Source organism: Hydra vulgaris, chromosome 15 (assembly GCF_038396675.1).
Source record: "Hydra vulgaris chromosome 15, alternate assembly HydraT2T_AEP".
In the NCBI taxonomy this organism is placed as follows: domain Eukaryota; kingdom Metazoa; phylum Cnidaria; class Hydrozoa; order Anthoathecata; family Hydridae; genus Hydra; species Hydra vulgaris.
Window position 1 is genome coordinate 47681487 of NC_088934.1, and position 123009 is coordinate 47804495.

Consider the following 123009-nt stretch of genomic DNA (forward strand, 5'->3'; position numbering starts at 1 on the left):
AAGTTGATTTCATCAGATTCTAATTTACCTTTTGTTATTAAACGTCATTTTTTTCTTGTTTTTTCTGTCAGTTTCATTGGCATATTCAATGAAAATTAAAGTCATTTATTATATTCTTCATTTACAATCTTTAGATTTTTAAATTTAAAAATTGATTGCTTGTAGATTGCGAACACTTGTTGTTTGCTAATGTACCAAGGTACCAACTCAAATGCACATAATAAAACAGCTTTGGGGAGTGGACACCATATACACTCCCCTTCTTTGGGATTACCTTAATTGTCATATATGTTTACAACTGTTATGTGTGTTTATATGTGTAATGGGAGATTGTATTTATTATATAAGATTATATTAGAACATAATATGTATTTATAGCTTGCGTACGTATTTATAGCATGTTTCTTCCATGTTTTAAAGTGGTGCAACTAAACAACCTCTGGAGCTAGGTTGGTAGGTTTGCTAGCCAAGCCGTGTACTTACAAATGTCTTATGTTATATGTCTTTTTTTGTGTGTGTTAATGTTGTAAAATTGTTTTTGTGATGGTTTTTGTTGATAGACAGGCTTGTAACTTGGCTTCCTGTTGTCAACTTCCTATATGTTATCTGGTGACTGTTGTTAAAAATGAATTTTAGGTCGTTTTATTATAAGGATTTACTCCTTTGAATCATCCACGAAAAGCCAAGACAGCATTTTGCTATAAAGGCATTTTATGTCCTAATTTGATTTCATATTTAGTATTGTTGACACTTTCGCTCTTTGAAGATTTCATAATTGGCTTTTTAATAAATATTTATAACCACTGCAATATCACAAGAGGTTACCACAAATAAACAGATAAATTGATTTCCAATTTTTAAATGTGATGTGTTTTTTCTTTCATATATATATATATATATATATATATATATATATATATGTATATATATATATATATATATATATATATATATATATATATATATATATATATATATATATATATATATATATATATATTTATGCTTTTATTACAATATTTATTTTATTATTGTTTTTATTACAATATTTTACAAGAAATGAAATTACAGATAAAAAAAAATTTTAAAAAGAGTAAAACTTTAACAATATTTAATATAAAAAGCAACAAAGAACGCGGACACTCGAAGAAGACCATTTGGTCTTATCACCAAGAACCGCTAAAAAAAAAAAAATCACACTACGGTACCGTACAAAAATAAATACATTACGTTACAGTACAAACAAGTAAAATAAAGTCAACTTATAAATATGATAAAAAAACAGTAAAATTCATATTGCAACATATTTATGTAAATACGTATTTACATAAAGTTTATGTAACATATTACAATAAGCTTTCCGTAAAAAAAAAAATATATACACATACACAACACACACAAATTAAGATTCGTCAAAGTTTTAAAAGTATATAAGTATATTTTCAGTGGAAAAATGATTTTGTTAGATTTTTTTTAAAGAATCAAACTTATGTTTTTGAGAAATGTCTGTTGTAGTATTTAAAATTTTATTATTCCATAAAAATGGTTCGCGAAATAAAATAAAAAAACATCCTAAATTAGTTTTAGAAAATGGTTGTCTAATTAAATTTTCATTCCTTAAAATATATTTATTTATATCTCTTTGCAAATACAAGTCGCGGAAAGAAACGAGCGATAAATTGTTTTTACATTTATACATAAAACAAAGAATATTAAAAACATTTAACTTGTATATATTGAGAACTTTCATTCTATATAAAAGAGTCTTTGCATGAGCAAAACGGTCCTTGAAATTTTAAGGCGTGCAACATGGTTCTGTTGCCGATAGAGAGGTTAAAGTTTACCTTTATTTGTACTACCCCATGCAATGTTTGCATACTTAATATGACAATGAATTAACGAGTAATATAATTGAATTAAGGTACGTTTGTTATGAACGCTTGTTGTTTTGTATAAAATACCTATACTATTTAAAATTTTACCGCACAAGTTAGCAATGTGGTTTTTCCATGTTAAATTTTCGTTGATATAGACACCTAAAAATTTTGTCACTAAAACTCTTTCAATTATTATACTATCCGTAGAAAGAAAAAACAAGTTACTCGGCAGCAGGTGCTTTTTACGGCTTTGATGGAGTTCATTTAGTTTGATCAATATTTAATGACAATTAATTTAATTTAAACCTATCGGAAACTTTGACTAGTTCAATGTTTATGTTGTTAAAAAGTGTTATAATGTTATTATGAGAAAGAAATAAGTTGGAATCATCAACAAACATAATTGTTGTTAGGTTAGAAGCTTTAGATAGATCATTATTTTCATAATAAAAATAGGAGAAGTACTGAAATGTATCCTTTAAGAACTGCACACTCCACATTTAACAAATCAGATGGTATATTCTCGTCTGCATTAATAAATTGCTTTCTATTACTTAGGTAGCTTTTTAGCTATATTAAAATATTTCCAGTAATTCCGTACCATTCTAACTTTTTAAAAAGAATTTCGTAATCAATAGTATCAAAGGCTTCTGCCAAATCAATAAAAATGCCCAATGTAAATTGATTTTTTCAAATGAATCAGAAATATTTCTAGTAAATTGAAGAATCGCATGTTCAGTAGAATTGTTTTTTCGGAATCCATATTGATTACTGTATATTAAATTGTTAATAGTAAGATAATTATAAATTTTGTTGTACAAAGTTTTTTCTAAAACTTTAGAAAATACTGAAAGTATTGAAATCAGACTATAGTTACTAATGTTTTCAATGTCACAGCTTTTTAATAATGGTATTATTTTTGTTAATTTTAAAGCTTGTGGAAAAATTCCCTGTTTAATTGAAATTGAAAAAATCTTAAAGAGTGTATTCATTATAACATCAAATAAACTTATTATAATGTTGCCATTAACACCATCCGGACCTACTGCTTTGTTACGCTTTAACATTTTAAAGGCGTTTTCAAACTTCTCAAAAGATAATTCGAAAGAGTCGAGGTAAGAGTATATTGGGAAACTTAGGTCTTTTATTAAAGTGTTAGGTTTAGGAATTAGTTTGGCAAGATTTCGTCCCACAGACACAAAGTATTTATTAAATTCTTCTGCAATCTCTCTTTTATCATATAAAAAATCATTATTAAGTTTAACTGTGTTAGACAGAGACCGTGATGTGAACTTTTTGCTGCCAGTAACTTCTCTTATTAGAAACCACGTGCGTTTAGAATTTAATTTACATTTATCAAGTAAATTTATATTAGTATTTTTTTTGTTTTTTCTTGAGACGATCAAAAAGGTTGGCGTAATTTTTATATATAATTTTATTTTCATTTGTTTTAGTTATTAAGTATTTAAGGTGGTTCACCTATAAAAAAAAGGCACAAAATTCAAAAAAAAAAAATCGTTTTTTCTATGTTGGATGATTTTTGTACAAAATTTATTGAGGTTTCTTATTGTGAAAAACAAGTTTAAAATATATTTTAGTTTTTTTGTTATTAAACAAAATCTTGTACTATGTATTTTTAAAACGCATAGCAACGCACATAGCAACATACTGGCAACCAAAAAATTATTTATATCATCCTATCCTTAACTCATTTAAATTATATTTTTTGAAACATGAATTTATACTTTGCTTTATTTGTTATGCAAATTATGAACACTTTTAGTCATGCTTTCAAGTAACAAAAGCACATTTTTTAAGATTAAAAATAAGGCTTTCAGCTGTTCTTTGAGTTGCGTTGAGTTTCATCTCAGCTTAATATATATTTGTTATACAAACGTTTCATGCTAGGAATATGGAGATTGTGAAACTTTCTAACAAACAGAACTTTGTGCGTTTAAAAAAGAAAAAGTTTCATGGAAATCAATTCACAAAAGCAAAAAAGCAGAATGTTGTGTCTGTTCAACACGAGGTAGCCTCTTCAAGTGGAAGAAAATTAGTTGGAAAAAAATATCAATGCAATGACACAAACAAAAGTATTAATAACAATGAAAATTATTTATGTGTTGTAAACTTTTGGAATTTAAAGAATCTAGTATCACTTCTAAAATGCCCTGAGTGTAACAGTACAATACCGTTAACAGACAACCTAACATCTCGAAAGGATTTTTGTCATTTATTCAAAATTAGTTGTACTTGTTGTGATTGGAATGAGTCTTCATACACATTAGTGATGTGTTCAACTACAGATAAGTCTCAAGGAAAAACTGTGTTTGAAGCAAACCTATGTGCTGTTGTTGCTTTTCGTGAGATAGGAAAAGGTTTCAGTGGAATGGAGAAATTTACAAAATGCATGAATATGTTTAGTATGACAAACAATTCATTTAATTACTTACAAAAAAAAGTTGCAAAGAAATATAAAAATGTAGCCATTGTATCCATGAAAAATGTAGCTTGTAAGGAAATAGACTTTAATAATGAACCAATAAGATGTATTAAAATTGATGGTGCTTGGCAAAAAAGAGGATATGTTCCATTAAATGGTTACGTGTCTGGAATCATTGCAGACAAATGTGTTGATGTAGAAGTACTTTCTAAATTTTGTCAGGGATGTAAAATGTGGGAGAGTCATAAAGGTTCTTTGAAATATAAAACTTGGAAACTATCTCATAGTTGTTCAATCAATCATTTAAAATCTTCTTGTTCTATGGAAAGTGCTGGTGCGATAAACATTTTTAGTCGTTCCATTGAAAATTATAACATCATTTATGATAGATATCTTGGAGATGGCGATTCAAGTTCTTATAAAGAAGTTATTGATTCTCAGCCATACAAATCTTACAATATAACACCAGAAAAACTTGAATGTGTAGGACATGCTCAAAAGCGAATGGGATCACGATTTTTGATTTTTAGTTTTGACAATTTTTCAGAAGTTCAAAACATTGTAATTTTAGTTAAACACCTGCTTTTGACTTGAAATTTTCACAGTTTGTTCATTATAGTTAAGAGATTCATTTACGCCATGGATTTATAATACCGATAATGGGAAATATTATTTTTATGCAATGTAACACGCAATAATGTTGATATTTAGTGCAATCTTAAAAAAAAAAAAATATCATCACACAGGAGCATGTATTTTTAAAAACCATGGCACAAATGAGAGATAAGGTAGTTTAGAACCAGTATGTAAATTTTTGGCACTATCTGATGTAAACATTTTTAGTTGTCCTGTGATGAAATTTTCATTTTTTTACACTGAAGTGTACAAAAAAGTATGGATAATCGAGGCAAATTACTTGACTTTTTTTTTTCAATTCTTCAATATTTATTTTATTATATAAAAAAAAATTATCTTGGTAGAGCTTATTTTTATCAAAAAAAAATTTTATAGGTGAACCACCTTAATGTATAATTTATGTTTGATTTTAGAAGACCTCCGCAAACCCTTTGTAATCCAGGGCGATTTAATACTTTGAGATTTGAACTAACTTCATGGAAATTTGTATTGTAAATATCATAAAACATTTTAAAAAAGGAGTTTTAAACTAAGTCTGCATCATCAGAAGAGTTAATACTATTCCAATGAATTAGAGAGAATTGCTTTTTAAAAGATTCTTATTTGAAAAATTGCGCTTTTTAAAAACTCGTGTTTCGTTGGATAGTAAATTTGTATCAACATTTATAGAAAAGAAAATAGGAAAGTGATCAGACATGTCATTTTTAATTATCCCCTTTTTTAAAAATATCCGTGGTTAAAATATTATTAATTAAAGAGGAAGTTGATTGAGTAATTCTGGTAGGTTTGTTAATCAAAAGAGTTCCTCCATTTTAAAATATGTCATTATAAAGCCTTTTAATGTTATTATTGACGTAATATTGAAAATAATTTAAATTTAGTTAATCAACCAATAAATAGATAAATTTCTTATCGTGGATACTTTTTTTTAATAACATTACATAAAAATGAATTAAAACTTTTAATTTCACTCGGAGGTGGGCGATAGCAACAACTTAGAATAACTTTTTTTGTTTTATTAGTTGAAATTTCTATCGTTAAAACCTCTTTATCGTTATCAAAAATGCTTATATCATGCCTGGTAATATATATTAAGCTATTTCTAACATAGATAAGAACGCTTTCGCCACGCTTATTTGTTTTTCGTGGTAATAAAACTAAATTGAAACCCGACAGTTCGAAATTTGTAAATGAATAGACCTTTTCATAAAGCATTCCGTGAAAACGAGGCAGTGTTTGTAACAATCAAAACAAATCAACGATATTTAAAAATGGCAATATCATCTGGGTTGCAATGCGCTTCTTATGAATATTTTTCATATAGCTATGAGTTTAGTTCCAACAAGTATTAGTTTTTTCACATTTCCAGTCGAAACTGGAGAAAAGAATATTTGGTGCAACTTGATAAAAAGACAAGAAAACAAAGAATAAAAAGACAAGAAAACATAGTTTCAAAATGACAAAATCTACTCGATTATGTCAAAAGCATTTCTTACAAGAAATGATCCATAGAACCCCTGGTGGTACACGGATAAGACTTATAAAAGGTGCTGGGCCGATATTGTACTCATGGAATAACTTTTCAGTGGCAGATACATCTAGAAAATCACCAAGTTTCAGACAATGTTTAAAGAAAATATGCAGGCCTCAACTTCAAAATTTTTATTCGTCCGCATCAGCACTATTGTTACCGCTGCTAAAAGAAGTATATTCCTCTTTATCAACATCATTTTTAATGCCAGTTATAGAAGTAGATTTTTCTTTATCGACATCATTGTCAGCGCCACTAGAAGAAGTAGACTTTAAAATTGATATTGCTGAAGGTGAAATAGTAGAGGATGAAAGAAATGATTTAAAAAAGCGCATAAATGAACTGGACAAGGAAAACCATATATTAAAGGTTGATTTAGAAAGGAGTAATGAATTTCTAGGTGTACGTTGCATTTGTTTCACTGATCATATTATGGAAAATGATGAAAGTTGTAATCATTATACTGGGTTTCCATCAATTAACATTTTAAAAGCTGTTTTAGAATTTTTAGATCCTGGTGAAAATGGAAGAAACATAATTTTATACAACAACCAAAAAACAAAAATAAGTTCATCCACCGGACGTCCAAGAGCATTAAAGCCACTTGATTTATTTTAACATTGACTCGTTTACGCAGGATTTTCGTCATTTATCGTTTTTTTCAGAAGGAACAGTCTCAAATACTGTAAATACATGGATAAATTGTATGTATACAAGACTTGGTTCAATCTGCATATGGCCTAGTATGGAGCAAGTTACGAAAACAATGCCACAATCAATGAAGGAAAAGTTCCCAACTGTGAAGTGTATCATTGTTTGTGTAGACTTTAAGGTGGAAACACCATCTTAATTATTTATGCACAAAATTATGTATTCAGATTACAAAAGTCACACAACAGTTAAAGTTTTAGTAGGAATTGCACCTGGGCGAGGATTTACATTTATTTCAAATGCCTACCCAGGGAGTATTTCTGACAAAGAAATTGTTATTAAAAGTGGAATTTTAAGTCAAGCATTATGGAATCCAGGTGAAAGTGGAATGAGTGACCATGGCTTTACAATAACAGAATACCTCCGACCACTTGGTGTTAATCTTGTTTTACCATCATTTTTAAGGGGTAGAGAACAATTTACTATTGAGGAAACAGTTTTAAGTCAACAAGTTGCAAATGAAAGAATCCATGTGGAGAGAATGATACAGAAGGTTAAAGTGTTATCATATATTTGATTGTGTTATCCCTATGAATATGATGGGTTTTTTAAATCAAATTATTTCAGTAGCTGCTTAATTGTCAAATTTCCAAATCCAATTATCAGAAATTAAAGTGAACAGGTAAGCTAATTTAAAAGCATTTAAAATTGTCACAGTTTAATATCAAAATTCTTTAATAACTCTAATATACTTTAATAAACTCATATATAAATATATATATATATATATATATATATATATATATATATATATATATATATATATATATATATATATATATATATATATATATAATTAGATTCTAAATGTACTAAATACAATAAAACAATGCAAATTTTTTTTATCAATTGTAAAATTGAACATAAAAAACAGTTTTTAATAAGAAACTATTAATAAGTTTCTTCTTTGCATTTAATAGTTCTAAAACTGAATCTAACTCCATTGATTCTTTTTCTGTTTCGTCACATTTTCTTTTTAAAGCAGTTGCTTTTTTAAGCATTGTTAGGTCATTATTTTTGTCAGCATCTTCAACAGATTGAATAAAATCTTTGTTTAATATACAACATGCTGTTACAAGTAAATTTTTTTTTCTTCTACTTCTTCAATTTCTTCTAATAAGATTGCTCTTTGGTGGTTTGATTTGCACTCTTTCCTTGAGAAAAAAAACTTTTTGAGGAAGGCTGTTCTACTTTGATAATTTTTCCCAAAATCTAATTAATTTTACAATGTTGTCCCATATTTCAATTAAACGATCTGAAACAATTTGGTCTTCAATCCATCTTGTTGAACAGAAACTTAATGGATAGCAATTTGACCCAGTGACACTGCTATAGTCATCTCTTCTAGCAGGAGTATCATGCAATATTTGATATGCTCCCTTAAAAATACTTTTTAAATTCCATGACTCAGAACCGACCTTAAAAGCTCTGTGTATTAAATGCAAACTACAACTACCAATGTCAAATAAAGAATTTAATTCACACTCATTTTGGTATATAGAAAGTTCTTTAAAAAACTTCCAATTTGTATTAGGCCCATCCATAGATACTTGGATCGTTTTTGATATGTCCAGACATTCTATTTCTTTATTAAAACCTTTTAGCATATGCCCTGCAAAAGAGTGTCCAATATTGAATTCAAATATTGCACATTAACCTGGTTTTCTAGAGTATTCCAAAATCTAACAATATCCATTTGACAATTTTGTGTAACTTTGTTTAAACTTTCATCAAACGAGACAACATAACATGGTGAACTTTTGATGGTTTTAAGAAGTAACGATTTAAAATATGGTGCTAACCCAAAATTAATCATATACCCTATTTTTGTTCTTCTTAATGTTAGTGCTTTTGCAACTTTACTACCTGGAAACATACTAGTAAATAATTGGCTCATATTAGCAGAAGCATTGTTTGACAATCCATACATAACAGTTGCAAGAGAACATTAATTTGGTGCTTTTTACCTTCATTATGACTCATTACTCTATGCCCGAACTCCCATATTTGACAAGTTAAAGGTTTTGCAGCAACTGCTACATCTAGCAAATTTATTATCATTAGTCTTTACAAGCCATTCTTTATACTCTGGGTGAGTAAGCCAATCATTTGAAAAAAATGTTTGATCCATTTTATTTATTATTGTATTTCTAAAAAAATGCATTCTTCTTACAACCATATTATATATTTCTAGATAAAATGATTACAAATTATAAAATTGAATATAATACATTTTTATATTATTTTATTTAGGGTCCATTCATAAAGGACATTACGCAAATGTGGTCAAGATAAAAAGGGAAAAAAAGCACAAGGGAAAGGAAGGGGATTATCAGAAAAGGATGTCACTTTCTAGATTTTTTATTTCAATGTTTTTATGAAGTTATTTTAAGATGATATTTTTTATTTTATTTTTCAAAAGTGTGGCAACAGTCTCAAACATCATTGTGAGATTAAACCAAACCAAATTTAAAATAAATCGTACAATCTTGCAAAAAATTACTAATAATATACATTATGAATTTTAACTAGTTTAAACTATTGTAAATAATTTCATAAGTAACTATTTTACAAAAATGGGAAAAAAATTTTCCCTGAGTATTCCCTGATTTAAAAAAAAAATTCCCTGAGTTTTCCAGGTTTTCCCTGGGATTCATGCTATTTCCAGGTTGAGTGGCAACCTGCCAGCAGGTGGCGCATTTTCAGAAAAGACATTTAAAGGAGGCAGACCTATGAAATTCTAATGTTTTAGTGAAGAAATTTCTAAAACTATCTATTACTAATCTAGTTCAAAAACTATTCAACAATATCCTGAACATCAAACAAATAAGATAATAAAGGCTATTACCAACTAGTCTGTAGAAAAAATAATTAAATATTTGTGCTAAGTAATGCAAATAAAAACTTTAATATAACTACCTCACAAATAATTCATAAATAATAATTAACAATAACAAACCATTTAGTTAAACCATAAAAAGCAAATAAGTTTCTCACCAATCAATCATCACCATTGAAACTAGTTCAACTAATTAGCCAAGCTTTATAAGCTTTTTCATTTAAACAGAACCTTTTCCACAATAATGACGGAATTTTCAATTTTACATGCCAACGATCCAAAAAACATTAAGCAGAATAATTTTTGAATTATTGGCGTGTTTTTAAACTACAATAAAAACATAATGCAGAACATCATAAAACAAAAATAGCCAAATAAAATATCTATAAGGTGCAACAACATATTACAAGTGTAACAACATTGATCAAGATAATGCCACCAAAAACGGTCACAATATTAGCCTCTATAAGTCAAAAAAAGAGGCTTTATAAATACAACATATAAAATAACATTAGTATAAGTCCTTTTTGACACGGGCTCTGAGCTATTATTCATTTCTCTAAAATATCTGATAAAAACATCAATTTTAACACAAATATTAAAAATTCACTTCATTTTGCAGATAACTCACCAATAAATATAACTGGCCAATATGATGGCACATAAAATAGAACCACTGTTACTTAACTAAATTTATTGTGTGAAGACAACTAGTTTCACCTTTTATCGTTGGTATAAACACTCAACTTTTGCACTTTACTTTGGAGCAAAATTCTAAACAATTTAATTTCGCCTTACTCTATCTTCTATAAGATATAAATATCATGAAATTAATTCTGAAATTTACTTTTCTCAACTCACTTCAATTGTAACACCTTTAATATGAGACAATCCAAATGCAGTCTTTATTAATAATTATCCCTCTCCTAAATAATGCTATTACTTATATTTGTAAGAGAAATTGATTATAAGCCTCTGGAGATGCTTTTAATCGATTTCTCTAAGTTAGAGAAAGAGATTTTGAGTCTAACTCTATAAAAATACCTACTCTGCTGTCTCCTTATTCTTGTCCTAGAATGTATGACCTTTGAAAATTAGCAATTTTAATATAAATAGTCAATTACGTTTTCCTTTAACCCTTTTCTATAAAAATCAACCCATTTATATAAAAATAATGACGTTACCTATGTTACCAAAAAATTTTTTTCGCTTAACCCATTCCATTCGGTTTTAACTTTTTCGCTTTCCCGACCTTCGCTTTTAAAATTTTCGCTCTTAAAAATTTCGCTTTAACGACACCGAACCGTTTTGACGGCTTTTGGAGTGAAAGTATTTCCATAGTTTAGTTATTATTTATACAGCTATTATAAAAACAATAACAGTAAATGAAAATTAAATTTTAGAAACTAAATAGAGAAAACACCACCACTTATTACCTCTAAACTCTATAAAATTATTGGTAAAAGATAAGTTTGTTTTGATTGTTACAAACACTGACTCGCTTTGAAATATCTCTATTCTCCGTCGCAGATATTTATGAAAAGGTCTATTTACGTCATTTAAACTGCAACAAGTTTCTGTTAAGCAAATTATATTAAAAATATTACAAGTTTCTTCAATAAAATTATAAAAATTTCAGTTTTTTGTTAAACTTCGTATATTAATGTAAACTGCATTAATTTTATTTTGGTCAAGAAATCCTTCAATTTCATATGTATAAAAGTAGTTGCATGTATTTTGCAAAGAATAATAATTTAGATAAGGGTCAGATTCATTGTCTGATAAAAAATCATTAGTTTGAAAAAAGTTATAAAAATACTCATAATTCATGGTTTCGGTGGAATCCATTTTAATTTTGTTATAATAATAAATCAATGAGATCAAAGAAATTCTTTTATAACTCACGCGTGATTAATTTATTATATAGGACTACAGCGTACTTAACGTTCGCTCTCAATTCTTTTAGGAGTTCGATTAGGAGTTTTCTTCGCAACCCCAGCTAATAATTCACTATAATCCTCGTTTATGTAAACCTTTTCAATCCATAATTTCATTGTAGTGTATTTTCTTATTATCGTAGATTTGTCTTTATAGTTTATAATCTGACGACAATAGACCTGATTTTTTAATTATTATTCAGTAGTTACTTTCCAACTCGATGGGTTCTTTCTATTTCAAAATTTCCTTCTAAATTAAGTTCATTGTCTAAAAATTCCCTTACTTTCGTTTCACTGTCTTCATATCTTCACTGTCTTATATTATGTCATAATTAAATTACTTTTAGATTTATCATATGACATATTTATTCACTATAGAAAAATAAAATTGACAGTTGTTATGTTTTTTTTTGATTAGGAAATTTTTATTAATTTGTTAAAAAAAAATATTTTTTACGTACTTCATTACATTATTTATTAACTATTATGAAGATATAAAATGTGTTCTAATTATTTGATATTTTCATATTTTATGCATAATATATTTAATGGTTTAACTTAAGTTTAAGCCAAAGCTGTAATATTAATCTATTTTTATTTGGTTTGGAACAGAACTATCATGACTCATATTATAGGTCACTGTTTTTTAAATTACATTTTTTAGATGAATAATCGAATGACGTATTTTTAAGATAAAGGGTTAACAAAACTGTTGTGTTTGTAAGTAAATATTTGTTTTTTTTAAATATACATAGTAAAATGGGGTCAAATAGAATAGTACAGGATATTAAAGCGCCTTTTACATATCGCTTTGGTATGCATGTTTGACATATATTTATGGAATGGTACCAGTGTTATATTTTGTTATATTTTGGAATGGTACCAGTGGCACTTTTTACACTTAAATTGGTTTGCAGCTAATATTTTCTTTAGACTTGTTGTCTGGTTTATTTGCTGCTTGCCATGAGAGCTAAGCTTACGTTGTTTTTTAGCTTGGTTTGCTGCTTTTTTGCTCTCAGCATCTTTCAACCTTTCAAGTATTTCAAGTTTGTTGAAATATTCCCCTTCGAATCTTGGCACTTCTACATTTTTTCTTTTTTGTGTGTCAACGTGTTAAATACGAATGATTTATTGCAAAGCTGCTGCAAGTGGTTGGGCTGATTGCAGTTGTAATTATTTAAAAACTTTGACATATATATAATTATGGCATATATAAAATTCGCCAAATGGTCACACACGAGCAGTGAACGCCTGAGGGAAGTAATGAAGTAAATTAGAATAAAGGAGAATTATTTTTCGAACAAAGCATATTTTGACAGTTATCAAGACAAAAAATAAAGATTAATAGAGGAATATTTAAAATATAAATAAGACAGACAATGCACCTAAACAGTACTAACAATAATAATAAACAATAAATTGTTTTATAAACACTAATATTAACGAAGATATACAAAAAATATGTCACCAAACAAAAAATAAATCAAACAAAAAATTGATTGCAAAAATAAAAAGTATGCATACAACGTCAACGCCACTTATGCTTTACCCCGCGACTTACGCCTAATCCATACTGCAGTAAAAAAGGATTCACTACAAAAAGCCAAAACCCAACCATACCCAAATTTATAAAACACTAATATTTTTTGATGATATGATGTAAAAAGTGTAGATCTACTGTACAATATAAATAAAAATAACTAGATAAACCACATACCATACCACCGGTAGAAAACACTAAACACAATAAATTAAAATTCTAATAAAAACACCAGAACAAAACTAAAGCAACTAAAGTATGCACACAGGAAATACTAATAAGTTTCACCCTAAGACCATTGTAACCAAATAGGTACTTCCGGCATAAATAAACCAAAAACAATCAAATGGCAATATACCCTATTAAAAACCCTTTTAAAATTAAATAAAATATATTAGAGTCTTCAAAAAACTCTAACGTTGTCATAGATACTTCATTCGAATTTCGAATTTCGGGCTGATTGCAGTTATAATTCAACCTCTTTTTGAATTTCCGTTTGAATCGCCGGAGTTGCAAAAATATTGAAGTTTGTTTACAGGGTGACTATTGATGTAACTTTGGAGTTGATGCTGTGTGACATATGCTGGTGCTAGATGTTGGTGTAGATTCAGAGAATAGTGGCTGAGGTAGTGTAGTTCCAGGTACTAGTATTGGTTATGGTACTATCATAGATTCTGGTTGTTGAGATGATGAAAACTCAGGTTGAGATGACGTTGTTTTAAACGTATTAGCAACTTGCAACTTTGTTTTTATCTTTACTCTTGATTTTTCTCAAAAAAACAACAACAACAAGTTAATCTAGTCTATGAATTGCAAATACATTTCAATTACAAATATTTAAGAAACTTTTCAAAAAATTACACATAAGCCAAATTAGTCTATTTTTACCAAATACAAATAGGTGTTTGATCCCAGCCCTGAGACACACATAATTTCTTCTTAATTAGCCAGCAAGTGGCTTTCCAGGTACATGGGAAGACCGTCAGATAGTCAGGTGCTCATCACATCTCTAGAAGTATAAATATATTGATAAATAGACACTGCTTAGAGAGTCCATTGTTGTAGTCATTACAACAGGATGACTACTCATTGTAAACTTGTTTAGAGCAGTGCCACCCTATAGATAAAATAGTAATAGTAATAATTTATGTATGTCTTTTATTTTTAAATAAACATACCACACTTGAAATTTAGGGAATTCTAAAATTTATTTTAAAGAAACCTTGACAGGGCTCTCAAATTTCTTAAAACGAATTAGTTTTTTCAGGAAAAAATGAATCAAAATTCCCACCCACCTGTTTATTAAGACCTCACCCTTCGTTCCTGATATTTCCACATTTATTATGTCAGGACAAAAAATCCCACCCATCCATCCCACTTTGCATAAAGCACCTAAGAGTAACATGTCAATAATGAAAATGACACAGTTTCGATTGACTTTCTTTTTCTGTTTTCTTTCTAGTTCCAAAATCCAAAAATCCAAGCCTAAATTTCAAAAACTTGAAATTTGAAAATAAATACGAAATTTGTGATAGAAAATGGAAAGTGCCAATAACTGCAACACTATCATATCTGTCTTTTCCATGTTGGCAGTCATGATTGTTGCATGAGGAAAAATAAAGGGAATTCCGGAGGATGGATAATCTCTATGCTTAAAATACATCTTGTGATTTCTCTTCAATATTTCTGCATAAAATAAATGAAGTTAAAAACAACAACAATTTTTTATGGTATTTGTTAAACATCATTGGGCTTTATCTAGGTTGTAAATGAAATATTCCTCTGACTCAACTCAAACATATAAGTAATTTCCCTGACTTTTTTTCTTGAAAAACAATCTTTCCACCCTGACGTTTTCCAAAAAACTACCCTTTTCCCTCTGACTCATCAACTATATAATAAAATAATTATAAATAGTTTCCAGAAAAATACCACATTGATTTGCATTGACACTCACATCTAGAAAAAAATTACTTACATTGGTATGCAATGACACTCACATATGTAATAAAAGCACATCTATGACTGATCATATGTTTTTTAATTAAAGGCTTTTATTTATTTACACTACAACTAATTAAAAAAAAGCCTTTTTTATGACTTAAGTTTTCTCAAAGTTTCACATATAAAAGTACTTAAAACATTCTTTTTCTATATTGTAAAGATCAAATGAAAAAGTTAGAAAATTTCTATAACTTTATCTTGAAAATTAATTAATCTATAAAGAAAAAGAACCGCTACAATAAAGTAATATCTTTAAGAAAGAAAGAGATTTCACTTTTTTTTTCTTTTTCTACTACAAAATTTTGCTTGTTCTATATTTTTAATTTCAAGACACTTATCTTCACTCTTCCTTTTCAAATCGTTTCCTTTGATAACAAACCTTAAATCTTTTTTTTTCTTTTGTCTCTTATATGATAATAATAGACTCATTATCTAAATTGTTGCAAGAATCTAGTAAAAATAAAAATTTCTTGTAAACATCACTGATTTCTCTAGTTAAAATTTTTAACTGATGATTGCGTTGATTTTTCTTAGCATTCTTTCTCTTTTGATCAAGGTATAGCGGTTATCTTTGGCGTGCACTTTTCACAAACCTTATTAACTTGTTTGTTAGTTTTATTGTTGAAGGTCTCAGGTTGTTCTTTTACATATGATCTACTATCATCTTTCTTTATGCTATCAATCTTTTTTTCAATTAACTTTTGTTAAAATCTTATTAACATAAAGTCCTCTCTACCTTTGTTTTACCATTAATTGTAATTAGAAACAATATTTGAGCAAAAAACATTTTAACTCTTTGATATAATGGGTTTATGAAAAAAGAAATTATTAAGTCTAGTTTTCTTGCAACTTAAAGACTTTACTATTTTCAGATCTTCAGATAACACTGCCAACAAATCTGAATATTGTGGCAAAACTTTCTCTGCTAAACTTGCATTAATAATCTTCAACGAGTCAAAAGTTGTTTCATTTTGTTGTGTAATTTGAACAGTTGTATACAGAATTTGGATCTATCGATTGGATTGGTCGTATACAGGAACTTAAATCAAACACATTTGCATTTCTTACCATGCAATAATGTATTGGGCTTTTTTGATTGATTTTCTCCAATTAAAGAGTTACCATATTTGCAGCTTCCTTCTTAAACTTTTTTACATCTGCAGATTTTACTTTTTCTTGGCGTAATAAATTCTAATGTTTTTCTTTAGTTGAAAATCTAAAATAAATATCTTTCATCTTTAGGTAAATACCTTTATCAGTAACATCAAGCTCCAATAAGTTAAGAATAGAATTGCATATAAGGGGAATATCAGTTTTAACAACCAACCGAATTAGGCATCTATGCAATATCTCCAGGTCCTTGCCCAGAAAATACAACATAGAATCATGTTTGATATTTTTTCAGATTTTCAGGCTACAAAAGGTGTGATATAGTAGAAAATTAAAAGCTTTACTACAAGTGACGTCATCTTCAACTGTGTTTTTTACAACCAAACAGCTCTTTGATGATGGACTTCTTAAAGATAACAAGGTTGTGCCGGCAATTAATTATCTTTATTATATTTAGTCATATTTCTTTAATGTCAATGTTTACAAGTTTACTTAAATCAGTTTCTTTTCTTTCCAATTGCATTTCCCTGAGAACCTTTTAGTTCACATTAGGACAATGCATAGGTAGTTGTACTTATTTAGATAAATCAAAACCAGATAAACCATAACTTATTCTCTTAATTCTATTGCAGTGTCCAAGAAACAGAGTCTCAATACCATACTTCAACTTTGTTACTAAGCTTGTTGATCTCTCAAAATCTAGTACTAAATCAATTTCAAATTCTTGAATGACTTTGTTCAAACTTTCATCATAACAAACAGCTAGCTATTCTGATGCACAGACTTGTACTTTAAAAAACTCCCTGTAGTAAGGTGCAATTCCACAACTAACTATGTATTTTAACTTCTTTTTGCCAAGTTAAAATATTTGGTACAAAAAAGAATTGAAAAAGCAAAAACTTTAAAAAATTGAAATTTACTTATTTAGAATTTAGCTTAAAAATTATTCAGGATTAAGGTTTACAACTATTTAAAATACTAATCTAAAAAAGAAAAAAAAATTTTAAAATTTTAAAATTTCAACGAACATTAGGTAGTAGATTATTAAAATTTATATAAAAAAAGAAAACTTAAGAAATATTAAACAGTCAATAAAATAACTTATATTTAAAATGATTAAACTTAAACACAACCAATTCGACATTTCAAGATTTCATTGACAAACCCTTGAAACATTTACAATTATTACAATCCTTGATAAAAAAAAAAGAAATTTAGAATTAGAAATTAATTATTCTGTAACTCGCTAAGAAAAGAAGCAACTGTTTCCCTGTGGCCACGAAGTAAAATCCTTGATTTTTCCTGACCCAGTTAAAAAAGGCACTTTTGCCTCTAGCTTTCCCCAACGATATAAATTCTGATCGTTATTTTATGTTTAGTATGATTAAAACACCAATTTAGCTCAACCAGTGCAACCACAAGTTAAAAATGAGGGCAAAATTAAGGATTTCAAAAAAATTTAAAAAATAACGTTAATTTGTCATGAAATTTAATAACAAACAGCAAAAAATTACATATAAAAAATAAGAAGAAACTTCTTATACATAATCTTTTTTAAAAAACAACGACACCAGTTACAACATAACGCACTGTGTGCAACATTTTATGCTCTTTTATTTTTGCATCCGCATACGTGGCTAAAATGTGCTTATTTTCTCTCGCTGCAGACGTAAATAACATACAAAATGGTATTTTTTAATATAAATTTTCATTATAGTTATACATATATACAGTATTGTGTAAAATTTAAGAACCACCAAAAAACAAATCATAATTTATTTTTGTTTTTAAATTTTTATTTAATTGAATATATTTTTCTGGTAAAAAAGTAATAACAACAAATTTTGGAAAATAGACAAGTAAAATAAAAAATAACAACAATGACAAAAACTTTTAAACAAACAAAAAAAATGTAGGCGCTATTGCAGTTTCTCACCCCCCCCTTCCTGCAGTTTAACCCTACCACGCCATTTTTTTATTGATTGATAGATAATTTTATGCTGATTAGGAATCGTATAAAAACATAGATCTGAAAATTAACAGAAAGTGCTGTAATTCGTAGAAGTTTAAATAATTACACTAAAAAACACTAATATTCGCCGTTTTTTTCATACTCTGTTATAATTAAAATCTTTTTCGGAGATGACTTTAATAAAGCCTGGTTTTTATTGACAATTGAAAACAAAGCTGTTTAAAAATGCAGAGCGCATCATTTTCTGATGCCCCAACCCTAACCCTGTCCCAAATCATGAACGTTTAATCGCGCCAATCCCTATTTGTCAGTCGATGCATGTACATCTAAAAAGCAATATCTTAAATCATTTATTGAAAAATTAATCAATAATATATATAATCTATATTTGGTTTCTATCAACGATTTAAAGCAAAACTGTTAAAAAATGCTGAGTGCATCATTTTCTGATTTATCTCTGGCCCAAACCCTAACCCTGTCCCTAATCATGTACGTTTGATCTCGCTAATCCCTATTTGTCAGTTGATGTATGTGCATTTAGTTGTGCCAATCTCTATTTTTCAGTCGATTTATATACATTTAAAAAGCAATATCTTAAATTAATTTTTAAAAAAATAATTAAAAATATATAAAATATATTCATTAAATCATTTAATTTAATTTAAATAAAATTTAATTTTGCCGACGAAAAACCGGTCGCGCAATTAAAAAAAGATTTTCTAAACGATCGATTTCAAATGGTAAACTTTGATGTAAAACTTTTTAAAAAATGGCGAATATTAACGTTTTTTAGTGTAATTTTTGAAACTTCAACATTGAATTATAGCACTTTCTGTTAATTTAAGACCTATGTTTTTATTCGATTCTTAATCAGCATAAAGTTCTCTATCATAATTAGAAATAAAAAAAAATAAGGAAGGGAGGGGGGGGGGGGAAATTGTGGTAGCGCCAAAAATGTATATAAAGTTTTGTATTTGTATTTAAAGTTTTTCACAAAAAAAATTTTAAAAAATCAATGCATAATATTTTATCCTTATTATTATAGGTTCTATTAATTAATTTTCAAAAAAAAAAAAAATCTTTTTTCTCATGTTCTATTTAATATCTCTTAAACACGGTTTCATCTAGTACGGTTGTCGAGCAGCAGTCCTTTGTCATGTAAAGGTCCGTAAATTTCGTGTATATTTCTTTTTGAACTTTATATCAAAACAATGAATATTTAAAGAACTTCATTAGTATTTGAAGTTTCTTTAGACTTTTTTCGATATTTTTATCATATTCAATCTTTTCCTCCTAATAATTATTAAGCAATTCTTATTCGTCTCTCTATCCGTTTCCGTTTCTGCTTCAATATCCAATTCAGTTTATTTGCGGCCCACAATTTCGTGACAATCTATTTTAGCGTATATCAAATCAAAAAAACTAAACTGAATTGAATAATTCTGATGCAGAAACTTAACTATGGTACCCAATTTCAATATCCACTTTCAATCATCCGTAGTTTTAATTGCAATATCTTCACCATCTTAGTCAATTTCTTTTAACTTGTCCATTATAAAAAATCTATAAATGTTTCGGAAGAATATTGAGATAGCAATTTCATCTATCCTTAGCAATACGTGAAGTTGTGTTGTACATTTAAATTAAAATATCTTCTACCTTTATTACCACACCTATCGTCACCTAGTAATCTTGAGAGATTTGTTTTTAATTCATTTAGATTAAAAAACTTAGCTTTGAATTAATTGTTTAACTGTTGTTTTAAATATTTAATTACACTTACCTTTTAAATAAATTAACTTAGTATTGTAATTTTTTATCTTTGTTTGTTTTTAAAATTAAATTATAATATTATAAAATTTTCTGCAAACTGATGATTGATGACTAGTCAAAAAAACGCTCATGTTCCTGTTCATGTTCTCGTTCGTTCCTGTTCTCGTTTCGTTCGTTATGGTTCGTTAATCTATGAATTAAAAAAATGCTGATTCAAGATACGCAATAATCCGTAAATAAATATATTAACTAAAAAAAAATTTTTGTGCTTACTTTATTAAATGGAAACAAAAAATAAACCACTACAACAACTTGAAAAAACGACTCGCGTAGCTGTGGTGCGACCGTATAAACCAGAAAAACCTATCGATTACGGTGGAACTCACGATTCGCATGGGGATCATATCCGGAATTTTGAGGTTCGTTAAAAACAGTGCAACAAAAATATCCGAAATTTTAAAATTTTTGAAAAAAGATATTATACCTTTTCTAGATCTCGCATTAATCATTGTTTTAATTACGCTTGGAGGATATTTATTTGGAGCAATATTAGCTAGAGGTTATATACTTGGAGCAATTTTGACTATTTATATCTGTGAATAAATAGATCATTGTATAAAAAACCTATCGTGAAAATGGGATTAAAAGAAACTCGAATATAAAGTCTGTTATAATATTTTTTAAACTGATATTGGAGTATATAGCTGCGCCTTTTCTAGTATTAGGATTTGTTTTTTATTGTTTTGTAACACATGTGTTACCTGAAGTGTTTAAAATAATATATGTTTGATGATTTTTTTTTTCGGGATTTCGGTTTTTTTAATTGACGAAATGATTAATCGTTATAAAAAAGATCCGTTGTAATATGGAAGAAATGAAAAAAAAAATCTAATACAGTTTGTAATATAATTTTTAATAGAACAATACAATTATTTTCCAATTTGATTGTTTCCGTTAGAAATTCCTCCCGAAATCGCAGCTCTTCCTATTATAGGTAAAAGTCTTGGTAAAAACCGAGACGCAATTGCTCCTAATGTGGGTAAAAATTTTCCACGCATTCGTCTTTTAGAACGTCTTCTAGATCGTCTTTTTTTACCAATCAAACGTCTTTTATACATTTTTTAGTTTGCTTTTGCGAGTTATTTTATTCCGAGTTAAGCCGCATTGTCATTATCATGTCAAATTAAATAAAGATAAAGAAGTTTTTATTTAATCAGCGTGATATTATGGAAGATAATAAAAAAGGTGCCGTTGTAATATGGAAGAAATGAAAAAAAAATGGAAGATAATAAAAAATGGAAGATGGAAAAAAAAATGGAAGATAATAAAATATGGAAGATAATAAAAAAAGTGCCGTTGTAATATGGAAGAAATGAAAAAAAAAATCTAATACAGTTTGTAATATAATTTTTAATAGAACAATACAATTATTTTCCAATTTGATTGTTTCCGTTAGAAATTCCTCCCGAAATCGCAGCTCTTCCTATTATAGGTAAAAGTCTTGGTAAAAACCGAGACGCAATTGCTCCTAATGTGGGTAAAAATTTTCCACGCATTCGTCTTTTAGAACGTCTTCTAGATCGTCTTTTTTTACCAATCAAACGTCTTTTATACATTTTTTAGTTTGCTTTTGCGAGTTATTTTTTTCCGAGTTAAGCCGCATTGTCATTATCATGTCAAATTAAATAAAGATAAAGAAGTTTTTATTTAATCAGCGTGATATTATGGAAGATAATAAAAAAGGTGCCATAAAAGCTACTAACAATTAAAGAAATTTATCACGCACTACCACGTCTTCTTAAATGTCTTCTACCTGCTCCTTGTAATGGAGGTAAATTTGGACAGTAATTTAAAACGGATTGTTTCCTGCGATTAAAGCAGGAGGTTTGTCGTTTATGTAATTATAATCGCTCGTTATATCTACGACTAACGGTTCTGTTAAATTTGTTGTTTTACTAAAATATTCTGACGAACTTTTAATGAAAGAATCTTCGTCGTTTGTAAAAGTTAGCAAAATTATTATTATTTAAAGTAGAAGGTGTGTTTCTTTTACATTATGAAACATAATTTCGATAACAAAATTGTTGATCGTCTACTTTGTTTTGTAAATCCAATTCAAAAGTTTCTCCAGTTTTTCTCATCTTTATTAAAAATTTGATTTCTTTGTTTTTTATGGTCTAATTTTGTCAAAACAAACTTATATATCGGTTTTCCCACTCGATGTTAATTTCAATTTTGACGATTATTTTTATAAGTACTTTTTGTTTTTCTATAACAAAAGAGTCCATTTTACAAATTTTTTACTTTTTTTAATTTATTTTTTCGTCTTCTACGTTGTATAATTCTTAAACCACCAATATTAGGATCTGTTAAATCGTTTTCATCAAAAGCACTTTGATCAAAATAATTAAAAAAAAAGGATCTTTTATAGATTTAACTCGTAGCTTAACTACCGTAAAGTCGATATCGTCTAAACGCATGATATAATAAAAACTTATATATTTCTTTTTTTTTTTTTAAACTTATATCTAAAAAAAAAAAAAAAATGGTTGTGTCACCCTGACACTACCTTACTTATCCTGCCTTACATTTTTCTTAGTAGGCCTACTTATTTAATCTGTTTTTATACTGCTTTTTTTTTACAATTGCGATTACTTACTTACTTAGCCCTTATTTCTGAACCTTCCGTACTTACTTAACCTTACTTAACCTGCTCACACAGTCGTGCGCTCACTCGATCTCACACGCTCAGATATACGTCACCAACTCTAGTGACTTGGTGTTTTAACATACGTCTTTTATTTATTAAAATTACATCAATTTTTCTTTTATGTACGCTAATCTTTAGAGATTAATTTTTTTTATATAAAAACAGAGCTTTTTACAGAAAAAACTCGATTCGCGATGCAAGTTAATGAACTAATCGTTATCCACCTGTTGCACCTTCTAACATTGCGTGCAATCCTGTCCGCTTTTTCTATGCTATCTTTCTGAATTGACTACTTCTATCTTTCACTCTAACATATTTCGTTCTTCCAAAAATCACCTTACTCTCAGTAACCCGTAGAGCGGGGTATGACGCTCCTTTTGGAGCCGAACCTGTCTTTGTAGGCCTTGGTAATGTGGCCTCTATATGGCAATTAGCCGGAGGAGGATAAACCACAATACCAACTAATCGTTATTAACGATTATTTGGTACGGTAGCGTTGAAACAATAATAAAAAATGATAAAGATGTTTTTAAAAAAATTTCACTTGGTAATGAAAACGAGCTAACCGTTACAAATGATTCTGTATGATTATAATACTATTATATTCATACAGAATATAATAATACTATATTCATACATTATTTTTATTGAATTGTTTGTTGTCTGTAGATTTTTATAAACAAATAATCGAACTGATCGGACAATATATGCCTTTGAATTAAAATGAACAATATTTTCAAAATATTATAAACGATTTTAAATCTGAAACAGAAGAAGATACGAAATTTCTTTTTATTAAAGAATCTATAATTCGAAATCTACGTAAACTTTTTATTTATTTTTATTGACATCAAGGTTTCTATATTGTAAATTTCGTATTTTATGTAGATTATTATATTTTAGGTCAATTTTTAAAAGTAGTAGAAAATTTTTTTAATGAGATTGTAGAATTTACGGATTGTATGATCAATGTGAATTTATAACAAATGTGCAATTTTTTAGTTTTTATATTATTGATAATGCCATTAATAATGATTTTATTTAGATTCATAATGGAATTAATATGTGCTAAATTTTTTGAATTAGAATTTTATAAAGTAGAAAAAAAATTTTAATTTACATCTTTATTTAAAGTTCGTTGCGTATCATGAATTAGCATTTTTTTATTCAAAGATTTAACCGTAACGAACGAAACGAGAACAGGAACGAACAGAAACGTTAGCGTTTTTTTGACTACTCATCAATCATCAGCCATCAGTGACGTCACATTAGGTTGTCATTGAAAAAAAAAAACTTTTCTATAAAGAACACTTTTATTTTCAAAACCAAAACTTAGAAATGTTGTAAAAAAGCAACGCAGATAAAAAGAAGAATTAAATTATTTTAACAGAAAAAAAAAAAAGATTTTATCCAAAAACTTTCTCGGAGTTCCATCGAAGTTTCTCGATTTCTCTGGAACTTTGAAACTCCAAAAACTTGAGAAAAATCCGACAAGACGGAGTTCCGAATGGATCTATTGATCAAAATAGGTGATAAATTGACTGCTTACAAATCTTTTATTTTTTTTTATTTTCTACATGTTTGTTTTACGACTACAAAGTATTTACAAGCAAAGATATACAAATAAATATCATAAATATAAAGTTCGAAAGATACGAAGTAAATAAAAATATAGTTGTGTACAACTCCAAGACATGAATAAAATAAATGCCAATTACATCAATATAATAACGTGTACGTAAAAATAATCCGAGAAATACATCTCTATATTATTCCAATTAAAATAAAAAATACAATAAATAAAATAAATAAAAACAAATCTGCTGATTTTTCGGAGGAGAGTTTGGATGTTTCACCATAAGTTTATTTACCACATTTCAAAATAATGTTAGTGTATAAATATAATAAAAACGAAATTTGTGTAAGATTGATAAAAAAATTACTTATTTGTAGGTATAGGAAGCTCACAGAAGACGTAAGTCAGTCTTGTCATCGAGTACCTTTTTATTAGACGTGTAATACACATAAAAAATCAGTTGCATACATGGTACATATGTATGTGTTACATATATACCTTGTTTATAATATTATTTTTTTATCGATTTGTATTAAAAGTTAAGTTACATTTATTTATTTTTTTATTCAAATTTAAAAAAATTCCTTACAGTTGTTTAATTTAATTATTATAGTTTTTAGCTTTTTTTCAGAGAGTGTTCGTTGTTTAAGTTTAATAGTGATTCGTTTCTGGAAACTAATTTGTTAAATAAATAGGGACCACGATATGTAATTGAGAATTTTGAAAGTCTTGTTGTTTCAAAAGGTATCTTAAAGTTGCCTGTTGCTCTTGTATTGTATTTATTTATATTGTTTTTAAAAAAGTGTGCTGTAAAATTGTTCTTGAACCAGACTTAGTTTATATTTAAACATGAAAAGTATATTTTGAAAAATCTAGTAAATAATGATCACAATCACAGCCTTATGCATTTAGATAATACACAGAAAAATGACTTATCGATCATTTAATTAAGATTTTCTGAAAACTCTCTTCCATTGTATCAGGAATGCTTTTTAAGACTGTTGCACATTCAAGATTTTTTTTCTGGAGTTATTAACATTCTTATCTCAACTTTTGCTAATCAAGTAACACAAGGCTACTAAAAATTTGCTCAAAATTTGAACGTTCAAAACTCGCAAACAAATTCGAATATTTCTGCAGTTCGAAGTTAAATATATTCACTAGACATTCTTATTTCATAATCTGAAACTGATTTTGGCAATTAAAATTATATAATTAAAATGGATAGAATTAAAGAAAACGACAAACGAAAGCTTATTGGAAACTTCTATTTAGATAATATAGACAAAGGAAAAACATTTAAGTGCATCATTTTATGCAAACGAAAGTTGCAAGGCGAACAATTTATAATATTATTAAAATAGTTGACGACAATATTGACCTTAAAAGAAAGTCGGGAAGCGGCAGAAAACCATACAAAATGGACATAAGAAAAACTACTTCACTTATTAACAAGGCTAGATAAAGACAAAACTGGAGATAATATTAAATATAAGTTTAAATCAAAGTTTCAAGCGAAAGTTTTAGTATGGATAGCAGTCAGTAGATTTGGTAAATCAAACCCTTTTTTTACAATTAAGAATAATGGTATTGATGCAAAAGTATATTTCAAAGAATGCATTAAAAAGAAACTTGTTCCCTTCATCCTTTCGCGTCACAAAAAAATAAAATATATATTTTGTCCTGATGATGCAAGCTGTCATTATGCAAAGCTAACAATTGAAACTTAAGAATTTTAATATAACCTATGTTTCTAAGAATGATAATCCACCAAATATAGCGCAATTAAATGTACCCCATTGAGACATTTTGAGCTCACCTAAAACAGTCTATTCCAATGATTTCAAAGCAAAAAATCTTAACCACCTGACAAAGAGAATTCAACTTAAGATGATAAGATGATCTATCATTGCTATTGCTTTCTACTATTGCTATCCTTACTTATTTGATCAGTTGTGAAACAATAATATAATTTATATAATTAATTATATAAATATTATATAAATATTAATGATATAATTTGAATTATAATTATAAGCAATTCTTTTTTGCGCAAATTTTTAGTAATATTAGTAATATGAAAATAATATAAAAATAGTAGTATAATAATATAAAAGTTGTGTTAGTTAATGAGGTAAAAGCCATCTATTATTCCACATAAACTTATGAAAAGACAAAATGCTCATGACAAAGTTGTGAATGGACTGTGAATAGTAATGAATCCTACCAAAGAAAACATTCCAAAAAATGAAACTCATCAAATAATAAAACAAAAAGATTGCAAAGAAAAGGCAATTATGAAGTTAATTTTGAAACAGAAAATGGTTCACTAGACTTTTTTCAACTTCCACATTGTCCCAAACAAAGAAATCTAAAAGGAAATACTTTTGATGACATTAAAACTGTTGCAGCAGTTGAACAAACTAAAATTTCTTGCAGTCAAGCAACACTTTTTCTTAGATCTAGTTTGGCAAAAGCAAGTCTTAAATTAGTAGATCAACTGTGGAACGCACCTGCAAAAAATTGAGAAAAGAAGAATTTTTACACATCATAGAAAGATTTTACAACCAGAGAATTCAGTTTTTTCAGTAGTATTGTGTTTTACTGCCATATTTGTATCTTATACATGTTAAAATTACTATTTTTTTGCTTATTTTGTCTGAAAATTTATATATTTTTTTAATTGTTTACATCAGTACATAGCGTATTTGTCTGCCTAATTAATAACTAATAAGATATATTTCAAAAGTTTCATTCAAAAGGTTTTTCAGAAAATTACGTACAGTATATGGCTTTTATACAAAGACTTACTGGCAACATATTTTTCTTTAAACAATAACTTTCAGCTTTCTTTCAGTTTAACAAAGAAGCAATGTAAGGCGAACTTATAACTTGATATATTGCAGGTTTGTTTATTTCTTTAAACATTTGAAGTCTGTTATTAAATACAATTATTACCAAAACTACTCTTATGATTAACCTGTAATAAAATTATATAATAAGAATAATGTAATAAATATAACTGAAATATAGTAAAAATAATGTAATAAATATGACCTAATAACCTCGATTATTTGATTAAATATTCAATTATTCATAGATTTATTACTAACTTATAGCTGAATTAAATTTTAGTAATACAAAGTTAAAAAACTAAAAATTTTAGGTATATTTAAAAAATCCAAGTACGTTTTTAATGCAGTTGAACTTTAGTTCTCAAAGGGTCTCAAAATATGTTTAAATTACAACAGTTTTCTAATTACATATTTAGAATTGAACTTCAATTCTAAATGCTAAACTCTGAAGGGACCGAAGAACTTATTTGTTGTTGTTGTTTAAATGATCTTTTGAATTATAGGAGATCAAATTACAAGGGTTCAACTCTATAATATTTTTATTCTGATGATCTATTTCTGAAGGAAAAAAATACATTGCTTAAATATTAGTTCTTCAAATTACCACAAAAATTTTGATGTTATTCTACAAACGAAAAAATTATTGTCGTTCTTAATAGTCATCATGTGTATAACTTTTTCAGAAATATGGCAATCCTGCGGAAATGTAGAAAGCACCTGGTTTGTAGAAAAAAATCCAACCAGTGGCTTTTTTCTAAGTAAAATTGCTGTCTTTTTGCAAAGCTCAAGGTAGTGATTTTTAGATTACTTTACCTTTTTGTGAGAAAGTGAGGGTATTAAAACTCAATAATAAAACATGAATAATGATATATTTCAATTTAACGCTAATCGATGTTAAATTAAAACGCTACTTTTTTATAAACTATTACAGATTTGTATATATTATGTAATATTTCCCCAGAGAGATATTGTAGGTATTTTTTAACTTTTAATTATTTATTTACAAAACTGGCTGATTGTCTTATAAACTAAGGTAACTCAATACACGACGTTTAGAGACGTTTGTATTACAATATTATTATTTACATTTAAGTATTATTTTACTAATAGCCTCGTGAACATTACTTTATTTGAGAGTTAATCAGGATAAAATTGCATGCATCATTTTTTTAAATTGTCAGCCACAATTAATTGATCTTCAACCTTATTTGGAGCAAATTATCTTTAACTTGATTTTTCGCCTTTATCCCGCTTGCTTTGGAGGCTCTTGAGCAATGAAAATTCAGGTAACCTGTTTTTTCCAAACATTAAATCTTACACTTGATCATGATGTTATGGGAATGATTCTTGTAAACAAGATAATTTTTTTGTTAAAGTGCTTTTCTATGAACTCTGCAGTGCTTTGAATGAATCCATTGTTGGTAAAAATTTATAAACAAGTGGCGCTTTAGTTTAATATCGATTAGCGTTAAATTGAAATAGATAATGCTAAAGTATTCATGTTTTACTAATGAGTTTTAATACCCTCACTTTCTCACAAAATCATTGGCAGATTTTAACTGCATCCAGCTACGGTCTTGTAGAAGACCAAAGACTTTAGGGATAAGCAGAATATTTCTATTAATCAGTCTAGAACCCCTACTTCATCTTTTAAGTTAGCTTTGATGTAAACCTGTGTTATTATATTTCCTGCCTCCATGATAATTGCTATGCAACTCTCCCTCTTATCTCCTAATAAGGGTACAGCTCTAAAACTCAGTTTACTGGTTCTGAGGCCGGGTGGTAGTAAGTTTTCCCATACTCTGTGGTAGTATGTGTGGTGTGTATAACAGCTAATTCTATCAACAGTTGAAAAATAATAGAGTGTTAACAGTGCTATGTTGCGCATGGTCCCTGTTAATGCTGTTGGTGTGGATTGTTGAGACCACATAAGGAGCTATAAGTTACAACTTTTTAATTAATTTAGGTTAATTATCCGAACTGAGACATTTGCATAGCACATTGCTTAAGATATCAAGTTCTCTTAAATCATGACAAAAGTAACTAAAAATATTAGTTTATCTTTTAAAAATGGTTTCCAAAATAACTTCTTTCCGAAATAAATCTTACTCCTCGCAAAATTTGTCAAGAAATCAGGTTTGAATCTTTTAACCATTTTTTTATGTGCTTCCGCTTAGCATCACTTTACTCTATCACCTTTCTCATTGTTCTTTATTGTTCTCCTTTTCTAAAGACTGCACTCTTTAGATGTAATTTCTGATCAAATTGACCATACCCTTTCTCTTTACCAATTACTTACTCTCTGTCTATATTGTTGTTATCGGTGACGTTAATGGTCATCACACTGAAAAGTTTGGCTCTAACACCACTGACCCTGCTGGCACTAAAGCCCATAACTTCTGTATTTCTCAATCGCCTACTCAGCAGTTAACATTGTGACTTGTTTTTCAGACAACCCTTATTACCCTTATAACCCTTAGACAACCCTTACAACCCTTCTTCTCTCGAGAAAAAAATTTGTTATTGCAAGAAATCGATCTAAAGAGATGCTGTCTGATGCTAAACTCCATAATTCTCAGTTTATTAAATCCCGTATCTTATCTCAGAAGTTAGGTTTAAGAGACTTTTAGAAAACCTTCATCAGCATTAATTAACATGGGTTGATCAAACATTACTTTTCTCATTCATAGGACTGATCTTATTACCTCTCCTAAGGATAAGGCAGAAATATTTGCAAAAGCTTTTCTTCTAATTTGACTCTTCAATCTTCTCTTCCTTCCATTCCAATTAAACAGGCTAACCCATTGTTAGACATTCAAATTACACCAGCTTCCGTTGCCAAAGTCATACGTCAATTCTCTTCTGCAGCTTGTGGTGAAGACAAATTTTCTGCCATGGTCTTATAAAATTGTTCTCCAGAACTCTCTGCAATTCTCTCTAAACTACTTAACAAGTGGTTGACTGAGTCTTGTTTTCCTGCCTGCTCAAAAATGGCATCTGTTGTTCCAATTTTCAAAAACTTCAAAGAACATTCCATCCCCTCCAATTATTGTTTGATCAGTTTTCTTTCTGTTATTAGCAAGGTCATTGAGTCTTTGATCTACATAATCTAACATCTCATCTTAAGTCAAATAACTTACTGTCAGACAATCAATACAATTTTCGATCCTCTTGCTCTACGGCTGGCATGATAACAGCTGTGGCTGAAAAATTTTAATGCGCATTTGATGGAGGTGGAAAGGCTAGAGCTATTGCTCTTGACATATCTAAAGGTTTCAAAAAAGTTTGGCGTGCTGGTTTTCTTTATAAGCTTGTTCTTATGGTGTATCTGGAATTGTCTTTAAGATTATCAAATCCTTTCTTTTAAATTACTTTATTAAAGTAATACTCTTCTTCATTTCCAGTAACTTTTGGGGTACCTCAGGTTCTATCCTTGGTCCTAATCTGTTTCTTATTTATATAAAATATCTTCCTGACAACCTTACATATAAATTGACTCTTTTTGCTGATGAATTAACTTTATTATTCTGTCTTGACATAAAGTCTTCTCTTTTTGATCGCTTCAAAAGAACAGGCAGCCAATCTTTAATTTGATTTCACTTCTGTAAGAGATTGGGTTTTGCTGTGGTTTGTGAATTTTAACTCCAAAAAAACTCATTTATTTACTAAAAATAGCTATTGCAACACTGTCAACATTCTTATATAGATGAATGGCAACTCTCTCACTGAGTCCTCTTCTTTATGTCTTCTTATATCGTCTTATTATCATTTACTACTGACCTCTCATGGAAAACATATATTCAAACAATTGCTAAGTTTGAATCTGCTAAGATTGCATTTATTTATTATGCTTGCCATCAATCTACCTCTACAAATCTCTTATTCGCTCCTGTATGGAACACTGTTGTCATATTTCAGCTAGTTCTTCCAATAAGGCTCTTTCTCTTCTATACAAAGTCCAAAAACGCGCTGTAAATGTAGTTGAACACACTTTATCTACTAAACTTGAGCCTTTCTCCCATCGTTGAAAAATTGTATATCTTTCTTTTTTATACAAGTACTATCATGGTCGCTGTTCAAAGGAACTATCATCTCTAGTTCCTTCAACCAAAACCTCAATTGACTCGTCATTTAGCAAAGTCTTATTTTTTTTCTGTATCTGCCCCTGCATGCTCTAAAAACTTTTATTTGTCTAGTTTTTTTTCCTCGCACCTCAACCCTAACCTCAACCCTTAAAAAAACCTAGCTCTTTTTTTGCAAGTAAAGCTGTATTTTATTAAAAAAAATGGATTAAATTTATTAACAGAAAAAATTAGAGGCGAAGTAAACAAAATATTTATTAATTGTGGCTCAGGAATCTTTTCCACTTAGTCTCTAAAATATAAAGCTAACTCTTATTTTTTTCCATAATTTATTCCCCTGAAAAGATAAAAATAAATTCAATTTAAGGAACGATTGTTTAATTCAAAACTTTTTTTTAAAACTAATTTGGGAAAGTTGTGTATTTCATTTCCAAGTGCTTTTTTTTTTGAAATAAGATATATTTTAAACATTTTAATTTTTTCCATAATTGGAGTTAAATAAGTATATATACACACTGAGAACTGAGAAACATAGTGGTGTAAATTAACATTAGCTTTTTTTTTCAGTGTCCATGTTTTTGCGTTTCAGTAAAATCAGTAAATTATGAAGTGTTACTTTCTTTTAGATTTTTAATAATCAACAAATAAATTTACCTTATAAACTATAACCTTTGCTAAATTTTCACATGATCACTTAAACAAATTTTTTTTAAACATTAATACTGACTACTACGCATGTAACAAAATAATTTTTTTTAGTGTACTTATATTCAACGGAGTACACATTTTTCTTATTGAAACGCAACCATTTCATTTTAAGCCGGTTGACCGGACCTTAAGAATAATAAAAATGCCTAAGTTGGCAAAACTACATAAAAAATGTACCATCAATGACAGTAAACGCGGACCGACGAGTTGAAGTTTTAATTCTTTGGTTTCAAGATAAGATTGTTTGTCTAGAAAAAAAAATCGTTGAATTTATGATAAAATAGTGTTTATATTGACTGTAAAACATAGTGGATATAGTGTTAAGGTGTGGGGTGTTTTGGTTTGAATGCCAAAGGTGACTTTGTGAAAAATAGAGGGAGTAATGAAAATATATATTAGTTTACTTTACTTGTTCACTAAAAAAATTGTGCTACACCTTCGGTTAATAAGAAGCCATTCATTTTTTTAAAAGAAAATAACTTGAAACTAAAATCAAGAACATATTTTTCAAAAAATTGTTTAAGTTATTTGACTAAGTTCGAGAACGATCAAATATCAAATATAATAATTTAGCCTCACCGATTACATGACCTCTCTCAGTTTTTTTATGTGAGGAAGTAAAAGTAAATGCCGAATTATGCATAAGATGTGGAAAAAACTTAATAATTAGTGGCATAAAATTGACTTTTGCAGTGTGTTTTGGATCATTGTCTTGCTAAAATACCCATTTTATTGGCATACTCCATTCAGCATGAGGTAACATAACATCTTTCAGGATATTTTTATACATGAAACGGTCCATTATTCCGTTTCGATGTATTGGACCTAGACCATTAACAGAAAAACACCCCCAGACTAATACATTGCCTACACAATGCTTCTCGATCTTATGGCAGTAACGTAAATCGAGGCGTTTTTCGGCCGCTCGACGTACACGGCAAATGCCATCGCTCCCAATGATGTTGAACTTCGATTCATCACTGAACAGGACAGTTTGCCATTTCTGCACATTCTAGTCAAAATGAGATGTAGCAAACAGGAGTCTTTTCCTCTGGTTTTTTAGTGAAATCAGCGGTTTCTTTGCAGGACGTCGAGAAAACAATCCGGCTTCAACAGCACGTCGTCTGATTGTTCGGTCCGATACAGGCAGCTCTAATTGCTTTTGTATCTCGACTGATGATATCCAGGGATCCTTCTTGACGGATCTGGCGATCATAGAATTCTCTCTAGAAGTGGTGGAACGCGGTCTTCCACCTTTGTTATCTGCTGCCAACTTCCCCGTAGAACGATATTTGAAACATAGTCTTGATACGGTTCATTTTTTCATGCGATATTCATCACAAATGCTTTTTTGTGACAATTCCACTTACGTAATCGCTAATAATTTTCTTTCTTAGTTCCAATCCAAGACTGTCGGGAGCCATTTTTGCACTTGAAGTCATAAAAATAATAAAAATAAATAATCACGCTTCTCAAGGCTTACCGTGTTACATTTACCTTGTGATGATACAATAATGCTCTGTGGAACACAACGTCTTGGTTGGATGTGGACTGTATTGATGTAATGAAACACTTGTTGTATTTTACTTCTTGTATAGATATTCTTCGATAAAATACTTTGATAAAACTTACTTCGATAAAATGTCTTGATAATACTGACTGATTGACTTCCATATACTGACTGAATTACAGGCCGATTTACATGTCTCTTATATAGTAAAATGAACCTGTTCTGGAAGATTCTAGATGCTTCTTTTCGATGCTACTGGAAGCTTCTGGGTGCGCCTGGATGCTTCTGAATGTTTCTGGATATTTCTGGATGCTACTGGATGCTTCCAGATGCTTCGTCTGGAAACTTCTGGAAGCTTCTGCATGTTTCTGGAAACTTATGGAAACTTCTAGATACTTCCTTTAATTATTAAAAAACTTCCGTGACGTTGACACGGACCAGACTTAAAAAAATGAAACAAACCAAAAAAGTTGCACTTGTTTTGTCCGCTGCAAAATGGCACTTGTCAACGAAATTCTGCCTGTGTGCTGTCACCTGTCAGCAGATTGCTCATGTCATGGCATGCTATGACTCCAGACTCCTGAACTGTTTGCTGTGGTAGTATAGTTTGTTTCGTTTTTAAGACATGTAAAATTAGGAACACTTTTTAGCATTGTTCGATGTTGGTTGCAAATGTTTTGTTCAATACTGTATATATATATATATATATATATATATATATATATATATATATATATATATATATATATATATATATATATATATATATATATATATATATATATATATATATATATATATATATATATATTTAAGAAGAAAACATCAAACAATACGAATTCTCTTAATAAAAATAATAATTTATTCTGAGAAATTTTCACTGGGTTCTGGACACCAGCATCATCAGCTCGTAAAACATTACAAAATTTTTTGAACGTTAAAAAAAAGCAGTTTAATAAATTTTTTAACTGGCGTCAGCAGTTGAATGGCTTCTTTTTTCTTTATATTCTTTAACATAAACCACTGGGTATTGATGGATTTCATCCTTTCATCTTTTCAGAAGCTCGTTAGCACTACTTTTCTCTCTGACGCTTAGTTCGTGACACCATGCTTAAGCAGATGACGGACCATAATCTGCTTTTACACAAGTACATGTAGCTGGATAGCATCATTCCTAAACGGCCGCAGTCAAGTACAAGGTGACTATAATTTTGATTGGTTATTTGTCCTCAGTGGAGTTCCGCAAGGTTCTGTAATAGGACCCCTCTCTTTGCTATCTTCATTAATGATATGCCAAGCCTTACTCATTACTGCTGTAAACTCTTTGGCAACATGCAAAACTAATAGCTGTTATCAAAAGCATCTCTGGCTACCAACTTCTCTAAGAGGATATCGATAGTCTAGTTAAATGGGCCACTAATGGAGCATGAGTTTTAACGATAACAAGTGTAAAGTCATGTTCTTTAACAAGAGAGTTAACAACCGCCTTAACGCTGCATTTACTGACAATTTGCCTGACTCGCACGAAATGTTTACCATAACTGACCGCATCGGTAACTACCACAGCCTTAGTGAGACCACCTCCAAGCGTGACCTTGGCCACATCTTATGTTTTGCTCTGCCGCCTGGAACGCCTATTTTTGCGGAGACATAGGTACTCTCGAATCAGTGTAAGAAAGAGCCACTAAGCTTGTGGCTCATTTTAAACCTTTAAGTTATCACCAAAGACTAGCCACAATAAACATTTAATCGCGTAAGGATGGCCTTAAAATTTTTGATCTATATGTGCAACATATCTGGCCGTGTAAAAACACCACAATGCATGGTACTCCATAGAATACCATATTCGTAGTGGTTTTTACTCATAATGGAAACGGTTAATTATAAAATCTTAGGCAGCTAATATATATATATATATTATATATATATATATATATATATATATATATATATATATATATATATATATATATATATAAATAAATATATATATATATAAATATAAAAAAATCATGTCTTCAAAAATCATAATTATAAATGAAAATTCGACTGTGGTAGACGGACGGAAACTAGATTTTATTTAAATCATATTAACTTTAGACATTTGGATCGATTAAAAAAACATTAAAAAAAAAATACTACTTTTTTTTTTAATTTTTAAGTTAAAAGCTTACTTTTAAAATATTGTAAACAAGAATATTTATTTTCAAAATCTAATTTTAAAATAAAAAAAAATACACAAAAGTTAAATATAAGACCAAATATCTACAATATATGACTACTGCTACAGTGCAACGCTGAATACGTTCACGTGACATAGTTTTAATGACAAGGCGCATGGCAAAAAAATGTTCTTAAACAAAAAAAGTTACTAAGAATAAAAAAAATGAGAAAAAAAAAAAAAAAAAAAAACCCAACTAGGTTACCAGATAAAACAAAACAAAACGACAAAGTAATTAAAGATCACAAGCTATTTGCAATAAGTGAGGTGAACGTAGAGCATTTTTTTCTAAAACAGCGCTCTTCCTATTGTATATAAAACTATTTCTTTTGTGATCGTGGAAATCGTATAAATTATTAAGATGCTAGAAAAATTTTGGCTTCTTTTTTGTCTTCTCTTTATCGCTTGATCTAAAAATAAATATGTTAGTAAAATATAATACATTATTTTTTTAATCATCAGTCTAAAGGCCTTTAGGTTGGAGTTCAGTAATGTGAAAATTTTTTTGGAACAGGATATTAAAATTTAAGTAGTAATGAAAAATTAGAAAATGATGGTTAAAATTTTTTTTTTCTTTTCCCGAAACAATAATTTTTTCAAAACTCGTGTTTTTTCCTGTGCGTCAAACTTGTATTATTTATATACTTATGGTAAAAATTTTGGAATCATGAAATTTTTTGAAATCGAAAACTTACATTACGATGCTACATAACAAACTGTTTCTTCTACATTATTTTATTAGTGCATAGATTTGAAGTTGGGAAAAGCAGGGTAGAAGCAATTTTAGAAGAGGATAGAAACAATTCTAGGAGAACTTGTTCATAAAAATAAAGAATAATTTTGCCGCAAATATTTTTAACACCAATAATATTAAAAACACTCTAAGAAATGTTTCGATACGAAATGTATTTATAAAATGTCGGGTTGCGTATAAAACATCAAATTTGTTTTTATCTATAAAAATATAGGAAAAATTACTAAAAACTGACGTCTTATTAACAACGACAAAAAAAGTTATTAGGATGTGACACATTGTACATATGTACAATTATTTTGACTACAAATTACTGTAATGAAGCTAAGCAAATAACTGTAATGAAGCTTAGCCAACAGTGTAGAGGCAAACTATAAAAAATATTACTTTATAATATAAAAAATTAAAAGTATACCTTGTAGAATTTAAGTCAAGCTGATGTTGAGCATCGAATTGCTCTCTTTCTTTTTCCAAGTTGCTACGCCGTTTAATCAGCTCATTACGATTAAGTTCTAGAGTTTCCATTGTTACTTCAAACTTTCGATTGAACTTGAAAGATTTAATAGATTAAAAGATTACAGGAAGAACATATATATATATATATATATATATATATATATATATATATATATATATATATATATATATATATATATATATATATATATATATATATATATATATATATATATATATTAGCGAATATTAGAAAATCACTTAACAAAATTTTTTCATTTAACACTGTGTTTCATCAATAAAGACTCAGCAGAAATGAATGATCAAATTAATAAAACTTCAATTTATACCGAAAAATTAAATTACAGGAAGTCTTAACTACTGTAAATTTTCACATATTTGTGAAAATTTACATTTTTGTGGAATTTGCTGACACTATTATAAAAAGAATTCTTTAGAAATGATTACTTCTGCTTTTTTAAAAGTGGGATTTAATGTAACTATTATTTGAGCTCATTTATTTTTATAGTTTTTTAGGAGAAACTTATTTTCGTGTCTGCATAATTGAAGTTTTATTAATTTGATCATTCATTTCTGATGAGTCTTTATTGATGAAACACAGTGTTAAATGAAAAAAAATTTTGTTGGGTGATTTTCTACTAATTATTAATTGCTCTGTTCTTTTAAGAACATTGAGCACACTATTTTGTAGAATACATTTCAAAGTTGTTTAAATATATTAACAAAAATAAATATTATATAAACCTCAATTTCATTATCTTTAAGCTTTTTTTTTTTTTCTTTTACTTTCATTTCAAAGACTTGCTCCATTTCTTGCTCCATCTTTTTCAACTTTTTCTCTTGTTCTTCCCTTTCACGTTCAATTTGCTCCATCGGATTAATATTTAATGCTGCGCTATTTACCAAAAAAAAAAAAAAAAAAATACATAAATTACTTTATAGTAATGATATTCAAAATTAAACTAATTCAGATGCATAAAAACAATAAATTCATAATGAACAATGTTAAACCTACCTTGTAATTGAGTTTCCTCCACCAGTTAAAACCGAGAGTCTTTCACTCCTAAAGTTCTCATAATGAATATCATTAGTTACATCTATCAAATCTTGCATGTGAGTTCTAAAACAAAATAAAAATATAAATTATAATTGGACTTTCTGATATTCAAATTCAATTTAATTTACAGTTTGATATTATATAACTCTTTACTCAAATTTTTTGAGAAATCTTTTCTCGAAAAATAGTTCTTTTGAGCAAATAATGTTATATAGGATTTAAGCATCAGTTTGATATCTTCTCTATCTTGTGGAAAACCCTTATCAGCTAAGTACATCAGGGCTTCTACTAGAAGATTTTCGTCAGTATTATTTAAAACAAACCCATGACCGCTTCCAATTCTTTTGATGTTCCTTTGGATTTGATCATGGGATCATCTGTACAATATCCCATAAGGAATTCCAGAAAACTTTGATAGACTGTATACTGACTCTCCTTCCTTAACAAGCTGTATGGTAGTCATTAATTTGCTGTAATCATATGTACCAATAGTCTTTATAATTAAATTATAGACATTAATTATATAAAGTCTATAATTTAATTATAAGGTAAAGAGGAATACATAAATAAAATATAAAACATTTTGATAGGAGTTTAAATTTTACCTTAGCCATTAAGGGAAAACAAATTTGAACTATGATCTTAACGTAAATAGTTCAGAAGCATTATATAAAATTATTATATGTAACTGAAAAATGTATAATACTATATTAAAAAGCAAAAGTGAGCATAAGTGTATATTAAATGTCATGTTGCTTATGATTTTGTAATAAAATACTATGTTAGTAGGACTTTATACATTTTATATATATCGATTTTACCCCACTATTATTTTATCTGTATACCCATTTTACCCCATTTTAGATTTTTGTTTATTTATCAATATGGGTTAGAGAACTTATAAATTAAATTTTACATATTGCTAAATCATGGTCCATATCATTTAATGAATTTTGACATGTTATAATAAATATAATGATTTATTACAGTTCTGAATTCCATAAACATTCAAAAAGGAATTATACTGTGTTAAGTTAATTACTTTTGTTAAAATATTAAAATAAAAAAAAAGAATATCTAAAATGAAATAAAAATTAGAAGAAATAAGTATTAGCAGTGCAGCTAACTACTAAAAAAATTAGAAGAAATAAGTATTAGCAGTGCAGCTAACTACTAAAAAAATTAGAAGAAATAAGTATTAGCAGTGCAGCTAACTACTAAAAAAATTAGAAGAAATAAGTATTAGCAGTGCAGCTAACTACTAAAAAAATTAGAAGAAATAAGTATTAGCAGTGCAGCTAACTACTAAAAAAATTAGAAGAAATAAGTATTAGCAGTGCAGCTAACTACTAAAACAATTAGAAGAAATAAGTATTAGCAGTGCAGCTAACTACTAAAAAAATTAGAAGAAATAAGTATTAGCAGTGCAGCTAACTACTAAAAAAATGTAGCATTTTTTAACACGTTTTTTTTTTTTGATTTCAACAAAAAAATGCAAATTAAAATCAAACTTATCATAAAGTTTTTCTTGAAGCTATTAATGTATATAAGAAAAAACTAAAAATAAGTAATTAACTATATCTAAAACTAAATACAAATACAACAATATACAAAAACTAAAACATTTACAAACAAAACTTATTACACCTAATCTAAACATGTAGTCACTTTAGTCCAGCTAATCAACTTAAAATCATAACTTAGGTAATATATATATATATTACCTTATATATATATATATATATATATATATATATAAGGTAATATATATATATATATTACCTTATATATATATATATATATATATATATATATATATATATATATATATATATATATATATATATTATATATATATATATATATATATTACCTTATATATATATTACCTTATATATATATATATATATATATATATATATATATATATATATATATATATATATATATATATATATTAACTTATATATATATTATATAAATCTATATTATATATATATAATATATTATATATATAATATATTATATATCATATAAATATATATATATATATTAACTTATATATATATTATATAAATTTATTATATATATATATAATATATTATATATTATATATATATATATATATATATATATATATATATATATATATATATATATATATATATATATATATATATATATATATATATATATATATATTTAGAAGCAGAGTATGTTTATCAAAAATTAAGGATTTTATTTTAGGTCAAACAACCATATCTCTTGAAATGGCTTATAACCTTAAATCCAAAAATCAAGACTGTAAACCAGGATGGAAATTTTGTTGTTCATGTATTCAGTTTTTGTCAAATTGTGATGAAGTTTCTTATAATGAAGTTGAGTGTGAAATTGATGATGATGTACCTTTGTTAAAGGTAAATCTTGTAATAAACGGATAGACAACTCTTTAATATATATTGGAGTCCCACCAATTAAAGTTCACGGAGTCGCAAAGCATCAACGAGTTGTAACAGCAAAAAGAAAATTAGTCAAAGCCTACTCAAAAATGGAAGGAGTAGCAAGTGCTTATGGAGTAAATATAGATAACTCAAGTGTAGCCACAACTTTTCCCAGTCATCCTACAGATAAAAAAAAAGCAAATGATCATGATCATTTGACAATTTTAATGAAAGAAAAACTTAAAGTTGAACCATTTAAAAAAAAAATTCAAATACTAACACTTACACCTGAATCTTGGTCTAGAAAATACGCTTCAGAATATTTTGAAGTTTCTGAACATCTTATTCAACATGCTAGGAAACTTAGAAGTGAAAATGGAATTCTTGCTATACCTGATAAGAAAATAGGCAAAAAAATACCTGACTTTCTTACAGCTTTGGTTCAAGATTTTTTTCAATAAGATGAACATTCTAGAATTATGCCTAGTAAAAAAGATTGTGTTGAGATTAAAATTGGTCCTCCACAACAAAAAAGATTGTTGAGCAACCTTCATGAGCTTTATATTGATTTTAAAAGTAATTACCCTAATTTTAAAATAGGATTTTCAAAGATTTGTAGTTTGTGTCCAAAATGGTGTATTAGTGAGACCAAACGGTGCACACTGTGTATGTGTTTCTACTTACCATCAAAACTTAATATTGCTTGTAAATGCTGTCCAATGGAATGTTACATACAAAGATTTAATGTCAAAATTAGTCTGTGATACAAGTAATAACGAAAGCATGGTTCATAGATGTGCCAAATGTCCAGGTTATGATAACTTAAAGGCATTTTTAGATGAGGAGTTAATTGAGATTGACAAAGAAGAAGAAATTCAATTTAATCAATGGCAAAGTACTGATAGATTTGTTATACAGGATGAAATACAAAGTTATCATTCGAATAAACAATAATGTACACTACATCCTGTTGTTATATATTTTAAGGAAATCTCTTAAACAAATATTTAGCATAAGTTGTTCTGTTTTTTAAGATATGACAATGATCACGATACATGCTTTGTGTATGAATTTCAAAAGAAAATTGTAGAGTACATTAAAGAATATTTAGTTGGTATCAATAAAATTCATTATTTTTCTGATGGATGTTCTGCTCATTACAAAAACTGTAAAACTTTATAAACCTATGCCACCATAAGAAAGATTTCAAGATTACAGCTGAATGGGTATTTTTTGCAACCAGCCATGTAAAATCCACTTGTGATGGCATAGGTGATACCATTAAAAGAATAACAGCAAGAGCAAGTTTGCAAAGATCATTAGAAAACCAAATATTGACAGTTGATGATATGCTTGAGTTTTGCATCACCAATATAAACACAATAATATTTTATAAAATTACCAAAGAAACAGTTAATTCAAGGCAACAGCAACTAAAGGAGCGATTTGAAACAGGAAAAACTGTTCCAGGTACCTGAAGTTATCATCATTACATAACCATTTCAAAATTTGAAATTAGTTTTAAAAGAACAAGCGAACATCAATGTTTTGACAGATTTATACTGTCAAAAGCAGTAATGTCTGATGTTGTAATAGTACCAAATCTAAATGATTTTGTTGCATGCAAGTATGATTTCTTTTGTTGGATAGGCATGGTTACAGAGATAGATATTACAACAAATGATATACAAAGATATAAAAGAAAAAATGATATAACAAATGATAACAAATGATATTCAAGTTTATGCATCCTCACGGTCCTTCTCAAAACTTCATTTGGCCACAGAGAGATATCTGTTGGGTACAATTGTCGAGTTAAATTGCAGTAATCAGTCCCAACAACAAAATCAGAGCGAACATATAACATTGATGTAAATGATTATAATACTATAACTAATAAATTTTAATTTTTTTGAGTTTTTAATTTGTAAATTTTGTATTAGTTTTATTTCTTGAACTTCTTTCTTTTGTATTAGTTTTATTTCTTGAACTTCTTTTTGAAGTTTATTTGTCTTAGTTTGATAAATATGAAACTAATGTTTTATAAGTAATAAATTTAAGTATATTTGAAGATGTTTTTATTTCTGTTTTAAGGCCGCAATCTGATTCTTTGTAATAACTCCAACTAAACTATTTAATACAACTTCTGAAAAAAACAACTAAATTTGTGATATACATCTGCATTTATATAATTCTCCCCTTTGAAACCATAATTTTTTAGAATCAGATTCTATAAAATTACAAAGAAAACAGAAACAGCTAGTTAACAACAACTAAAATAACAGTTTGATATTGTTTAAACAGTTTCAGTTACGAAACTGTCAAATTACATCCTTTTTTTTTCTCGTTTAATTTATCAAAATACCTGTTTTTAAGCACTAAAAATTAAGTAGGCTAGACCATGTTTTTATTTCTGATTTAAAAAAGACCACTCTCCAATTCTTTGTAATAACTATAACTTAACTATTCAGGACAAATTCTTAAAAAAAAAAAATCGAGCTACATTAGCATTTTTGTGATTGGACTTGCCCCAGTAAAATTGTGGTAAACATTTAAATTTTAGGTGTAATGTTCGTTTTCAAATATTTTAAGTTATTTCATTGGATTCGATGGCCCAAAATATGTAAAGGTACAAAATTTCAGCTTTCCGAAACACATATAACAGAAACTAGGACCAAAACCATTTTTTAAAATGGCAGATTTTTGTTGGTTGGAGGCAAACTTAAAGTAGCTTTATCTTAGGAACCAATTGAAATCAGACGATAAAATTTTCAGGATGTTCATAATTTACTTAAATCTTTAAGTGGATTAAAAATCAGCAAAATCTGAGACTTAGGGTTGTATGCCCTGGATGTTTTCACACAGAATCGCCCTTTTATTAATACTTATCTGAGTAAATTATTTTTTTACCAAATACACTCTTCCTAAATCTTAATCACTGCCAAGTGTTTATCTTTCAGGTAACAACATACACTGAACCATTTTTTCTGTTCTTTCCACAAGGTGCATATCATTGCTCATGATTTAATTGACAGCATATTATGATATTTTGCTTTCTGGTGTGTTAAGTTTTATTTCTTAACAAATCATATGTGCTGCATAATTTACAGTAATCTTTTTAATGCGCCACTTGCTGATAAAAATTACCAGTTCAAAATCCCCTAACAACAAGTGCTTAACAACACATGTGACAAACAACTTAGCTAAAATATAGCTAAATTTATATTACGTTCATAACCTAATATAAATATAGCTATATTTATATTAGGTTAATGACGTATTAGAGACAACTCATACCAATTAGTAGTTGCAAAAAATAGATACTAATTGATAAAACATCATTAGCTTTTAAGTTCCATTATATTAATAAAAAGTCATTAAAATCTGCTACAAATTTACAATGTCACTATTAAACTGTTGTATAGATACATATATAGATATATAACTGATTTTTATTAATCTTTTTAAATTTTACTTTCTAGAAAGATTATTTATAACTATATTGAGTGATACAAAAAAATAATAATGAAATCTCACCGTATAAGTAAATTTCGTAGAGCAATGAAATCACAATGTTCTATGTTTTCAACTAGAAAAAAAAATTTTTTTTTTAATGAAAGTTATCTATGAAATATTCTATTATTAATCAATCTGTAAACTAATATATTTTTAAAAACTAAAAAAATAACTCTAAATATATTAAACTCAATGTATATTTCAACTAATTTATATTAAAATATAATCAAATATGAAAAAGTATGAATAATTTATTTAAACATTCACCTTCTACAATACCCCAAGGATACATTCTTCCCCTAATTTTTTTCCCACCAACCTCCAAAACAGTATTACTGCCAACAACAGCAAATGGTAATCTCTGAATTAAAAAAAATACACATTAAATAATTTAATTATCAAAAAAATTAATTATAAAAAAATTCTATAATAGCTTACTCTTAATAAAGCAAGATCACTTTCAGATTCATCATCACTGAGTGCAGGAAATCTATAAACATTGATATGGTGAGCATCGATTTCTTTTAAAATCTAAAAACAATTTGTATTAATGTATTTTATTTGTTTAAAACATGTCTGTAAACTTGTGTAGCTGTTCGAGCAGTCAAAAAATACAAAAGTTTAATTCATATACATGTGGTTGTGAGAGGGAATGCTATTTTTTTTATTTAAAAACAAAAAAACAAATGGATTTTTAAAAGTGCTTAAATTTGCCTATTATTGAACCTCTGGCTAAAACATTTTTACATGTAAAATATAAAACACAAACAGAGACACCTGAATCAAATTTTAAATAGATATTTCATATTTTTAGTAAAGTTTTCACATTTTTTATTTTCTCATTTAAATAAAAATAGATACCAAGTCAACTTTTTAAGAACACTAAATAAGATATTTGAAATCAACAAAATTAAAAATAATATGAAAATAAGATAAAACAAAAGATGTGGACAAAAATAATTAAAAAAAATAACAGATAATAATAAAATTTTGCAGAACTTAGTAAAGCTTTACAAAAAAAGAAACAAAAATGAAATTTCCATTAAAAATTCCAAGATAAAGGTGACTGAAAAATTAAAAGAGAAAAAATGCTTAGATATCATAAATATTGAACCTTCTAAAACAACAATAGGGTACAAACCTGATTTCATAACTATTAGTTATGAAATCAGGTTTTTACTGTCTGGGTGTTTCTTAATGTGTAGCACCTCGTTACTCAATCACCTTTTTTTTTGTCTGTTTTTTGGACGATCTTTAAATGAGATTTTCAACAAGGTACTTTCTGATCAATTTGACCAACCCCTTTCTTTACCCCACAGCTGATGTTATTGTTATTGGTGACTTTTATTGCTATAATATTGAATTGGTTGTCTCTCCTAACTTATTTAGTGGCAGCCTAGTTGAGAGTGAATGTTATTTAGAAAGAAAAAAAAACCATAACCTGTGCTCCATTTTTCCTCCTTCAGATAAGGCAGATTATGCTATGATCTCACTAAAACATCAATCTTATACTTTTTTTACATCAAATTCTATCATTGCACTGACACAGCTTGCAGCTGATTGGGATTTTGATTTTCTTTATGTTGCTAGGGCTGATGATTGCTAGTCTCTGCTAAAAATTCTACTACTTAACCTCATAAATTCAGACAGGCACGGAAGTTTTAATGCCTTTTTCATGGTTTCAAATCAAGTTTTGACCCCATTCTCCTTGTGCAGTTGCTTTTCTTAATTGCAATCATTTAATTTATCTCTACAAGAGCATCTCTCTGAAAACCAATATATTTTTATCATTTTAAGTAATCTATGTAAAAAATTATCAGAGAACTTACTAAATCTAGTTGTTCAGGAATTTAGTTCTAGTGACTTTTAGAAAATCTTTGACTGTCATTAAAAAAGACAAACATATATATGAACTATTAAGGACCTTTAGTCTTAAGATCGCTTCTGAAAAGCACAAAATATTAAATATGGTTTTTTTAATGCAACTTCAAAGATTATTGCCTAGGGGTCATAGATTAACTTCGCTACAATGTGTATTGGTCATGCACTATCTATGATTGAGTCTATTAGTTCAAAAAATAAATTAACTGAAAATATTACACCAAGAAAAACACCAAATTGTTTAAACAATCTTTTACAAATATTCAATTTATCTGAACAAATTGAAACAGTGACCTAAACTTTTGTGAAATTAATTGAAATTTGGCTGATTTGCCTTCAGATTTTAGTGTGATGGTCATTATCTCTTGATTCACAAAAACTAAAATATTCACATGCTTGGCCAAGACATATTCTCACATAACAATTCATTTATTAGTTGTCAAATCAGGTTTGAATTGTACCTTCAAATTGACATTAGAACCTTTCAAATAAAAATTTCAAATTGCCCCACATACTTTCAAATCATTAATAGTTTCCAATCATTAATAGCCCAGTCTCTATTATTGTATGCAAATTTAATTCTAGTTTTTTGGTTGTTTGGAGAAATAAAATTTTTTTTTGCTGCTCTGAAGCTTGAAAGTCCTGAAAGTTGAACCTGTCTGCAAATTGTATTTTGAGATGCTGAGAATTTCAGTTTTCAAATTTTATCATTAGCGCTGTCAAAGGATTTTTTTTGGTTGGACAAGTAATTTTTCTGTTCATGAAACGACATGTTTTGCGCGGTCTACAGCTCTTATGTTCTGTTTCTAAAGGATTGCCTTAACTAAACTGTTTAATTTCCAACATGCAATTGATTTACAATTTCTAAATAAAATTTCTTATAAAACCATTATATATATATATATACATATATATATATACATATATATATATACATATATATATATATATATATATTATATATATATATATATATATATATATACATACATATATATATATATACATATATATATATACATATATAAATATACATATATATATATACATATATATATATATACATATATATATATATACATATATATATATATATATATATATATATATGTATACTCTCTCTCTCTCTCCTCTCTCTCCCTCTCTCTCTCTCTCTCTCTCTCTCTCTCTCACTCTCTCTCACCTCACACTCCTCTCTCTCTCTCTCTCTCTCTCTCTCTCTCTCTCTCTCTCTCTCTCTCTATATATATATATATATATATATATATATATATATATATATATATATATATATATATATATATATATATATATATATAGTTAGGAATCGAACTCTTTTTTTAAAGTTCGGGTTAATCTAATGTTCGAGTTCAGTTCAGTCCTAAGCTCAGTTCGGGTTCAGTTTGGTAACAACTAAAGTTTGGGTTCAGTTCGGTATCAATCCAATTGTTTTTATTAGTTTGATTAGTTACATTTACATAAAACACAAATAAATTAAAGTAATATTAAGGTACCATTAAATTACCATTAAATAAGTGATAAATCTAAGTTTTTTTGATTTTTTGATTTCTAATGAAATATTAACAAAACTTTTACAAGGAAACCAAAAAAATACTTATCTAAGTTCAAAAACGTAAACTTTTCAGTTATTTTGGGTTACAATGGTTGTTTATTTTGAGATAACTTGTGAAGCAAAGGTCGCTAGGGGGTATATTTTCTAGAAGTACCCTTTGTTATTTGAACTAATTTAATAAAGAAAATATATTTAATCTGATGGCTAGTATAACCAATTATAGAATAATTTATTTTTTCAATAATTAGATTTTTTTTTATCTTTATTTGCATTTTTTAAAAAATTAAAAAATTGACTTTTTTAATTTTTTAAATTTTTTAGGTTGTTGACAAAACACTTTGAAATTTTCCCAAAAGTTTAAGAATGGGCATGACTACAATTCGAACCTCAATCAAACATTAAAATCTAATAGAACTTTTTAAATCAATTTTGGGGAAAATAGTGAATGTTGTCCTAGATGCATTATAACTAAAAGTAGAACTAATTTCCAACTTTGGTTATATGTTCAGATTGTTATTTGTCTTTTTAATAATATACCCTGAAAATTTTAGTTCGGAAACTTTATTAGTTCTGGAGAATTTTAGAAAACAGATTCGGTCTTTGTCCTTCAGCCCATAAATTTGCGCAAGTACTTGTCAAAATCATGTCTCGTCAAAAATTAATCAAGTTGGACAGAAAAACTGCTTTCAAATTATGCATACTGTCACTGCTTGAAACATAGATCTTACATACTGACCGTAGCCAAAATAGTATTATGTTATGTATTGTAGACTTATTTTATGTGTTAGGTTATAATAATTATGCTATTATGCATTATAATTATACATAATTGTACATATAATATAATTTTATATATATAAATATATATATATATATATATATAAATATATATATATATGTGTGTATATATATATATATTTATATATAGTATATATAATATATATATATAAATAATATATAATATATATCTATATATATATATATATATATATATATATATATATATTATATATATATATATATATATATATATATATATATATATATATAATGGTTTTACTGTATACAAATGCACACCTATACATACCTACATGCACACATACATAATATAAATTGAATTTACCTGCTGCTTAAACCTCTGACATTCATCAGCAGTAAGAGTATCGGCTTTGGCTATGACTGGAACAATATTAACCTAAAAAAACAAATTAATTTTCAATTTCTAATTAAATACAAACCCATAAAAAAAATTAAAGGTGTAATATGACTTTCTTTCTTTATTAATTAATTAAAAAAAACTAACTTTGTTATGTAATTTCTTCATAAACTCAATATCCAAAGGTTTTAATCTAAAAAATATAAATTACAGCTTATGAGAGTGTAATGAATTGATTTAGGAGTATAATAGCTCTGCCAATTTAAAACAATAGTGCAAGAGCCATTAACTACAGCTTCTAAATTGAGAAAGAAAAAAGCCATATTTAATTAAAATAAATTTATTTATGAAAGCTTTTTTTTTTTGCCAATTTAAATTAAAATTAGAAAAAATTCATTTAGCAGTAAAAAAAAAAGGTAATAAAAACACAAGAAAAAAAAGTGACAACTAAATTTGGATGACATCCAAATCAATAATTTTTTTAATACCTTAATTGCTCTCCTAATTAAAAGCATGATATTTAATGACGTAGTTAATGGCGATGTATCAATAGTATAGTAATATTTTAATTATAATTTAATTCTTATTGATAATATAATCAATCCTTGGGACAAAAAAAATAATTTATTATTATTTATCTTGTATTTTGGAAGTTTGCAATATTTGAAGTATTTAATAGCCTCAAAAAATGTTTTGCTTGAAACAAGAAAGGAAATCATAACTTTGTTTGGCTGAAAAAACAAATGTATGAGAGGAATGTGTGTGCACAATGATTAAAGATTATAGAAATACAGTTACTGCATTTGAAACACTGAGGCCTGGGCAAAGTGGGTCAAACAGTGGACATTGCTCAAAAATCAATGTTACCAAAATAAATTTAAGTTAGTTGTTATTGAAAGTCGAATAAATTTCCAGGTCATTAAAAAAAAAAATTAATTTAAAAGCATGATTTGTTTAGAAAATATACTAGCTTGAATTACATAAATTCGTTGCAAAAGATAGGTATAAATCATACATAACAGTCCTTAATGGCATTATATAAGAAAAAATATCACTATATTAGCAGTGCTAATAACTGTATGTAGAAACAATCTTAGACTGCAGTTTATGGAAATCTAAATGTTAACTTCATAGATGATTGCAAAAAATTTTTTTTACATGTAATACCTAACGAAACAACTAAAATTTTAGTGTTTTTTAACTTATTTTTTATCAGAAAAAATAGTTTGGATATTTATTTTTTATCAGAAAAAATAGATGGCACTAGTAAACTCATATATGAAGTCATATATTTTTAAACTCCTATAATAAAAAGGAATAAGAGGCTTTTTAACTAAATTGTGCTAAATCAGCACTTTTAAACAAAAACAAAAAAAAGTAAAAGAATGATCCTACCCCTATAATTTAAATTTTTGTAAAATATATTAAAAAATATTAATGCAAATAGTTTTACATTATTTTGTACATTTTTATAAGGGGAAGATGTGTTCAGTAAAAGTGTATGTCTAGAAATAAAAAAAAGGATAAAGACCAATTTTATACCAATACCTCTAACACCCCCCCCCCCCTTTGTCCTCTTTCTTATTGAACTTTTTTATTTTGACCAAATTTAATCTAGCTAGTACAACCATTAATAAAAAAAATATTGCAGCATTGAAATCTGTTTTAAAATGAACTAATTGCAAGAGTTAAAATCAAAACTGAGGGCTTAGTGGTATATATAGTAATAATATAATAGTTTTACTTATCCTGTAAACTTATTTTTATTTTGAAATATATTTTAAGTTTAAATCATTTTGTTATTAGATAATAAATCAACAAAAATATCTATATCTTTAGTTTAATAACAATGAAGCTTACTGAATTTGACTTGTTTGAAATTTTTACTATTTGCTATTTCTATTTCTGCAAATATAACAGGTTGTATAATGATAATGGCTAAGGCAATTATCATTATACATATACTGACTCCGATGAATTTACATTTGTACATAAAACATTAGTTCAGATAGTTAGCAAAGATCTGCATCTGAAGAAAAACAAACTTAAAAAAACGGGCTATGCTGGCATTCAATTTAAGGCTGGTAAGGAAACCTTGCTTAAAGAGTATGTAAAAGAATAACTCTTTCAACAAGTTTCCAATAGAAACAATGTTAATTTAAACAGTTTGTGCACTTGGTAGGCATTTATTTACAAACAAACAAAAAAAACTCAAAATTGTTTTTTATTTTGTAATAGTGTTCAGATTATTCTATATTTTTAACATGTGAACATACTTGATATTCAAAATTATTACAACTAAAAATTACTGATATTTTTATAGGTTCTTCAAACTGGTGTTTTTGATTGGTCAGAGTTCCCTTTCAGTACTTCAAATAGTTTTCTGAAACAAGCAGAGATTTCATTACAAACAGATATATTTAAAAAAACAGGTATAAAATGGAACTACCCTGATTCAATTGAAAAAAGAGTGGCAACAATAACGATTATGTAGTTAGAGAACTATTGCACAAAAAATCAAACAGGGATTTATTTATTGCACAATCGCCTGTTTAATATCATGCAACATTTTAAAAGTTCGAATTGGTGCTCTCAGTAATTCTTTGAGTATTTTCTTTAAAAAAAAAAACTTATATGGATCAATATAATAGCTATTGTACAGATTTTTATTTATTCCTATTTAACGAGTTTCCACCTGTTACAGAATAATGAGGAAAGTGGTTTGGGAAATCTTTATGATTCAAGGTTAAAAGGTAATAACAAAATATTAAGATTGATACATACAAGACTCTTAAGAAAAAACTCCTAAATTATCAATCTAACAGACACCATTAACTGAATGTGGATTTTTTTTTGACAAGAGATACAAGTCAAAACCATTATTCAAATTTTAGTATGAATGAGGACATTCAGATAAATATTCTCATAAACAAATTGTCTCTAATAACATGTTATCTAAAAATGACACATATTTTATAATGTTAACATATGAATAAATTATGTTTTTTAGTACTTCTTTTGATAATTTTTGTTGTTTTTGTAATTGATGTTCTTATGTTATCTTTGTATTACAAAATATACATACATAGTTATAAACATTTATATGTATTTTTGTTATAACCTATAAAAAAGCAAACTTTATGAAATTTTCAATATTTTGTTCTTTTAAATTATGACCTAAATATCCTGCAGGAAAATTATTTGTTAGTTTTTTTAAAATTTAAACATAAAAACCTTTCCAAAAAGTCCTTATTCAACCCCATAGCATTTTCCGTTCAAAAGTTATGAACCAATGCCCGTGAAAACAGCTGTTTAGCCCACTGTGTTAGGCAAGCAAAAAAACTTTCAGATCAATATATATGTAGCATCATCGTATACAGCAGGAAATATCTACCTTATTCAATCCGAAACTTGCAACTGAAGTTTAACAATATAAAAAAATGGTTAGTAGTGGAATGTAGAAAGACTATTAGAAAGATATTTAAAAAAACCAAGGAACTGGTTCTTACATAAACATTTGAAACATTTTAAAGAGTTACAGATCGCATTGTAAGGAGAAAATGGTGTAGAGAGAGACTAACCTGGTCTGTCGAAGATTGGAACCAAATTATTTTATGCAATGAAAATATTTTTCAATTTTTTAATTATAAATCAAGAGTACACATAAAAAAGGTTGAAAAGCAAGAATTATGACACTTGCTTTTGTATACAGCATATGAAAGCCAGTGGTAGCTCAGTAGGCAATTAGTTATGTATTTCTCTAAAATTTATGGGGTCCATAAAAATATACAAATATAAATTAGGCTAAATTTGTTAGCAAAAAAGTAAAAAAAACAATAAAAAAAAACTTACAAGTAAAAAGTAATAACTCTATAGTAACACTACTACTATTATAACGCTTTTAACTTATTTATAACTTACATTTAAAATTTATTGCTCTTTTAAACAACACTTAACCAAGCTATTATAAATAAAAAATGATTTATATAAGTAATCCCAAATTTTAATTGAATTAGAAATGCATCTAGAAAAAATAGAACAGATATTTAAATAATAGTAAAAATTTCAAGAACTTCTACAAATATGTACTTTAATAAACAGTTTAGCATTTCTACACTGTTACTTAATGTTCCAGATAAACATTTTAAATCAAGCGTTAATTTTAGTATCAACTAATAAAAAATTTTATTGTTTAATTTTAAAATTAATTTGCATTATAACTAAAATTTTGAAGACCAAATATTTTTCCAGATAACGCAACTTTCAATTGTTTAATTCAATCCTTGCGTTATTGCCATGGTGTATCAGATCACCTGACTTAAGTCCCAACTTAAAATGATCCATGATCATTATAAGATGGGATTCAAATGATCTAAAAATATACAACAATAAAGTCACAATCAAAACAAACTTTGAGGAGGTTCTTGAAAGAACCTGGAATTTAATTTAAAATGAACTGCGCATGAAATTGATAGAGTTTATGCGCAGGCGTTTAAAAATGTGTTTTAAAGTCTAGGGTTTTTTAAAAGCTATTTCAAATACTGATAATTATTTTTTTACTGCTAAACCTGGATTTGTTTAAATTTAATTGCTACTTTTTTTCTTGTGCTATATTTTACTTTTTATTTTATCATAACAAATAAAAAGACAAAAACTAATAAATACAGTCTATAAAAAATACAGTTGGCTTGTAAAAAAAACAGTTGGCTTGTAAAAAATACAGTTGGCTCGTAAAAAAGGTAATCAAAATCTTAGTATGTTAAAAAATTGAAAATTATTCAAACTTTTTCCTATTATTCTTTTTCATGAAAGTATAAAGAAAAAAATTGTAGAATTTAAATAAATATTTTTTTTCACTCCTAAAAAGGCTGTAAGCAACCACAATAAGCAACCAAATTCACTCCTAAAAAGGCTGTAAGCAACCACAATTAAGTTGGAATTATTAGAAAACAAAATAGTGTTAAAGATCAAAAAAACAGTTAACAGAAGATTTGAAAAATCCAAAGTTGTATGAGTCATTAAAACATGATGGGAGAGAGTTCCAAGGAAGTGCGAGGGAAAATTAGATAAATAAAAATTTTTAGAGCATGAAGGAACAGATGTAGTAAAAAGATGCAAGTTTGCTGAATGACAAGTCATATAAGAATAATTTTAGGTTGATGGAACAAGAGGTTATAGTTCCTTTGAGCAGCAACCATGATCAAGCCTTCCCAGGAAACGTGTGCAGTTTTCCTTCTTGTATGTCCACGCATCTGTATTTTATTTAACAACTTGGTCACTGCCGTTTGCAAGTTTTTTTATATTAGGAGTTGCAAAAAAACAAAAAGTTTCAAAAACAAAGAATGCAAATACAGGCTTGGTCGGGAAGTGGAAGCAATCGCTCTCTATTACTGACCACGGAAATAATATTTAGTTGCGAAAAACTGGCCAGATTTTTTTAGTCGTTTTGAGAACATTTAAGTTTTATATATGTCCGTAAAACAAAAATTTTTTGTTTTAAGAACATACATGGAAACATACATAAACTTGAATGTTCTCAAAAACATCTTGGTGCGATAGAATAAAAATAATATTCGCGAACTATATAAGCGAAATAAAGTTCTAGAGTATTCTGTTGAAATGTTTTAAAAATTGTATTATTCGAGATTTGTTTAGTTTTGAGATTTCTAGCATAAATTATTTTAAAAACATATTATCAAACAAACTATTATTTTGTAGCTCATTCTTGGAGCTACACCTGCAAAGCCATAAATCTTTTAAACTATTATTATTTGTTTACACAAATAAATGTTTTATAATATATATTTTTTGAATTGTCAAAATTTTCAAAGTTTATTATATATTATAGATTTTTTTAGTATATTCTTATTTTTTATTTAAAAAGTATGTATTTTTTATGTAAATGTAATTTCGTATATCTATTTTTAATTTTGTATAAGGTAAGCTATAGCTGTACAAAAAATATTGAAAGAATTATAAAAGGCCATAATTTTGCATTGATTAATAAAAATGAACTTCTCAAAGAAAAAAATACTGAAAATTGTAACTGCAAGCAAAAAATTGACTGCCCTATAATTGGCAAACGCTTATCAAAAAATATCATTTACAAATGCATTGTTTCTTTGCAAAACAACCCTGATAAACAATATATTGGCTTAACCGAGGGCAAATGGAAAAAACATTATGCCAACCACAAACAATCTTTTAAAAATAAATAATACTCAAAAGAGACTATGCTGTCAAAATATATTTGGCAACTGAAGGAAAAAAATATTAATTTTAAATTAAACTGGTCTATTCTAAAAACTGCGCCTGCCTATAATAACATTTCCAAAAAATGTATACATTGTTTACAAGAAAAATTTGAAATTATTACTCATTTAGATCAAGACAATTTTCTGAATAAAAAATCTGAATTTCTAAATGCAGACATGAAAATAAGTTTCTTTTAAAAAATTATGAAACCAATGACCAGTCTAAAATTATCCTAATTGTAAAGAATTCTTTTCATGATTTTGAAATTATCTGATGTAGTTGATGCAACTTCCTGGTTGCAAAATACTACAGTTATTACATAATTAATTATAACAACTCCCAACTTCCTGTGGAATAATTTTTCTATAAATTGAACTTTTTGATGTTTAGACATTCTTCCTAATGAACCTACTGATGGAGAAACATGCTGTTGAAGACAGCTAAAAATTTTTACTAATTTATATATATATGTACTCTCGAGTACTTGATAGAAGTGGTTGGGGCGGATGTTTATTAATTAATTTTAAGAAAATTTTTCCATTCACCATAAGCTCATTAAGCCCCTCCTGCCCCATTTATTAATCTTTACTTGTTATCAACAAAAAAATTATTTCTCAAATTGATAAATATTGAAACTTTCAGTGTAAATTCAGACAAGTTAAGTTAAGGAGCTATATCCAACATTAGACAATATTGTTTCACAACACAAACATAATTAATCCATTTTCTTCCATGTACCCGATAACTGATTCTTTCCCCCAAGAAAGAAAAGTTTTTAAGTTCTTAGATATTGGTTTACTAACTCTAATTATTTTTGCTTCAGTTGCCACTCTAACAAACTCGTTATACTTAAACTTAAAGTTACTTTTTTCTGTTTCAAATACTAATTAAAATTAAAAAGCCCATTCACTAAACATCATTAGCGGTATTGTGAAGCAGTTCGGCTTCCTTATTATTTAGTGTTATTATTTAGTTAAAGTTGATACAAAGAATTGGAGAGTGGTCTTTTCTTGAACAGAAAAAAAAAACATGGTCAAATTAACTTAAACTTGTTACTTATAAACAGGAATTATAAAAACCAAAGAAAAATAAAAGGTGGTACATATGTTTTACAATGGTTTTGCATAAACTAAAGAAAAATATCTTTAAAGACCAGATACTTTTCCAGATATCGCAAATCGTGATCGCTTAATCTAACTCTTGTATATGGTTTCCATGAGAAGTCAGTAGTGAATTGTATTCCAAGAAGACATTAAGAAGAGAATTCAGTGAGTAGGTTGCCATTCATTAATAAAGGAATGTCAATAATATTGCGATAAAATTGATCTTTATATTTCAATCAAAACTTATGCCAATATTAATTATTAGTTTAGCTTAATAAATAAAAATAAATAAATAACCTGAAAAAATTCTTACCCATGTCCTGTAGGTGCAATAAAATATAAACAGCAATGAACTCTAGTATCTTGAACAGTTATTCTGTTTACCCTTGATTCAGCATTTAAGTAGTCTTCAAATTTATTTTCAATATATTGAATAACAGAGTTCCAACTGCAAAAAATAAATTTAAGTATTTAATGTTCTGAATAACAGAGTTCCAACTAGAAAGAAATTTTTTCAGCATTTATTGAACTTAATAACAAAGTTATGACTAAAAAAAAAGTTTTATAGTTTTAAATGCACTAAAATAGATTTATACACACACATACTACTGTGTTTGCTATTATTATTCATAAATATACAGCTACACAATTGACAGCAGAATAAGGTCAACTCACTAAAGAAATAAACTTGGCAAGTAAATAACTGTAAAATACATACTTAATAAAACGTAAAATACATATCGCATTGAAAGTTTATTTTATGTTGTTTTTTGTTCTTTTTGAGGGGGATGGGGGGGGGCTTTTTTAATTATTATTATGTTTAGTATGCTTGAAAAACTTAATTTTTGATCATAATATTGGATAACAGCACTTGGATAAAAAAAATATAAAAAATGTATAAAAATGCTATCCCTTTAATATGACCTATACAATTTTTTAAATAAAAACTGTAATTAGCGTAAATAATTGCATTATTTATAAACTATTATTGTGTTGCGCCAGAAGAAACGTTGTGGATGCATCATACCCCGAGGGTATAATAAACATTATAAATGTTATATACAATATAATAATATTGTATATAACATTTATAATGTTTATTATACCCTCGGGGTATTTGCAAATGTATATATATTGAGTAACGATATTCACGAAGACAGTGAGAAAAGAAAATATGGATTTATTATTACAAGCTATTTCATCAATGGGCATCGTGATAAAGTTCACGGATTTGGTGTAGCAGTACAATAGTTCGGGTGAATTTTCAGAATGGATACAGAAATTGGAACTAGTAGAAAAACTTCAAAAAGTTGACGAGCTGCATGTGGTGCTCCGGTTATTTCTTTCTAGCGGGGCATTTGCCGTTTATCAAGGTCTTAGTGATGTGATAAAAGAAGTCTACAATAAAGTAAAAAATGCACTTCTGCTTTGCAAAACTGCCTTCTCTGCTTCTCCGTTAACAGCATACGAAGAGTTCATAAGTCGCCGTTTTAAAGAGAACAAGCCCGTTGACATATATCTTGCAGAATTAACAAAGCTGAGCCAGCTAATATCATCTCATGTAAGCAAAGAGTGGATAAGGTGCGCATTTGTTCTCGGACTATCTGAGGAAGCAAGAAAACAGCTGCAAACTGCATGCTCAATATCCACAATGTCGCTGTATTAGATCGCTGAAAAATCAAGAAGTTTGGTAATCTTACATCATAAAAAACTGTGTTTTGTTAGTTGCATGAATCCTGTTGCTATTAGTCCAAGACAAGTTCCTCAAGGATGTGGAAAAAAGACCATAACGTGCTACCCTTGCGGCAAGGATGGGCACATCAGACGAAACTGCAGCAAAGAAATTGAGAAGAAGAGGTGCTTTGTGTGTGAAATGGACAATCACCGGCCCTGCACTGCTATAAAAAGTGTGCGAATTAAAAAACATGTAAGGAAAGCCACCCAAATGAAGTATCCTCGCCTACTATTCAAAAGCTGATTGAAAAAGACTTCGCAGCAGAGTTCAAAAATGGCAGTTGGAGGGTGTCTTAGAAATGGCTGATGGAACCACTAACTTTAACAAACAAAATTCCAAACTATCATATTTCTGAGGAGTTTAAAACCGAGTAAACAGTGGAAATAAGTGAATGGATAGCACAGGGATGGTTGAAACCATTTGAAGGGAGATGTAATGGTATCATTCCGTTGATGGCAGTAATTCAAAGAAACAAATTAAAAGTACGTCCGGTATAAATGAGCAAGATCTCGTCTTGTTCTCGTTTCTCGTGAGAAACAAGAAATAGAAAATTCTCGCGAGAAATAGAAGGAGACTTAAAGATTATATTATTTTCCAAATTAAAAATTATTATAATTTACAAAATGCTTATTAATTTGTTTTTTTAATTAATTAATATTTTGACTCCGTGATTTTAATAAATCTAATTAAAAATTTAATTTGTTTTTGACAAAAACAAAATAAATTTTTAATTAGATTTTTAATTAGATTTTTTAATTAGATTTTTTTTTAAATCTAATTAAAAAATTTTAATTAGATTTTAAATATTTTTAATTAGATTTTAAATACAAAAACTTTTCGTATAAAATGGTGCATTTTCGACTTAATTTCATTAGTTTACCAGTGGAATTCAACTTGACACATATTGTTCATATTGAAAAGAAATATTCTTGCCTCATTTCAACGATCAAAAATGTCACCAAGAAAAAACAAAATCTTGAGATATTTTCAAAAAACAAGTGACGGTGCTGAATGCAAGGTGTGCAAAAAGTCTTTGAAAACAAAAGATGAAAACACAAGCGGACTTCATCGTCACCTCGAAAAAAAACAGCCTAGACTACGTTGAGTATTCTGAAAAAACTGACGACTCTCTTCTTCCTCCTCCTAAGAAGCAACAACGAACCATGGTCGAAATGCTTGAAACAAAGTCAAAATATGACAAAGACAATTCCATTCAAAAATAGTTTGACTCTGCAATGCTGGATTACTTTTGCACTGATCTGGCATCATTTCAGCAGTCAAAGGAAGAGGTTTCAAGAAATTGTTTGACATTGCAAACCCTAAACTGAGCCTTCATCACAGAACAACATATTCAAGAAAGCTTTCAATTCGGTCAAGAGAAGCTCAAGTTGGAATGAAGAGCATAATAACGGAGATTACGCCAAATCTAAAAAGTGCTGCATTTACGTCTGACCTTTGGACTTCTAGAGCTCAGGACAGCTACATCTCTTGGACTTTGTATGCTATTGACGAAAATTGGAGACTACATCACTGGACACCCCATGTCCAACAGCTCCACGGCAGACACACAGGTATCTTAATTGAAGGAAAGCTGGATTCTTTCTTAGAAGAACTAAATTTGCCTGCTGATTTGCCAATGTACTGCGTGAATGACCAGGCAAGAAACATGAAACTTGCAGTCAAATTGTCAAAGCGCCTTGACCAATACTTGTGCAACAATCATATTTTGCAATGTGCAGTTCGAGACTCATTTGGAAGGACTGCTGGAATGGATGATGCGTTGCAAACATGCAAAGATTTGGCTTCTTTAACTCACCAGTCAACAGTTGCAGCTGAATTGCTTGAATCAGAATCAGACGCTCAAGGAATCAATTTTAGACAGTTGCGCCAATCTGTTGACACAAGATGGAATAGTGAACTGGATTGCATGGCTTCTGTCCTACATCTAAAGAGTGCAATTATCAGCTTATGTGCAAATGAAGATATTTTTTCTTCAAAGACTATCAGTGCATCACAGTGGAAATCAATCGAGGGGCAGTAGAAATTTCGGAACCACTTAAAGAAGCTACAGAAACGTGGTCGCCTGATTCTATTCCAACAATTAACACTGTCGCCGGTTCTCTTTATTTAATCCATGACAAAATTGATCAATTTATTGAGATGGATGGAAAAAATGGCTACGGTGACTTGTATGCAAAAATCTTGAAAAACTGCATTGAGAAAAGATTTTCTCTTTGTCACACTGGAAACTTATTGAGTGCTGCAGCAAACTACTTAAATCCTGCTTTAAAGGGACTTCACTTGAAGCTCTTCAAAAAATTTTAAACAACAAAAGAACGTTAGCCTCACAGGTTAAGGATAATGTTGAGTGCCAACCTGTTGCCAGCAGATTTGTCCCCTAATTCAAAACTGAAGCGCAAGCTAAATGTCAGACTTGAAACACAAGAGCCAACATCTGAACTGAATCCTATTTTGAGCGAAATGTGCCAGTATGAATATCTCCCTGATGCCAAAAAAGACTATCCGATTCTTGATTGGTGGAAATTGCATTCAAATACATTGCCAGAACTCTCTTCATTAGCTAGACAAATTTTAGCTATTCCAGCAAGTTCAACTAAATCAGAGAGAGTTTTTAGCTCAGGCGGAAATGTCGTCCGATCATCAAGACACAACTTACACCCAGAAAAAGTAGAACAAATCATCTTAATCAGAAAAAACATTGTCCTGTTGGAAAAGTTTGGCAAAAAAATTCTGAATTAATATTTGAAAAAGTTGTTTACATTTGAAAAATGTCATTTGTGTCTATTTGTCAAAACCATGTTTACATTTTTTTTTTTTACTTGGATTTTAATAAATTTGTTTTCAAAAATTGTTAAATTTTTCATCTTGCCTCAATCTCGGTCTCACGAGAAGTACTAACTTCTCGTCTTGGTCTCGTCTCGGTTTGAAAAGACCTAGTCGCGCTCATGGTTAACGTCCGGTGATGGACTACCGGGAGCTGAATCAATTTGTATCCAGTCATACTGCAGATGGCAATGTTTGCAGCACCAAACTTTGCAACTAGAGAAAGTTGGGAGAAAATCTTGAGATAATCGATTTAAAGAAAGCATACCTGCAGATTCGTGTCGACGAAGCATTATGGAAATATGAAGTTGTTGAATATGAATGGCAGCGTTACTGTCTAACAAGATTGGGTTTTGGTTTCAATGTGGCGCCCAGAATAAAAAATAAAATTTTAAAAAAGGTATTATCCTTAGACAAAGTATTGTAGAGTCTAGGACAGATTTATTTATTGATGATATCATTGTCAATAATAACATAGTGTCAAGTTGCAGAGTTCAAGAACTCTTGACCCTGATAGTGTCAAGTTGCAGAGTTCAAGAACTCTTGAAAAAATATGGCTTGGATTCTAAGTTGCCAGAAAAACTTGTTGGCGGTCGTGTGCTGGATTGCAAGTGTACAAACAACCAAGTCCGCTGGAAACGTGACAACATACCCAAAGTTCCAGAAGGAAAAATGGCACGCCTGCAAATCTTTTCTTGGTGCGGACAGCTGATCAAACATTTTCCAATAGGAAATTGGTTGCGCCCTTCATGCAATATCTAAAAAGGGTTTCATGTAGTTGTGGATGAGACTCTTTGGTGAACGAACATGCTGTCAAATTAGTAAGCAGTTTAAATCAAAGACTTTCAAAGGAAGATCCCATTCATGGGTCATGGAACGTCAAAAACACTTCTGAAGCAACAGTGTGGTGCGATGCAAGCAGTTTAGCTGTTAGCATAGTTTTGGAAGTGGCTGGAGAAATAGTAGAAGACTGTTCGTGGCTGAGAAAACAAGATGATACGGCTCACATTAATCTTGCAGAATTAGAAGCAATGAAAAAAGAAATTAATCTAGCAACAAAATGGGGATTTGATTCTATTATTGACTGTGGCAAAAGAAGCAAGTTTGCAATTTAGCTATAGAAAGCTACAGAACAAGAAAGAGACAACAGTGTGCTTCCATTTAGAGGAAATATTCCGAGAAAAAGGACCTCTGCTCCCCTACAAAGCTATATTTTCCTAAGAGTGGAAACCACACACAATTTCTGCCAAAACTAATGAGGAAGTTCTCCACAACTATACACAAGGACAAGAAGTATTTGTAAAACTACATGACTCAAAATGTATGAGCGAATGGAACAGAGGGAGAGTCTCAGATGAAGGACGAGGAGTTTTGGTAGAAATGAATGGATTGCCAAGACACATGTTGGACGCCCATCCTGCTCCCATCATAGCTGACTTGTCTACTAGGGAATTGGAACAACCCATCGTGGATAACCTGAATCTCTGAAGATCGACACGAGTGCGGAAGTTTCTGAGTAAGTATGCAGACTTAGTGATCTAGAGATCAAGGAGTGTTGTAATTAGTGTAAACAATTGCATTATAAATAAACTGTAATTAGTGTAAATAGTTGCATTATATACAAACTATTATTGTGTTGCGTCAGAAGGAACGTTGTGGGTGCGTCATATATTATATTGTATAAAACGTTTATAATGTTTATTATACCCTCAGGGGTATTTGAAAATGTATATATATATTGAGAAAAGATATTCACAGAGACAGTGAGAAAAGAAAATATAGATTTATTATTACAAAAAAAAACTTCAAAATTTTCACATTAAAACAAAGTAAACACAATATAAATGTAAAACAGGTCTTTCATCAAACATTAAAATTATAAAAATAAGATTTTATTTCTCAAACCATTCTTTCCAATTCTAATTCTTATGCGATAACTAAATGTATTAACGCAATTAAAATAATAATTAAATAGTTTCGCATTCTTAATTTAATACTTTTACAGACTTTAAAAAACCGGCAACAGTTATATTGGTAAAGACAGGTAATAACTTAATAATAATAAAAGATAGTTCATAGGACTACAACATTTAAAGTACAATAAAAATACAAAGTAGTACCTCATGCTCAAGCCATTCATTCATAAATTTAACTACATTGGCTTTTTGGCTACATTGTGGAACTCGTATGGAAAAGATATCATGTTAGGACTCATGTAGTCAACATTAGCTGTGGAGCTCCACATATGGATAGTTATACCAACATGATGCATTTTTTTGCAAAGAAAGAAACTTTATCTATTACCTCGTGATAAATATTGAGAACTTCAATAGCCTAGAAGTTTTTTCTGTTTGGTATTGTATACCTTGGGTCCAAAAACTAAAGCAATCTTTTGAAATAAGAACCCTATACTATATAGGTATACCTGCTATACCTGTAGGTATACTATAGGTTAAATATCAATGAATATAATTTCAGCAACAAGCCTTGTAATTATTGTCTTCGAATCTGTAGATTTAAGTAGCCTGGTCTTTGCAAACAATTGGTGTATTGTTGGCTGTATTTTTGGTGTACTTGATAAAGTTCCAGGCTAATTTTTCCAGAACTGAGTGCAGAAAAAGACCTCATGTTGTTTTAAATATCCTCAGATCTATGTATTGGAGTTATTAATACAATGCAAGTGCAATAAACCAAGATAGCTTAGACAAAAAAAGTGAACTTGGGAATGCGCAAAAATTAAAATTAAAAAAGAAATCAGAATTATTCAAGTTCAATGAGAAAGATGAGAACCACAATCTTTGATTCCTTTAAAATCGGTGGAATCGGAATCTACTCACCACTAATGGATGGAATCAGAATCTACCCACCACTAATTTAAAAGCATGATTTAATAAGATTGAATGCTTGTGCAAAAAAAATTATAATAACACAAATTTATTGAAAATGTTGCAATAGATTATATAAATACTTTTTATGAACATTTCATTTTTAATTTTTGCAAGGGGTTTAATTCAATATAACCATAAGATGATGACATGGATTTTGTATTGTTATAATAAAAATCATTTATTTTTAAAACACAACAAAATAAATGCAATTAATTCAATATATTCCAAAAACAAACCTACCAATCAGTATTATCAATGTTATCACCAAACCCAGGAGTATCAACAACTGTTAGTTGAAGCCGTACACCTCCTTCTCTCAGTTCAAATGTTGAAGCATTTACCTGAAGAAATAATAAAACATCAATTTATCAGCAAACTAAAGCAAATTTTAGGCAAAAATGAAAATAAAAGCACATATAATTATAAATTTAGCAATTTGCAATGGTGCACTTTTTTTAAAAAAAAAGGCTTAGGATTTTTATTAAATTTTGCTAATCTTTTTATCAATTTTTAAATTCTAAATTTAAAAATTGATAAAAAGCATAAAATTACAACTTTAACTGCTGTCAAGAAGGAAAGATTTGACTTGCCAATAACACTTAAATCTAAAGATCTAATAACTTATGGAAAAAATAATATTTAATGTCTGTTTGAGCAATCTAATTCAACCTTTTCTAAAACCTATAGCTAAGTCTAGAGCTAACCTTAACAAAAAAAGTTGCTGCATGGAGAAATAAATTTAGCACAGTACAACTAGGGACATACTGGAGATCAAACTCTTAACTTGATTTTAAATTATGAACTTTACCACTAAGTCACTACTACATTTAAAGTTATGTTATAAAAATAATATAATATGTAAAACACATTTAAATTTTTTTTATTTAGAACTTTTATTACAATTTGTTATTTAAATTGCTTGTTACATTTTCAAACTGTGATCTACAAAGGTACCATATGATTATATGATCATATATCATATGATTATGATGGTTATACTGTATAAATTTTAAAAATGTAAATTTTAGAAAATTTTTAATATTGCTGGAAATTTTGTCTTATTTATTAAAAACAAATTTACTCAGAAACCAAGCTGCAACCTCTAATTAAGTTGGAAATATATTAAGTTAGGAATTAAAAGAAAGCAAAGAATTGAGTTAAAGAGCAAGAAAATAACAAAAAAAAAACTAAAAAAAAACTAAAAAAAAACTGTAAATTTAATGAATCAACAAAACATGAAAGTAAGAAAAATGTTTGAAAACATTAGCAAAGAAATATTTGAAAACATTAGAAAACAAAGAAGAAAATTAGTTGAACCAAAGTATTTAAGGCATGAAGGAACAGCAAACTTCACATTACATTATGAAGTTTGCTAATTAAAAAGTTGTACAAGATTGAGTTTTGGTAAACAGAACCAGATTATAGCTCGCTTAAGGAGTAATCATAGTAGCACTTGTAAAAAAAGAAAGAGATGCAGCTTTACAACAACAATATGGAGGCTCAAGCTTAATAGCTAAAGCAGGTTTAACTACATTTACAGACAATGTGTTTTCAGATTCCAGATCATTAAAAAAACAGCTTGGATGTGATAGCAGTATTTCATAAAAGAAAGATAAATGATTTTAAAAAAAGAGAAAAAATGTAGGAAAACAAAGAAAGTAAGCATGATAAAAAGAGACAACCTTAGCAAATGTCAACTTTGCTATAATATACACACACACACACACACACACATATATATATATATATATATAAATCGTAACCTTGTTCGCAGCCTTGTTCGTCAAGGTTCGTGTTTCAGAGCTATAGAGTTGAGAGAGGGTTATAACCACTAATAAGTAGCCTCCTGATCTGTAGTGGCCTTCTTGGCCTTGAGGAGGTGAATAACAAAAAATATATATAAATATATATATATATATATATATATATATATATATATATATATATATATATATATATATATTAATAAGAAAACATCAAACAATACGAATTCTCTTAATACAAATAATAATTTATTTTGAGAAATTTTCACTGGGTTATGGATACCAGCATCATCAGCTCGTAAAATATTACAAAATTTTTTGAACGTTAAAAAACAGTTTTATAAAAAATTTTTTAACTGACGTCAGCAGTTGAATGGCTTCTTTTTTCGTTACGCAAGAATATAAAAAATGGAGTCCAAAATTTAGTTTTAACAAACTGCCCATTATCTAGATTTATTCCGCCATTCGATGGGAAACATTGGTGCCTCTGTATTTCAAGTGCTTCTCGTACTTTACGGTCGAATTTTTTTGTTTCAACTTTAAGAGTTTTAATTTTCTCCCAATTTATTTTTTCAGAGCAAAACTTGCTATGTGTTGCAATTGCTGACTGATGATGTTTGCCATCATTTAAACTTTTTTGATGTTGTTGAATTCTTGTTTTAATTTGTAATTTTGTTTCTCCAACATATTTTTTCGAGCAAACAAACTGAACAGTTACAGTTATTAAAAAAGTCGGTAGCTAAATCCAAAAACCAGTATATATTTTTACAAAAGTGCGAAAAACACAAGATTATTCCGAAATCGTTACGTATCAACAGTCCTGTAAGTACAAAGAGAGCAATGAGTATTGTTTTTCGTTTTCGATTTGAAATTTTGATTTGTCTAAAAAACGATGCTAAAAAACGGTATTTTATCTTTATAAATGAAACAAAAAACCTTCAGGAAAATCTTAAATCTACTCTTGATGAAAAAGACTATGAAAAAGTTGAACATGTTACTGAAAAAGCCCGGGAAATAATGTTTATAAGATCAAAAGAAAGATTATTCAAAAAGTTTAATATTCTTCAAAACGAATTTAAGAATAAACAAAAAATTAAAAACGGTAAATTAACTACACATACTAAGAACGCTGTTTTGAACCTATGCAATACCGAAATTCCTAATAACCAAAATGATCTTCTTAATCTTGGTCCAAACTTTGTACCTTCTTTAAAACATATCCCTTATATGGATATTATCGCCACAACAGAGTCGTTTGCTTTAAAGCTAGAATATAACAACAAAATTGAAAATGCGCAGGATTTGAGAAAAAATGTTTTAAAAGAACTTAAAATGGGTAAAAAAATTAGTCAAAACTTAACAAGAGAGCAAAGAAAAGCTCTAAAGGAAATTAAGGAAAACAAACTTGTCGATATATATCCGTTTGATAAGGGTAATGGGTTTGTGAGAATTGAACACGAAAAAGCTTTAGAAAGAATTCGCGATCAAATTGGTCAAACAAAGGTTTTAAGTGAAGATCCTACTTCTAGTTATGCTATAAAAATTTTTCTCATTTAACGCTGTGTTTCATCAATAAATTTCTGATGGGTCTTTATTGATGAAACACAGTGTTGAATGAGAAAAATTTTTGTTAAGTGATTTTTTACTAATTTAAATATATATATATATATCTGCATTTTGCAAAAAAGCAAACAACATTTGCCGTAAAAAATGTAAATAATAAAAAAAAAAGGTCCCATATTTTAATTTGGGCAGCCCCAAATATGATCAACACTGTTGAAAACGGTCTAGAAAAGTCTCTGATATATATATATATATATATATATATATATATATATATATATATATATATATATATATATATATATATATATACACATACATATATATATATATATATACACATACATATATATATATATACATACATATATATACATATATATACCAACCCTCGAAATTAGGAAAAATTAGATCAGCAATAAATTGCTGACCTCAAATTGTTAAAAAAATTTAACACAAATGGGTTCCTGTAAAAAATAAAAACGAGGTAAAATTTTTTGCCAAACTTGAACGTTTTACAGTTAGGTCGGCAGTGCAGAATGCTGACTCTAATTCTGAGGGCTGATATATACTCAGGCCTTCTTGTAAGAGGAGAGCGATTGTACATCTTAAATGACCAAGCACATTAAACTTTGTTTTGATAACTTGTCCATGGTTTTATAGAAGTTTTGATTTTTAGCGCAAAAATGCTAAAAAAAATAATGGTGAAATAGAAACCAAAGCAGAAATTATAACTAAAAAAAAATTACAAAACTGAAACTAAATTAAAGAAATGAAAATTTTAAAGAATATTAAAAAAATGAAAAAACAAACAGAAAAATTTATTTTTTAGCCTAAACTTCATTGTCAACATAATTAAAAAAAAAATTTGCACAGCTCTATAAATCTTTGTAATTCCCAACCTTTATAATTCTTATGATATAACAATAAATAGGTTAAGACCAGGGCGTATCCAAGGGGGAGGGCAGGTGATAGGGCTTCCTCCCCCACAGTATTTTTTAATTTTTCATTGTTAGAAATTGATCAACTTAACACAGCACAATGTTTGAAAATGTAAGTAATTAGGGAGGCTATTTTGAAAAAAAGTGGCATCAGATTTCATAAATTGTTTTGGTTCAAATTTTAAATTTTATGCAAAAATAATTGTGATAGTTAAAAAATTTTAAGCAGAATATTTTTATTTCTATTACTTTGAATTTTGTTTACATAATTCTTGTAAATTTTTTGTTTTCTTATATTTAGGTTGCTTTTTTCAGCAACAATATTCGATATAAGTCAAGGAACGAAACAGAAGTTTCAGAAATTTTGTTTAATCTATTTGTAAAATATATTTATCTATTTGTATTGTAACAAGTTTTTAATAGCAATAAATAGTCATAAATACAAATAAAAAAATCTGAAATATTTGGCTACATTCGCTACTATTAGTAGAACAGTTATCATCATTGGAGCAATCACTTTTGTCGTCATCACTTTCATTAAAAAATTTCTTCCTCTTAACCTCATAGTTCATTTTCAGACAAACTGATGTCACACTCAACGTTTGTTGGAGCATTGTTTATATTTTGATGAATGATGGCAATGACAGGATCTGTTTCATTAGGAAATTTTAGTCTTCTATGTTTTAGTAAATATTTATTTACAGCATCTTTTAATATTTCCTCTCATTCTTCATCGGTCCATACATGGATATTTCCAGCAATGAGCATGCTTTCTTCCATCGTACTATGCTTCATGCTTAGCCGTTTATCTGAAAGAATAGTAGTCAGAGTGCTGAAGCATCTTTCTACAGCGCTATTGGACGAAGACAAACGCAAGCACAAATCCACTAACAACAAGATATTTGGGAAATCCAAATTTTTAAATTTAAATATTTTTCCCAAAGTTCGAGACAAGACAATTTTAGATAAAATGTTTTAATTGTTATTTGTAGAGCAATAATACCATTATCTTTGTTGTTCGTTCAATATTGAGGATCTAGCCATGCCATGGAGGTCAATACTTTGTTATCCTTAAATGTTGGAAACCCAAATTGAATTAAATGTATCAAAATATAGATGCATTTTTTACGTAGCTTTAACGCTCTTTCAACATCATCCTGTTTTTTGTTAATCATGCCATCAAGCTTGATGTCAAGGTATTTTTTGTTTATTCTTTTCTTTTTGTACCCTTTCATTAGGTAGCCTGATTCAAGAAAAAACACGCCAAGTTTGCTAGTCCTTAAGTTTACTAGAGTTTCTCAAAAGGTAAAACAGAGTTGTGTAAAATGTATCACATTTTGTAAATTCTTTAAATTGCTTCATAGCATCTTTAATAGCCAGTTCTAGTCGGTGATTAACACAGTGGATGTTAACTAACTAAGGGCGTGTTTGTTTTAATTGAGTTAATGCCCCAGTGTAAATTCCCATGTTGACATTGGCTCCATCAGCCGTTGCAAAAATCAACTTTGTACGGTAATCAATAATTAATAAAGGAGTTATACATTTAGTTATGTTGTTTTCGATAAAAACACTGTCTAGTGCTAATTTTAAGGAATCAGCATTTCCACCTCCGAAATCAGCCATATTGCATAGCGCAACAAATAAAATAACACGGACCACCAGAATGCTGCACTCGAACTAAAACAGCTTCTTTGTCACTGCCTGTTTTGCAAGCTTTACTGCCATTTGAAAGCAAGGACATAAATGGCTTGTTAACAATAATAACCACTATTTTCTCTGTTATTGCATGGGCAATGCAATGCATAAATGTTCTAGCTAAAAAAGAAATAGAGAAAATTAAAAATAAATCATTTTTTCTCTAAAAAAGTTCAAGTAAGTAAAGACATTAAAAAGAAATTACTATCTTTCAGAAATGATTGATTTTTGCAATTTTAATAAATGTGTGTGTGTGTCTATATATATATATATATATATATATATATATATATATATATATAAATATATATATATATAAATATATATATATACATATATATATATACAGGTGTGCGTTTGTGTATGTATGTGTGTATATATATATATATATATATGTGTGTATATATATATATATGTGTGTATATATATATATGTGTGTGTATATATATATATATATATATATATATATATATATATATATATATATATATATATATATATATATATATATATACAGGTGTGGGTTTGTGTATGTATGTGTGTGTATATATATATATATATATATATATATATATATATATATATATATATATATATATATATATATATGTATATAATACCTGCATCTTTGTTACTTCTGCCTTGCAATAGTCTATCCTTATCACGTTGAACCTTAACAAGGACTTCAAAATTGCTATGCGGCATGGCTGGATGCAAAGCTAATTAATAAGCTGTGCGCATTAACTTTAAAAAACCTTCAGTGATATCTTCGCTTATTGACGTATCCATGTTTGTTTTTATTCTCTTTAAAGGAGATTTAGCAAGATTCTCTAAACGCACTGCTTCTTTATGCAATACTGTTGATAAATGTCTCTTTACCTAGAACATAAATAAAACAATTACTACTACATATTAAATTTTAGGTTTTTAATCTTTTAACTATATAAATTGTATTATAAATCTCTCCAACTTTATATTCTATATTATTCAATACATATTGATAAGTTAAAAATATTTTATATTCTATATTATTCATTATATATATCGACAAGTTGTACCTGATGATGTGTTACAACATTAGTTTTAGCACAGCCAAATAAGGAAGATTCGCCTTGATTCATATTTTCATGCTTCGAACATATTTTGCACCATATTTGTACGACAGTGTCAACACCATTAACATTTATGAACTAATAACTGAGAAAATCGTATTTCTAAGATAAAACCGTATGTAACTTGATAGCCTTTGTACTCATCTTTAATCTGACACCTTAAACTCTAATCTGATTACTTTTTTCAATGATCGCCTTTTATTACATTGCAATGAAGTACTCCGGAATTTTTGTTGCAGTTTAATTGTAATCATGCAAGTAATTAAATTAGGAATTCCATTATTTACGAGAAAAAGGTATTGATACAATTGGAAGCGTGGATCAAATTGTTTCCTAAAGTCTGTCGTATTTTTAATGTAATACAAAATGGAAAATATATGAAAACCGTTACATTAGCATTAATGACTATTTATTACTTTAAAACTTGTTACAATACAAATATATATATATATACATATATGTATGTATATATATATATATATAAATATATATATATATATATATATATATATATATATATATATATATATATATATATATATATATATATATATATATATATATATATATATATATATATATATATATATATATTACAAATAGACTAAACAAAATTTCTGAAACTTCTGTTTCGTTCCTTGACTTATATCGAATATTGTTGCTGAAAAAAGCAACCTAAATATAAGAAAACAAAAAATTTACAAGAATTATGTAAACAACATCCGAAGTAATAGAAATAAAAATATTCTGCTTAAAATTTTTTAACTATCACAATTATTTTTGCATAAAATTTAAAATTTGAACCAAAACAATTTATGAAATCTGATGCCACTTTTTTTCAAAATACCCTCCCTAATTACTTACATTTTCAAACATTGTGCTGTGTTAAGTTGATCAATTTCTAACAATGAAAAATTAAAAAATACTGTGGGGGAGGAAGCCCTATCACCTGCCCTCCCCCTTGGATACGCCCTGGTCTTAACCTATTTATTGTTATATTATAAGAATTATAAAGGTTGGGAATTACAAGGATTTATAGAGCTGTACAAATTTTTTTTTAATTATGTTGACAATGAAGTTTAGGCTAAAAAATAAATTTTTCTGTTTGTTTTTTCATTTTTTTATTATTCTTTAAAATTTTCATTTCTTTAATTTAGTTTCAGTTTTGTAATTTTTTTTTAGTTTTAATTTCTGCTTTGGTTTTTATTGCACCATTTTTTTTTAGCATTTTTGCGCTAAAAATCAAAACTTCTAAAATACCGTGGACAAGTTATCAAAACAAAGTTTAATTTGCGTGGTCATTTAAGACGTGTGATCGCACGCCTCTTACGAGAAGGCCTGTATACATATATATCAGGCTATATATAAGGCTGTTACAAGAAACATGAGCATTTTATGTCCACACATAAAATATATTTTTTAGACAGTTTGACCACAGCTGTTTGCATATTTTGACATTTTGAGTGTTAACTAAGCCGAACTAAACTAAAGAGAAAACTTTAAAAAAATAGTACTAGAAATTAAAAAACTTTATTAAAAAAATAAACAAAAAAGTTAACTTTAATAAACCAAAAAATAAAACTCACTTGAAAGCATAAAAAAACTAAAGAAAATATCAGTTTCAAAATTATGTATTCTAAACCTGAAGGTTTAATTATTTTTATACTATTCTTACCTACAAAGAAATGTTTATCAAAAAGAGTAAACATTTTTTATAAATAAAAAATGTCATTTACTAAAAGTTTTTTTTCAAAGAATAATACAATTTTAAAAAAAGAATTGACAATATGCTATTTATTTAATGTGTTATTATTTAACTAGGGTGTATTTTGTTGGAAAAAATACATATTTATATAAATTTTTTAAAATTATACAAAACACTCTTTGATAATTTTAAGAAAATGTGTTACTATAAACAATTGTTAGAAATTATTTTTCATTATTTAAAAAACAGAAAAATAAACATCACATTTCTATATATTTTAAAGTAAAGTAATGTTTATTTGCATAAATAAAAACACTTTTAAAATGTTTGAAAATAATTTTTCAAGTTTTGCTGAAATGTAAACAATCTAATAGAATATATAGAACTATTATGATTATCATAGTTGTTATTTTTTATTGTGCATTTAACAGCGGCAATAATATGATATTTTTATTAACTTATTATTAAATACTTAATATGATATTATTTTTAAAGTTTTAAAATAGAAATGTCAAAGCAACTTATTTTATTTTTATTTCCTTTTATTTTAATTTCTTTAAGTTTATAAGTTTTTTTATTTGCAAATAAATTTAGAAAACTAAATTGAGAAAAATTTATTTGAAAATAAAAATTCATCTGAAAATAAAATTTCCTTATATTACATATGAAGGGCACAGGGGAAAAAGCAGACATGTCAAAAATTTCGTATATTGAGTTTTTTCCCTTAGTATGTAGAGCCCAACACAAAGTTACATCTTATTATGTTGTCGAACTGAAAAACCAGCAAAGTCTCGAGTATTTAGTATTTAAAAATATAGCCATCTGGGGAAAAAGCAGACATGTCAAATATCTACAGGGAAAAAAGCAGACATGTTCCCGTGCGTATGTGGTGTTGATTCACATTACTAGGTCAGCCAATCAGCATTTAGCTTCGGCATAACAACAAAGTGCATGCAAAATGGTGGATTGCTTTGACAGTCCAGTTTTGACTAAGAAGCCTCGAAAGCAAAAAAGTAATGGAAGGAAAAAAGATGCAGCAAAGATTAAACGCATAAAAAATCACATATCAGGTGAGGACTGCAAATGTAGTTGTTTAAAATGTTTTGAACATATAGATGAAGCTGCAAGACAATCACTTATTGAGGGCTTCAATACATACTAAAGCTAAGACAGCCAAGACACTTATCTGAATACAATTATAGTAGTTCTCCCTGTAAAACAACGTAGGTGTAGGAAAGGTACAGACAAAGATTCCTACAAACCTAAAGAGATTAGCGTAAAGTATGTCATAAAAGTATCCACAGGAACATCAGTGGAACCAGTGGTAGTGTGTGCGAAAGCCTTTTGCTCGCTCTTCGGCATCACAAAAAACCGAGTAGAAACAGTTTCCAAAGCAATGTCATTAACAGGTGAGTTGGAATTAGAATTAGTGTTTTTAATTTGAATTTGATTGGATTGCTGATTGTGTGAGATTTTTCCTCACAGGTCATGCACCACAAGATGGATGAGGAAAGCATAACAACAGGCCACACAAATTGACAGATAAAACAGTAACATTGATGTGTGACCACATGTCATCTTTCCGATGCAGACACAGTCACTATGCAATGGGGGAGTCAAGAAAGTTGTACCTTCCAGATACCTTGAATGTTGCTAAAATGCATCAGATGTTTGTGTCAGTTCATCCTGTAAACAAGGTTTGTGCATGTTTTTATGTCAGTGATAGTCAAATAGAGGTTATTTTAAAGCTGCTTTTTTTGCATGCACAAATAATAATTTTTACTTGCAGCTAAATTTACATATCAAATCCATCACAGCATCTGTTGGATTTGTCTTTTTTTATTTTATTTTAATTTTATTTATTTATATTATCAGGGCATATTATTACAAAATTTTGCTACTAGCCAAAAAATGTAAAAACTCTCATATATAAATACACCAAAATATTTGAATTAATTTAATTCCTTTATATTTAACATTATTTAAAGATTACTTACAAATAAATAAGATATAATCAATTTTGATTAGATATTTTAAAGACTATTAAATGACACCATAAATGCAATAATTTATAAAAATAAATCAAAGTTGACAATCTAGAATCTTTTAACACTGGTCAGATAACTCAAATTCTTCTTCTATTGCCTCAGTTTAGAAATTCAACACCTTTTTTTCAAAGCTAATTAATCTATAAAATGTTTAAAACTCTGTGAACAACCCTTGTGCATATACATTGATACCCATTGATTTTGTTTTTCACAGCATAGCACAATGTCAACGTATAAATCATTAAAAATCAAGAGACTTTTTTTCAATCTAATCAATCTATCACGCGCGTGTTTTAATTGCTCTGCATTAGGCTAAGCGTTTCAACTTAAGCTATTCTTTTTTTAGAATAAAAGCGATCGATAGTCTTTGACTATTTTATTGAAAAAGTTTGTTTTTTTTTTCTTTATTTCCTTTTTTTTTCCTTTCGCGCAGGTTAGCTATGAATCTTACCGGACACTGGTTAACACAAAAATCCACATTGGATTTGGTTACCCACGGAAGGACACTTGTTACATGTGATGAATTCATCATTAAGTTGCAGCATGTGGATGGTGACATCGCTGACACCAAGAGCAATGACAGAGATGTTGCTGGTCTGAATAGCAAAAAAACTGAACTATTAACAAACCACGAGCTGCACAAACGCAAGGCCTGTACATTCTATGACAGGAAAGCTGCAACTAAGGAAAGGGCAAGAAAATGTGACAAGTTTGAAGCAATCTGCTTTGACTTTGCCAAAAACCTACCAGTGCCAAACAAGTCCACCAATGACGTTTACTATTGCAGGCAGCTCAGCCTCTATACGTTTGTAATTCATGTATTGTCAACTGATGAATTGTATATGTATACATATGATGAAACAGTAGCAAAAAAAGGGAGCTGACAACGTTTGTTCACTTCTTGCTGACTTCATCCGCAGCCACTTCTCTGAAGTCGTGGACGAAATCAGTTTCTTCTGCGATAAGTGCAGTGAACAAAATAAAATTACACAGTGATAAAGTACTTATACAATCAGGTACATGAGCGCAAGAGATTCAAGATAGTGAAAATCACCTTTCCGATAAGAGCCCACTCCTACATGAAGTGCGATAGACTTTAGCAACGTCAACATGGCAAAGAATGTAGACTTGCCAGAGGACTGGTTAGCAGAATTTGCAACTGCCCGATCACGTCCAACACCTTTCGCGGTCATCAGGGCTACACAGGACATCTTCTTCGCCTACACAAAGTACTTAAGACCTTCTTTCAAAGCCGCATGCCCTATAAAAACATGCCCAGTCAGGGAAATCCACATTTTGGACTCCCGCCCATTGCTTGTTCTCTACAGGGATTCTTGGAATGGTGCGTTTGTGTCTGCTGTACTAAAAAAAACAGGGACTCAGCATGGGAAGAAGCAGCTACAGATGTCTGTCCTTACCAAGTTGTATGAAAATGGTCCTCTGCCCATCAGTTCAGAAAAGTATAAAGACCTTCAAGTATTGAAAAGGTTTTGCAGCCCTACAAATGATCAGTTCTTCAAAGAGCTTCCTCATAGTCGATCAGACACTGGCTAGAGCTAACCCAGGTCATGAACTCAGTGATTTGTTGGAGAATGAGGATTGAATTGGTTATGTTGAATCTCTTGTTTCATTAAAACGTTGCAACTGTAGCTTGTTTTATTTTTCCTACTTTGTTCTTGTGTGCTGTTTGTGCAGTTATCATGAAATTAAGCTTTCTGTAAATTACAAAAAATGTCTCGCTTTGGTTAATTTTTATGGAATTTTTTTTATTTATAAAGATTGATTTATATGGCTTCTAAGTTCTAATTTCATTGTTTAAGCATCCCATAGCATTATAAGTATATCTGTAGAATAAAACTTAGCCTATATTGGAATGTCTTGGTTTCAGGGGAAAAAACAGACATGTCACAAAACCACCTCTTATGTGATTTTTTTAGTTTAAATCCCATCGGTCAATAAAAAAACATACAAACTTTATCGTTTATAGCAATGATATTGGTTCACCTTGCAGTATGCTGAATCTCAACTTTGTATTCTGTAGCTTAGATCATTGAAGAGTGTTTGAACTTTTAAAATAGGTTTTCTCAAAACTTGCAAAATGTGACTTGTCTGCTTATTTCCCTGTGCCCCTCATATATCTCTACATGTCATATAACTAGATGTTTGTCTTTAAATAAAGATACAAACATCAATGTTTTCATAAAAAAAAAAATTTGTCACGTCACGGATTTGTAATATATGTATGTATGTGTGTATATATATATATATATATATATATATATATATATATATATATATATATATATATATAAATATATATATATATATATATATATAAATATATATATATATATATATATATATATATATATATATATTTATATATATATATATATATATATATATATATATATATATATATATATATATATATATATATATATATATATATATATATATATATATATATATATATATATATATATATATATATATATGGTTTCCATAGAAGCCAGAAATGAAAGACTTATCTAAGGAGACATACAGTAGAGAACGCAGTAAGAGCGTTGCCATTCATCAATATAGAAACACAAATATTATTGCAAAAACTATTATCAGAAAAAAAATATGTTTTGATTGGGTTAAAAGTTACTGGTAGCATCAAGCTGGCACTGAAGAGATTTTACTTTTTGTTAAAACTGAGTATACAATTGTGTCATCAACAAGTAAAGCCATGTTAGAAAATATATTATCAGGTAAAATATTAATATGAATAAGAAACAACACAGGATCAAAGATAGAACCCTGTGGTATCCACAAAAAAAACTTAAGATAATGGAGCCTTAATAAAACGAAGATATCATTTTCAAGCAGGCAGCATAATGAGATTCAGTTTAACATTGTTAAAAAGAGTTAAAGTGAGGAAAATTTTAACAACAAAAGGGGTGATTAGGATTAACTAAATGAAATTTTATTGAGACAAAAATATATCTCACTTTTTATTCATTTGGTATAGTAACAAACAAATTGCATTCTGAATAAACAAAGGCAGCAAAAAACCACTCAAGAGTGATTTTTTGCTGTCTTTATCTATTTAAAATGCAATTGTTCCTCTAAGTAAACTTCTATGTTCTCCTTGAATTTGTTAAGATCAGATTTGAAAATATGAACTTTGATTCACATTCTGCATTTTGTAACACACTTTTGTCTTAGGTCCAAAAGAATCAAGGAGATCTTGTAAAACTGCTTTGAAGGCCTATGAGGAACAATACCTTTTTGAAGTCTATGATACTTTATAATCAGCATACCTCAAAGCACTAAGCAATCTTGACACTTCCTTGTATCTGTACTTGTGATCTGTACTTCCTTGTATCTGTACTTGTTCACAAGTGTGAAAACTTGTTGATCTTTTCAAATAACTTTAGCAGTTCAGAAATATTCTAGTACTAATTCTCAGTATTCAATACAAATTGAAAACTTTCTCACACAGCCATACGAAATACATTGTTCTAGTGACAGAATCAAAGTTTTTGTGAAACAATAGTTAATTTTTTATTTGTTTTAGGAAAACAAACTTTCCACCTAAGAACAAAACAAAAATAAAAATCTGTTACATAGTGTAATCATCTAATAATAGTGTTTATGCAACATAAAGACTTGTAGTTATAGATGCATAATATATAGATGGAAAATATAGACTTTCCATAACTGTGATAAAGAACCAAAATTTTCAGTTATTGAAACAATACATTATGAACTTTATAATCATAAAATCAAAAATAATCTTACTGCCATTGTTTTTCCAAACTTTGATGCTGCATCTTCATATTGTGAAGGGCAGTAGATATCAGTCAGAAACAGCGAGTTAATTAATGTTGATTTACCTAGACCACTTTCTCCTAAATCAAATATTTTCAAAAATTAATATTATTTTATCAAAAATCATTAATGTATGAACTGAAGCCACCTTTAACTATTTCAGTATGATATATGCAGAGTGTTAACTAGCCTGATGGCACCGCGTATAACGCGGAATTCCCAATTTTTTTAAATTTCCCAAAGTTTAAAAAATTATTAAAAAAACAACCTTTAATCCTGTTATTAACAGACTTAGATTTTAAGTGTTATGCAAGAAATGTAAAAATATTTAGTAAATGAAGAAAATAATTTAGTTGAACGAAAACAATTACTTTCTTTATTAAAGAAAAAGCGAAGGAAGTCATTCAATTCAAAGTCATTCAAAAAGCGAAGCAATTTTTTCAAAAATAAAATAAAAACTGTATTTTTTAATTGACGACGTCAGTTGTTCTTTGGATTTTTTATTTCGCTTGTTACTTTGTTTTTTTATTCGTGTTTTTATCTTAGACTTTTTATTTACAATACAAAAATTTTAAACTAACGAATGCTGTTTATCTTAAGTTAAGAATATAACAAAGATTTTAGCACAGTAATTATTCAAAAAATGACTTTGGTGGATGTATATGTCATTTCAAAATTTCATTAAATAAAAGAATAAAAAGTTTTTATTAAGGTAATTAAAAATTCTGTTAGTAAATTAAATTTGCTGGTAAAGCATTTTAGTGTAAGCATTTTATTATTAAGTTAAATCATTTGTGTTTGTAAATGTTATAAATTATTTGCGTAAAACAAAAAAAGAATACTACATTTACATATAAGTATAATAAGTTTTTACAATTTTTTTTTTAAATTTACAAATCAAAAATTTTAATAAACATAAAGTTTAATTTACTAAAACAAAATTAACAAATACAAAAATCAATTTTTTTTTAAATTTACATATTTTACTCAAAGTTACAACTTAGAGAAATTTGTCGCTATGATTTACTTGTGAATCTCCCCTGGCCGTAGTTGTTTATTGAATTTAATTGTAAAATACAGTGAAAGTTTTTCTTACAAACATTTTATTTGACCAAAAAATTTACTCATAAAATATAGACGTTTTATTTGACTAAAGTAACGAAACCTTTTTTAACAACGCAAATTTTTTCAACTTTTTATCCATTCTATTCGAACAAATTTCCATTCTATTGAAAAACGTTTCGCTTCAAAGACCTTGATATTCTTGAAATCTTTGACATTCTATTAGTAATTTCGATTTAAGTCAATAAAATAAAAACGACAACAAAAATGCCTTCAAATAATGGAAAATACTATTTATAAAAAAAAAAAAAAAAAATTTAAAATCAAAAAATATTGTAACGTTATTTGAGAAACATAAAGAAATAACAAGTGTGCAAAACTATAGTCAACAATGGAGATCAGTAGTAAGCAAAAGTCCTCATCAGCCTGCATCTATTGTTAGCAAACGTCCTCATCAGTCTACATCATCAGTAAGTGAAAGTGCACACTAGCCATGCATTTGTTGCAAGAATGCTCCGAAATCTATGGAGAACTAGAATCCATAGTTCCAGTGTGTCCAAATGTAACTCGTTGGATTGCACACGATCGAGCTTGTTTAGTTGTGTTCAAAAGTTATAAACCAATTTTACAAGCTTTGTCAACATGTTACACCGAACGAAAAGAAGCAGAAGCACTCGGGCTATTTATACAAGCGAGATCACAATCTAACATTGCAACAATATTAATGCTCTTAGATGTGTTTGAAGTGATTCGCCCACTTGTGCTAGCACTACAAAGTTCGCAAGTAGGAATTAGTCTCAGCGACATTCCAACTTATGTCAATCAAGCAAATCATAGTTTAAATGATTTAGTTTCGGGTACTCAACAAAAGTATTTCACAGAAAAAAATTTTATTGAAATGAAATCAGCGACTGATGAAATAATTTTTTCGTTACCAGCCACAAGCCGATTATAAAATAAAATAAAAAATTTGACCTAAGTGAGTTTGAGTTAAACATTTTTAGATCTTTTGTAAATAGTTTTAAAAGTGAACTAAAAAACACTTTCGCGCAAATGGAATTTTGGCAATCGCTTTCGATTTTTGACCCAAGACAATTGCCTAAAACACTCAGCCAACTTTCTAGTTATGGTGAAGAAAGCTTAGAGCAACTTATAGCTCACTATGACAAACCAAAAAGCAGTAACAAATTTGGAGCAATACACGTTCAAGTTCCAGATATCTCAGAAACTGAGACAAAAACCGAATTTGAAAGTTTCAAAATTATGTTATTTAATAAACGCCGAGAATGGGAAAACAGTTTCGATATACGTATATCGAAAGAAAAAGATCAAGAGATAGTAAAAATTGTATGTTTTTGACTAAGTTACTCCTTATATTTCCTTTGAGTGTAGCTTGCGTTGAAAGATTTTTTTCAAAATTAAAAATAGTTAAAAACCGTCTTCGAAATCAGCTAAGCCAAAGCACATTAGAAAGCTTGATGATGATTGCAATAGAAGGTCCGAAGGAGTGTTTTGATGACAATTTGTTAGAGTACTTTGTCGACGAGTTAAAACGTAAAAATCCAAATATGAGAATTATGTTGTAAATTGATAGTTTACAACGTAAATCTCATATTTTGATTTTTTTATTTGAGACTACAGACTATTGGTGAATATTTATTGTTTGTAATTTTTTTCACGAAATATTCACGGTGATTATTTACAGCCATACAAGGCTATTGTAATTAATTTAAGAAACTTTTAAAATGATGGAGCTTTTTTTTTTTTTACTCGCCAGCCGAGCCGACATCAGCCTAAATTTCCAATCTGATGGAAACGCGATATAAATTTTATTCCTGGGTAACACTCTGATATGTTATATGCAAAACTAAATTTCCATTTATTGATATATATAAATAAACAAATGTATATACAAATGTATATATACAACCTTCGGAATTAGGAAAAATGAGGTCGGCAATAATTTACCAACCTCAATCTTTAAGAGGTCAGCATCAGGTTGGGAAATTTTTTGCCAATCTCAAACAATTTTAGGTCAGCAGTTAGGTTGACATTGCTGAATGTCGACCCTAATTCCAAGGGATAATATATATATATATATATATATATATATATATATATATTTATATATATTTATATATATTTATATATATTTATATATATATATATATTTATATATATATATATATATATATATATATATTTATATATATATACATATATTTATATATATATGGGTGATTCTAAAAACAATTTTTTTTGAAATTGATTGCTGCCACCCCAAAAATGTGTTCTGTGCAATAAATTAATACTAAATTTAAAAAATTTTTGAATGAAAAAATTTTTAGGGGTCGCTCAAGACCCTTAAACATCAGATGGGTCCCTAATATTAAAAAAAAAAAAAGTTCCTCAAAAGCATATCATGTTGGGTCTAAAAATTTCAAAAATAGTAAAAAAAAATTCTACAAACACGAATTAATAAAGTTTGTTTAAAAAAACTATAAAAATATGTACTTTTTTATTTTTAGTTAAAAAATGATAGTTTTTAGGCCATAAAATTTAAACTTCTTAGCCATAAAATTTAAACTTCTTAGCCATAAAATTTAAACTTCTTTGAAATCTTTATATAAAATGATTGTTATTTTTAGAATTTTTATAAAATTTCACTTCCTTTGAGACCCAACATGATATGCTTTTAAAAAACTTTTTTTTTCAAAATATTTGGGACCCGTCTGATGTTTAGATGTCTTGAGCAACCCCTAAAAATTTTTTTATTTAAAATTTTTTTTTATTTAAAAGTTTTTTTAATTTAGTATTAATTCATTACATAGAACACATTTAGGGGGTGGCAGCAGACAATTTCAAAAAAAGTTGTTTTGAGAATCACCCTAATATTTATATATATATATATATATATATATATATATATATATATATATATATATATATATATATATATATATATATATATATATATATATATATATATGTATGTATATAGATATAGATATATTTAATGAAAATCTCATTTTATGTAACAGTAATTTTTATAGCAGTGTTTCATAAAATGATTATCTTATTATTATATATTCTGTTTAATTAGCTGAGCATGAGAGTTAACAACTTTATTGCTAATTGATAATTAACATGGGAAGTTTTTAAAATAATTTTAATGAGCAGAGATGAATGTGCAATTATTTTTCTTTAACGTTGTTAACTCTAAAAATTAAAATTTTTATTTTGTCATTATATTTAGTTGTTGCACATAACTAAAAAAATTTTCTATTCCAATAGTACTTTGTTTATTTTTTTTATTTAATCATTTTTATTTAACTTTTTCATAGCTTTTCACTCCATTTGCAAAATCATTGTGATAAACTATTTTTAAATAAATTAAAACTGTTATAGTAGCACTTCACAAAAAGATTTCCTTTAGTATTAAGTATTTGGTTTAAATTGTTTTATTATTTTATAAAAAATGTTTTAATATTGACCAAATTGACCACTCCAGGCTTGGTCAGGAAGCGGGAGCGATTGTTCTTGAGTACTGAGCACGGAAATAAAATATAGTTGTGAAAAACTGGCCAGATTTTTTATTCGTATTAAAAACATTTAAGTTTATGTACAGTTTTGTTTTACGGACTTATATGGAAACATACATAAACTTGAATGTTCTTAAAACATCTTTGTGCAGAAGAATAAAAAGAATATTTGCGAACACTAAAAACGAGCAAAATCTACAAACAAACTAATTCTATTGGTTCTAAAAATACGCTGACTACGCGAAATAAAGTTCTGGAGTATTCTATTGAAATGTTTTAAAAATTGTATTATTCGTTATACGTTAAGTTTTGAGATTTCTAGCATAAATTGTTTTAAGAATATATTATTAAACGAACTATTATTTTGTGGTTCATTCTCAGAGCCACATCTGCAAAGCCGTAAACCTTTTAACAAATTATTATTAACTATTTAATTATGATCTTACTTGAATTTGCTATTTACTTATGATCTTTCTTGGAAACTACATACCAAATCATTGCAAAATTAGCATCTGCTAAGGTTGCATCTCTTTATCGTACTAGCCACTTTTTTAATAAGGATTTTATTCTTTATCTCTATGAATCTCAAATCTGGCCTTGTATGGAATTCTGTTGCCATATCTGGGGCATATCTTCCAATGATGCGTATTCTCTTTCAGACAAGGTTCAAAAACGCACTGTAAGTATAGTTAGACCTGCTCTTGCAACCAACCTCCAACCATTATCACATCGTCATAATGTTGCTTTTATTTCTCTTTTCTATAAATATTATAATGGGCACTGCTTCAAAAAGCTAGCATTTTTAAACAAATGCGCTGAAAAAATTATTTTTTAATTATGTTGAAAATAAATAACTTTAACACGTTTATCTTTACTAACATTTTTATATTAGCATAACCCTTTTAAATAAAGTAGCTAATGATTTTAATTAAAGTATCATTGAAAGTTGTATAAATATTTATTGATATTATTTAATTATATAAGATTTTTTTATAAGTAAATTGAAAAAAGTATAAATTATAAAAAATAAAATTTTAATTTTTTAAGTGACAATGTTTTTATATTATTGAAATGCATTTAAAAAAAGTAACAAATCACTGCTAATGATTTTTACAAAAATATTAATGAATAATATATATATATATATATATATATATATATATATATATATATATATATTTATATATATCTTTATATATTTATAAGTATTTATTTTTTATTATAAATGTATTTATATAAAAAAAAAATTATATAAACTTTTTAATCAAATGATCTAATTATTTTTTCTTTTATTTACGTTATTGTGGAGCGTTGCTAAAAAACTTTTTTTTTAACTTTTAAATGTGTGCATTTGTTAAACAATTGTTAGATGTAAGTTATTACTTTATTTAAAAAGCTTATCGCATAATATTAAATTAGTAAAAACAAACAGTTCAAAGTAATTTATTCCAAATGTAATTTAGATAATCTTATCATTATAGTTTATTATTTATTTTAATTAAGTTTTAGTTTTGTTTTTTTGAATTTAGTTTTAGTAAAATTATTTTTATTTTATTTTTCATTATTTCTTTCATGAAGATTTATTGGCTTCTTCTACAATAAGTTTTTTTTTAAGCTTCTTTAGTAAAGGGTGGACCATAATATATGTTATGCAGTTTTTGACATTTTTTAACGCTTCTTCCTCATAACGCATCTGTAACACTTTATTTACCTCCCCCCTCCCCCTAATATTATGCAACAATTTTGTACCTTCTCCCTCCTAAAAAATTTTTTTTTAATTTTTTTATGGGAAGGGGGGGGGGGGGTTGAGGGGTTTGTACAAAACTTAAAATTTTTCTTTACCAAGAATTGTATATATTATAGCTAATTCTATAAAACATTGCTATCCTAAACATAATACGAATTTTAAAAAATCTATTCTTTAGATATATAATACATGCAAAATGTTATATATAATATATAATACATGCAAAAATATTATTTTATAAATAAATTTTTCTTACAAACCGATACGTTAGGGTGGCTGAGTGGATTCCGCTTCAGGCTAGTAATCCAAGGGTTCCAGGTTCGCCTCTCGGTATCGAAATTTTTTTATTATTTTTTAATTAGTGGTAGTTTTTTCATTGCTACACACTTTTGTGCACCAACTAAATAAAGTTCTAAAGCGCAGAACGTGCACTGCACATAGACTGTTACAGTTGTAACAGTTTGTAACAACTCCATTAACAGAGTGTACACATCGACTATATAAGATTTAGGGGTAGTTGATTTTACAATCAACATGTAGATACATCAACTGAGGGTTTTAGTTTGGTCAGATACTCTTTTAATTAAAAGTCTTTTTAATTAAAAGTCTTCTCTAGACTTTAAACTAAAAAAAAAAAATGTTGCGTCACAAAATCGAGACCCCAAACCTTGTAACAAATCGTCACAAAATTGCCTACCCCTCCCCCCTAAACCTGGGCGTAATTTATGGACGACCCCTAAAAATTATTTTTTTAACCTGTTTTTAAAATGTATACAAATTTCAAAACATATTAACAGCCGTGGTCAAGTTTTCAAAATCAGAGTATTTGCGTGATCATATTATGATGTGAAATCGCACGCCTTCCTAGTCAAGCCTGCATATACTATCGAAAAATAAAATAATAGAGTTTCATTTAATCAATATAATTATTATAAATTAAAAAATCAAATCCTATGAAATACTTTTAGTATAAATAAACATAAAGATCTTGCAAAGTTCTTTTTATAATTTACAACAAAGCCAAATTGAATAATTTTAATATACAAACATAATTTATAAAAAATTAAATTTTGTTATTGCAACTTGTTAAAAACACTACTTCGTTTTTATTTTAAATACAAAGCTTCTGTGTGTATAAAACATTGGAATGCTTAAATTAATTTTATTAAAAATTGTTTGATTTTCTAATAACTGTACATAATGGTACAAAGTTTATTTTTTTAGTTCATGTATATGCTTTAGAGTGAGTCCTATTTGTTGTTGTTTTATTTTCATAAATTAATATCAACTAAAATTAAACTACTATCAAATAATACAATTTATTTACCTTCTAAAATTGTGTTTATTTAGTCAGGTGCTCAAACTATAGCATCACAGTTTGAGTATAAAACAGAACATCCTAACTGACAATAATTACTTGACTTAGTTTTAATATAATCTATGACTATAGTTAACCTTTTAATGGTTAATGGTTAACCGCACATATCGCATATATAATCCTAGAGACTATTCACATTTAAGATTGATTTGAATAACTGATATTGATCCATTAAATAAGTTAATTTGAAATCGGCTTACTTAATAGAACTCTTCCAGCGCTGTGTAAAATAATAAAATATAAATGTAATACATAATTAAAACAAAAACTCACCCACAACCATCAAAGTAAACTGGAATCCTTTCTTGACACTTTTACGAAAGACTTGATTAGGCAAATTTGCAAACCCAACATAGTTTTCAAGTCCTTTTTTGCCAACTGGCTAAAGAAAAAAGTTTTTTTTTTTAAACTACAAACTAGCTTCATATTATTTAAACACCTCCATTTTTAGTTTGTCAAAGTAAATGTTAGTAAATATCATTGATATTTACTAACATTTACTCAGACAATATTTAGTTAATTTAGTTAAAAGACGTAGTTAAAAAATATATATATAAAAATCAGCTATTGCAGTTATCAATCACTTCGTAATTGCTAAAGTTATTCAGACTAATTGGATTCACAGCTTTATATAAAAAAATATATATTTTATGTTTACTATTTTTAATAGTACATTGTACTATTTGGTTTAATTTTCTATCTGATGATTTTCTATCTGATGATAACTTGATGCGATAATTACTTAACTTTATTACAACTACTAAAGTTTAAACTGAAAAATTTTGTTTTGGGATTAATGGATAAATATTTTTATGGAATACTAGTTATTGAGTTTAATGATAATAACAGAATTTAAAGATTTAATAAACTGAAAAATTGAAGACCAGAAATACTTTCAGGTATCACAACTCACAATAACTTAATTCAGCTTTTTAAGTGTGAAAAAAAATATGAGGACAGTGCGAACCAAAACCCATACTTATACACAAAACAACATAAAACATCGATTTGTTTCTTATCTACTTGATATTTTTTATTTACTAGTCTATATCCAAATTAATATGTTAAAAATAGAAATCAATAATATAACAAATTATTAGAAATATTATAAATTTCTAATAATTTGTTACAAATTATTAGAAACTATATAAATAAATAATACAAGTACTAACAACTTAAACCAATATTTCATTTTTAAACAGATATAACAAGAGTTTAACTTGTTTCTAGTTGAACTCCCTTTTTATTTTTTAAAGTTATTTTAGGTGCTCCCAGAAGTCCTTACGGTCTTATCACAGAGCACCGTGGAAGAGCATTTAACAAGAAGTTCACACCTACTTCAGTACCAATGTCACTTGTTGGGCTAAGGCTGCCGTTGAACCTCGGACCTCAGGGTTCTGAGCCAAAACTCTAACTACTGCGCCATGGCTGCTCCTTTAATCTTAACTTGTTCATCAGAGGTTTGTTACCACAATTAAGGTAGCCTCCTTGACTGTAATGACCTTCTCAGCTTTGGGGAGGCAAATTAACATAAAAAAGCTAAGTTTACAGTGAAGATCTTAACTCTTAATTCTTAATGAGCATATGTTAAATTGTTTAAAGAATCATAATCAGTTATGAACAAAGAGACAGCTTACTTTTACACTCAAAATCACTTTATGAAATAATATTTTGAATTCCCGCAGGTGCAAAACCTAATGTAACACACACCTTTTCTTTTTTTTTTAAACATTTTCGCTTCCACAAGGCTGCAAGCAACCACTAATTAAAGTTGGAAGTTACTGAAAGAGAAAAGATGAAGATTGTAGAGCAAGATAACGATTGACGGACGACTAAAGAATTGCAACTTATATGAATCAGGAAAGCAAGATAAAGGAAGCAAATTCCAAAGAGCTGATGTTCGAAGAAAAAAACTAGATGAATAAGCGTTTTTGGAGCACTTAGGAACAGTCACAGAAAAAAGATGACACTTAATTGAAGGACAAGTAACACGAGAATGAACTTTAGTTAATGGCACAAGAGCGCTAGCTCTTTAAAGCAGTGCCCATTATAGTATTTGTAGAAAAGAGAAAGAGAAGCAACATTACGATGATGTGATAATGATTGGAGGTTGACCGCAAGAGCAGATCCAACTATGTTGCGTTTTTGCACCTTGTCTAAAAGAAAAAGGGCATCATTAGAAGACCCGCCCCAGATATGGCAACAGTATTCCATACAAGGCCAGATTTGATATTAATAGAAATAGAGAATAGAATCCTAAGTAAAAAAGTGACGAGCTCGATAAAGAGATGCAACCTTAGCAGATGTTAATTTTGCAACTGATTTGATATATGGTTTTCAAGAAAGATGGGATGTAAGAGTTAATCCTAGAAGATGAAGAGTAGATGACTCATCGAGTACATCCCCGTTCATAAATATAGGAAGATCTACATTATTGTGATAACAATTGGCTGAAAAAAATTGAGTTTTATCTGTATTGAAGTTCACCAGCCACTGTGAGCCTTATTCCGTAGCAGAAGTGAGTTTCTTATCATGACAAGAATAAATGGTAGTACCATCAGCAAACAATGCCACCTTAGATGTGAGAATATCTGGAAGATCATTAATGTAAATTAAAAAGAGTATAGGGCCAAGGATAGAACCTTGAGGAACCCCTGAAGTTACAGAATAAGAAGAAGAGTGCTGTCCATCAAGGACAACTTTTATACTACGATTAGAAAGGAAGGATTCAATAATCACACGCAAATAAAACATAGACCAATGCGTAGTAAATATACACATTAGACTGATGCAGAACAAAACCTTTTATCTGCAGAATATTTTAAGTACCATCAAATGTTTAGAGCTTTAGGCAAAAAACTAGCTAGATACTCAGTATTAACCAAAATTACTATTTGTTTCATCCCTAGTTATATGTCATTATGAAATAGCAGATTAAAATTGAACATATTAAATCTGTTACTACCAGAAATTTTACCAGTCTTCTTCGTTTGAAATTTAATGCCAGCTCCTAAAAAAGCGCTGGCAGGATGATCATTTTTAAGTTAGCTTGTGCGGCTTTGAAAAAAAAATTTTTTCTTCTGCTATTTAAATTTAAATAAAAATAGAAAAAAGATCGTTTTGAATAAATACTATATAAAATAGTTAAAAAAAAAACAAGTTAAAAAAAAGGCTATTTTTCATGAAAGTTGAACAAATAAACAAAAAAGTTTTTTGTTGCGATTTAAAATATAACGCTTTTATTTATTGGCAAGCGCTTGCCTAAGTCTTTGCAGGCGTGTGGGTGAGCGCAAAAAGACTTAAGCACAAAAGCGCTGGCTAAACGGAGAAGACTGTTTTACCATCCAAAATTCACAACCTTTTAGCCTTACTCACTACAGCCTTTAGAATCCAAAAGATTTCAGTTCAATGTAACAGTAGTAATTAGCAGACAATAGGATACAACATACTGTAGGATGTATGTATGTTGTATCCTATTCAGATCAAAAGGATACAACATAGATTCATAACATTATGTATGTATGTATGTATGTATCTATGAATAAATTTATTTGTGGATGTGTTAAGGCGTTTAATTTTTATAGTCATATATTATAAATTATATAAGTAAGTGTAAACATAGAATTATTTAAATCATTTAAAATAAGTTTCAACTTTTTCATCCATATGTCACTAATGATCATTAATAAAAAATTTACATTTTTGAATAATTGTTTTATCTTTTGTGCTTTGAGAAATTTTAATTTTGGTGCTTGTTTAAAATGAGTACTTAACTTTATTGTGTTTGTTATTTTATTTTAAACTAATAAAGGTCAATATTTTGCATAAGAAAAAATCTTAAGTTTTAAAGTACTTAACAAGGTGTGCGTGGAAAGGCATACATGATATATAAGAGTGCTCCTATAAATTCTATCATTAAATCAGATTATTCAAGATTTTCACAAAACTGCCACACATACTTGTATTTTAATATAAGAAAAATGTATGATACCAGAGGATAAGTTATGAATTACAACAAATAAGAAACTAAAATATAAAGAGTTTTTTAGAGATATTTCATAGACCTTATCAACAATATACCTATCATAAATTCACATAACAGACTTAAAGAAAATAAAAACTCGTTTAACTTGGAAGAAATAAAGATGAGTTTATTTATAATTTTCAATATTATAAGTAGCAAATACTTGAAAGAACTACAGTAAGAACTTCTAATTAAATATTAAATTAAAGTTAGTAAGATCAAAACTACTATAAAAAAAAACTTCGAGTCTTAAAAAATTTAACGTTGTATATTTATAAGTACAAAAATTGTAAGTGTAGATGCTTAAATATAAGTATAAGAATTTTATTGAACTAAATAGTAATAAACGTGTGAAATTTTTAAACATCAGTAATTTTTATTTTTCATTTAAACGTACTTTATTCGGTAGGGAGGTAAAATTATTTGCAATTTTTAATATTTGCAAAGTTACACAGGATGTTTGAGTCGAATCTTCAAAAAAAAAAGTACATGTTTACCGGCAAATTTCCTTCTTCAACCATATAAACAGCTTTATAATAACTTATTATTTAAAAAACGTTGTTATAGATTCAAATTATAAAGAATTTTTTCTACAAAACAGTTATTTGTATTTGTTTACAAAGCTTGTTGCATCTTCATTCTTAACTCTGACATTTTGTCAATAGTAATTGCGCAGAATCGCAAATTTGCGCAAAATCCTGCTGTTAAACCTAACAAAAAGCCATTAAAAGATGAACTTTCAATAAATATTTATTTAACAAATGATTTAATTGATTGCTTAATTAAGTTAACCTTGTTATTAGGAAAACAATTGTTATAAAATAAATTATGACAACTATTTAAAATTATTTCAACAATTAAAATACCAAAAAACTTTGTTTGCAAACAAAACAAATAAAATAGGATTTTAAAACAAAATTATAGCAGTTGCGAAAGCGTTTACTACTCAAAACTATTTTTTAGGATACTTAAAAAGAGAAAAAATTCAAATTGTTTAGTTTTAAGAATGTCATTAAAATATGTTGTAATTTTTTAGTTCAGATGTTTTTAAAGTATGTATATATAAACTTAGGCTTTTAACAACTGGTGTTTCTTATTTGAACCTTTAATTGGACCAGCGTTTGACCTAAGTCAAAACATTTAAACAATATTCCAACATTTATTAAACGTATGTTTGATACCTAAGAAGTTACAAAGACGCATTAAAAATTAAAAATATTTTGGGCTAATTAACTGTTTAATTAACTATGCAAATATATCATGGGCAGGTACGCAAACAACAAAACTTTGAAAAATTTATAAGCTACAAAAACACGCTTGCCGAATCTCATACTCTAAGCATAAAAGAGAACACGCAAAAATTTTTATGAAAGATATGAAAATGATGGATATATTTGAAATAAATATCTATCAGCATCTAATTTTTATGTATATATACTACAAATATTATTTGCCAGCAAACCTAAACAACAAGCTTGAAATAAATCTAAATGAAAAGTATGATCTAAGATCAAATGGAATTAACAACTATAAGTTGCCTCGGAAATGTAATAAATTCAGAATTTTGTATATCTTATCGAGGATTTAAATTATGGAATGACTGTCAAAAGGAATTTAAATTTATGGCGAAGTCATTAAATTCATTCAAGCGTCTAACACAAGAAAAAGAAACTAATAAAATTTGATCATTAGAAAAGTTTTCTTTTTTAATTATCCTATTTTTGTTTTGACTATTTTAACGGTAACTTTGTTGTTATTATTATTAGTTTTAATACGAGTTTTTTACCATTATGACATATTATTTAAACTTGTACATAAGGTCTCTAAGAAAAAGTTGTAAAAACGTAATGTTATCTTTATCTTTGAACCTCTATCCGCTTTATTTTGTTGCAGTTGTAACTTACAACTTGTAAGTTATATGGATAAAATAAAGTACTTTTGTACTTTTACTTTATCTATATGCATACGTACATTGTAAAAATGATATTTATACTATGTTAAACAGAAAGAAAAAAAATTCATAGCCTGAGAGACAACTATGAGGAAAGCACAAATTTTTAAAATTTACGCTCTAACAACCGCAACTTTTAAAAAGCGCCACCATTGAAACAAATGGTAGGGATCAAATTTTCTAATCACTCTTAACTATTTACAATGAAAATGAAATTGAGGACGTTTCGTCTCAAGAGGAGGTTTAAACTTTAAACTTACCATACTAAAACTGCTATCAACAATAGATGATCCTTCCGAGCCATCGTCGTACAATGCATCGTCATTTGAAGCGTTAATACCGGAGTCAGTTGGCGACAGTGGCGAAACACTCTAGACAAAAAAATGTTTCTGATAAATATAAGTTACCACATTATGTTCTATCTAGGTTCGCGATAGTGTTTAAAATTGATGCTATGTATGCTATTATACATATTATAAATTAGTAAATCTTATTTGATTATATATTTTATACATTAGGATATCTATATTATAAATTATGCATATTTTCTTACAATTTGTAGACGTGTGTCAATTAAAAGAATCTTCACAAAAAAAAACTTTACACATTCATTATAAATCTTCGTTACTATAAAAACTTTTGTACGAGTATAAATCTTTGCTTCATTTTACTTATAGAAATTATTGTACGAATTTCTTGTAGTTTGTAATGTAAAATCATTCATCGGAGATTAATAAAAGTTGTATTAAAACAAGTTAAAAATATTAACAATACCTAAAAACATATTTTAGGGCAATCCTAAATTTTTTTTCTTCAAATACCAAAAAAACCTCATCACTATATTACTGCCTACTCTTTATAAGGGTATTACGGTTATTTTTGGTTTCCTTAATCTAAAAGTCATGTCTTGCGATTATTCTAATTTTTTTTTTTTTTTTGTCTAAAAAACTGGTGTTCATTATTTTTTCGATTTATGTACGCATACCTGTGGTTTCAGGACCACAATTGTCAATTTCTAAAAAAAGAAATTGACAATTGTGACTCACCACCACCGCAAACCATGTAATCGGCCCTGAAACCACAAGTATGTGTACATAAATCGAAAAAATAATGAACATCAGTTTTTTAGTTATTTCTCCATATCTTAAAATTTCTATTAAAAAAAAATGCCTTTAAAAAAAGATTGGGGGAAGGAGGAATCCCGGCGTTGACCATGGATTTGAAAAATCTGTGTTAATATTTATATGATAATTATATTTCTTATAAATTTATAAGTTTAATAAGTTTATAAAATACGAATAAAGTAAAAATTTTTGAACTTAATTTGAACTGACATGATATATGGTGCCGCAAAAGTTTTTAATTGTTCAAAAACCTTTTTAAACTTTTTATAAATTTAAAGTTATATATTTGAAACTTTACAATTTTTAAATACTTTGAGGTTTTCAGTAGTTCAAAAAAAAAAAAGGCTTTTAATTGTTATATATCGCGCTCTTTTACTAAAGCACCCCATTAGAGTTGACATTCGGCAATACCGACCGAAATGACGACCTTAAAGTGTTTGAGGTCGGCAAAAACTGCCAACCTCGTTTCTATGTTTTATGGTAAGACCTTTGTATCAAATTTGTTTTGCCAATCTGATGCCAACCTCTAAAAGATTGAGGTTGGCAAATTATTGCCGACCTCATTTTTTCGTAATTCCGAGGGTTGCTAAAGTCTTTATTGTCTTATATTGAGATTGAGAACATTTATTTCATTTATAATTTGAATGGCTCCTTTTATATATTAAATCAAACTAAATATTATTTAAAAAATGAATAAAACGTTAAGCAGGTATTATAAATAAATTTTTAATAAGGAACACATATTGATTAAACAACTAAATGCATTAATGGACGCAGTAAAGCAGTAAAATTAGTTTGGAGTTCATTATGCTAACAAAGAATCGTGAAATCATGACAAAAAGTATCCTTGAGTAGGTGAGTCCACACTATGACAATAAATATACTTTTAAACACTCTAGCATTTTTTGAATCATTAGTTTAGGTTTATTTGATCCACCAACATTAACTTAAGCAACACAAGAATTTTGTTGCAGATGACTTATATATAACGGTCATCTCAAAACTGATGAAAAACGGTTTACTAAAGCATTTCAAAAAGAATGCAACTCGGTGAGCACCTGAATTTAAAACAAAGTCAACATGATGTTGTACGCCAACAGACTTTAAAAAATTACATATAATTTACAATGATCCTGTTGACAGCGATAAGTAGATCGACTTCAATTAGGGTTTCTACTGTTAATTATGCTAGCTTACAGTTTAAGATCTTAACTTACAGTTTAAAATGCTTTATTGTTACACATTAAAGCAGACTATAAACACATCAACGTGAAAATTTGCAAGCTTGTTTTCAAATAAACTTCTCCAGCAACAATAGTCATTAGTATGTCTTCACTAGTAGACACAAAAGATGAGTATTGTGGTTCCTACCACAGCCTAAACCTTATGTATATTAGAGAGCACAAACTGCAGCGTATTTTCAACCATATTCTATATTAAAACGAGTATCGATTGTCTCTTATTTTCATAAAATGATATTTTTTTATTCCTAAAATATTGCATTGTTTAACTTTAAACGCCAAATGTTTAACTGACAAACTTTTAATTTAAACGTCAAATTTGAACGTCAAACGTTTAAATGTCAACCTACACGTTTTCTAAAAATGTGCAGAGCGCGGTTCTTACGTAAACTAAATAGGTAGTTAATTTTTTGCAAAAACATATTTAGATTATAGTAAGATTTGTTATTTTTATTTATTCTGCTTGAGCTACATGTATTACGAAGTCATAATCAAACATACTCATACACGCACTCATCTTCACTAGTAATCACTACTCGTACATACTCATACACGCACTCAATCATACTCGTACAACCGTACTCAATCATACTCATATACGTACTCAACTTCACTAGTAATAACCGTACACACACTCAACTTCACTCGTAACAAATCTTAGCTATCGCAGGAGCTAAGAGGATTTTTTTTTTTGAAGAACTTCAAATAATGTTTTTTTATTGTATTAAAACCTAATTTAAATGTAAAAAGTATAAAATTTTAAGTTTTAAAAAGATTTTGTATGCCGTCTCCTAAAGTTTTTGTTTTTAAATCGTTTTATTTCAAAACTCAAATATGTTGAGATAATTCCAACGTAGCAAATTGTAAACCTTATAAAAATGGACTTCTCTGGATGATGGGTCTCTTAGTAACAATATAATGATGTAATTTTGATCTGTAATGCGTTGTTGTGTAAACTTTTAATTAGTTTTTTTTGTAAGTTTACTATTGAATTTCATCAAAAGAATTGACATGAAACCTTGAATATCGATGCTTGTAAAACCTAACATAATGTCTACAGTTGCCAACAACAAAAAAAGTTTTTTTTTTTAAAAATATCTAAAAAACTGTCTGAAAGTTATTTTGCTTACAGAGCAACTAACAGAGCTTAAATAAAATCAAAAATTATACTTGCCTCGTTTTTATTACTTCCTTCGTGCGGATCCTCGCTTCCGTTTAAGGATGGTCTCCACTTTTCTTTTCTTTTTCGTATAAAATTTGTAGCGCTCGATACAACTTTACCTTTTTTCATCGTACTTCCTCGAACGCCTTCGCTCATTCGTGCTATAAGATTGGTGTTCTGATTTTTGTCTTTTGATTTTAAATTACCCGATTCCTCAACAAAATCTTTTCCCTAAAATTAATACACTGTATCACCAAGTTATTTAAAAAAAACTTTCATCAGTAACAAAAAAACTTTTAAACAATAACAAAAAAATATAAGAGAAACGTGTTAAATTTTTAGCGAGTTTATTTTATTGCTATAATAAAAAAATTGTCAAAATAACTGCAAGTAAAAACGTAATATAAATTCAAACAAAATTCCAGCCACATAAAGAAACCACTATAAAACTATTTTTCATTGTATTCTTTTTTTAGAATGTTTATTTAATAAATTATATAAGTATTGAATTTTTTATCAAGTAAAAAGAAATATTAAACTTATTAAAAAGTAAAGCCAATGAAACGAACATCTAAAGAATGATTATATTTTCCAATTCTGTTAGTTAAGACAAACCCATCATCGCGTGTAAACAACTTAAATAAACATATACAACTTACAAATCAAATAAGAAATCCGTCTAAATTTAATTGATTTATTTGGCGCAACGACAATACGTTTGACAGAAAATTAAAACCATAATAAAAAAAAATTAAACATAAAGAAGCAAGGGAAAAAGTCAAATGGTTTTTTTCTTTATTTTTTTTTTTAAAGAAAAGATTTAATACACCAAGCGACGCGAGGAACAGGCATTGCAAGTATACTTAAAAGTATCTTTACGAGATAACAAACTGAAAAAAATTATAAATAAAATTGTACATATAAAGTTTTCTGATCAAAAACAAAACCTCTCTTAAAAACTATGTTTGTTCACCGGAAATTTCTGAATTAAGAAAAATATTTCCAGTAATATCAAGAAACGTTTATGAAGCAATTGCAGTTAAAAAATCAAAATACAAAACAACCAAAATTTTTTTTTACAAAACACACAAGCACATGTGAGTGTTTTTTGAAAAAAAAAATTTTAATAATCAACATTCTGAAAAACCTTACTTTTTACAAGAAATAATATGCAGATTAAAAAATCAGAAGATTTTGATTTTATAATTTCAATTGGATGTTTTGACGGAGCCGAATTGTGCGAGCTATTAGGCCTATACATAATTTGCAAAAAATACGTATTAACTACTAGCAGTTGATATAGAGATGATGGCCTCGAACCATCATCTAAATATTCTAAAATCTACAGGGTGAGGCAAAATTAACTCCCCTATTTGAAAGAGCTGTTATTTTTTATTTTGATATTACCGGTGATTATTTTTTTTTTACAGTTGTAAAGTAGAATAGCACAAAATTAATTATGAATAAATTCAATCCACAACAACGTGCGGAAATCGTGACTATTTTTTTTCAAAATTTAAGTCAGTTGTGTTAACTCAACAAGAATATCGAAAAAGACATCGTAATCAATCAGCACCTGATAAGAAAACAGTTCATGCTTTATCAAATCGATTTGAACAGTACGGAACAACTTTAGACTCTCGCCATTTAGGAAGACCAAGAACCGCCCGCTCTGAAGAAAATATCGCTCGTGTTCGTGAAAGTGTTGCAGAGTCACCAAAAACATCAACAAGAAAACGTGCTCAACAATTAAACATTTCTCAGCGCTCTCTTAGACGAATTTTGAAAAAAGATTTACACCTTTTCTTTTACAAAATCCAGTTAGTGCAAAACCTATAGCTCAGAGACCATAATCAGCGTTTGAAGTACAGTAATGTCATTTTGAGTCTTGCGAGAGAAATTGATAATTTTAGCCAAAAAATGATAATGACGAAGCACATTTTCATCTCAGTGGCCATGTCAATAAACAAAATTCTTGATTCTGGGGTAGTGAAAGCCCACAAATCATTCACGAAACATCATTGCATCCACAAAAAAGAACAGTTTGGTGTGCAATTCATGCCAAAAATGTCATTGGACCTTATTTTTTTTGAAGACGAAAATGGACAAACAACAACTGTTACTGGTGATAATTATCGACAAATGATCAGAGACTTTTTATGCCACAAATGGAAGAACAAAATTGGACAATATGTGGTTTCAACTGGACGGTGCCACACCACATACAGCCAAAGAAACAACACGGATTTTGAAAGACTTTTTTCCAGGTCGATTAATTTCTCGTTTTGGTGATTTGCATTGGCCTGCAAGATCACCTGATTTAACAGCTCCAGACTTCTTATTATGGGGTTATTTAAAAGAAAAGGTGTACGTGAATAAACCCCAAACTCTTGATCAACTGAAAAACAATGATCGACAAGAAATAGAAAACATACTGGTTGAAATACTCAAAAAAGTAATGAAAAATTCAACAAAAAGAGCTGATTTGAGCTGAACCGCTAAAGACGGACATTTAGTTGATATCATTTTTGAAAATTGACAAACAAAAAATTTAAATGCTAAATAAACATATTATTTGAAAAAAAACAAAGATCTTTCATTTATTTCAAAATTGTAAGCAAACCAAATGGGGGAGTTAATTTTGCCTCACCCTATATATCTGCGATAATATCGAAACGGATAAAAAAATATTTATTTGCGTAAATATTAGTTTGAGCATCACCTTTTTACAATATTTTTACAGTACCTTAAGTCAAGCGGATTTAAAGAGAAAAACACTGCCATTCTAAACCAAATTCTAAAAAAAAAAAAAAAAATTACGAGCACAAAACAATGTTTCTTGTAACCTATCTTTTTTAATAAACGTGAAAACAAACACAGAACAGGCAGCCGATCTTAAATCTGATCTCACTTCTGTAACAGATTGGAGCTTAGATTGGCTTATAAATTTTAACTCCAACAAAATTCAGTTATTTACTACAAACAACTATCGTAATACTATCGAGATTCCTATATTTATGAATGGCAACCCTCTCACTGAGTCTTCTTCTTCACGTCTTCTTGCATAATCGTTTACAACTGCCTTTCACGGAAACCATATATACAATCAATTGCTAAATTAGCATCAGCTAAGGTTGCTTCACTTTATCGTGCTCTCCATTTTCTTACTCCTGACTCCATTCTCTACCTCTACAAATCTCTTACTTGTCCTTGTATGGAATACTGTTGTCATATTTAGGTTGGTTCTTCTAATGACGCTCTATCTCTTCTAGACAGGGTCCAAAAATGCATTGTAAACATAGTTGGACCCGGTCTATCTGCTAAGCTTAAGCTTCTTTCCCATTGCTGTAAAGCTGCATCTCTTTCTCTTTTCTAGAAATACTATCATGGACACTGCTCATGGACACTGCTCATGGACGCTACCCAAAGGAACTATCATCTTTAGTTCCATCAACTAAGACTCATTCTCGCTTGACTCGTCATTCAGGAAAGTTTTGTTCATTTTTTGTATCTGTCTCTGCATGTTCTAAAAACTTTTATTTGTCTAATTTTTTTCCCCGCACTTCAACCCCTTGGAACTCTCTCCCATCTTTATGCTTTCCTGGCACATACAACCTTCAACTTTTCAAGTCTTCTATCAACTGTTACCTTGCTTTATAACTCTATTCTTTTTTTCTAGAACACGCAACTATATTGTGGTTGCTTGTTTTTTGGGAGTGAATCATAATTAAAAAAAAAGAAATTTAATTGTTAAGAATCTATCATAAGATCGTAATTTTCATGAACTTTTTAACAGAAACAACGTAAAAGTCCGCTACAGCTGACTTTTAAACATTTTCAAAATCCTTCACACAATAAAATCATACATAAAATCCTTACTTCATACAATAAAATCCTTACATCACACAATAAAGTTATACATAAAATCAGTCCTTCACTTAATAGTAAATTTTATCTTGTAATTTTAACTTTAATTCTCCATCGAGTAATTGCCGTCAGAATAACTCATCAACACTTAATGGAAAATGTTTAAGTAAGAAAATTATTTTCATTTTTAAAGCATGTCAATAGGCAGAGAAGTTCAACTATATTGGGCATACGAAAAAAACATTTAAAGATTGATATTAGAAACTAATAAAAAATCTTTTCTTCATGAAAACGATGCTAATTTTGAACAGAACAGATCGAAACGTGAAAACCCGTCAGTAGGAAATTTATACTTGATGGAGAAATATAATCACTGTTGACTTTATTAAACAAGCGTAACGGGCCGTCCGTAAAGTACGCACGTTCACAGGGGGAGGATGGGGGGTCTTAAAATAGCGTACAAAAGCGTATGGGGGAAGGAGGAAGTGTTCAATATAAAAATACGTACGCACTAATTAAAAAAAAAGACTCCTTGTTAATGTTTGTTTTTCTAATTTATCACAAGTACTTGGTAATAATGTTTTTAAATGAACAACAAATTAAAAAAAAAATAAAACTATACCGTCTCACCAGCTTACCAACAGAAACGTTAATTTTCTGAATAAACATCCTCGTTCGGCAAGATAAAAGGTCGTATGGTATAGAGGTGGGGGAGGGATATAGTGTTCCTCTAAGTTATTGTTTTTGAGTCCGCAAAAATAAGGTTTTAGGCTTTGTTTTGAATATTATTTATCTCGCGTAAGACTCATTTTTTACAGGCTTTTTAAAGAGGGGTGTCAAATTTTTAAATTTTTGCCGTATGTACTTCATGGATGACCCCTAATGAATTTGCTTTTAGTGTCGTCACAAAAATAGATATGTGATCAATAACTTTATTGTCATAACAAAGAACTATTAAAAATAGTGTAGAGTATAGTTTAATAATAGTGTAAAGTGAAAAAATCTCAAGTTCTGTTGTTGTGCATCGGTAAGTTGTCCAGTTTTTATTAATTTCTGAAATTCAATTTACTTAGGCTTACACCTTTGGAAGTTCCACTCCTCGTATATTTTTTGTCGCTATTACGTCTGATAAAACTCATAGTTATATTTTAAATAAATTTTGTAAGCATAAGTTTTTACTATTCGCTCTTTTTTTTTTAAATCATGTATATAATTTTATTTTAAAGCAGAATATGATTCCACATCTTTTGAGACTTAGGTTGACTATGTTTTAGGAAATAATATTATAAGGCCTAAAAATAGGTGCAAAACTTTTCTAATTAAATACATATGCGCGCATATGTATGTATGTATGTATGTAAGTATGTATGTATGTATGTATGTATGTATGTATGTATGTATGTATGTATGTATGTATGTATGTATGTATGTATGTATGTATGTATGTATGTATGTATGTATGTATGTATGTATGTATGTATGTATGTATGTATGTATGTATGTATGTATGTATGTATGTACGTGTGTGTTTGTGTGTGTGTGTGCGCGCGCGCGTGTGTGTGTATTTAAATGTGTAACTTTTTTTTTATCTGGATTATTAAGATTAAGGTAATTAAGTCGCTTCATAAAAATCTAAGTTTTGTGACAGAGCACCGCGGAGGAGCATTTAACTAGGAAGTTCTGTTAATGAATTTAAATTTAGTTAAGATTAGTAAACAGAAACTTTTAAACAAAAAGCCATCACATTTGAGGGTTTGTAGGAAAAAGTTTTTTTTGAATTTTTTTTTTCCTGGCATAATCATAACCATGCATTTGTTGACTCCATATCTAAAAGTTATCTACCCCAAACACAAAAAAGTTCTTGCCCCTCTTCATTTTATCAATATGTAGTTAAATGGCGTTTGTAAAAAGACAACATTTTGATAATTATCAATATGTTAAAAAATACTTAAAAAAAAAATTATGTTTACTAAGTATCCTAACTAAGTAAACAAACAAAATAATCTGCAAGAAATATGATAGCAAAAATCTTTTTTAAGCACAAATTTATGTTTATCAGACATTATTCTTCAAATTACTAGTAAAAATTAAATGGTACAAACTATTACTATGAAACAATAAACGATATTTTACAGCATTCTACAAAAACACATAGCTTGAGTTTAAAAATATCAGACCTCACTCTTTGTTCTTCCAAGAATGGCATGCTCATTGTTATTTTCATTGACATACCCATCAAACACATCTTCGCTGATTTTTCTTGAATTTGATAAAGTGTTGCTTCTTGATCGAAGAGCATTCCTGCTATATGAACTCATTTTCTTCTTTTTTTTTTTCAACTTTTACTAAGTTTAACTTGTATTTTTTGTTTGTTTGATTAGCAACAACACCGCAAACCTTTTCGGAATGTTTTCATTTAATAGTTCATGTGATCTTGAGTTGACAAAGTCAGCGATTAAACAGCAAGAGATGTTTAGGTGAAATATTTTGTGGAGTTTAAAATAAAAAATTATAAAATAACAGGCATGATAAAACTTTCGAGTTTTTAAAAAAAAATGTTTTTATAGTAACGAATATTTGTAGAAAATAAAACTTTTATTAATGTTTTGTTTGGGTGTTTTGAATTGTGCTTTTCCGTTACCTTCAGCGAAAAAATTATTTGTAATACTCCTTTTTTTTTTAAAGGAAATAATAAGGGAAGTGTTTTTAAAACAATTTTTCGCAGTTAAAATCAAAATAATAATTGAAATATTGACCACCAGTTTAATGTTCATTATGCTTTTATAATGGATGCAAAAAATTATCAACCATTTAATTCTCTATCCAAAATTAAGTAATAGTTATTTACCGCTATTATTATTAGTACATTAGTATTTACAAACAGCAAATATGCAAATATATATAAAGCAAATGTCTGGTTACCGGTTGCTCTAACTTGCTACTAATTGGATTGTGATAATTGGTAAAGAAATCACACTTTTTGAGCTGAGAGGAGGGTTTAGTAAGAAGTTCAAAAAATGGCACTTTTTATTTTCATAGTTTAAAAATTTTTTAAATTTTTAGAGTCTATTCACTTGATTTAAAAAAATGCTTTTAATAGTTTTTTACCAACCCAGTGGGCACAGGACCTAAATAAGACGTCTTTTGAACGTTCAAAAGACGTCCAAAACGTTCAAAAGACGTTTAAAAGACGTCTTTTTTACGTCCTGAGCCCACTGGGAATAAAACTAGTTTGTGTTGATCTGGAAATCAAAAGAAAATCTGGCAATTAAAGCAAGTGAAGCCAGTGAAAAACTTCCTAACTAAATTCTATAGTCCAAGAACTTCCATATTTTTTTGTTTGACAAGATATTACCAAATTAAAATTCTTTATAGTAGGGGAAGGTTACGTAAGATGAGCAGGTTCCTAAGATGGTTTAACCTTATTTACGGGTAGGCTAATGATTTTTTCGCGAACTTTTTTTTGTTAAGGATATTCATACAAGTTTGACGGTTCGATTTTTTTAATTTCTTGGTTGTATAGTTAATATTCTTTGATTGTTTTACTGTTCAAGAAATTTAGCATCCTCGTTTTTTTGTTATTCAATATTTTGTAATTACGTCAGAACGAAACAAGGTTATCAAAATTTTATTACATCCTCAATATTTTATGCTTATCTACTGCTAATTCCAAGGGTTACAAGAAATAATACATAAGCTATTGTCGCGCTATTTAAATTACGGTAGTACTTGGTCAAGTTGTTTAAGATAATACGTTTTTAGACGCTCAAGATGAAATGCGGCTTTTTTTTAAGAAAAGCGCGTTTTTTTAAAGTTATTCCCCGCGGAGCTTTATTTGGTATTTCAAGAGTGAAAGTTTTTTCAAAAAATAGTATCGTTAACTTTTTTTAGAGATATAAAAGATTTGCTTTTTTTTTATGGTTGAGATAATTACTTTTTACTTAAGTATAGTCCTTGAAGATACAATTTTATTTAATTTTTTTTGTGATTATTTTTTTGTTGTTTTGAGTTTTTTTGATTCCATTAAAAAAAGCTCATCTTAGGAAACTGGTTTCTTAAGATGAGATGATTGGGTGAGTTAAAAATAACGCAATTTTTGGTATAAATTTTTTTTTCAAATGATCTATTCACTTTAAATGAATTATTCACATAAACTATTCATTTATATTCTTTAAGAGGAAAGATTAAATTATGATAATCTGCAAAAATCAGTATAAATATCATAATATTTCGGCTGCAATAAAACAATACACTGTTAACATGCTCAACATACGCAACCTTCCCCAACTTAAAAAGTGGATAGACATAAAACTAAAACTTTTTAATCATATTTAACTTTTTTAAAAATTTTAATGATTTTTTAAGACCTTTAATGATTTTTTAAAACCTTTGACGATCAACACCTAAAAAATTAATGCTAAAAGTAAGGAAAGGAGAAGTAATGTGTTGATTGGTACAAAGTACCATAGTTTACACATTTATTTAGCTTTTCAAAATTTCTAAGTGAAAAAAAAAGAAACTTTTTTACTATAAGCTCATCATTGGGGATCTGTGAATCTGTGGCTGTAAGGTTTTTTTTGAACTGAAACTGAAAAAAAAAAAAAATATTTAAGCTTATATAACAATAAAGTTCTAAATATTATTCCTTAAAAGTTATTCAATATTATATTGCATCAAAAAAGATCGAATGGTCTTGTCAAAGAGGAAAATATATCTTAAAATATAACCAGAGTAAGCATTAAACCTTGATTCTATTAATAAATAGGTCAGTGCTTATCACTGCAACACTTGTATTATAGAATAACAGTATTGGGCAATTTCATGCTCAAGTGAGTTATTTCGACTAAAAAAAAAAATACAAACAAAAACCAAGTTATCATTGGGTTACCATATGTTTAAAATTTTTAAACTTTGATTAATAATGTTATTTGTGTTATTTTTTTGTTTTTAATTTCAAATTAAAGTCCTACGTCATACTTACTATATAAACCGTAGCTAAATTACATTTTGATAAAAGACTAAAATTATTAGAGGAATTTTTTTTGGATCTTAACTACCATGAATTTGTTATATCATATATGAACTTAAAAATTGCAATTGACTTAAATAAGTTTTTTATAATTAACATATATTATCTGCTATAGTTTCCCAATAAAATGACTGTCCCGTAAGTAACAAAAACAGCATCTTTTTTTTAAATTTACACCTAAAAACGATCTCCAATTATAAAATGAATTATAGCAATCGTAAGATACTAAATAATTTATATATCTAAATAATTTTTTGTTGATTTAAGCACTTTTTTTAGGCATGCATGCATTGTTTATGCCCCGTAAGTAACAATTCAATGTCCTGTAAGTAACGACTCATTTTAAATAGATAGTGGCGTTGTTTTTTTTAGAGTAGGTTTAAGTTAAATTTAATAAAGAAACAAATAACAAAAAGTTCTCTAGAGTTTTTTTAAACTTTTGAAACATATGGTATTAAAACATATGTTGAAATAATAAAATAAAACATTTTCTATCGAATTGTTAAACTTATTTTTCTATAGGATTTTTTTGCTTTTCTATAGAAATTTTTTTACAAAATTATACCAGAATTTCCATAGACCGTATATTTCAAAGTTTTATATAAATGTTAAATAATTTTTTTTCAGTAGTTTTTTAAATTTTAATTTTTTTAAATTTTAATTTTTTTTCAGTAGTTTTTAAAAAAAAAATTCAAGTTTACAATTTCCAATATTTTTGTTAATGATAACTTATTACCAGTCATTGTTTTTTATTTTAGATTGTAATATAAACTAATGGCTCAAACTTTAACAAAGAGTATGTTAAAAAACACCGAATAAAAAAAAAGAGACGAGAAAATTACCAAATCATAAAAAGCAAAAAGTTGATATAGAAAGAAAGATATTTTTTTGTAAATTGTAAAAGGAAAAAAATAGCTAAATGAAGAAAAGCGACTCAAAAAAAACTAACGAAATAATTTGGTAAAAGAAACCATATAGTATACCTTCTTCTCTTTAAGCTATAAATAAAGTAAAAATAATGTTACCCGATAACCCATCAAATCAAAAAGCAGTTGTTTTAAAATTAGCCTTTAAACTACATTGCAACATTGTAAAATGTTCTAATAGTTTTAGAGAAGTTACTTCCTTAATTGACGAAATCAGGAATAAAATTGTTAATTTTTGTGAAAATGATGATATCAGCCACATGTCTTCTGGACAAAAAGACAAATTTACAAAAAAAAAAAAATAATGGGAAAAAAGATTATATTCAAAATGGCACATGAACACGAGCATAAAAGAGACGCATGCTTTGTTTATAATAGAAAATGAAAATGTAAAGATTGACGTAAGTAATTTTGCAAGTTTAAAACCTTTATATATCCTCCTTAGTCGACAAACGCCAGCTAATGTATGCACTTGTATATACCATCAAAATATAATTCTTGTACTAAAAAAACTTTCCGGCTGCAGTGCAAAGATAACTGTATACTCAAGCAAATTTCCAGAGTCTTGTCTTCAATATCCAGACAGACCAGCATGTTGGTTTAAAGAGTGTCAGCACGAAAAATGTGGTTTTAAAAAAAAGCATTCATTGCAGTGTGATAAAGAAACTTTAGAGGCTTTTGCTGAGTGGAAACAATGGAAAGATAATAATGAAAGGATGAAGCAAATGGTGTAAGGTGCTTCAGTGGCAGACTTGTTCGATCACCTGTGCTTACTGATGCCATCCTTTTTAACTCATAGCTTTATTAAAAGACTGCAGCATAAGAGACTAGAATCTAACAGAAATAGCACAAACGAGGTGGATAGTATAGCAGTGTTACAAATGGATTACGCTGAAAATTATAAATGTTTTTCACAAAGTGAAGTTCAAAATGCACACTGGAACCATCAGCAGGTAACTATTTTTACTTCTGTAACGTGGTTCCAAAACATGAAATACTGTCATGCACTTGTTAGTGATTGTACAACTCATGATAAAGAAGCATCATCAGTAATTCTTGATAAATTAATTCAAAGCCTACCTAAAGAAGTTGCTGAGTTAAGAATTTGGACAGAAAGCCCTTCAAGTCAGTTTAAAAACAGATTTATTATGGCGGGTGCTCAAGTTCTCCAAAAAGTATGAAATTATTATAAAATGGAACTACAGTGCATCTAGCCATGGTAAAGGACCTGTAGATGGCTTTGGAGCAACTGTTAAAAGAATTGCTTTTAATCAGGTTCTAACCAGAAAAGCTATTATCAACAATGCTGAAATTTATATCACGTTGTTTCTAAGACTAGCCTAAAATTTCGAATTTCTTTAATTTTATCTGAACATACTCTTCAAAGAAGTATTGAATTAAATCTCCAAGATATATTTCAAAAATCAAATAAAGTAAAAGGGATTTCCATATTTCATTACTTTTCTTTTTTTGATGATTGCATCCAATTAAAACAATATTCTTCAGAGTTTGAAACAGAAACTCCAAAAGTAAATTTAGCCAAAGAAAAGAAAAAAGAAAACAAAAGCAAGGTTATAATGCATTTTGTCAACCAGGTTTTTGAATATTGTCACGTAATTTGATTAATTTTTGACAAAATTTTTGCAATTTATTTTTGTTTTTTTAAAATAATTCAACCAATTCAAAAATTGGAGGGAAGAAGTATATGCTTCGAAACAAATAGTAAATGTAATATTATCATATTATATATAATAATGCCTAAATCGATATATTCTTTAACTTAAATATCTAAATATCTGTTTGTTTTAATTGTTGATAATTTATGTCCCGTAAGTAAAGTTTATTATTTCAAATCAAAAAAAAAATTGTGTGCAATGCTTTTGTAAAGACAACTTAACAAGATTGATCAAGATCCGGAAAAACAATGGAGGTACTACGCGCTGCGGCTTAGCAAGCAAACATGGATACGTTGATTGTACGGCAGAATATCAATAAATAATAAAGACATCTAAGCTCTGTGTTTGAACTCTACACAAACTAAGTGTTATTCAGCTAGATCAGCAAGTGGACACCTGCATGAATCTTTTACCTCTAGTAGTTAATATTAAGTATATTGAGAGTTTAGACCACAAATAAATGGGTTACAAATGTATTCACAATTTTTTTCACAAAGCAAAAATTTGTTTAGATTTTTAGAATATGTATGACGAATAAATTGTTAACCAAATATGTAACCAGATTTCTATCAAGCATACCAGGTCTATAAGCATGAAGTGAGCGTCGAGTTACAAATGTATCGATAGAGAACATTTGTTGTGAACGGGCCTTAATTTTTTTTTAATTTTGTTGCTATGACATCTGTCAAACATATTTAGTAAACATCAAGTCATTGTATAAACAATATCATATTTTTTAATTGTGTTAAAAATGTCAAATTTTGTACCAAAAAATGATGACTTGCGGAAAGCACTAATTTTTTGTTTTCATTTGAAGAAAAGTGCTGCAGAATCGCATCGAATGCTTGTCAAAGCTTATGATGATCATGCTCTATCGGAAGCAACATGCAAAAGATGGTTTCAACGGTTCAGAGATAATGATTTTGATGTGCGAAATGAAGAACGTAGAAGACCACCAAAAAAGTTTGAAGACACAGAATTGCAAGCAATACTGGATGAAGATGACACTTTAAGTCAAAAACAAATGGCAGAAATGTTAAATGTTTCACAACCAGCAATTTCTGACCGTTTAAAAGCTATGGAAAAGATCCAAAAGTGCGGAAATAAGTGCCACATGAATTAAATGACAGGCAGATGGAAAAGCGAAAAACCACAAGTGAAATGTTGCTATTACGACGCGAAAGGAAGTCAGTATTGCATCGAATTGTGACTGGTGATGAAAAATGGATTTATTTTAAGAATCCCAAACGCAAAAGATTATGGGTAGATCCAGGAGAAGCATCAACATCAACTGCAAAGCCTGATCGGTTCGGAAAAAAGACAATGGTCTGTGTTTGGTGGGACCAGAAGGGAGTGATGAATCATGAACTTCTAAAACCTGGCGAAACTGTTGATACGCAACGCTACCGACAACAAATGATCAATTTGAACCATGCATTGATCGAAAAACGACCAGAATGGGCAAGAAGACACGAAAAGATAATTTTGTTGCATGATAATGCTCCGAGTCATACAGCAAAAGCGGTCAAGGAAACGATAACATCACTTGGCTTGGGAGAGTTACCTCACCTGCCGTATTCACCAGACTTGGCTTCTTCCGACTACTATTTGTTTTCATCGATAGGACACGCATTGAATGAGCAACACTTCAATTCCTACGAACCGAAAAATGGGTCTCCGAATGGTTTGCCTCAAAAAACGATCAGTTTTATTGGCGTGGTATCTACGATTTGCCAGAAAGGTGGTCAAAATGTGTAGAAAACAATAGCAAATACTTTGAATAAAATATTTTTTACTTTTCCATTAGAAAATAGTGTTGTATTTTGAAAAAAAAACGCTCATTTCATACTTATAGACCTGGTATTTGTAAACTGGAAAATAAATTGTAAACCAGACAAATTAAAAGTTTACAAATTATTATCTTAAATTTTAATATTATAATTGAAGTCTTAAAATTACAATACTGTTTATAATATTAAACTTAAAGTGTTTCTATTACAAGATTTTTTATCTTTATTACAAGATATCAAACATAACTTTATTTAAATGATTGTAATACCAATCATTATTCAAATGATTTAAATTAATTATAATCATTTATATATAATAAATCAATTATAGTATTATAATCATTTAAAGAGCCGTCAAAGTTATTAATTGGTATCAAAAAAGATTTAACTATAAAAACATAATAATATAAACAACCCTACTTTGCTTTTTACTATGATTTGACTCTATTGATCGCACCATTAGTAGAAAATAAATTTGATTTTTCTAACCACCACTTTGTTCAAACCAAGTCAACTAATCTCCTTAATTGGAACACGCAGATTTCATAATTGAAACAATTCGAACCTTTAAATTAGTGAACGGAAACTTTCGGCTTCGGCCGAAACCGAAATTGAAATTTCTGCTTCAACAACTTTTTTACTTTTCCTGTTTCGGCCGAAATTTCGGTTCAAACCGCAACCGAAATGAACCGAAACTTTTAAAAGATTTTTTTTAAGTTTAGTAGTTAATAGTTTCATCAAAAGTTTCTCAGTGCTAAATTTTACAATGGAAAATAATCAATAAAAAACTGGTTTATGGAACCATTTTACCGTGACAGTTAGTGATTTCAAATACGGAACTTGCAATTTGAAAATATCTCGTGGATCGCACAATCCAAAACTTCAATCACTTAGCGGACTTTCATCACATTTAAGAAGTGGTTTACTCTAAAAAATCTCTTAACTGAAAAAGCAATACAACTACCGGCAGTCCTAATCTAAAAAATTGATTCAAAGTTTAAAGAAGGTCTAAAGTTTCTTGTGCGACTGTGGCGCAGTGGTTAGAGTGCAGGAGATCCTATTAAGCAGGAAATCCAGGCTCAAAACGAGCTTCGGATATATTTTTGCGTCACGGTAATGAAGGGGGCGTGAACTTCCTGGTTAAATGCACTTCCGTGGTGCTCTGTGACAAGACCTATAGGTAGGTCTTCTTGGGGCACCTAAATAACAACAAAAAAAAAAGTTTCATAGATTTATATTTGAAAACAACATTAAAAGCAAAGTTTGGTTTGGCAAAAGTAGCAAAGAGATTCCTAAGACCTCCACCAACATCTGCCGAAGTTAAAATGTTGTTTTTAACTGCAGGAGAAATTATTTCAAATGAAAGAAACAGACTTTTGCCAGAAAACATGAAAAAATATGTATTTAGCAGAGAAAAAACTTCAATTATTACCTTTAATTATTGAAATGTCTTGACATATTAGAGTTTTTATCAAACTATGTTACATGGTGATTGGCTAGATATATGTAAAATAGTTTTTTTTGTTGCTTTAATTCGGTGATCATAAAAGGCTCAGGGATTTCAAACAATCATTTTCAAATTTCGGCCGAAATTTCGGTTTTTGTTTCGGCCGAAATTTCGGTTTAGGTTTCGGCTACGGCTTCACTGAACCGAAATTTCGGTACTTTCGGTTTCGGCTCAAATTTCGGTTTCGGTCGATCACTACTTTAAATTAATTAGAATAATAAAACACATCAAAAAATTAAACATATGACTTTTTTATGGAAGATATTTTGCATGTACCATATCAAATAATTTTTTTTTTCAATTATTAGCTCTTTTTTATTCTTGTAGATTTTGTGTGTATTTTTTTATTTTAAGTTTCGTTAATTTGTTTGGTTTCACCAATATAGAGTTTTCTTTTATACTTATTACATTTTTTACAAAAATTAGGACGACCGTTTAGTTTTGGAGCCACGGGTTAAAGAAATAAAAAACGCGTAGTCAAAATACCAAAAGCAATATGGCGAAAACCATTTGAGAGGTATAAAAAAGAAAATTGCAACTTTGCATAAATAACTTGAGCGAATACGTAACACATATATCAATTTTTTTTTAAATTAAAAAACATCAATCAAAATTATTAATTTGTTATATTTGTTTTATTTTTATTTGAAATGATCTATTATACATAAAAATGTATACATTCGGGTGTCTCAAAAAAATTTTTTTTTCGAAAATCAAAATGTGGAAAAGTTCAATCGTTATCGTTATATATTAGTAGCATATAGTGAAAATTTCAGCCGTTCAAATCAACTCTAAGGTAAAGAAGGTGGTTTAGTCAATTTCTATATAATAGAATATTATATTGCAAATTTATAATTTTGTAATGTTTTTTTTATGTTAGAAGAATTTAGTCAACACATTTTTCAACTAATGTATATGTTTTTTTAAATTATTAACAAAATTTTTTTTAGTTATTTACTCATTTTTATTTATAATACATGACAAAAATTATTAAAAAATAAAAAATAATGTAATTAATAATTTTAATAAGACGTTAAAAAAAAAAAAGATTTGTTTGCTAATTCTCCTAACATAAAAATTGCGCGCGGGTATTTGAAAGTTTCACTTAATAAGTAAGTTTTCATTTCATTAAATTCTATTTTTCAATTATTAGGCGGCTTTTTTCAAATAATTTGTTAAGTGTAGGTAATTAAAATAATTAAGTAACATATTTTCAGACAATGGCTTCAGGAAAAAAATGTCACAATACTAGAGCCAGCTGATGATTTGAGACAGGCTGCAAGAAAGCGTAGACAGTTTTATTTGTTCGGCTTTCCACTGCAAAGCTTTGCTCAAAATCGACTTCCAACGACTGGAGAAATGCTCAGAAGGTTTTACTGGCTCAACATTAGAAAAGAAACTAGGTAACGTCTAAAAATTTTCTGAATTTTATCTGTTTGTTTTTACTTAACTATTTGGCATTTTTTTAGCACTACCAAGATGAACTGTAAAGTTGGATGTGCTCTTGCTTCTGAAAAAAGTTATCTGAAATGCAGTAAGTTAGCTGAAGGAATGTGTAAAGAGAATTGGCGACAGATAATCAGAGGTGTTTGCATTTTGAGAGAACTAGTAAACTTGTGGGGCAAAGCTGGATTCGACAACAATTTCATACTCACAGAGCAGCAAATTACCAACAAGATTAATGAGTTCCAATCTCTAAAAAGACTCAAGACTACCAGAAGGAAGCTATTGCAAGAAAGTAAACAATTTTCTAAATGAAAGCAACTTTTTATTCCCAATTCATAAGGCCAACATCTTTAACTTGATAAAGAGTGATCCATTGAGGAACAAAGAGACTCAAAAGGAGGACATTGAATTTCTATAGCACTCTCTCAAAGGACGCATGGTCAAGATGGCGGGTATTGATAACACATTTCAAAAAAATGCTTGTTTGGCTGTGGAGAAAATAAGAATAATGGAAGAAAAAATGCGCTCACAAGATGAAAAGCTCAAAAATCAAGAAAAAAAGAATAAAAGGAAGGTAGAAGAACTAGATAAAAGAGAGTTTGAAGTTTCCTGGTACGCAGACAGTGATAGTCTTCCAGACTCTAACAAAGATTTTATGCCTCCTACAAAGACCCAAAAGATTTCAGGGAAAGTAAAAGTTAGTCTTCAGCTAAGTATGGATGAACTCCTAAACAATTGGATCCCAATCATGACAAGATATGGTATTGGTGTTCGACCAGGAACCTGTTTATTGACATCTCTTTATAAAGCTAGCTGTATTAACATTGAGGAGTTGAAGATCTCAAGTTGAAGATTAACTCTGACTAGGAAAGCACACACTGTAGTAGAGTCAAAAACCCAAATCATTCGAGAGCAGAACACGGACAAAGTAAGAGGCTTAAAGCTAGTGATTCACTTTGATACTAAAATTGTAAGGCAGTACACAAGTGAAGAAGTAATTTCCACAATTCATGAGAGGATAGCTATTAGCGTTTCTTCTCCTGAAGCTGACCCTTTAGATTTTCTGTTTGGTATTTTGAAAATTAAAAGCTCCAAGGGAAGCGACCAGACTGTAGCCATTCAAAGTATCCTCGAATACTATGAGCCATCAGATCAAATTATTAGGTTGTGTGCTGACACCACAGCTAGCAACACAGGAAAGAACAATGGAGGTATAAGAAATGTTATTGTTCATGCTTTGGGGAGGCCTGTTCTCTGGCTAATGTGCAGACATCACATATATGAGAGACATGTGTTTCATGTCATGGAACTTGTTTTTTGTACAACAAAAAGTCCAAGCAAACACCTCTATGTTTTACTTCAGAAGCTATGGCCGCAAATACACAGAGAAGTTAATAAACTTGAAAGAATCGTCAAATTTGAATGGTCTCAGGATGCATTTAGACCAGGTACTCTTTTGCACCAACTTGCAGTTGAAACTAAAGAATTTTACACCACAGCACTTCAGAGAAACACTTTCCAAAGAGGAGACTACAAGTATTTTTGCCAGCTACTGGCTTACTTCCTGGGTGCAGGTATAACTAATTTCTTCTTTAAGCAGCCGGGAGCTCACCATGAGGCCAGGTTTATGAGTGACTGTCTTTACCTTCTTATTCTTCAGATGACACAGAACTATCATCCGAATGATTCAAAAACAGTAGAGCCTGCTACTCTCAAGAACATAAACACTGCTACAAATTATATTGTGTTTTTCCATGGTCTATTCTTTCTGAAGAGTCCTATGGCAACTCAAACTCCTTCAAATGACCTAAGAGCTTTTAAGATAGCTTACCAGCTCCAAATGTCAGATGATTACTAAGCCTATGCAGAGATTGGGAAAGTTCTCAACAAAAGCCTTCTGCGGGCACACTTGGTATCTAGCTCCCCAGCTTGTAGTTTTGTCTCTTACTGACAGGGATCTAGATACAGACGTTAAGAACAACATCTATAACAAATTGTTGTCTTTTGCCGTTCCAGAAAAAGAATATATGGTGCTTGAGAAACCTGGAATCCAGCCAGTCGTTGATCCAATGTCATCTCTTGATGATTTTGTCACTGAGTTATCTTCTCTTTTTTCTCCTAGAAATCACTAAGGAAGAGCTTTTGTTGTGGAGGGAGAAAGGTAAAGCTACTTGCGAAAGTGAGAGAGCTCCTAAGTCATTTGTCAAGTTTTCTGCTTGTGCAAATCAGCTTGCAGTAATAAATGATAGGGTAGAACGTCACATAAAGCTGATCCAAGACTTTATTGGAAAGACACATAACGAGGATAGACTTCAGGATACTCTTCAGGTAACTACTATACATTATTATACAGACCTGTAGTTTGTAAATTGTTAGGGGAGGGGGTCGTTTTTGAAAAATTAGGCAGTTTAGAATAGCAAACACATATCATGCTCATTTTTAACAACAAAAAAAGGAAGTCAATTGCATTTAACAATTTATATCTAACAACCACTCATCCCACCCAATGTACTCGCATGCTATACAATAATGTCTGCAAATTTTTTTAATTTCCATATCATTTTATTTAATAAAATAAACTATTAATTTCAAATACTAGAAACTTTATTGCTTGGATTATTTAATTATTTTATAAAATAACCTGCTTTTTTAATTGATTTGGGAGGCTGATATTTTTACTATAAGCTACTAATACATAATGGTAACGATTGAACTTTTCCACATTTTGATTTAAAAAAATTTTTTTTTTTGAGATACCTGATATACATATTCAAGATTTTGACTCAGAAGCATGAAAAGATGAAATTCATTTTTTAATATTTTTTTTATATAAAACTTTTAATTTAAAGACTTCTTGGGTTGAGTCCAACCCTCGAATCACATCACTATACGTAAAATACATTTTTGGTATGTTTTAGCAAGAATATACATCAAAATCCGAAAACATAAAGTTTTTGAAACAGGACGCTTACAAGAGAGCTGGTTGACAGGTTGATATTGTTAAAGATTGTCAAGATACTTTTACATATTGTTGTTTTTACTTGAAATTTGATAGTTTGTATGTAGTTTTTCGACTTCTGATCTACAGATTCAGTCAAATACCCTATTGTGCATTTAAACTACGGGCCAACATGTACTTGTTCAACGGAGACAATTTTATTGGGCAGGTTCAATAAAGATTTAAAGTTACAGTCATAACTTTTTTAGTTAGTCAAATTAACTTTATTTTCAATAAAGTATGTGTCCAATAGAGATTCTTGTGAAAAGTGTCTGAAAAATATTTTTTGTTTTTAATAAACATTAAAAATACTCAAATATTTTTTCTTTATTACACTTGTTCCTCTAAACCCCAAACCACTTTCGGCTAGAAATAGTGTTGCACTTAGAGTTCTGTAAAGAACCTTTTTTTAGTGCGATGCTGATTCCTAATAACCTGCTACAACATAATATCGAAAGTAGAATTAGAACAAAGAATGTTTCATATTGCCGACAAAACAGTTTTATGTAGGGTTGGGAATACCAAACCAAAATTCCAATACCGGTATTTCGGTATTGAAAATTTATAATCCTGGGATTCCGGTATTAAACCGGTATTATTAGATATCCTTTGATAATACAAATGAATGAATAATATAATTAAAAAATGGTTTGACAATTGAAAAAAGCTATATTAACTTATTTAAAGAATAAAAAAAAGAAAAACAAAGTTCAGTAAAATGTTAGTTATATATTAATCATAAGAAAAGGAAGAAAACATAAATTTTTAAGGTTCTACTTTTTCTGCAGTTGGTTGTTGATATAAGATCTCAGAAACATAGGTTGTTAAGCGAATTATCTCCCATCCTTGACCAAATTCTGGTGCAGATTAAGCCAGCTACCGAAAAAGCTCTCTCTGATTCTACACTGGTTGGTTGAATACTTAGCAAATAATTATATATCAAAGTTAAGTATTTTCCCCTTTTGCCATTTGTCTCAAAAAATGACATTTCTTTTTATATTGAGCGTGTGAGATCTTTTTTATTTCGGTCAATTCCACTCTCAGATAATCTGAGCAAACTTTTTTTGATATTGCTATCTCCATGTTTTCCTTTAAAGTCAAAGAAATTTCATTTCTTTGATCAACTTCATCATCATTGACATTGAATATTATATTTGTGTCTATTATATTGTTGGCTGAAGTAGATGTTGTTGCTAAAGGTGCAGCTTCATAATGCAAGTTGGCCACACCCAGATGTTGTATCTGTGAAACGATAACTTTTGCAATTGCAGCTTTGATAATGATTGGAAATAATTCATAATCTCAATCGGTTTCATCATCGCTCGGATTTTCATTGGAGTTTGCATCGAGTAAATATTGCAAAACACTTGAAATTTCTGTTCGTCTTTCAAGAATACGTACTTTTAAAGCTGCTTTCAATTCATAACTTAATGAACATGCATGGCCAGTTATTGGTTTCATCATAAATTGAATAGCAGCATCTGCAGATAATAAAGTTGCATCTTGTCGGCAGATTGCTTCAACTGTAAGCTTAATAGGAAGTAAAACTGAAAGGATATTTGACAACATTTCAAACTCTTCATCTGAAAAAAAAATAGGTAATTTTAAATCTATTAGATACTTTTTGATGCAATTTTTTAATTTAACAAATTGTTCTATCATAGACACCAAACTATTTCATTGTGTTTTTGAGTCTAAAACCAGAGACAATTCTTTCGCGAACTCTTCTTTTACATATTTTTGTAGGACTTTGTGATTTTTTGAAGGCGAAGAACGAAATATTTTGACCACTTTTTGAACTTTCTGAATTAATGGTAAAATTTGCTGATGTATTAGAAAAGTAGAATTATCATCATCATTTTCAGTGGAGATTATGAGTAAACCATTTTCATTTTCATAATCTTCATCAATTAATTCGTCGTCATCTGTGGAATTCTGCTCTTTTTCAAATCTGGGTGTAGGAACCGATGTTGGCATCTTCTTTATTATACAGACTATCCTCATTATTAGGTTTTTTATAGAGTACGCCAATAACAGCCAGCTGAATTCCATGCGCTTAACATAGCTGCTGATGTGCTTCGATTAACCTGTCTACCTTTGTCAAAACTGCAGCGCCATCAGTGGTAATACCTACAATATTCTTGATCGAAAGCTTAAAACCACTTAACCTATCGTTGACAAGCTCAACACATTTTTCTGCGGAAATTGTTCCAAAAGCACGAATTAATCCTTGATTCCAAAATTTCTTTTTCAGAGTGGACATTAATATTTATGTAACGTCTATTTCTTATCGATGTCCATTCATCGAAAGTTAGAGAAAATCTGTTTCCATTAGCAATTCTGCTCGATAATTCTTTAATTACTTCGTCTCGTATATTTTTACTGTAATTCAATACTATTTTGTAAATTGTTTTGTGATCCTTTGGTATGTTAGAAAAGCCTCTGGCTGTTAAACCTTTTTTAATATCATATGATGTGCAAATAATGTTGAATGATAAACCATCACACGCAGTCATCCTAGCTAAAATAGCTGGCAATGAATCATCCATTTTATCACTTTTAAAAATTGTTTATAGTTACTGAAGGTTTTGATGTCTGTAAAAATTCTGAAGAATCTAAAACAGTGGGGCTACCTACATCTCTTTTTAACAAATTGACTTTATGAATTGTTTTTAAATGGGTATGAAGACCGCTTGTAGAACCTCCGTGTGTTTTTATTATTTTCTTACACAATTTGCATTTAGCACACTGTCCTGCTTTTTCTCTTACAAAATGAAACCATGGTAAATTTTTATCATTTGCTTTGGAATGCTCCTCAAAATCTTGAATATTCATATCGGTATAAAATAAAAATTTTCTAAAAGGTAATAAAATGTATAATTTATAATGTATAATCTAACTTACCGTTTAGAATTTTATATAATATTTTAATTTAACTAAAAATAACCAATATCATATATGATATTGGTATATATATACCCACATTTAATTTTGTACAATGAATTTTGTTTCCATTTATAAGATCAATTAAAATTTTAAACTTTTTGAGCTTTCGAATGGTGAAATTATTTCGAATGGTGAAATTATTTCGAATACCGAAATAGCGGTATTCGACTTTTTTAATACCGGTATTTCGGCAACAATAAATTGTTCCAAATACCGGGATCCCGGTATCCGGGATCCCGGTATTCCCAACCCTAGTTTTATGGTTGCAGCTGTTTTAGTGCTTTTTGTCATTTAATTTTTTTGTCATTTTGTCATTTAATTTTTTTCATTTTCTTTGAAAACAATACTCAGGTATTGTGATCAACTTGTTGGTGGGAGTTTACTAAAAAAGCGACAAGGAAAACAAAATAATGAGTTCTTATCTTTGATGAAGCTAATAATTAAAATAACTCGATCCGTTTCTATAAGGAGGTGACGTTATTTTTTATCCTTTTTTATTTTATTCTTTAATATATTTTGTTTTAGGTGCCCCAAGAAGACTTAACGTTTTCATAATAGAGCACCGCACAAGAGGAATTAATTAGGAAGTTCACGCCTCCTTCTTTATCAATGACGCAAAATAAAGCTCACAATTAACATCTCTTGCTTCATAAGCAAAAGCTCTAACCACTAATTCACGGCTGCTAACTGTTTTATCATGACTTTTGGCCTATTAATTTTACAAAAGGGATCGAGTCTTACACTCCTCTTGCTTACTTTCCCTTAATTTTGAGTTTCTCATGCTTTTTCAGTGCAAGACTAAGTACTTCTTTATAATATTGGTTGCTTTTTAAAATTTCTTGATAATATTGGTAGTTTTTTTTTTCTTGTACATAAGTAGTGTATAATAATTTGGTTTACTAACAAAAACAGTCCTAAAAGAATAACATATATCTTTTTTTTTTGTGTTAATATTTCTAGTAATACGTCAGCATCATGTTAATGATGCTGAAAAGCTTTATTGATTTTTTCGTTCAAAAAATTGAAAGAAACAAATCAAAATATATGGTCTTAACAAATTTGTTGATCAAAGGCTTATTTCACAAATATTATTTGTCAACTTTGAGTAAGTCTAGCCAGTCAATAAATACAGCGTATTTACATTTTTTATTTAAAAATTTTTTTTCCTTATTTACTAAAAATGATTAATAAGCAAAAAGAAACTTATTTTTTTTTTCAATGTATAATTCAAGGTCCTTTTTATTTTGTTGACCAGATATGGAAACCAACAAAACGAGATACGAGAAGAAAATACAAAAATGGTAGTACAAAAAGAAAATTAACTGCAAAAAGCTGAAAGTGAAAAAAATTGGATTTGCAATCTACTTTACAAGATTTTTCCGAGAAATTTGTGGAGCATCACTATTATCTATGGAGATTTATATTTAATAAAGTTTAGTTAAAAATATTCTTTAACTTATAAACGATACAAAAATATTAAAACATGTTTTAATATTTTTGTCTCGCCAGTGCAGAAGATATTGCTTTAACATTGGATCAGCTGGGAGAACGGAAAGGAATAACTGGAACAAGCGATAAAAAGTTTTCATATGCCTTTGAAAGATCACTGAAGAAGTATTTCACTAACAGGAATAGTGCAGGAGACAATGCAAATGATCTTAACATTTCACACAACTCTGCAAGTAGTCATGAAAGTAAATCTGACTCAGACTTTGATGCAGATATAGACAAAGAAGAATCTGGCTCATCGGTTCTCCTTCCAAAAGATATTCTACAGAAAACAGCACTTACTGCTATAGGAGAGGGACTGTCTGCTTGACAGCACACTGCAACTGTGTCCATTATGATTGCAAACTCTGAAGGTTCTGTGTCAAATTTTGTTGCGTCTAGCGCAACATTTGGTTTTGACCAAAAGAGGAGAAAATTAGAAAAGGAGAGAAAATTAGAAATTTTTTTACTCTTGCGCAGTCATCAGCATCCCTTATATTCTACACTTTGATAGCAAGATTGTTAAAGAATTCACAATCAGATGGGAAAGAATTGAAATATCACAGACTTGCTGTATCAATTAGATTAAATGTACAGATAGAGCTACTTGGTATTCCACTTATAAATTTCAGTACAGGAGAGGAGCAGAAAAAAGCGATCATGAAACTTCTTGACCAATTAGAAATTACTGACAATTTTAACGGATGTATTTTTGATACTGCTAATTCTAACTCTGGTAAACAGAAAGGAGTATGTATTAAACTAGCTACAGAGGTTGACAGGCCTCTACTTCTATTAGCATGCAGACATCATGTGTATGAAAGACACATTGTTCACTGTTGGAACACATATCCAATCAGTAACACAAAGGGACCAGACAATCCTCTTTTTAAAAAGCTTAAACTTGTTTAGAACTCTTTGGATCATCAAACATCTTTTAAGCATCGAACATCTTTGGATCATCAAACATCTTTGGATCATCGAACATCTTTTGATCATGATTCTAATGTACTAAACAGAATGAAGATTGAGGATGTTACTGACAACTGGTTGCAGAATCAATTCAAGAAAGCTTTGGAGTAAAAACATTATAAAGATTGAAAAGATGATGAATGTCAGTACTAAATTATTTATTAAAATTTAAATTATAAATTAATTTTAATGTTGCTTAAACTAGTTTAAACAGCTGTAAAATAAATAAAAATTCATTATCTAGTAAATCACAGCTTAGAAAAATAATAACTTATTTAATGTGCAAAGCTCCTGGCGCTTTGCACAATAAACAAATTATTAGTATCAGATATCGAACTGAAAATGTAAAGAATGAAACTTAATTTTTTATGGCTTTTTTAAATGTTGCAAAAAGTAAAAACGTAATGTACACATTCAATTTAATTAATTGCTTATTATAAAAATAAGTATTTATACTTAGAATGGATGCAGATGTGATTATCTTAAGTTAGCCGAACTCACAGTAATGGTGCTATCTGCAGATGTGCAGTACAGACTCTGAAAACTTGGACTAGTAAGTCATGCTCGGTTTTTGATGAAAGGAAAATACTTTATGAAGACGTTTCGTCTATTGGATAGCATTCCTAAACTTAAGGCTTATGAGAAGAAAAAAATCAAAGGTATGGCCTTCTTCACTGCAGTGTTTTACACTAAATGGTTTCTCAGGGTGGAAATTCCAGCAATTGCTCTCTCAGGTTTTTTACTGTAATTTTTATTTCCTTATTATTCAAAACGTACTAAACTTTAAATAAAAATTATTCTTTTTAGTACTTTGCTATCCAAAGATTATTTCTTAGGATACGAAAGCTCTGTGGCAGATGATAAGGTACTTGGATTTCAAACCTGAGCTGGCAAAACATTTTATTGACTCACTGCAGAGATACACCTGGTACATTGACGTACATTGACCTGGTACGTTGGCTTTAGCTGGCGTAATGGCTTTAGCTGATAAAGAGGTCCATGACCGTGACGAGATTGCCAAGAAGCTGTATTCCATGCCAAGGCCTAAAAATTATGTGGTACACAGGCAGCAGGTGGATTTTGAATTGCTGAACAATCTAGATTTTTGTCAGGATAATCCTACTAGCTTGGTTTTACTGATAAATGAACAGAGTTGGTTCAAATTTTATCTCTTGAACCATAAGAAGGCAGAGTTACAGTAGTTAAAGACCCCAGTACAGACATGGAACCTGAATTATTATTGTTTGGAGTTTAAACATTTTGTCAAAAATCTGGGCTTAGTTAATGATTGCAGTAAAAGAGCTGCGAAACTCGTTCAGGTATAATTTTAAAAATTATCAAATTTAAACCTATTGTAGAAACTATATAGATAATTTCAACGAACATATTTTATTTCTTACTAGGAGCTGATCAACAAATCCCAAAAGGAGAAGAAGAGACAGGACACTTTCCTTGAAGCTAACAAGTTAAAGAGTGGAAGAAATATAAAGAAGAAAACTGATTTTAAAAATGTTTCTCTTTGAGTATTTGTGCTGAAACTTTATTTTTTATGCTCTGACATTATTGAAAGATAACAAATGCTACTAAACGTCAAGTATTGAGATAGATAACCTAATATGGTCACATAAAAGTGGGACAATCCTAACTCATTTTTTTAGACGATTTTTTTTTTCAAGTAATATAGTGGGGCACCGTATGAAAAGCTATGTTAGTTGAAGTTTTAAAAAGTCATTTTTTTGAAACACCCTATATATATGTATATATATATATATATATATATATATATATATATATATATATATATATATATATATATATATATATATATATATATATATATATATATATATATATATATATATATATATATATATATATATATATATATATATATATAGGGTATCTTCTGGGTTTTCAGCCAATTTGTTACCGAACTAGCATAGTAAGATGTTGCCAAGTCAGGTCAAAAGATGTTCTTGGTGTCTCAATAATATTTATTAATAAGGGATTGCAATCGCTTTTGTAAACACTCATTTAAATAGGTCTCTAAGTTTATTGCTTGGCCAGAAGGAACAATGTAAATTGATGCGAATCTCGTGGGGAGATATTTTTTCAAATTTTGCAAAGTGATAATGCTTAACAGTGTCTGGTGTCAAAATTTGATCATTTGTGTGTATGTACTATTAATAGTAAGTGTGTTATTCAACAAGGTAAAGTAAGATTCACCATCAATAATAAATACGTAGTCACAATATTCTGAATAAAGCTGACTACTTTTTTGGCTATCCCAAACCCACAGTTCAGGAGTTCCGCCTGGTCTTTTTCTTTATATATCAAAAAAAAAAGGTTTTATAAATCAATTTAAGATTTTTCCGATGGTGTTTTTGCTACAACCAAGCTTTATTGCAGCCTTTAAAATAAGACACCTATTCAATGGTTACACATTTTTCTTAATTTGATAAGTTGTTTTGTGAATTAAAAGTAGACCTTCTTCCATTTCCAGCTTTCCGACCCTGTAATTAATTTTGATTGTCACCGTTTGTATATCTATAAATTGAAGCCTTTGAGTAGCCTTGAAATCGCTTCCACCCATCTAAAAATGATTTCAACTATCGTTTGAAACCATTTTCAGCCATCTGGAAATAGTTTCAAACGACTTGTTTTCCATCTTTATGCTTTTTTTGATAAAAATTGAACACACAACTTTTTAGACCTTGTTGATTTGGCATTTTAAATTGTTATTTAAACAAAAAATAATCAAACAATTTATAT

The 123009-nt window shown here is 28.6% G+C and overlaps 2 protein-coding genes across 4 annotated transcripts; one reads left to right on the plus strand and one right to left on the minus strand.

Annotated features, from left to right (window-relative positions):
* Nucleotides 1-6152: 6152 nt before the first annotated feature.
* On the plus strand, nt 6153-9619 carry LOC136091454 (uncharacterized). The gene is made up of 2 exons (XM_065819055.1): nt 6153-7820; nt 9452-9619. The coding sequence occupies exon 1, from the start codon at nt 6413-6415 to the stop codon at nt 7103-7105; it is 693 nt and encodes a 230-aa protein (XP_065675127.1). The 5' UTR covers nt 6153-6412; the 3' UTR covers nt 7106-7820; nt 9452-9619.
* A 26379-nt stretch (nt 9620-35998) lies between these two features.
* On the minus strand, nt 35999-101875 carry LOC100209354 (septin-7). Of its 3 annotated transcripts, none has more exons than XM_065819971.1 (16): nt 101637-101875; nt 95605-95823; nt 92326-92436; nt 86364-86472; nt 78332-78441; nt 63956-64056; nt 56562-56696; nt 49038-49083; nt 48858-48929; nt 44719-44811; nt 44548-44641; nt 44302-44353; nt 38282-38386; nt 38011-38161; nt 37205-37338; nt 35999-36445 (listed from the first exon to the last, which is right to left on the minus strand). In XM_065819971.1, the coding sequence occupies exons 1-16, from the start codon at nt 101775-101777 to the stop codon at nt 36400-36402; spliced, it is 1719 nt and encodes a 572-aa protein (XP_065676043.1). In that variant the 5' UTR covers nt 101778-101875; the 3' UTR covers nt 35999-36399. The 3 variants fall into 3 exon arrangements, with proteins under 3 accessions (XP_065676043.1, XP_065676045.1, XP_065676044.1); XM_065819973.1 differs by lacking the exon at nt 101637-101875 and adding an exon at nt 96162-96238; XM_065819972.1 differs by lacking the exons at nt 92326-92436; nt 95605-95823; nt 101637-101875 and adding an exon at nt 90612-90840.
* Nucleotides 101876-123009: the final 21134 nt, after the last annotated feature.

Bases quoted from the DNA above. Each gene is read 5' to 3' on its own strand.
- LOC100209354 (XM_065819971.1), bottom strand. From the start codon at position 101,777: ATGAGTTCATATAGCAGGAATGCTCTTCGATCAAGAAGCAACACTTTA. The intron at 38,387-44,301 runs GTGAGATTTCAT...ATTTTGTTTTAG, and splicing joins CTACGAAATTTACTTATACG to AACTCACATGCAAGATTTGA. The intron at 37,339-38,010 runs GTTTATATAATA...AAATCTTTCAAG, and splicing joins TTAAAGATAATGAAATTGAG to TTCAATCGAAAGTTTGAAGT.
- LOC136091454 (XM_065819055.1), top strand. From the start codon at position 6,413: ATGACAAAATCTACTCGATTATGTCAAAAGCATTTCTTACAAGAAATG.